Below are 117,059 nucleotides of genomic sequence, written 5' to 3' on the forward strand. Positions count from 1 at the left end.
CTCTCATCACTTTTTTCCCCAGAACATAGAAATGGATTTATTTTTCACGCGTCTCCATCTCAGCGTGTCCAAGTTCAATTACAGGTTAAGTAATAGTGGACCTTTTGTTTCAATCAAAATGCAATACTTATCCCATCTAACTCTAGAGGGTCCAATGAAGTGGAAATAATGCACTCGTAATGATTATATCAAAATCATCCATCTTTGAAGAACGCTGTCTTAGGAAACACAATTTTATTAAACTTCAATGAGAGCAGGTGCGGTATCAATTAAATAACAGCAACTAAACTAAAAAACTCTTGATCAAAATTGCTTTTAGGAGAGAAAACGGGTAAAGGTCTCTGGGCCTGCGGGGCTGCTGCTGCGAACGCGGCATCACCCCTGCAAGTGAGCCGGGTCCCTCAGTCCTGGAGGCTCAGCGGCCTCCTGCCCTGGGGACCTGCTGACCCACGGCCCCGGGCCTCTGCCTCCACGGCTGGTGTCTGCGTCCCCCCCGCTTCTTCTCACTAGCTGTGCTTCCCCTCAGTGGGAAGAGCTGGCGCCCACTTTTCTCCAGCTTCCTTCTCAGAAGAGATAAGACGTTTCTGTTGGAGGGAAGGCGGTGGTCCTTTCCTGTCCCCGCTCCCGTCTCCTCCTGCAGGAGGTCACGCCAGTGACTGTGAGGCTGACGTTTCCACGCACGTTGCGGAGCTTCTTCTCTACCTGCGAGCGGTAAATTCCCCCCTCCGCGACCTTTCTGCCAAGTTCCAGCACTTGCTCTTGGTGAGGTGCAGGCAGGACGCGAGGCCTCAGTGGCAGCTCCTGCACCTCGCCGTCCAGCTGTGGGATTTCAGGCTGCAGATGTGTTCACTCACATTGGAGGCTTCTCATCTGAACTGTAAGTGCTTTGTTCACCTGCTTTTCTTCACAGGACGTCTCCTGTGTTCCTTGTTTTCCTCTTTCAAGCCTTTGGAAGGAGGGGAGCGTGGTGGGCCCTCTATGTAGAGGACAAAATCATCACATCTCCTGACTTAAATCCTCCTTCTGCAGCTGGATGCCCTCCTGCCCACCAGGGACACAGGGTCCTCCTCTCTCCTCCCTCCCTCCCTCCGTCCCCGAAGGGCCCTCCTTGTTCACGCTGCGCCTCCAGCCACTGGGCAGGGGCAGAGGACCGAAAGGCATCATCCAAGGGGTTCACTCGTGACCCGCTTTTCACTCAGAAGAAATGCATCCGAACGGGCAGTGTCCCAACATCTCACGGACGTTCAGTGGGGCCAGCTTGTCCCATCCAGTCCAAGCGTGCCTGACGGGGCTCCTGGGGGGTGACCCGTGGCCAGGCTCCTTCCCCCATGGGCCTGTGTCTTGAGCTCACGGCCCCACGGTTGCCCAGTCATCTCAGGACTGTGCCTCTGTGGGCGGCTCTGCCAGGCAGCGGGTCCTTCCTGGCACTGAATGGGCCACCCTTAGTGCTTTAGATAGCATCTCGCTGTCCTGGCCCCTATCTGGCAGGCTCAGGCCCGGCATCCCCTCGTCCATCACCCGGACCTGCCATAAGCCACTGTCCACAGTGCCTTGACCTGGGGCTGGAGGTCCCGGTGGGCACTGGGGAGCAGGCCACCAGTCCCCGAGTGGACGGGGTGTTCACGGGTCAGACCAGGCCTGGAGGGCGAGGACGAGGGGGCCACATGCCTGATGGAGAGCAGGGGCGGTGGCGGGGACGACGGCCAGGGCCGCCTCTGTCCTCCGTGCCCTGCACTTTGCTCCCTCCCTGCTCCTGCAGGGTCTGTGGACGCCCAGGCCTTCACGGGCCGCAATACGTGGACAGTTCTATATCAGGCTTCTGCTGAGAATTTCGTTTGAATGAATGTTTCCTCAGCTATAAAAATCAGTCACCACTGAACGGTACACATACACATGGTTAAAATGGTAAATCACGTTTATATTTGACTACAATAAAAATAATTTTCTGATCAAGGGCTGGATCAGATCATCTCTGAGGCCCTTTTTGGCACCAGATTCTGTCCACTGTCGTCTGAGATGTGACCGATGCACTACAGTGAGAGGAAGGACTCCACGCAGGGGTCGTCTGTGCTGCCCAGGGAGACGTGCTCCCAGGGAGACGTGCTCCCAGGGAGAAGCACAGAGAAGGTCTGAGGTTTTCGCATGAGGAACAGGAGCCCCGAGGCTCTTGGGAACCGGGCACACCTGGGCAGGACCATGCACCTCCAGAGGCCTCAGAACTGGGAGAGCCCAGAGGAGGTGACCCGTGCATCCAGGGACCAGGAAGCCCACCTGGCATCTGGCTCACCCCTAGAAAAAGGTGGGGTCACATGCCCTTGGCTTCAGGAGGAGGGCAAAACTTATGCTGCCTCCCCAGCCCCGCACGACACTTGAACCTTGGCTCTGATACGCAAGCCGAGGAAGTGAGGGTCTGTCCCAAGAGGGGAAATCCTGCCCCACCCTGACACCCCCTGGATGGCTCTGTTGTTTCCAGAGGGGAGAAGAGGGGACCAGTGGGAAATAGGGGGTTTTCCCAGGCGCTTCCGTGCTGGGTCCTGCTTCTTCCTCAAAACTAAGCCGCCAGATCAGCACAGCTGCGGCCAGGCCCCTAATGACCTCCAGGCCGGGGCTGGCAGAGCCTCCCTGCTAACAGTAGCTGTTAGCCGCTGCGTCAAGACACGGTACTCTCAGTTCACCCCTGCAACAGCCCTGAGGTGCAACCATCTATCATCATTTTACAAAAGAAGTGGCATAGGCACAGAAAGGGTTATCAAGCAGCCCAAGGTTACACAGCTGGGGAGTGGCACAGCCAGGACTCAAACTCCGAAAGTCTGATCAAATCTGCTGCCCCAGATGTTGCCTTTTCCTCCCTCAGAGCCAGGGAAGCAGTGAGCGCTTGATAGTTTTACTTGGGCAAGTCACCTCTCAGCCTCATTCTCCTCACCTGAAAAGTCAGGTAAGAGGCCCAAGAGACGGAGGGGGGAGCTGCCAATCCTTGTGAGTCTAGACCCCGAGCTGATGCAGCGTCCCTTCTGCTGTACCCTGTTGGTCAGAGCAGTCACAGGCCAGTCCAGGCTCAAGATGAGGAGAAACAGATCCCGTCTCTCAAGGTAGGTATAACTGTCTCCATTTTACAGATTAATCGATTGAGGGTCAGAGAGGTCAAGCACCCAGGGTCACGGAACCTGTGACATGGAACCAAGATCCACACCCGGGACTGTAGCCTGGTCTGTCTGATCTAAAGTCTGGACTCTTCTGCTGGCCTCAGTGTGCGCTGGGGCAGAGCTGATGGGTCAGGACTGATGGCCAACTTCACCACCTGACCCGGCGGTTCCCTGCCCGAGCTGCAGCCTCACCTGGGTGACTTTAAGATCACGGATTCCCTGGCCCTGCTCCCAGGGTTCGGCTTTAATTGGTCTGAGGTGGAGCCTGGACGCTGGGAATTTTTTAAGCGCCCAGGTGGTTTTCATGGAAGCCAAGGGCTGGGGACACTGTTTCAGCCAAACAGGTTTCCTCCCTGCCTGTAGCCTGTGTGTGGGACCTTCCCCTGGACCCTCCTTCCCTGACCCTGAGCATCTCATGCCAGTCCTGCCCCTGTCCCTCCCTCCATCCCTCCCTCCAAGTCAGAGGGACTGTCACCAGGTCAGCAGGTTTCCCGGATAGAGGAGAGATGTCCGGTCCCCATGCAGTTAGGGGCTAGAACGAGCGGCCCCCAGCAGAGCAAGTCTAGGCCCAGCTCTGCTGGCGGGCTGGGGATTCAAATCCCAGCTCTGTCACTTACTAGCTGAGGCATCTTTGATCTACAGAATGTGATCTCTACTTCACAGAGGGTTTTCAAGGCTCTGAAGAGGGAATAACTATAAAAAGGCTTTGTAAAGAAGTGCAAGGCTTTTACACAGAAAACTACAAAACACCATTTGAAGAAATTAAAGGCCTAAATAAATGGAAAGATTAGAAGATTTAACATCATTAAGGTTTAAAGTTGTCAATATTGCTAATACTATGTAAATTGACCTATAGATTCAGTGCAACATTAGGCTTAAAAACACTCTCACAGCCAGGGAATCAGAAGGCTGCTGGACATCCAATATAAGATGCACATTTTTTTTGTTGTTGGTGGTGGGAATGTAAGTTGGTGCAGCCATTATGGAAAACAGTATGGAGGTTCCTCAAGAAAACTAAAAATAGAGTTGCCATATGGTCCAGCAATCCCACTCCTGGGCACGTATCCGGAGAAAACTATAATTCAGAAAGATACGTGAGGGGCTTCCCTGGTGGCGCAGTGGTTAAGAATCTGCCGGCCAATGCAGGGGACATGGGTTCGAGCCCTGGTCCGGGAAGATCCCACATGCCATGGAGCAACTAAGCCTGTGTGCCACAACTACTGAGCCTGCGCTCTAGAGCCCAAGAGCCACAACTACTGAAGCCTGTGTGCCACAAGTACTGAAGCCCACACACCTACAGCCTGTGCTCCGCAACAAGAGAAGCCACCGCAATGAGAAGCCCTCGCACCGCAACAAAGAGTAGCCCCCACTCGCCGCAACTAGGGAAAGCCCATGCACAGCAAGGAAGACCCAACGCAGCCAATAAATAAATAAATAAGTAAAATCTATTTAAAAAAAAAAGATACATGCACCCCATGTTCATAGCAGCACTATTTGCCATAGCCAAGACATGGAAGCAACATAAATGTCCATCAACAGATGAATGGGTAAAGAAGATGTGGCACATATATACAATGGAATATTACTCAGCCATAAAAAAGAATGAAATAATGCCATTTGCAGCAACATGGATGGATTTAGAAATTATCATACTAAGTGAAGTATGTCAGAAAAAGACAAATACCATACGATATCACTTATATGTGAAATTTAAAATATGACACAAATGAATGTATTTACGAAACAGAAACAGACTTACATAGAAAACAAACTTACGGTTACCAAAGAGGAAAGGGAGTGGGGGAGGGATAAATTAGGAGTTTGGGATTAGCAAATACACACTACTATGTATAAAACAGATAAACAACATGGTCCTACTGTATAGCACAGGGAACTATATTCAGTATCCTGTAATAAACCATAATGGAAAAGAATATGAAAAATGTATATATCAGTTATATACATATAACTGAATCACTTTGCTGTACACCAGAAACTAACACATTGTAAACCAATTATTCTTCAATAAAAAATTAAATTAAAAAAATGCACATTTTGTTGACATTTTGACATCCCTGAAATTAGAGTGTATCTTATAGAGGGTATCATAGTTACGTTGTCATAGAGCCTCTCCAGCTGGGGCCCCCCCGATGGGGTCAAGGAGACGCCCTCCCAGAGTCACCCTCCTCCAATTCCAGGAACTCCGTGGGCTTGTTCCTGGGGTCTGTCCTCCTGGAGGCCACCCGAGGCAGCTGTTTGTGGGGAAAGGGGTGTGAGGATGGGCAGGCTGGGCTGATAGCACGCGTGTGCCTGCATGCATGTGTCCTTGGGGTGCAGTGCGGGTGGGAGGAGAAGGGGGCGGGCAAAGCTGGCTCCCCCGCACCATCACGTTTTGGTGTCTAACTCCAAGGAGGCCCAAAATTCTAAATTTGAACCTGGACTTGCAGGCCCTCGTGAAGGCATATTTGTCAAGGTAAGAGGCTGGAACATACTTTATTTAATAGTTTATGAGCTTGATTTATAGCTTTAAAATATTTAGCCATAGAGGATGTGGGCCTCCGATTGCCCCGGGGCCTGGCGGTGTTAGGATGAGGTCTGCGAAGTCCTCTCCTCTGAAAACGCCAGCCCTGGAATCGGTAGGGGTTGTCCCCTTTCCTGGATCGCCCTCTGCCATTCGTCTGCCTGGCCAACTCCAATTTTCCCCTCAAGTCTCAGCTCGGATTCCTGACTCTCCCTGGGCAGACTTGGGCTCACAGGGGCCTGTGCGCCTCTGTCCCTCTCAGCACTCGCTGGTCAGCGCTGCCCAGGCTGTGTGGAGGCCAGGAGGCTCTGACCTTGGCCAACAGCCCTGGCATTTCTAGGCCCTGGCAGGGGTGCTGCCCGGGGAAGGCTCAGTGGGCACGTGCATCACCCTGCAATTCGTTTGCCCCCTTAGCCCCGTTGCTTAAGACACTCTCGCTCCTCAAAGTGTAATGTGCACGTGAATCACCTGGGCTCTGGTTAAAATGCAGGTTCTGATTCTGTAGGTCAGGGGCGGGGCCTGAGAGTCTGCACTTCCAACCAGCTCCCACGTGACGCCGGTGCTGCTGTTTAGCATCAAACCACACTTTTGAGTGGTGAGGCTTGAGAGCTTGCCCCCAGAAAGACAAGTTCAATAGGTGTGTGGCTTGTAGCCAATGCTTTCGTCCAAACTGGACGATGCAGCACAGAAATAAGCCTGCAGCTGCCCACAGGGCCCGTGGGAGAATCCAGAGCAGCCCTCCCAGAGGAGAGCAGTTCCGGGCCTCGGGGAATCACACGAGGGTGCTTGGAATTAGGGCACAGTCTCTGCAGCACCCAGGCCTGTGCCCGGCTCTTGGTTCCAGGCTCAGCAGAGCCAGTGTCCTCGGGCGGGACACCTCTTTTGGGGTCTCTGCCCCATGGGCACCGTCTGGCATCAGAGTGAGAGAGGGGACACTTTTATTAGTAATTTATTTATTTTTAAAACTTCTGGCCGCACCGCGCAGCATGTGGGATCTTAGTTCCCTGACCAGGGATAGAACCCGCGCCCCCCACATTGGAAGGTGGGGTCTTAACCACTGGACTGCCAGGGAAGTCCCAAGAGGGGACACTTTTAAAAGAAAGAAGGACCGGTGTAAAGAGCACTTACCACGTGCCACATACCGTTCCATGTGCTTTTCCTGTGCCAGCGTCTTTAACCCCCATGGCCACCCTCGGAGGTGGGCACTTGCCTTCTTATTACCATCTTACGGATGGGGAAACTGAAGTCCCGAGAGAGGGATTGCCCAAGGTCCATGGTGCCGTGAGGCCCCAGACAGTCTGGCTCCGAAGCCCAGGTACTGAACTAACTGGCCCCGAGGCCTCTCTAGTGTGAGGCTGGGCTCAGACAGGGAGGACTGGGATCCTCTCCACCCCTCACGCCACAGCCCCAAGGCTCCTCTGCAGACGCGGTCGCAAACCTCTTCCAGGCGTCCCTTCTGGCTCTGGGGCTCTGGCCGCAGACAGACCAGTACTGGAGAGTACCCCGGGGCCCCTCCCACCCCTCCTGGGCAGCCTCGGGCCTCCGGAGTGGAGGCTGGCAAAATCTTCCCGGACCTGGTGGTGCCTTCTGCTGGGAAAGGCTCCTACTCCCAGATTGGAGGCTGTCCTGTTTTAAACCAGCCCTATTCTGTAACACCCCAAACTTCCCCAGTGTTAAGTCCCTTCCTCGTTGTATTATCATGGCCTGTTTTCTCCTCTGTCTTCCGCCCTAATCCATGCGCTCTCAGAACTGGGGCCATTTTCCTTTTTCTCTGACTTCCAGCTCTGCGCCTGGTGCACAGTAGGTGCTGAACGGACTTGCATCCTACAGTGGTGATGCACCTCCAGATCTTGCCACCAGAGGGCAGGCGCACACAGCAGCGGGAACGCAGGCCAAGCCACTGGGAGAAGGTGGGGCTGTGTGGGTCCCTGAGCACCCAGCGACTGGACCTCTGGACAGGAGAAGGCCAGGCAAGCCGGCTTGCGGCTTAGGACATCTCTGCACTTCCCCTGCTAATTCCAGCCTCAGCTCCAGAGTTCCCCTTTTCTCTTCCTTCCCTTCCTCTTTCCCCTCCTTTCCTCTCCTCTCTCCCCTTCCAGGTTCCTGGGTCAACCTTGACTTTGAGTGACTTTGGGCCAGACACCTTTTCCCTCTAAGTCTTAGTTTCCTCATCTCAGCTTTTGCGCATTTCTCCTACCTAGGGACTTGGGGTCCTCGGTGTAAGGCTATACTTCCCTTAGCCTGGCCCTTCCCTGCTCTCAGGGCGGAGGTCCAGGCTGTGCTGAGGCAGAATCGTGTCCCCCTTGCTGTAAGTTGTGTCCTCATCAGGCCTCCTGCTCCATCCCTGGTGGACGATATCTCAAGGTCTGAGTCTGTGGTGCTGCCTGGGGCTGGCTGAAGTGGCTGTACTGGCAGGACCACTCCTTTTCCAGCCTAGGAGCTGCCGCAGCCGTCTGTGCTAGGATGCTCGCCGGACATCAGCTGGGCCAGACAAGCAGGCGGAGATGGATGGATGGATGGATGGAGAGAAATTCATGACTTGCTTCAGAGCATTTGTAGCAAAGGGATTTTCATACCCACTGCCAGCGGAACCCTAAAGCCTTCTTAAGCCTCTTGGAGCCTGGCTCCAAATGAAGTCAGTTGAGAGCCTGTACCCCTTTTGAAGCTCCCTGTCCTTTTGGGATTTCCCACTGGTGGTGGCCCTAGGGGACCAATGGCCCTGGTCTAGGCTGTCCTGGGGACGGGATGGGGCGGCGGGGGCGGGGGGGGGCGGTAAGGATTCTATTAACTGTGAGGGTTTACTCCTTCATCCTGGGCTGGCTGCAGCACCAGTCAGCCAGCTTCAAAGGAAGTCACTGGCCAGAGGGTCAGACAGGGGGGACCCCGAGATGCTCCAGTCCAAATCCCAGGGAACTGAGGGGCTCTGTGACAACCCACAGCCAGACTTCCAAGCTCCGGCCCTTCCCTTACACCACGCTGCCTCCAGAGAAAGGGTTTCTGGGCGGGCCCGGAAACGAGATGTGTCATGACAGTGGGTTCTCGGTCCCCAGCTGAGCTCATGCTTTCTTACATCTCTCCTGGCACTGGGGCCACTTGTCGGGACTTGCCCATTGCTGACCCAGATTTCCAGGCCACTCTGTCAACACCTCCAGGGCAGGGCAAAGCGCGGCTTCTCAGAGGCCCAAAAAGAATCCATGACCAACATCGCAGAAACTTGACCGGCCGTGGGAGGACACCTGCCTATCCACCCGTGGGCTTCCTGGTGTCAGCCTGGCTCTGCCCCTCCCCGCAAGGCTGTCCTCAGGGCAGTGAGTGAAGAACCTTGTTAGGTAGGGGGTAAGGGGTAGGAGGCGGGCAGCACCCAACAGAGGCACGCTATTTAAGTGCCTGGAAGGAGGGGCTCTGCGTGTGTCTGGGGCCGGTTTCTTCTTTATGACTCTTGCACAGCCCCTGCTGCCCCGGGGATCACTCAGAGCCTCCCAACTTCTGCTGCAAGCCCCGCCCCCAACCTTGGCACACCCAGTTCTCTCAGGATGGCTGATCTTGTTGCCACACAGCCTAGAAAATTCTGCCCCTGGCTTGGCTCCAGTTACTGAGCCAAGATGAGGCATGAATCACAGGGCTGTGTCAGAGGAGCTGCATGCCTAGGAGCTGCCGGAGGCTGGCGGGAACCGCAGACCTCAGACCTGCAGAGCCGCAGGCCTGGCTCCTCTTTGGGGCTGCCCGCCTTTCCCTCCCTGCTGCCCGCCCTCCCCAGCCGGGGGCCATGACATCATCCGGCTTCTCTGGGTCCTTCTCTCACCAGCCTGCAGTAGTTCAAAGAGCCCCACGTGATTTGGGCCCCAGACAGAGCATGGCTGTCCCCAGTTATTAGAGGTTTGTCAGGATGAGCCAGAATATGCCAATCGTATTCCTTTTAGATTTTTCTTAGGTTACAAACACCCAATTAAAAGTCTTCTTTGTAAAGAATTCCTAGACTCCCAAGCAGACCCAGGGAACCCCAGTTTGAGGAACTCTCAGAGAGCAGAAGTTTGAAGGTCAGGAACTAGCTCAGTGTCTGGTTTGTCCAGTTGTCCAAGTACCGCCTTTCTCGGAGCCTAATTTCCTAGCTGAAGGCTCCTGTAGCTTGGACATCCTTCTCTCCGTGATTCCTCAAAGACATCCCAGTCCCTGTGGCCGTTCAGATACCAGGCTTCAGGCTTGTGGCTGCACCCAGAGGTGGCAAGCTGGCCGCCAGCCGAGGCCCCTCCGGGCAGAGGCGGAACGCACCCAGGGCTGGGGGGCGGGGGTCTCTGCCCCACCTCCGCTGCAAGGTCATCTCTCACTCCCCAACGCCATCTGTATGTTGGTAGCTCGCCGTTCAGAAGAGTTTGGCCCAGGCCTCCCATCAGTGACAACCCACAGCCAGACTTCCAAGCTCCGGCCACGCATGGGGTTCCGGGCCGCACGGGATGCTGACCTTGCCGGGAGGCCTGGCCTGGGCCAGCGGGTGGAAGGTCCGTGTACTCAGGAGGGATGCCCACTGGTTCCTCTTGGGCCATGCGGGGAAGTCCCAACAGATAATGACACCGAGCAGGGCCCTGTGGGGCTCCTGGGCACGAAGTCTGTGTCCCCCATTTCTTTGATTACAGGAAACAGGCTTCATTCAGCCTCCATGACCTTCCCTGAGTTCCAACGGGCAGATTCAAGCAGTTGTTAATTAGGGAAGGGAGGGAATGCGAGACAAAGGAGAAACAAAGGAGACAAGGGAGAAACAAAGTCAAGAGAAACAACAGTTCAGCCTTGGGGCAAAGTGCTGGTGCCCCATCAATGGATACACACAACAATATCTCTGAGCTGTTTGGCAGGTGCTGAAACCCCCTCCAGGTAGGACAAGTTAATGATTAATGACGGTATGCTGCCCACAAGCACGCAGACCCCAGACCAGTTGGAACCAGAAGGTTGATGATGCTGACTCCCACTTACCTCCCCACCAACCAATCAGAAAAATGTCCATGAGCTGATCACGCCCTCTTTGAACTATTGCTATAAAACTTCTCACTACCCTCTGGAAGGGTGGGGGGCACGGTTTTTGGAGGCGCTAGGCTGCAGTGTTCCCTCTTTGCCTGGCAAAGAGTAAAGTTACACTTTCTCTTTCCTCCTAAATTCTGTCTTCGTATTTCTATTCGGCACCAGTGTACAGAAGCCGAGATTTCGGCAAAAATAGCCTGGCACGTTCCCCTGGCCAGCCCTCCTGGAAATGTGGCCCCAGCTCCCTCCCCGATGCTGGGAGGCTGCTGCCTCAGTTTCTTAGGAGGAGATGAGGACGAGGGGACGCAGGGGCTGTAGAAACTGCTCCACGTGCACTACACGTGCAGACGTTTGGGCTGTAAGGTGTTCAGAGCTCACCTGGCCCAAATGCTCCCCATGAAAGAGGGCTGGCCCAGGGCTCCCCGGTGGAGTCAGGGGCACCTGGGCCTCCAGGCTCCTGGCCAGACCCCTGAGCTTCAGAGTCCACACCTGTGAACCTTCTCTGAGAATTAGGCCGTGACATCAGTGCATACAGGTCACAGCGGAGGTGTGAAAGCCGCTTAAAAGAGGCAGGGCTGGGCAGGCCTGCTCTCTGCCCCCTTCCCTCTTCCCTACCGCTCCCCCGGTGTACACTGGAGTGACTCCTCCATGTGGGACACGGTCTGGAGGCCCCACCTCGGAGCGCCCTGTCCTCGGCTCCCCTCTGTCTCCTGCTGCCCCCTTGCAGGCTAAGGGCTCAGGCTCTTGGCTCAACTAGACCAGCCAGCTGCTCCCCGCTGGGATTCGAATTCTGAAGAGAGAGACGCAGCACCTGGGCACGGTGAGCCAGTCCTCTCGAGAGGCTAAGGGGCAGCTGCTTGGCCCAGCTGTGTGGGCTCTAAATCAGATCTTTTAATTCCTGCTCTGAAGCCTCTAGAACTGCCACGGCTGCTGGCCATGCCCAGACCTGGTTTTCCACCCTCCTTTGAATTCAGTCCCTATTATGGTTTGAATTGTGTTTCCTTAAAATTCATATGTTGACGTCCTAATCCCCAAGACCTCGGAAAACAACCTTAGTTAGAAATGGAGTCCTGGCAGATGTAATTAGTTAAGATAAGGTCATATTGGAGCAGGGTGAGCTCCTAATCCAATACGGTTGGTGTTCTTATAGAAAGGGTAAATTTGGATACAGGCCTGCATATAGTGAGAACACCATGTGAGCACGAAGGTGGCATCTACCAGCCAAGGAGAAAGGCCTGGAACATGTCCTTCCTCACACCTCTCACAGGGAACCAACCCTGCTGACACCTTGATCTCGGACTTCTGGCCTCCGGAACTTAAAATGCAAGAAGAAGGAATTCTCCTCAAGGTTTCAACACAGGGACTTCCCTGGTGGTGCAGTGGTTAAGAATCTGCCTGCCAATGCAGGGGACATGGGTTCGAGCCCTGGTCTGTGAAGATCCCACATGCTGCGGAGCAACTAAGCCCGTGCGCCACAACTACTGAGCCTGTGCTCTAGAGCCCAAGAGCCACAACTACTGAGCCCATGCACCACAACTACTGAAGCCCGTGTGCCTAGAGCCCGTGCTCCACAAGAGAAGCCACTGCAATGAGAAGCCCACGCACCGCAACGAAGAGTAGCCCCCCTTCGCCGCAACTAGAGAAAAGCCCGCGTGCAGCAATGAAGACCCAATACAGCCAAAAAAAAAAAAAAAAAAAAAAAAGTTGGTCCGTATGACATTCATTATTGATAAATCGACATTTTATCCATCAGTCATGTGAGCTTGGTCAATGTGAGCCCTTCTCCCAGAGATGGCAAATCCATCCAGAGCCCTGGTGGGTAAATAAATCCTTTAGTGTTCAGAGGCCCGGGCCCTGCAGCAACCTTTCTGGGAGGGAGGGGCCTGCTGTTCCCAGCTGGGCACTGCCCCGCCCTGACCCATGTGCGATGGCGTTGGCTGAACGCTCCTTCACCACAGGCTGCCTCCCCCCACGTGGCGCCCTCAGAGATGAGGATTAATGGCACTCTGACTCAGTCAGCCCTCCTCTGAGAGCCTCCCCCAAGTCCCCTTGTCTCTGGGCTCCTCCAGGAATGTGTTTTTTATCCACTTGCCACTGGGCGGCTTCCTCCAGTGACACTCTCGCCAGCCCTGGGAGAGCCTGTCTTGTTTTCTCTCCATTCTGTGACTCTGGGCCCACCGGCCTCTCCACCCTAACCCAGGGCCCTTGCCTAGCCTCCCCCCCAGGCCACGGTGCTGCACCCCATCCTGACTGGGGGCCACGGACAGACAGCTTCTGGTCCAAAGCGGGGGCCCACCCTCAGCCCGGACCACAGGGGGAGGCGCCACTTCCCCTTCCCTGGTGCCTGGACACTGCCTGCCATGCCCACCAGCCTCACCACCCCATCTCTCCGGTCTTCTCTGATGCCCTGCCTTCCGCTCCGGGGCCCTTGGAGCTTTGCTGCTTACTATCTACCTCTGGGCCTTCTCACCTATGGTGACTCCTGACCCTACAGCCTGAGGCCTGGCCTCTGAGGCCAGCCCGGCCGGTCACCCTGCTGTAGTCAAAGCCCCAGCTTATGTGTGCCCTGCCCTGGCCAGCCTGCACACCCACTTCGCAAGCGGGCCTGGCAGCCCCCTGGAGCCTCCGCCCTCCACCCTGACTTCTTACTCAAGCCCTGTCTCTGCTTGAGTCAGAACCTTGGCTCCAAGCCCCAACGCCAGTCCTGCCTCTGACCCCGGGGCTGGCATCTGTCCCAGGCAAGCTGATGGGTGAATGGTTAGAGCCTGGTTCCCGGTGCAATGGCAGATTGGCCCGTGTGTTTATCACCTGTGGTTCCCCAAGCCCCATAGAGTGATGGGGGCTCAAAGACAAAGGGGCAACAGCAGTGAGAGTTCACGGGCTGTCTGGAAGCACACGGAGCCAAGGTAACGGAGGTAGCAGCACTGAAGTTACACATAAGGCCTTGCAGAGCAGGTCAGCGGCGGTAAGGGTCAAGTTTGCCTTGCAGAATCGCAGACTCTTGAAGCTCTTGAAGTCGATGGAACCACAGGCGGCCTGGCGTCGGTAAGAGGGGAGTGATGGAAAGTCTTTATTCAGAGACCTGGACCCCCGGTGGGCATCGCTCTCCATGCAGCCAGGAGACCAGCCTCTCCCATCCCCGGGGGCCGCAGACAGAGTGTTCGGAGGATCTGAGCCTGAGACGCCAGCACTGGAGACAGGCTGGGAGGGGAAGGGGATGAAGGCAGAGTGGAGGCAAGTCGACGGACGTCCGCAGAGCAGTCCGGGCGGCCCTTGGGCCTCCCTCGCCTCCGCTCCCTGTGCTGGACTCTGTCTGGCTCCACCCAGACGCCGGGCCCCTGGGACTCCTTCTGGGCACCCCTCTCGGGCGTCAGCTGCCAGTGCTCCCTGTGGCCTCGCCCGCAGCTCTCCTGGGAGCACCGACTCGGGCTCCTGAAGCCACTTGGCCAGCACTTGCTCAGTCCCCTGGGGTGGCCCTCGGCCAGTGACTGACTGGTGGCTGGTCCAACACAGTTTTCTGTCTAGAAGCTTCCCTTTGAGCCCTCCGAGCTGGACTTAGCATGGCCCGGTCACTGTGGCTTGGATCTCGAGGGGCGGGAGCGGCCGCCTGTTCCCTACTGGCTCAGGAGCTGGGGCCGCCGAGCCCATCGGCCCTGACCCCGTGTCCTTATCTCTTTACACACGTCACCTTCTCTTCTCAGAGGTTCACTCTCTCTTTAAAACTTGGGTTGCTTCTGACGGCAGCTAGGAGCCCAGCAACACGATGATGTGCACCAGCCCTGCTCCAGCCCTGCAGCCCTTCCCCATCCCTTTCGGAGCTGGAGCTCTTCTTTCTATGGCTTCTCTTCTCCACGAGACCGTCTCTTTGCTCTCCCTCCGTGCATCCAGCTTGGTGCCACCTCCTGTAAAGCCCCAGTGGACGCCCTGCTCCATCTCCTTCGCCCCAGCCCGGCTCCCCCGCGAGAGGCTCACAGAGCCCGGGTGCCACCGTGCTTGCTCACGTAGCCATTCTAGGAGGAGTTGCTGAGTGGATGGGTCCACAGATATCTGAAGACACATCTGGGGTCTCAGTTCCCCTGCTCCTCTGGGAGCCTTTGACCCCAGTGCCCCCCAGGCTCCGGGGCATTGCCCAGACTGGCCCGAGGTACACCGTCACTCACCTTACCCAGAGGGCACGCCTCCTCACCCCCATCCTCCACCCCAGAGGTCCACTGCCTGGGCCCCCTCCTTGTCCAGCTGCCCCCGAGACTCTGTCGACCCCTCTCCCTCCTCATTCACAAAGGCTGGCGCAGCCCCCTTCAGGGTTTTTGGTGTAAGGACTGGCCTGCTGAGCGGCAAGCCTGAGGGAGAGGTAGGACCGTATCAGGAGGCGGGAGGACCCACATCCGTTCCTGGCCGGGCACCCGACTGCTGCTCCCTGCAGCACCCCACGCTCACCTGGTGTGGACAAAACCTCTTCCCTTGGTTCAGCCTAGCGTCTGGTATAAGAGCAGATACAAATAATCATGTTTGCAGAGGACGTGCCTAATCACGTAGCGAAACTTCTAGAAAACGAGTGGGTGCAACTGAAAAGCTTTGGGGTCAGGACCAGATCCTCCCACCACTGGATGGTCTCGGTCAGATCAATAACTTCTCTGCCGCCATCACATCCTCAACTGGGAAATGAGAATGCCTGTCTGCAGGGCTGTTTGAAGATCAAACATAATCTCTATGTGCTAAGCGCTTGGGATCACCACTGTGCCGAGAGGGCCCTCGAAGGCGGCAGTGAGTATTATTACTGCTGTATTCCTCTTGCCGTGAAGAGTTGCTACCAGCCTGCAGGTGGCATCTTACTAGAATTTGTTCCCAGAAGATCAGCCTCGGCGCTGGTGTGCCAGGAGCAGCTCAACTGCAGACACTTACAAGTGTCCTTGTCATCACCGCACGTTAAAGAGTTAAACATCAATTCTTTACCTGTGGGGTGACCTTGGGCAACTCTGGGAGCCCCTCTGGGCCTCAGTTTCCTACCCTGGAACCTCAGACTCACAATAGAGACGAGGACTCAGAGAGATCCCGGACCAGGGATGCCGTTCCCACCCAGGACCAGCCTGGACATCTGCGCCAGGTTTTGTTTGTACCGGTGCTGCTGGTGGAGTGGGTTGCTTCTCCAAGGACGCTGACACGGAACTCCACACAGAGGAAAGGTGCTCAAGTGGAGAAGTTTCAGGCACCCAGACAAGGCAGCTGGGAGATGTGGGCACTGTGGCCCGTCCAGTTTCTCTCACTGACACACCGCACTGGCTGGTTCCATGAGAAACGTCTGCTCTGCGTCCCGAGATCCTCTCCCAGGCCAGGACCAAGGGGCCCAAATCGCCAAGACGCCACAGGCTATGGCAGGCGGTCCTGCTCCACCACTTCCTGGCTGGAAGACACCGGGCAAGTCACTTAACCTCTCTGGGGAGGGAAACAAGCAATTCCTGCAGAGAGGATTACAGCAGTGTCTGTGGTGAGACAGCACGGCGCTTTGCGCCATGACACTCAGAAGTAGTAGCTGGTGTTCCCTCAGCCAACGGGGTGGCAGAACTAAGAACCGAAAGCCTCCCAAACAGACCTCAGACTCACCCTGATCCACCCAGCATGGGTGTCGCCTTAATTATCTCCTTCCTCTAGCAAATCCTCCTGAGAACCCTTGGGATCTGTGGGTGAAAACAAGGAGATGCTCACGCAGCCCCAGACCAGGGCCACGGCCTCTGGGAGCAAACAGGGGAGCGGGGGGGCCAGGACCAGGCTGCCCAATGCCCGGGCAGGGCAGGGGTGTCAGGGGTCCCAGCCTGGCGTCCGGGGCTGGCTTGGGCAGGTGCGCACGTCTGCAATGGCTGTCCTGGCTTCACCCACCCCTGGAGGTGAGGAGGCGGATTCAGGGCGGGGCCATGGATGCCAGGTGAGACCAAGCCGATGGGCAGCTCTGGGGCTGCCACCTGCCCACTCGCACGCACGTGCACACGCACATGCACACTCGGCCCGCCTGGCACGCGGACAGGGCTGTTCTCCCAGCCCCCGAGGCTCCCCCTTGCTCCTTCCCGGGTACGAGGATGTCTCGTGTCAGGGGCCCTTGTGCTCCAGCGCACGAGCTCCTTGCGGGCAGAGGCGTGTGTCACCCAGCAGAGGTTTGCTGCGTGGAGGGAGGGTGGGCGACCAGGTGAACGGGCGGGGCTGGGTGAAGCCGGGTGGGCACCCACCTAACACGAGTACTTTCACTTGGAGCCGCTCACAGCAGCTGCTGGAAACAACTCTCTCCGTGCAAAGAGTCCACTAACTACCTTCGAAATAACCACCAAATAACCAGCAGAGCTGATGAAGAACACTGCCCCTTCTCACAAGCAAACACTGAAGGGCGTTTCTAGCATGAGTATTTGCGAATATAACATTTGAATGCGGTGTGGGTAGATTTTCTTTTCTATCTTAATGAAAAATTTATGGTTTTATGTAGCAAACTATGTTTATGTTTCAGAATTCATGTAACTGAACTTCACAACAGGTACAAAAATCCCTCCCTGCACATGTGGGCGTGTGGGGAAGGGCACACGCCTCTTTCTCCTTCCCTCCCCCCCCCCCCCCCCCCCCCCCCCCCCGTCACATGCTTACAGCAGAGGAGCCGATCAAGGAGCCAGAAGAACCAAATTCCATTATGGTGTGATTTTAGCAGATCATGAACCTCTAGGAGCCTCAGTTTCCTCTTTGGTTAAATATACCTGCCTCTCTGGATTTTTAAGGGAATTAAATGAATTTCTGCTGGTTGATACTTTTCCAACTGGGATATAATTTCCCTTGAGGAAATTTAGAAATGTCCTGAAGGCTCATGAAGCCATAGGATATACATGTTCCTCCTCACCAAAGTGTCAAAGCTTTGGAGAAATAATATTTCCTATGAAAACAAACATGAATTTATAATAGAGAATAATGTATGAAATGCAAGAATTTTTAAGATGAAACTTGATACTACAAAGAAATTTCAAACCTGGAACTCATGGCTTCAGGCTCTGCCCCTGATCTCAGTTTCTTTTCGATTGTGGGTTGAGTTGTCCCCCCTTTCCCCCAAAGATATGTTCTTGTCCAAAACCCCTCGTACCTGCGAATGTGACCTTATTTGGAAGAGGGTCTTTGCAGGTAAGGCCATGGGAGTGGGCCCTAATCCAGTATGACTGATGTCCTTGTAGGAAGAGGAGATGCCACGTGAAGATGGAGACACAGAGGGAGAGGTGACAGAGGCAGAGACTGAGGTGACACAGGGCAAGCCAAGGAGCACCAAGCATCGGCCACACCAGAAGCTGGAAAAGTCTCAGAGGAAGCACAGCCCTGGTGCTCTTGATCTCGGACTTGCAGCCCCCAGAGCTGGGAGGGAATAAATTTCTGTTGGGAAGCCCTAAGGCTGGCCAGAGGGAGCAGGCAGACCTGTGACCACACCAGGCCCTGCCGCATCAGCTGTGCAGCCAAGGGCAAGTCACTTCACCACTCGGAGCCTCAGTTTCCGTCTCATGTGGGTCCAGCCCGTTCCTGGCAGGTGTTGCCTGTGTCATGATTAATGCCCGCTGCTACTGTCCCGCTATTACGTGTGGGTAACTGTACCAGCACCATCCACATCCTGGCCACCGTCTGAGGGGAGCTGGGCCTCCGGGTCGCAGGCCCGATTAGGCCCAGGAGGAGGGACGCAGCTCAGGCTATGCCCCGGGGCGCCAGCCAGGGAGGCCACAGGGATCACGCAGCCTGAGAGCTCAGAGAAGGTGCTGACCAGATTCACAGCTCCCTCCGCCCGCCTCGGACCCAAGGACTGAAGCCAGTGAGGGGCGTGAGACCAGACCCCAGAGAAGTCTCTTGTGCCCCCCTGCCCTGGGAGGCGGCAGTGAGATTCTACCCCAGCCGGAGGTGCCTTCCTGCTCTCAAACCAACCAACCTCGCACGGGTGCACGGGCAGGTGTCCTGGAGGAAGTGGGCTCAGACCAAGCTAGGCGGGGGCTGCACTGCAGGACCTGCCCGCCCGTCTGCACTCTGTCGTCACGGAAGCCCTCGGGGCAGCACAGGGCCCAGCGCAGAGCGGGTGATGGTAAGTATTTGTTGAGGTGAATCAAAGCAGGAGGAAGGGAAGGCAATTTCCTTCCTGGTTAACCGAGGCCTCCCCTTTGCTCTGTGGGAAGTTCTGGGAACGGTCCAGCACATTTGGGGCTCAGGACGGGGGTATCTGAGCTGCCTGCGGCAGCTCTGCCCTCATCGCCTCCCGGGACCAGGCGGCTGGCCGGAGAGGGCTGTACGGCCTGGCAGCATCCACAGGGAGGCCAGCCGAGTGCGGTTCTCCAGCTGCCCCGAGAGTGCGTCCGGAGCCCCAGCCCCGCAGCCTGCCCGGCCCCGGGAACGTCTGGGCACCGTGGCAAGGGCACCACGCAGAGGGTGGGGCTGCCGCCTCACCCAGCTGGGTGCTCCTCCTCGGAGGCCCGGCTGGCTCAACCCGCCCAGCTACCCCCGAGGTCAGCCCGCTCGGGGACTCGAGGCCCGAGAGCCCTGCAGCCCGGCCGGTGTCTGCCCTGCACCCCACGGTCTCTCCTCTTCCCTGTGGACTCAGAAGGCTCTGCACAGGAAGGGAGTGCAGTCCCCTCTTTTCCAGAAAGCTCTGGAAGCAGCCCCAGCTCGAGGTTCCTCTCTCTGGAGCCAGCGCAGACCCCGCGCCCGTCCCGCCAGGCCTCACCTCACGCAGCCCGTGGGCGCCGCGGGGGCAGCTCCCCTTCTGTAGCTCCCTTCCTGCGATGGAGTGGGCGCCCCGCTGCTCCGACGGGATGGGGCAGAGCTCTGGTCTCTTGGTTGGCATCTTGACACTCAAGTCCTCCTGAGAGAAGCTCAGGGAGTGCTTTCCCCCCAACTTCTTCATTCACTGACCGTCTCTTAGAAGACTTGAGGGCGACCTTCTCATCCATTTTACGCTGGTCTCACAGCCCCCATGTCAGGAGTCACATCTGACCCACGTGTCCATCTGAGCACGTACCAGGTGCCTGGCACTGTGGTAGACGATCTTGCACCTGCCTGCCATGCACCATCTGCCCGCTGGTGGGCGTGCCAGCAAGTAAGTGGTGCCCAACAGGGGCTTGAGGGTAGCGATGAGGGCGCCCAGGGACCGCTGAGGGGAGACGTCCCCCCGACAGGGCAGGGAGTGCGCTCCTGGAGAAGGTGTCTGGTCGCCACTCACGTTCACAAGCGGCCATTTTTAGCACCTATTAAGTGCCAAGAGTCTATGTCCATATCTCCAACTCTCAGGAACATCCGTGGTGTGAATCATTACCCTCTTTACAAAGAGGAAGTCTGAGGCCCCAGGAGATCAAGTGGTGTGCCTGTGACGGCAGGCTGATCAACCCGGGCCTCTCTGCACGCCACGCTCATCCTCAGCTCCTACACCGCACGGCACCCCAACAAGGCAGCATCCTGCCGCAGCCCCACTTGGCAGCCTCAGAGTTGGTGAGACCTGGGGGGCGGGGATGGAGGAACATAAGGGCCTGTAGGAATGAGACCAATGGGACCTTCCCCTTCCAAGCGCTAAAACCATCTTCCCCGTCAGGAGGCCCGGGGCACCCCGGTGACCCGTCTTAGCGGGGTTGGGGTGTGAGGACAGGCAGGCTGGGAGCATGCGCTCTTCCCACCCACGGTCTTGGGCCCTCAAGCTTTGGGATCCACAGCAATTCTCCCGTCCAGGGTCAGCTTTCAGTGCCTTAAATGCTTGGGGCCACAAGGTGGCGCCTGCACCCCTCCCTCCGGGCCAAGTGCTCGGACAGCTTGAATTCAGCAAGGCAGCTGGGGCAATGCTGCCGGCTAGGGCCGGGGGACCAGAGACAGCTTCTGCCAGAGGGGCATCCTGGAGCCTTTCAGAATGCGGGGCCTCGGTGATGCCAGGGATGGGGAAAGGACCCCCAAGACGGAGGGAGGACCTGGAGTTTTGAAAGTGCGTTTGAGACAGTTCCCACCTTGGCTGCGCCTGAACCCAGATTTATGAGAAAGGTCCTAGTTGTACATCACAGTTCCCCAGTTGTCATGAATACTCTGTCCTTGTCACTTTGCACATTCCAGTGTTTTTGTTCAGAGAAGACTCATAGGGTCTGTGGGCAAAGTTGGAGGGACAGGAACCTGGAGAGATGGGCCTTGAATGCCAGGGTAAGGGGTTTGTTTAGGACTCAGAAGGTGACAGGGAGCCTCTGGAAGGCTCTAGATCACTCTGGCTGCATGTGAGAGGAGTAGGCAGGGTCACTAGGGAATAAGCCACATCCTGCATTGGGGACCTGGGCAAGGAAGTGGAGCAGAGATGGACGGTTCCCAGAGGTGGTACCCCTTGTCCTGACACTTCTGCCCCGTGTCTGCACCCTCAGCTCCACATCCTTCTCTAGATGGTCACACGAGGGCACGTCCTCCCACCTCAATGCCCTCTATCACCCTTGGTCCCAGGCTCAGTCTTCCTATCAAAGCATGACCTTCCTATGTCCCATTCCTTCCAAGCTCTGCTAAGAGGGAGCTGACAAGCTCACGACCACTCTGTGCCTCTGGACCAGTAGGTATGTACACGCACATAACCCTTCTGTTTCAACGTCTGAGCCCAAAGCGGGGGCCCGCAGTGAAATTTCAGGCAGAACGGCAGGCCCGTATTTGGAGATGACCAAATATGGAAGGCAGGAGCCTTCTGAAGTGCCTCAAATCATATGAGAGAAATAGGTCCCCGTCATAACCAGTAAAATCAGCTCCCTTGGACCCTAGGACTCTTCTCTGGTTCCCAAGGCCATCTCCTGCTTAATTCACAGTGACAATACGTCGACCAGCCGGTCCACCGTTAGCGTCTGGCTCTGCCCCAGGCCCCCCTTACTGTAGCTAGAAGGTGGTTACAGTTTGAACTCGGAGCAAGGGACAATTTGTGGCCCAGCAAGATGAAGTAAGAGGAAGTCTTGGGACTTCCCTGGTGGTCCAGTGGTTAAGACTCCACTCTCCCAATGCAGGGGGCCCGGGTTCAATCCCTGGTCAGGGAACCAGTCCCACATGCGTGCCGCAACTAAAAGATTCCACACGCCACAACGAAGACCCCGCGTGCTGCAACTAAGACCCGGTGCAGCCAAATAAATAAGTTAAAAAAAAATAAGAGGAAGTCTTATTTTAATTATTTGCCATAATAGTTTCAGAAAGAGGGGTAGATTAGCTCAGTCCAGTATGATTGGTATTTGGCAAAATCTAGTGAAGCAAGTGTTCTGATTGCTTAGGATTTAACAGGGATGCTATTACTGTTTAGCCATTAACGCTTCAAATATGATCCAGATGCAGTTTTAAAAGTGGATAAATCCACCAGAAACTAACACAACATTGTAAATCAACTATACTTCAATTAAAAAATGGATAAATCCAAGTTTAATAAATGGTTAAATCCAAGGAAAGTTTTTAAAAAAAAAGAGGACTTCCCTGGTGGCGCAGTGGTTGAGAATCTGCCTGCCAATGCAGGGGACACGGGTTCGAGCCCTGGTCTGGGAAGATCCCACATGCCGCGGAGCAACTAGGCCCGTGAGCCACAATTGCTGAGCCTGCGCGTCTGGAGCCTGTGCTCCGCAACAAGAGAGGCCGCGACAGTGAGAGGCCCGCGCACCGCGATGAAGAGTGGCCCCCGCTCGCCGCAACTGGAGAAAGCCCTTGCACAGAAACGAAGACCCAACACAGCCAAAAATAAATAAGTAAATAAATTTTAAAAAAAAAGAAAGAAAAGAAACTTTTACATGGCAAAAAGCACTATAAGCAAAGTGAAAATGACATACTGAAGGGAAGTACTTGTAATACACATATCAAAGATAAAACACTAATATGATTCATATTTAAAGAGCTCTTTAAAATGTGAGGGGAAAGACCAAAGTTCCAACAGAAAACTGGGCAAAAACCATGAATATACAATTCACAAAAAATGGAATAAACGGCCCTCAAACATGGTAAAAAAATGTTCAACTTCACTCATAATAAGAGAAATACAAATTGTAACTATACTGAAATACCATTTTCACCCATCAGGTTGGCAAAAATTCAAAAGCTTGACAACGCACCACATGGAGAGGCTGTGGAGAAACTGGCGTTCTCAGGCATTGCTGGTGGAAATCAAAGGGCTAAAGCCCTATGGGGATGATTTGACAATACCGAACAAAACTAGACAGGTATTTAACCCTTGCCCCAGCAATCCCATTTCCAGGAATTTATCCTGAAGATTTATTTCCAACTTTATGAAAATAGCAAAATAGTGGAAACTGCCTCAATACCCATAATCAGAGATGGCATGAATTAAACGTGGCACACCCACAAAATGGAGCACTAGGCAGCTGTAAAAAAAAGAATGAGAAAGAGCTCTAAACGTTCTTACGGAATGATTCCCAGAATATACTGTTAAGTAGAAGAACAGAGTGATACATTGTATGTTATCTTCTGTGTAAAAAGAGAAATAAGAAAATACATACAAATCTGCATCTTTTTGGAAAATCACAAGAAGGGTAAACTAGAAACGAATTAAACCACATTTAATTACCCACAGGGGTGGGTAGGAATGGAGTGACAGGGAAAGGAAAGAGAATGATATTTCTCTGAATATACTTTTTCTGCATAGTTTTGACAAACTTTTGGAACTTTGTTAATGCGTCACATGTTGAGTAAATAAAATTCCATCAGTGTGAATGGGGAGGTCACCACCCCTAAAACTGAATAAAACCAAAACAAATAAACTGAACTATATATCAAATCGATAACATAACCGCATAAGAAAAAGGAGGGAAAAAAAGAACTAATCCAAGTAGCTTTGAATGCAGTACTTTGACTTTATACCCTCCGTATAAACACAAAAAGAACTGCAAAGAATCTTTAACTTTACCTAATAATTTTGTGGTTGGTAGAGATATGAGTGTAACAATTCTGAGACAATTTTTGTGTATCATAAGACTGAGAAAATGAGATATTGTTAGGAGCCAGAGTTTTCATTGTGGGAGAAAGGAGGCATAAGTAAGGAACAGAGAAACGTGAGTGTATTAGTTTCCTAAGGCTGCTATAAAAAGTACCACAAACTGGGTGGCTTAAAACAACAGAAATGTTTTGTTTCACAGTTCTGGAGGCTGGAATTCCCAGATCAAGGTGTCAGCAGGGTTGGTTCCCTCTGAGGCTGTGAGGGAGATGGCTTCTCCCCTAGCTTTTGATGGTTTGCTAGCAATTTTGGCATTCCTTGGCTTATAGAAGCATTGCCCTCATTTCTGTCTTCGTCTTCATGTGCTGTTCTCCCTGTATGTGTCTCAGTTCCCCCTTTTTATAAGTATGCCAGTCATACTGGATGAGGGCCCACCCTAATTACTTCATCTTAACTTGATCATCTGCCAAGACCCTTTTTCCAACTAATGTCACATTCACAGGTACTGGGGGTGGTTAGGACTTCAACATCTTTTGTGGGCACACAGTTCAACCCATAACAGTGATGAAAAACCTTTTACTGTTGGATTGGGATGAGAGATTTCAGAATGAACTCATGCTTTAAAAATTCAATTTCCAAGTTCAGCCCCTATGTCACCTCAGCAGCAACGAGCACAACTGATGTCCAGATCTTGGTTTCTAAATGCTATTCTCCACCAAAAGGGACAGGACTCCTTGGATAAATGGGTGACTCTAGGGCTGGGTAGGGTAAAGCACAAGATGAGCCTGGAACTTTTTGTTATGCCTGAAAGTAAGGAAGGGCGTGATATAGGAATGGTGGGGACATGTCAAAAAGACGCTGAGCAAGTCCACTTGAAGAGGATGCCCCTGGCCAAATCTGGGACCATTTGAGCAGCAGAAAGAATGATGACAATAATGGATTATAACATATTGAATCAAAAAGAATGCATGAGTCCACAGTGATCCTAAAAATGAAACCAACATGCAAATAAACTGGGGGAGGTGGGAAAGCTCTTTATAGTAGAAAGATGACAAATGTGGAAGGGATGAGAGTTAGAAAACAAACTTTCTGCAACCATCGTTGAGTAATTGATTCAAACAAGAATATTCAAACCATTGAGTAAATGATCGTTAGGTAAACAGATATTTACAGCCTCAAAGTATCTCCCCAGAGATTATTTAGTAATTACAAAGAGAAAAGATGGATATCTTTATGGTAGAGAAATACAGTGGAGAAGGTAGAGCGCACTGCCTCTGGCTTTACCAGTGGTTAAGTAAACATCAACAGTGATGACACACTCTGACATCAGGTACCTCCTGGTGTAACCCGCTGAGAAGAACACAGTGGCACTTATGCACCGGTCCTGCCAAAAGTGAGACATCCAAATCAAATCTTGAGGAAACAATCCAACAAATGCAAATTGAGGGAGGTTCTCAAAACAGTGGGTTTGTATTCTTCAAATACATCGGTCATGAAAGACAAAGAAAGGCGGAGAAATTTCCAGATTAAAAGAATGGGATTTTTTTTTTTACAGGAGCTTAGACATTTACCCTAAAATTTACATAGAAGTAAAAAAAAGATCCTTGACTAGGTAAGTCATCTTTAAAAAAGGAAAGCAAAGAGGGAGGATTTACCCTACCAGAAGTTAAGACCTACTACAAAGTCATTGTAATAAAAATAGTCGTAAAAGAGGCCAATGGACCAATGTAATACAGCAGAGCACTTAGACAGACTCATGCATATTTGCAAATTTAATATAAGATAACTTGGCATCACTAATCAATCGGGGAAAAATAGATTTTTTTTTTTAAAGGTAAATGGTATTGGGAAAACTGGCTCACTATAAGGAGAAAAATAAAACTGTTCCTTACCTAACACAACATAACCTATTCCAAAGATCCACTGACATTTTACAAAAGAGATATCTGAAAGGCAAGCAAGCATATGCTGTTAAACTCATCAGTAATCACAGAAAAGGGAATCAGAATAACAAAAGGTTGGTTTCCCACAGCAAAGGGCTGAATGAGCCAAGAGCCAGGGAGGGGAGAGGCAGGAAGCAGGTAGAGGCCCCTCGAAGTGTGCAGTGGGAGCGGGAACTCGTCCAGCCGTCCTCTGAATTGAGTTGGAAATTCTTACTCTGGTTCCTTAACCCGATTCTTAAATTAGGTTAATCCCGTACATGACTCAGCAATTCCACCCCTGGACACCCACAGGGACTTTCTTTGTGGCCTTGTTTGTGGAGGCATCTCTGGGGAACATCATGATTGATTGATTCCAGGTCTAAATAGGTCAGACCAGATTCTCAAGGAACCAGATGAGGACACTAAAGTCATGTTAAAAGAACTCAGTGTCCAACCTGAGGACACTCCCACTGGCCAAAGATGGGATGCTTCAAGCACCAATAATGATAATAACCACAGTGGAGACCAATTGAACGTGTTTATATTCATGAGTTCATAATGATGCCAAAAACAAGCAAACAAAAAAGGATTGACTGCTTTTAGACAATACTAGGAAACTGCTTCATTATTTTGAAAGCAGATAAATAAAGGGAAAGAATCAAGTAATTATCATGCTTTTCTGAAATGAACTGTACTTCAGAGTTAAACCAAATAGGTGATGAAGGAACATTTCTCTTTATATATATATATATTCCAACAAATACACAAAGAAAGAATGATAAAAATTAAAATATCACTGTTATGGACTGAATTTTGTCCTCCTGAAATTCATACATTGAAGCCCTAACTTCCAGTGTGACAGTATTTGGAGACGGGGCCTTTAAGGAGGTAATTAAGGTTAAATGAGGTCATAAGGGTGGGGCCCTAATTCAATAGACTGGTGTCCTTATATGAAGAGGAAGGGATGCCAGAGATCTCTTTTTCATCAGGCTCACAGAGGAAAGGCCATGTGAGGACACGGCAAAAAGACAGCCATCTGCAACCACGTAGAGAGGTCTCACCAGAAACCAACCCTGCTGGCACCTTGACCTTGGACTTCCAGACTCCAGGACTGTGAGGAAATAACTTTCTGTTGTATAAGGCCCCCAGTCTGTGTTAATCTTTTATGGCAGCCCAGGCAGACTAATACAAGCACCAGTTTGCAACTCCTAATGAATTACGGATCTGGGCAATGATCTCCAATGGCTGACACCACCAAAGAGAGAACCAGACAAACACACCTCCTGATGGTACCACCCAGGAAGTTGTCCAGACAAAACAAACAAAAAAATCCACAAAACAACTGGAGTCTGTTAGATCTAACTAGTAATTTACAGGAAATACCAGGGACAGAGGAACATGTTAACCAACACCAGAAGGATGTAATCAGCAAAACCCACAGTGTAGGAAATTTGACAAGATTTTTTCCTTGCAAAAAATTGCAAGGAAAATAAAATAGAGGAAACCCCTCTAGATTAGAAGAGATTGAAGAATCATAGCAAACAATCACAATGTATGGACCTCACTGCTCTCAATTCAAACAAACAAATTTTAACCCCCCCAAAATTTTAAGACAAAAACTATGAATACTGATTAGGTTTTTAATAATACTAAGGAGTTATTTTTAATTCTGTTCATGTGTGATAATAGTTTTATTTTTTCTAAAGAGCATTTATCTTTTAAATATATAGACTAAAATATTTGCAGATGAAATAATATGTGTGGGATTTGATTTGAAATAATCCAAAGAGTTAAGAAATGGGAGGAGGTACAGATAAATAAGACCGGCCACGCATTGGCAATAGCCAAAGCTGGGTGATGGATATACAAGGTGCTATATTATTCTCTCGACTGTTAAAAGCTGGAAATTTTCTGGAATAAAAAATTGTTTTCTTGAGTACTGAGTATTTTTAAAAGCGATAAACAAAATGAGATTTTCTCTTAGGTAAATTAAATATATAATACACAAAACAAAACACATTTTACAAGAGTACTAACAAAGCAATACACATCTAACATGTAGAGGAGTTGTCGTCTGGAGGGGAGGGGGGAGTGGGAGTAGGGTCTGGGGATAAAGGGAATTGGTTCATCATTTAAATAAACCTGGAGGGCTCCCCTGGTGGTGCAGTGGTTAGGAGTCTGCCTGCCAGTGCAGGGGACACGGGTTCGAGCCCTGGCCTGGGAAGATCCCACATGCCGCGGAGCAACTAAGTCCGTGCACCACAACTACTGAGCCTGTGCTCTAGAGCCCGCGTGCCACAACTACTGAGCCCATGAGCCACAACTACTGAGCCCACGTGCCACATCTACTGAGCCCGACTGCTGCAACCACTGAAGCCCACGCACCTAGAGCCCGTGCTCCGCAACAAGAGAAGCTGCCACAATGAGAAGCCCGAGCACCGCAACGAAGAGTAGCCCCCCTTCGCCGCAACTAGAGAAAGCCCGCGTGCAGCAACAAAGACCCAACGCAGCCAAAAATAAATAAAATTTTAAAAAAATTATAAATAAATAAATAAAGCTAGAGAGGGACTGAGGAGTAGGTTTAGTGCCATCCTCTGCACCTCAGGTCCAAGGACAGAGAAAAAGTGGAAGATGGAAAAGCACAAGGATACACAAAGAATGATTGTAGCCCCACTACCAGAAAGAAGCATTGCTCACATTTCCGTGTTTCCTTCTAGTGTTTTTTCTATACCTATAGAAAATTACCCTCTCCTTTCCACTCATTCTCAGGCTTTGGAGACACATAGAAATGGGTTAAAATTCTGGATTAACCATTTTATGAATGGTGTTATCTTGGACAAGTCGTTTTCTCTTGTCCAACTTTTCGTTTTCTCATTCTGAAAAGGCGGAACCATCACAAGCAGCCTCTTAAGGCTGGGTGACGATGGGACGAAAAAGCATCTAGAGGTTCCCTGGGGTGGTTCCCACTGGTATTTTGCACAGCTCTGTGCAGAGGCAGTGATAAATATCTGTCAAACTGAACGGGATGAAATTACGAGACAGCCGGATCTCACGTGTGTTTTTTCATCTCAAAGCCTCATGTTGAGGCACATCATGTTTTTTTCCTGTGATTCACTCTCAGTTCCACGTGCAGGGAAAAGAAACTCTCTCTTTGGGGTCACCCAGTTCACATGGTGAGAGACCCCAGAGATGTCTTCTCATCATTTGCAGTGTCTCCCAGGGAAGAGTGCAAAGATGTTGAAGTTGCCAGAAGTATCGCAAGAGGCTTCCTGGCCGCTAGCGGTGAGGACGTTCCCTCTCTGGGGCCCAACGGTTCCCAGGTGGCTTCTGGCCTTCAGAGTCTGGTTTACGTGAGCCACCCTGGAAGCCACCACACGTGGTAATGTGTCCTTTTTCTGAAACGTCACTGGGTGGCTGGGCACAGAGCTGGGGGTCTCCCAGGGGGCGCCCGTGCAGCAGCACTGCGCTCACTAGACGGCCAAGGGGTCCCGGGAATGTTCTCAGTTCTAGTGTTCAGCGTGTGTTGTTAGGAGAAATCGTGCGCTCTACTGGCATCTGTGAATCTGGGACTTTTAGAAGTTTCTAGAATGCAGGCCTCGTGGGTCTCAAGGGCCTACTTGACTCCTAGCCAGTCTGGATCCTTGTTCTTCCTGAATCCTTCCAATGATACTTCAGAAGCAGAGCAGGCATTTGGGGTTGTGGTTTTCACACAGGTTTTGGCCTCAGGGGGACACACCAGCACACACAGGAGCACAGGGCCCCTAGCAGGCATCTAGTGCCTCTCCTCTGCCTTCACAGACCAGGAGGCCCCGTCCAGAGAGGTCAAGGGACCTGTCCAGGGTCACGCAGAGGAGAGTCAGTTCATGCCATGTGGTTCCGGCTTCGGGGTTAGGAGAGAAAAGGGGAGATCATGAGAGCAAACCTAAGAGGGCTCCTCCTCCAGAAGCCCAGACTAAAATCTCAGATGAAGTCACAGAATCAGAAACCTGGCTCCTGGACAGACCTTCCTGCTCTTCCAGGCACTGGGGGATGGGGGCGAGGTAGAGGGGTTAAGAGCTCAGACTCGACTTAGAGGGACCCAGGTTCCAGCCCTTAGATGCATTTACTGGCTGCATGAATTTAGGGAAGTTACTCCACTGCTCCGTTTTGGTTTTCTCCTTAGCGAAACCTATCCCCCTGCAGAGCTGTTGTAAAGATTGAATGACTCAAGGCAAAAAGTGCCTGCCCAATGGTAGGCCCAATGTGGATGCATGATCACTATGGCCCACAGTACCACGGGGAGAGGCAGGGGTGCAGGCCCTGACTCCCCACAGGTGACTCTGTCGTGGGGGAAATCCCGCAGCCTGTCTCCCAACCTGTAGCCTCAGCGTAAGGAGACCCATTGCACAACAAGGCAATGTGTGTGGAAGCACTTTGTGGAGTGCCAAGCACAGGCCAGGGCCCAATACAACGACTGCTATTACAAAAACTCTGGTCCAACGCCATCAATTCAAGGAGGAGGTCAGAACACGCCACCTCAAAATATGCCACTCTGGCATATCGCCCATTTTGAGTTAAAGGCATTTAAAAAAAACAGCAGATACAAGAAGAACACCCTGACTTTCCTTAAAAGCAAGAGATGAAATTCCCATGTGAAAGATGTCCTCCCTACACCGGAGAGACAGTAACATGCTTATCATCAAGAATGGTCAGGTGGGGCTTCCCTGGTGGCGCAGTGGTTGAGAATCCGCCTCCCAATGCAGGGGACACGGGTTTGAGCCCTGGTCTGTGAGGATCCCACATGCCGCGGAGCAACTAAGCCCGTGTGCCACAACTACTGAGCCTGTGCGTCTGGAGCCCGTGCTCTGCAACAAGAGAGGCCGCGACGGTGAGAGGCCCGCGTACCGCGATGAAGAGTGGCCCGCGCTCGCTGCAGCTGGAGAAAGCCCTCGCACAGAAACGAAGACCCAACACAGCCAAAAAAAAAAAAAAAAAAAAAAAAATTCTATGAGAACAAAGTTTTTAAAAAAAAAGAATGGTCAGGTGAGACCACAGAATTCTGTGCCTTGTTAAAATAACTCTTATCTTCCTTTAGCCTACCCACTTATTTTAGTTTCTTTTCCACCATTGCTTCTCTCTGTTTTACCTCGTATAAAAGCACAGAGATTTTGCCGCTTCTTTGGGTCTTCATGTCCTTTTGAGGGCTCCTAAGTTTTCACACAAAACTTCTGTTAAATAAATCTGTATGCTTTTCTCCTGTTGATCTGTCTTATGTCAATTTAATTCTCAGGCCAGCTGAAAAACCCTAGGAAGGTAGAAGGAAGACCTTGCTCCCCTACAAAAGCAAAGCCTCAGAAGGTCCTGGGTCTACTTTCCATGGAGCCTCCATCTGGCTGGTATTTATCTGCCCCCGCTCCCCGTCTGTCTGATTTTACTCTGAGAAGTCAATTCAAGCCCTAAGTCAGCCCATCCTTCTCACTGAGCTTCCAGCAGAGTTTCAGCCCGCCTGGGTCACGTGTGCCTGGGGACAAGGCAGAGGCCCTGGCTAGGATGTGACAGCACCAGGTCACACAGGCAGGGTCCCCATGGCAGGGCACAAGCTGGAGCACTGGGAAGCTAAGCTGAGAGGGATGCTAACATCTGAGAACTCCGGAGCTGGAAGCGGGCTGGTCCAGATGCTCACGCTGTTGATAGAGAAACTGAGGCCCAGAGCGAAGAAAGAACTTACTCAGGGACACATGGCCCTGGTGGCAACACTGGGATTGGAATTCTGGTTTGCAGTTCTATGCTCTTTCTCCCACACCTTGCCCTTGGAACGAATATTCTAGTAAGTGCAGGCTTCGATCTGGACATGTTCATTCTGAGCTCACAAATACAAATGCTTAATCCTCTGTAACATTCTTGGTTACGGTCTTGGTTTTTTTCTTTTTTTTTTTTTTTGCCACATTGCAGCATGCAGGATCTTAGTTCCCTGACCAGGGATGGAACCCATGCCCTGTGCAGTGTGTGGAAGCACGGAGTCTTAACCACTGGACCGCCAGGGAAGTCCCTTGGTTAGGGTCTTGAATGCAGTTGAAGGAGTTAACTCCTGGGGGTAGGTGTCATAAACCCAGAGCCATCTTCAGTGTAAGTATTGCTCTGGCCTGTAATTTCTTGTTTTTAGTAACACTGAATAGCATCCCCAGGCTGTGCTGGAGCCCACTGATTACTGGATGGCTTATTAAGGCCACAGGTCCTGGGAACAGCAAAGGGAAATCAAAACGAAAATCACCGGCTCTCCAGAGCACAGGCCTTTTTTAAATCCCAGTCTACTGGTAACATTTCAGGATACAAAGAGATTTTTGCTCTCTTTTGGAACCGTGGGAAGATTTAAATCAACAGCCTTTTGTTGAGTGTCGCCTATGGTGGATAGTTTGGGATGACTGAACTTCAGCCTCGTGGGAGAATCAGACAGCATACATTTGAAAAGCACTTTACAGTTTACAGAGCCTATTCATGTTGTCTCAGTTAATCCTTACTACAGCCCTGGGAGGTAACAGACACTCAGAGAGGTAAGGCAATTTGCCAAGTACAGGCCAGCAAGAGGAGAGGCCAGGATTAATCCCAGGTCTTCTGCCTACAGATTCAGGGCTCTTCATACTATATCATGCAACACACAGATACAGTGAAATTGTTAGGAGACACAGGCCGGAGAATCTAAAAAATTTATTATTATTATTACTATTTTGTGAAAAGCTCTTGGAGGGATTAGCATTTGATATAGGTCTTAAAATGGCTATGATTTTTTTCCTTTTTTCCTATTTTAATAGGTCATTGTAGATGATTTGGAAAGTGTAATAAAATGCAACAAACAAAAGACTGATAATCCTGATACAGAGGTGCTGCCTCTATAAATCACTTACATTGCTCCTTCCAGTTTTTTCTTTGTGTTTTTTAAACTAGTTGAAATCATACTCTCTATATAGCTTTGAATTGTCTTTTTTTCCACTTTAATGTACATTTTATCACATTCACTTTGAATGGGTTAAACGCCAGTGGGTCTGTGATTAGGGAATTCTGGACTAAGAACATAGCTGGAGGGACTTCCCTGGTGGCACAGTGGTTAAGACTCCACACTCCCAATGCTGGGGGCTTGGGTTCGATCCCTGGTCAGGGAACTGGATTCCACATGCATGCCACAACTAAGGAGCTGGCGAGCCACAACTAAGGAGCCTGCCGGCCACAACTAAGACCAAGCATAGCCAAATAAAAAGAGAAAAAAAAAAGACAGAACATAGCTGGAGAAAAGGTGTGGGGACAGGGAAATGAAGGGCGTATTCAGGAAACGATGAGTAATTCTTCGAGACTAAACTTGTAACTCTATGATGAGCTGAGGTTTACCAAGGAATCTAGAAAGACCTTTAATATCAGATGGTGGAGAGCCTTGAATGACATGCTAAGGAATTTGTAGTTTATTCTATTCTCATTAAACAACAATACACTTTACACTTTACATATTTAGAAAAATACAAATGAGAACATTCAGAAATAAGTCACAATCTGTGCAGGTGTAATTGCTATTAATATTTTGAAACATGTATAACCTTCCAATTTTTTTCTGGACACATATTTGTTTTTTCCCCAAACAGGGACATAAAACACAGATTCTTTTCTAATCTGATTATAATTCCATTAACATCTTTCTTGGTCAATAAAAATTCTTTTGCAATAATGGTTTTTAAACATTGCACCGGAACTCTTGTTTTTAAACAAAATCCTACCAGGAACCTCAAAGGCCAAAAGGGATATAAGTAGAACTACTGTGATCAGAACATGAGTGGGAGCCCTGATGCCTGCCTGACCCTGTAAGACACCCTGACCCCGTTCTGCAAACCACTGTTGCATAACGTCATTTTTATGGCTGCAAGGTAAGAGCATAGCAGCACTTAATCAGCTTGCTCAGTTGTTTCCAATTTTTCCCTTTGTAAATTGATACTACATTCTTTGAGCACATCCCATAATTATTTCCCAATGAAGGTTTCTGAACATGGGGTGTGACATAATCAGAGCTATTAGTGTGAATGCCAAATACAGTAAAATCTTACTTAACTGGAATTCAGCTAACCACAATCCTTAATTAACCAATTTTCTTTTGCTCAACTTTGGGAACATAAAGGAAACTCTCTACCTCCCTCCCTTTTTTTCTCTCTCTCTCAAACACATACACAAGCACACATGCACAGAACTATGAAATAGGGATACAGTTAACAAATATATGCAACCACTGTACTCTGAAAACTATGAAACATTACTGAGAGAAATTAAAGATGAGTGCAAATGGTGAGATATACCATACTCATGGACTGGAAGATTCAGTATTGTTAAAATGCCAATTCTCCCCCAGATTAATCTATAGAGTCAACACAATGACATTCAAAATATTAGCAGGGCTATTTTGAAAAATTTAGTAAGCAAATTTTAAAATTTGTGTGGAAATGCAAAGCATGTAGAATAGCCAAAACAACATGGAAAAAGAGCAAAGTTGGAGGCCTTACACAATCCGGTTTCAAGACCTACTATAAAGCTGACAGAAATCAAGATAGAATGGTATTCAAGTAAAGGTTGACATATAGACCAATGGAACAAAATAGAAAGTCCAGAAATAGATCCACACATATATGTGGTCAATTGGTTTCCTAGCAAAGGTGCCAAGACAATTAAATGGAAGAAAGGATAATCTTTTCAACAAAAGGTGCTAAAATAATTGGTGGCTATGTGTACAAAAATGAGCTAAAACTATAAACCTTTAAAAAAACAGGAGAAAACCTTAGTGATCTTGGGTTAGGCAAAGATTTTAAAAATAGGACACATAAAATTTTAAAAATCAATAACTTGGACTTCATCAAAATCGAAAATGTCTGCTCTTTGAAAGCACAATTAGGAAAAAGAAAAGGCGGGACTTCCCTGGTGGTGCAGTGGTTACGAATCCACCTGCCAATGCAGGGGACACGGGTTCGAGCCCTGGTCCAGGAAGATCCCACATGCCGCGGAGAAACTAAGCCCGTGCGCCACAACTACTAAGCCCGTGCGCCACAACTACTGAGCCCGTGTGCCACAACTACTGAAGCTCACGTGCCCTAGAGCCTAGAGCAACAAGAGAAGCCACCACAATGAGAAGCCCACGCACCGCAACGAAGAGTAGCCCCCGCTCGCTGCAACTAGAGAAAGCCTGCACGCAGCAACGAAGACCCAACACAGCCAAAATAAATAAATAAAATAAATTTTTAAAAAAAAAGAAAGAAAGAAAAGAAAAGGCAAGGCACAGACTGGAAGACTATGTCTGCAAACATACACAAAATAAAGGACTTATGTCCACAATATGTAATGAATTCTCAATATTAAGACAAGACAATTAAAATTAGGCAAAAGATCTGAACATTTTATCAGAAACACTGATGCCAAATAAGCGCATGAAAAGATGTTCAACTCATTAGTTGTTAGGGAAATGCAAATTTAAACCAAATGGAGATACCACTACATATCCACTGTAGTGGATAGAATTTAAAAGACTGACAATGCCAAGTTTGGCTAGACCGTGGAGCAATGGGTTAGCATTTATTTACAAAGTTAAACATTCACTTACCATATGACTCAGGAATTCCACTCTTGTGTATTTTTCAAGTGAAGTGAAAATATTTAATATATGTCTACACAAAGATCTGTACGTGAATATAAGAGCCTTGTTCAGAGTAGCCAAAAACTGGAAACATTCCAGATGTCCATTGATTGGTAAATGGATAAAGAAAAATCTATACCTAAATGGAATACTACTCAGCAATTAATAGGTATAAACTACTTACACATGTAGCAACATGATGAATCACAAAAGCATTACTAAGTGAAAAAAGTCAGATACAGAAGACTACATACTATATGCATTTATATGAAGTTCTAGAAAAGGAGAATCCGAAGTGGTGATAGCAGATCAGCCGTTGCTACGGGTTCGGATATTGGGGATGGGGATTGACTGCAATATTCTAAATCATATTTTTGACAGCAGTTGCACTACTAAAGACATATGTCAAAATTCATCATGTAGACTTAAAATTGGTGAATTTTATTATAAATAAATTATACTTCTACTGGCATTTGGATTCATCTTCGTTCATTTTTTTGTCATTCTTCTAGCCACTTAGTGGTTCACATTTAATGGTTCAGATTTGCAATGTCTGCTAAGTGTCAAGAATAGAGTTTGTGTTTCTTGTTATTTTCCTTGGTTTTTTTTTTGAGTGAAAAAAGAAGTGGGAACACCTTTCCTTCACCATTTTAAACTTGGAAGTCTTACAGATGATATTAAAAACCATGGACTGGAGCTATCCCTATTTCTTAATTATTAATTTACATTTTGAGACACTACTACTGAGTCCCTACAATGATAAATAAGGACTCAGATCTCCCTCACCTTCCCATTCCCACTTCCCTATCCCCCCAACATAGTTTAATTATGATTGTGCAAATGTAATTTACTAGAGCATCACTCGAACTCTCTGCCCACCCCATATCACCTGACTTATTCATTCCTTCACTTTTACTGGAGTTACGCATTTTCCCATGTGCCTGATTTTCTACACATTTAATTTTTCCTAATATCCCAATAAAGCCTGCTTCAATTCTATTATAATGTTTTCCATAATCTCAAATATATCATATTCATCTTATTCCTAGAGACCTTCTTCTCAGAGCCTTCCTTCCAAGTTCTCCAATTTAAACTGTATGCCGTACCAATGTCAACCAGAAATTTCCATTCACCATCATTGTGGGGATTCATGTTGCCTCTTGTGCTTTGGATCCCTCGCTTCCTGGATTCCATGTATTCCTTTCTTGGTTTACTCCCTTGTTTTATTGGATCACTACCTCCAGTAGTTCACTAAAGTTACAAGGGAAGTAAATGATTTTCGTTCTTGCATGTCTGAAAATATCTTACTCTATCTTCATTTGATGAACAGTTTGGCTGAATATAGAAATGTAGGATATAAATTAGAATACTGAAGGCATTGGCCCATTGTCCACTAGATCCCAAAGTGTTGTTGAGCGGTCCACTAATTCTGATTTTCTTTTTCTCTCTAGAAGTTTATAATATCTTCTCTGTATCCCTGATAGTCAAAAACTTCACAGTGGTGTACCTGACCATGGGTCTTTTTCATTCTCTGTGCTAGGCACATCCCTTGAGCTAGCTCTTTTGAGTTGGAAACTCATGCTTTAGTTCTGAGAAGTTTTGTTAATTTGTTAATAATTTTGTTCCCTTGGTTCTCTTTCTGGCATTTCTAGTAGTTGGCTTTTAACCTCTTAGACTTATCCTCTTGCTTTATTTATTTATTTTTTTAGATTTTAAAATTTTTATTTATTTTTGGCTGCGTTGGGTCTTCCTTTGCTGCACACAGGCTTTCTCTAGGTGCGGCGAGCGGGGGCTACTCTTTGTTGCGGTGCACGGGCTTCTCATTGCGGTGGCTTCTCTTGTTGTGGAGCAGGGGCTCTAGGCGTGCAGGCTTCAGCAGTTGTGGCACACAGGCTCAGCAGTTGTGGCTCACGGGCTTAGTTGCTCTGCGGCATGTGGGATCTTCCGGGACCAGGGATTGAACCCGTGTCCCCTGCATTGGCAGGCAGATTCTTAACCACTGCGCCACCAGGGAAGCCCTACTTTTTTTTTTTTTTTTTTTACATGTGTTTTTTTGCTTTTTTGTTTGTTTGTTTGTTTGTTTATTTTATTTATGGCTGTGTTGGGTCTTCGTTTCTGTGCGAGGGCTTTCTCTAGTTGTGGCAAGCGGGGGCCACTCTTCATCGCGGTGCGCAGGCCTCTCATTATCGCGGCCTCTCTTGTTGCGGAGCACAGGTTCCAGACGTGCAGGCTCAGTAGTTGTGGCTCACAGGCCTAGCCGCTCCGTGGCATGTGGGATCTTCCCAGACCAGGGCTCGAACCTGCGTCCCCTGCATTGGCAGGCAGATTCTCAACCACTGCGCCACCAGGGAAGCCCAGCCCTACTTTTTATATTGAATTTTTATTTTGACTCATATATGTAACTTTCCAGAGGTTTTCCTTATTTAGTGGATTTTTTTTTTTTTTTCCAAAGCTTTCTGGTTCTTCTTTCATAGATCATCCCTACTCTTTTCAGGGAGATTGTCAGTTTGAGGTTGTCTCTGATCCTCCCAATTCTTTTTCCCATTTTTTTTGTTTGTTTTGTTTTCTGTCTTCAAGTTAGAAGCTTTCCCCTGTGTCTGGAGGTACTTAGCCACCGGCTCTCACTTGGGAGCCTAATATCTCTTTGCACATAAGCCAGACTTGGGTCCTAGGGCTTTAGTCTGATAGGACAGAACTTCAAACCAGCTCACTGTAAAGAATCCCAAATGGTAGTCTCTGGGATTTACTCCAGAGAAGATTCTTATCTCCTGCCTTGGGGGGGATATAAAACTTGCTACTGGCATTCTGGGAAGGGGGAGGGGCAGTATCCAGATTTTCACTCAATTCCCCCGTTTCTGGTCTGTGCGTCCTCCTACCCCACATGCCCACTTTCAAATCCTTTTCAATTACCATTGCCTCTCCTCCCATTTCCTTGGTCCTTGTGGACTTAATACTTCTTAAAAAAATTTTTATTGAAATATAGTTGATTTACAATGTTGTGTTAGTTTCAGGTGTACAGCAAAGTGATTCGGTTATACACACATATATATAAATATATATTCTTTTTTTACATTCTCTTCCATTATAGGTTATTACAAAATATTGAGTATAGTTCCCTGTGCTATACAGTAGTGGACTTAACCCTTTTATTTTACTGTTATTTTAGTGGGGATAGGGGAGAAAAAAAAAAAGAAATAATGCATTATTCAATCTGGCCTGCGCTGTTTCACTGATAAGGAGACTAAATGAGATTCAGAGAGGATTTGCTTTCTCTGTGGTACCCCACGACTCCCTAAGTCACTGCTTCTGTCTGCGTCTCAATTTCCTGACCTATAAAATGGAAGACTAGTACTAGATGAATTTTATTTATTTTTATTAGTTTTTATTGGAGTATAGTTGATTTACAATGTTGTGTTAGTTTCAGGTGTACAGTAAAGTGAGTCAGTTATACACATACATATATCCACTCTTCTTTAGATTCTTTTCCCGTATACATCCTTACAGAGTACTGAGTAGAGTTCCTTGTGCTATACAGTAGGTCCTCACTAGTTATCTATTTTATATATAGTAGTGTGTATATGTCAATCCCAATCTCCCAGTTTATGCTCCTCCTTTTCCCCTTGGTAACCGTAAGTTCGTTTTCTACATCTGTGACTCTATTTCTGTTTTGTAAATAAGTTCATTTGTACTATTTTTTTAGATTCCACAAATAAGTGATATCATATGATATTTGTCTTTACTAGATGAGTTTTAACACTCTTTCTAGTCTGAAATTATGTCTTTCAAGAAACCAGAACCTGATCTCCATGGCGACTTTATTGATTTGTCCTATTTTTGGTGCTCCCAAGATGTCCCACCAATCTCCTTTTAAGATCTTTTCTTCCCTTCTCCAGAATCAACGGCCACAGGCAGGGCTGGCTTCGTGGGTGTGCAGCCTGTACAGTCATACGGGACCCCATACTCAGAAGGGCCCCAGCCTCGGTTTACTGCTCTGAGGTCACTGCCTTGAAGTTCTTACTAATTTTCAATCCACGGGCATAACATTTCCATTTTGTGCTGGGCCCCACGAGTTATGTAGCTAGTACTAGCCACGGGAGGGTCACAAGCCAGGACTCATCTTTCAAGGACTTTAAGGCCCGTGGCCAGAGCTACAAACACCTGTGTTCTGTTAACTCTGCTTCCTGGAAGGGAGGGAGGAGCAAGACATGTTTGCCCCAAGATTAGAAATGGAGAAACCAGCCCCCAGCAGGTTCTGCAACTTGCCTGTGATCTTATCACTCGAGAGTTTGGGAAACTCCTGAGATATTTAGGCCACACTCTGAGTACCTCACATGAATCTTACAAGGTTGTTTTGCTTCTGTTTAATTGGGGCTGTGCCTTCTGGCTGTTGGTGTCCTTTGACAAGGCAATTTTGCATCCAGAGGACTTCATTCATCCACTCACTCATTCACTACGAAAACCTTTATGAAGCACCTACTCTGTTAGCAGAAAGAGTGGGCTTTGAAGCAGGGAGAAATGAGTTACAATGTCCCCCTCTGGCTCTTGTTGGCCACATGACCCAATGTGACCTCCCGAGCCTCAATCTCCCTCCCAATTTGATGAGGAGAGAACGATTACCTCCCAACTCAATGATGAGATAACCTGAGTAATGGGCCTTTTATAGCACCAAACACTCTGTACCCAGCCAGTGTTCATTTCTTTACCTTTCTCCCTAGCACTACACAAAACACAGGGGGTTTCAGCTTCAGTTATGGATAGGCCAGGCCGCTAGCAGGCCTTCGAGGGTCCATTCTTCGGGGACACACTTGATTCTATCTTCCTCCAGCAGAAATGTTGATGGGCGCCCAGGGAGAAAGGAGGCTCATGCATGTGATAGGTGTCAAGAACGGTGTTTGCACTCTGGTTTATCCCAGTGCTTTGTTATTAGCATTTAATAGGTTCCCAGAAAGCTTTGAAGATAATAATACATCTCCCCTCCCTTTCAACTGGTGATCTTGACGTGATATATTTATGTCTGTAATGAAATTTGGAGGCTCTTACAAGGAGCCAAGACTTGCTCTTATCTTTAAAAAAACTTAAAAGTCTAGTTATGAAAATTAAACCCACAGAGAGGAGTGGCCCAGGAATGTGTCCCAAGAAATGCTTCCTCTACAAGCTGTGCCTGTTTTGTGAGATGAATGGGGGAATGATATAGTGAATGAAGCCTCATGACAATTTATGGCATTTGTATCTCACGTCCCAGCTTACAGAGCTTTGACGGAGCCTTTGCACATCCACTATCCCGTTTCTACCTCACAATCTCAGAAGGCGTCTTGGTAAAGTTATCATCTCTACATTGCAGATGAGAAACCTGAGACTCAGAGAAGTGATTTGCCCAGGTCGCACAGCTGGCAGGTAAGTTTCAGGGCCAAGATTCAAATCTACTCTCCTGATTGCAGAGTCTCTGCTCTGTCGCTTCCTAGAAATAGTATTTAGCTATTTCCACACTCAGCAGAACCTCTTAACTAAAACCTAGCTGAGTTGTCCTGGGCTCCAAGCCCTGGGATGTTGGCAACACCAGGGGAGGGGGGTAGGTCCGGAGGAGGCGGTGGAACCAGCTCCGATGCTCAGATGTGGCCACACCCGGCAGACAGGGGCCCCAGCCTGGCTGAGAGGTGGCCACATTCCAGGAATTTCCATGGCCTGGTCAGGTGAGAATAATGCAGCCCCTCAGGGTGGCCTCATCTGGGGTCAGATCTGTCCCTCTCATCCACTCAAGGACTTTGATCCTGTAATTCTACCCCCCACCCCAGTCAATGTTTCATTTCCATTCACATACAAACCTGCTGCAATAGTTCACATTTTTGCCCTCTCTGTACCTTCCTGCTCTTCCTTACAGGCCTTTACTGATGGTCTACCCTCTTCCTCCGGCTCTGCCTTGAGCCCACTCCAATTCAACTGTCATCCTTAACACGTTACTAAAACCGTCTTGTCAATGCCGTGCATCTTGCTACGTCCTGTGCTATGCTCAACTCTATGCTTAACTATTTTTGTTTTTTTTTTTTTATGCTTAACTCTTAATAGCATTTGATGTTTCTTCTTTCTCGACACTTTCTTCACGTGGTTCTGGTCACCATACTCTGCCCGTTTTCCTCATTCCCCTTAGCTGCTCCTTCTCTACTCCCTTTACTAGATTGTTCTGTCCTTCTGACATCTAAACGTCACAGAGCCCGTGTCTCAGCCTGGGGCTCTCGCCTCTCATTCACTCGCTGCTCTCACTCCCCAGGTGTTCTCATTTAGTCCTAGGGCTTTAAATCGCATTTTGACACTAGGACGCCCAAATCCACGTCTCCAGCCAGAACATCTCTGAATTCCAGATTCATTTATCTGTAATATCTCCTCTTGTATTTCTAAGAGACATATCAAACTTAACGTGTCCCAAATCTTGATTTTCACCCCAAACCTGCTCATAACCATCTCAGCTCCACCATTCACCTCACTATGTTATCCTAGATTCCTAGGATTTTTCTCACAACTACACCCAATCCACTGTTGGCTCCACCTTCAAAGTATATCTATATCCCATTGCCCACGACGGTGCTCTTATCCAAGTACACCCATGTCTGGGTTGGATTCCTGTAACAGCCTCCTGTGGACAGAGAATGTCGCCTGCCATATCAGTAAACAAAGGATGTTGCGGTTATCAAGCCATCAGCAACCACAGGCGCCCCACCCCCCCCACGGTGCACCCAGCTGGTGTTCAGGATGGAGAGAGCAGGATACGGGCCCCAGATGGCTAAGGTGCATATCAAAGAAATGATTTCAATGAGCATCCTGCATCTGCCCATACATAGAAAAGTGCTAAATTCATTAACTTGAGATTCTGCTTTTTCTTTAATTAACAGTAATCTTTTGATGTTCCAACTACCTGGGGTTTTTTTTGTTTTTTGTTTGTTTGTTGCAAAAATTCCTATATATCCTGGCTCCTCCCTTACCTCTTTGGAGAAATCCCTCAGAGCTATGTGAGAGGCTGTCTCCGGGCTTAAGTCCTCAGTATGTCCGCTGAATAAAACATAATTCTCAACTTTTAGGTTGTGCAGTTTTTCAGTCGACACTCCCAATTAGCCATCTTCATTCCACCCTTGTGATCTGTGGCTGTTCCCCATACAGAGACCTGAATAACTAAAAGAATAAATTAGACCATGTCATTCCTCTGTTCAAAATCCTTCAATGACTTCTCAAAATATTTAGAGTTAAATTGAAATACCTTTTGTGGCCTCAGAAGAAATATTTGAAATACTCATATTTAACAACTGGTAGGGAAATATATATTATGTATAAGTTTCTACGTAAATCACAATTTAAAAATACATTCCCTTCTATTTTCTAAATAAACCAAATTATATCTGTTTATATAATAAAACTGCTTACAGATGATGTAAGTTGAAACACAGAGCATTCATCAAATCAGTGTAATAATTTCTAAGTCATTTCTGGTTTTCGTGTGATCTTTGGTTTGATATATTCTCACTAATTAAATAATGTCCCTATTGGGGCTAGGATTTGACAGAGTGAAACACATCAAACTCCTCCAATAACATCCCCATTAAATCAGTAGCCACTAGGTCACTTGTGGTCTTGAAATACAGAATTTCTCTTAATAAAACGATATTGTTTGCGGTACTGAATTGTCCCTCAGCTTCTGTTGAACTTAGAGTAATTATATTCAAACATTTTCTGAGCCTTACAATATCATCTGAGGTTCTTAATGTAGTCAATATCTTATTACTGGCTAAGCCACAGGGACCTACTGTGGAGTGCCGTATTTTGCCGTATTTCAAGAGGTTGACCTTCCAGAGAGGGCCATGTGGCCAAAATTGTGTTCTCCACTAGGCTACTTGGTTTTGACTCCTGGCTCTGCCACTTACAGAAATTTAAAATCTCTTTGTTTTAGTTTTCTTGTCTGTAAAATGGGGCTGCTGCTGATGATAATATTCAAAGGAGTTAACAGGTTTAGACTGGTGTTTGGCCCAGAAAACGTTACATATGCATTGGCTCTCACTCACTAAGGAAACCAGCGCTGTTAGTGCCCTTGACCGGAAGACTCATGGAGGGTTTTAACAAATGCACACCCTTAGATGGAAGTGAATTTCAGTAAGAATGGTGAGAAGAGGGGGCTGCACCCTGGTGTCCTCAGGCCCTTCCTTCCTCCACTCCTGGGGTGGGAGTATCTGGCCTCCCAGTGGAGCCCCAACGCCTGGCTTATGCCTATGTGGGGCCCCATTTTTCTGCTCCCCCAGGCTCTCCCTGCTCTCTCTGAGTCAGAATCTTGTGAAGCCTGTTATCCCCACACACAGGCCCGGGTTAAGCGGGCAGGACAAGGCAGCCGTGGCTGATCCACCGGGAGTCCCATCCCGCCTCCCTGGTGGGAGCCAGTGATGGTGGCCAGGAGGCAGGACCCAGCAGGGACGCCTGGTGTAACACGTAGAAGGGGCTGTAAGGGTGTACTGACCTCGTATTAGCCCCGTGGGTCCAGGAGACCTTCAGCAATCAGCAATCGGGCCTTGCTCAGCATCTGACCCCGAGGCCAATGACTCTACTGTTCACCTGTTACCCTCCAGACACACAGGCTTCCTTTTGTTCCTCAAACACACCAAGCCCGGTTCCGTCTCGGGACTTGTCGCTCTCCCTGGGACATAGTCCCCCATAGTCCTGCATGGTTCTCGCTGCATTCCCACCTTGGCTCACCTGGCCCTTCTTCAGAGAGGTTTCCCTGATGACCCCATAAAAATTCTGTGCACTTACCCCACCCAGTCATGGTATATACCTACCCAGCTGCGTTTTCTAAAGCATCTTTCTACTCCCTAAAGTTATATTTTATAGTTATCAGTTTTCTATTCTGTTGTAATAAATGTGGCTGAAATAACAGACAACAAATAATGTTGGAAGATGTAGAAAATGCTGAAAATTTAGAAGAAACAAGTATGAGAACAAATTACACAGGTTTGCAATTTGAAGGTTTGCTATATAGTTGGATAAAATACAGATGTTTCTAACAAGTCCCTGTTCATGGTAGTCACTAGATTGTTTCAAAAAAGAAATATGGAAAGAATTACTTTCGAGGAGCTGCTAATGGGAAGATGCACCAGGGAGCATATATTCTCAACAGTAAATAATTTCTTCTATAAAAGCAATATTTCGGGTAACATTGTGTCCATATAACCAGTGAAAGGGTGGCTGCTTTGACTAGAATAATAAAAGGACTCTGAGATAAGGTTGCCTACAACGCCGTGGGTGAAATCCATCCATGGCCTCATGCACTAGCAGGAAGTGGCAGCAAAGGTGGAAGGCAGAAGTGTGCACATCGCTGCAGGATGCCACGGATCTGGCTGATTTTATAAACACAAGACCTTGCAGGTGCCACAGGATTGTTACCGTAACCTGTAACGGGCTGAATATCCATGAAAGTCCTTTTTCCACCTCGCAGGTGTGTTGGTTGTCTCATGGCAAAATACTAAAAAGACCTGTCAGACTTGCAGATGAGTTGTCTTTTTTTTCTTTTTACACAAAATGCAAGTATCAGATTTGGACATGTGATAGCAAGTGGCTGTCAGTGGCATACTGCCTGGCGGACATTTTTGGAATTGTGAATACACCTGATTTGTCCCTTTGGAGTAAATGGGATGTTTTAACCAAGTGAGCAGCTGAATGGCTGCATGTGTTGAGTGGCCTTATCTCTATATTTACGATCACAGACGTCAGGGAGCCCCTCATGCTGCCTGACAATTTATTAGATTTCTGGTTTAACTCCCCCGTTTCCAAGAGCTATTACACCTCCGATCCCTCCTTAGACCTCGTACAAGCCCCCACGCTGCTCAGCTGATGACTTCCTTCCCATCTCACCGGAACAGTCAGAAAAGCCTTTCCAGCCATTCCCACCAGTGCCTGAGCCTGCGCACACGCTCTCAGTTCACAGATGAATTGCCTACAAGGCCAACCCTTCTGCTTGGGCCGCATATCTCGCGCCCCTCTCGCAGCTCAGGGAGAGCCCCCTGAAATCGTGCCCTGTCTCTTCTGCACCAGCATTTTTCTCTGACAGTTCATTTCCATCAGCTTATAAACGTCTTAAGCAAGCAAAGAAACAAAAGCAGACCAAAGTCTCTCTGGACTTTACATCGCCTACCAGCTACGGCTCCCCTGCCTCTGTCTGCAACAGAATTCCTCGCAAGTGAGGTCTACGCTCTTGAACACACTCTATTTGGCGTTCTTGTCAAGGTCGTTGATGGCACCATTGTCCAAATCTGCCGGTCAGCCCCCAGTCCCTGTCCTACCGTAGTTCTCCGGAGCACTGGACATAGTTGAGGGCTTCTTCCTGTTGGACACGCTCTCTTCACTTGGCGTCCAGGACACCGCACGCTCCTGGCTACCCTTCTACCCCCCAGGCATTTGGCTCAGGCTCCTTTTCCGGGTCCTCCTTCTGGCCCCTCCTCGTGCATATGCTGGAGCGCCCAGTCTCACTCCTCACACCTTTTTCTCTGTCTACTCTCACACCCTTGATGACCTTAGCCAGGCTCTTGACTCCCCACTTTATACCTCCGGTTCCTACGTTTCCCCTGAGCATCAAACATCTATTCCACAGCACGTTCAGCATCTCCACTTGGATATCAAATAGGCATCACTAACTTAAACATCTTCTAAACTGAACTCTTGATTTTTTTCCCAAAACTCTACCATAAGCCCACACCTAAGTCTTCCCTGTCTCAGTAAAATGGCAACTGCATTCTTATGTAGGTTCAGACCCCAAACTTTGCTGTCATCCTTAACTCTTCTCTTTTCCTCGCACCCCTTCCCGTAAGGAAAGACTTTTCGCTTATGGCTTTGGAATCTATGGAGAAGGTGACCACTTCTCATCAGCATCACCACCCTCACCCTACCAGCAGCCCGCACCTGGCTCATTCCCGTAGCCTCCGAAGTGATCTCCCTGCCCCTCCACCAGCCCCTTCCAATCTACTCTCCAGACCCCCAGTGCAACCCTTCTAAACTATGAGTCAGCTGCCGTCACTCTTCTGCTCTCCATCTCACCGAGAATAAACTCTAACGTCCTTACTATTATCCACAAGACCTTACTCATGACCTGGCCCGGCCACCTCTCTGACCTCCTGCCCTCTGCCACCTCCTCCTGGCTTATTAAAGACCACCTTACTGTCTCAAGGTCTTTGCACCGGGAGTGCTAACCCCCAACAAATCTAAATGGCTAGGTCCCCCCGTTCCTTTTTAAAAAATATATATTTATTTATTTTATTTATTTGGCTGGGCCAAGTCTTAGGTGCGGCGCGCAGGATCTTCGTTGAGGCGTGCGGGATCTAGTTTCCTAACCAGGGATCGAACTGGGGCCCCCTGCATTGGGAGCGGAGTCTTAACTACCGGACCACTGGGAAGTCCCAGTCCCCCAGTTCTTTTATGTCTCCTCTCAAATTTCACCTTTGAGAGGCCTTCCTAGTCCATTTTCTCTAAAATAGCAACTCCCACCCACCCGCAATCTTCATATTCTGCTTTCTTTTTCCTCATGGCAGTGTTTTGCTATCTGACATATTTTATAATTATTTATTTATTTATTATGAGTCTCCCTCAGCTAGAATGTAAGCTTCATGAGGTAGAGATGTTTTTGTTTATTGCTTTATCTCCTCCTTGTATCTAAAAAGTGTCTGGTGACTTCTCTGGTGGCGCAGTGGTTAAGAATCTGCCTGCCAATGCAGGGGACACGGGTTCAAGCCCTGGTTTGGGAAGATCCCACATGCCGCGGAGCAACTAGGCCCATGAGCCACAATTACTGAGCCTGCGCGTCTGGAGCCTGTGTTCCACAACAAGAGACGCCGTGATAGTGAGAGGTTCGCGCACTGCGATGAAGAGTGGCCCCCGCTTGCCGCAACTAGAGAAAGCCCTCGCACAGAAATGAAGACCCAACACAACCAAAAGTAAATAAATAAATAAATAAAAAAGAATCTGCCTGCCAATGCAGGGGACACGGGTTCAATCTCTGGTCCGGGAAGATCCCACATGCCGCAGAGCAACTAAGCCCGTGCTCCCCAACTAGTGAGCTTGCACTCTAGAGCCAGCGAGCCACAACTACTGAGCCTGGGCGCCACAACTACTGAAGCCCACGTGCCTAGAGCCTGTGCTCCGCACCAAAGACAAGCCACCGCAATGGGAAACCCATGCACCGCAACGAAGAATAGCCCTTGCTCGCCACAACTAGAGAAAGCCCGCGCACAGCAACGAAGACCCAACGCAGCCATAAATAAATAAATAAATAAATAAGAAGTGTCTGGCACAAGCTAGGCACTCAGTTGTTTAATGCATAAAAAAGTAACTGCTTTTTTTGAAGTAACTTATGCTATGGAGAGAGCATTTTGAGACTAGATGTTTGCAAATGTGTCCATTGTTATGAAAACACTTGGGTCTATGCATCTTTATGAGGTATCTTTTTCTGTTATGACTGCCATTAAAAAGAAGTATTAAATTGAACTTAGGACAAAAACTACAAATCACTGTATTACAGTATTAAGCCAAGATTTAAAGACTAGTGAACTCTTTAATTACATAACTCTTACTAGTATTTTCACTGAAAGGAAAGTTATTTATTATGTTAATAAGTAAATTAAATTTTTATTTTATCAATAAACATATAAACATTTATTTCATATAGTTATGAGTGTTCTATTATATACATCACTAGAACAGTCCTGCATGTATATAATATATACAAAAATACACATCTGTATAATGGGTATGCATGCTCATAATTTTTCTCTGGTATTTTGCTGTCTAAGGGGTATGTGTTAGGATAGGATTAGATCTGGGCACATGTTTTAGGTTTTTTTGGTTTTTAAAAAAATTTATTTATTTATTTATTTATTTTTGGCTGCGTTGGGTCTTTGTGGCTGCGTGCGGGCTTTTCTCTAGTTGTGGCGAGTGAGGGCTATTCTTCATTGCAGCATATGGGCTTCTCATTGTGGTAGCTTCTCTTGTTGCGGAGCATGGGCTCTAGGCACACGGGCCTCAGTAGTTGTGGCATGCAGGCTCCGTAGTTGTGGCTCATGGGCTCTAGAGCACAGGCTCAGTAGTTGTGGTGCATGGGCTTAGTTGCTCCGCGGCATCTGGGATCAGGGCTCGAACCCATGTTCCTTGCATTGGCAGGTGGATTTTTAACCACTGCGCTACCAGGGAAGTCCCAGGTTTTTGTTACATCATATTCTACTTCAAGAACCAATGGGAGGGGCTTCCCTGGTGGCACAGTGTTTGAGAGTCTGCCTGCCAATGCAGGGTTCATGGGTTCGGGCCCTGGTCTGGGAAGATCCCACATGCCGCGGAGCGGCTGGGCCCGTGTGCCACAGCTACTGAGCCTGCATGTCTGAAGCCTGTGCTCCGCAACAAGAGAGGCCGCGATGGTGAAAGGCCCGCGCACCGCAATGAGGAGTGGCCCCCGCTTGCCGCAACTAGAGAAAGCCCTCGCACAGAAATGAAGACCCAACACAGCCAAAAATAAAATAAATAAATAAATAAATAAAAGTGAAATTCTTAAAAAAAAAAGAGAACCAATGGGAGAAATGGCAAAAAATTTAAGGCCATTTTAAATTCACCATAGGCTTCTTCTGCATGTCATTGTGTTTCATTCATGTTGTTTTATGTAGCAGTTGTTCATTCCTCTTCATTACTGTACTGTATTCCATTGGATGACTAAATCACATTTGCTTGTCCATTCTCCTGTTGATGGACATTTGGTTGTTTGTAATTTTTGGCTATTATAAAGAAAGGTTTATGAAAATAATTGTACATATCTTTTGGTGAACATATGCACTAATTTACCTTGGGTATATATCTAGGAGTGGAATTGCTGGGTCATAATTAGCATAGATTTAGTATAACTTCCAAGACTTTTCCAAAATATTCAATTTATACTCCCATCAGGAATGTAGAAGAGACCCAATTCATCCATATTCTTGGCAAACCTTGATACTTTCAATTTTTAAAAAATATTTAGTCATTCTGGTAGATGTGTGGTGGCATCTCAATGTTGTTTTAATTTTTGTTTTTCTGATGACTCATGATGTTAAGCACCTTTCCATATATTTATTGTTCTTTTAGCTGTCCTCTTTTGTGAAATAGTTGTTCAAGTCTAGCCTATTTTTAATTGTTTTTAAATTGATTTGTAAGAATTCTTTGTTACGGAGATAAGTCTTTTGTTGAATATATGAATTATGAATACCTTCTCTCAGTCTTTTGTTTGCCTTAACAATGTCTTTTGATGAACTAAAATTTTAAACTTTAATGAAGTCCAATATAACAATCTTTCCTTTCATGTATAGTGCTGTTTTGTGATCTTTTAAGGAAATCTATCCTATACTAAGCCATAAAGATATTTACCTACTTTTTTTTTTCCTTAGAAGCTTTATGGTTTTACCTATCACACGTAGGTCTGTGATTCATTTCAAAGTAATTTTTGTGTGAGATAGGGGGTCAATAATTTTCATATGAATTCAATTCAAATGATCCAGAATCATTTATTGTAGAACAATCCTTTCCCCACTGAATTTTAGCAGCACCGTTGTTGAAAATCAGGTTATCTTATATGTATTTATGGGTCAGTTTCTGGACTTTGTATTCAGTTCCATTGATCTTCTGTCTATCCTTGCACCACACTATCTGGATTACTATTTAATTTGTTGTTGTTATTGTTTTTCAATGTTAAACCAACCTTGCATTCCTAGAATAAACCCAACGTCATTTTGATTTACTGTTCTATTTATATATTGCTGAATACAGCAAAGGACTTGCACTCAATCTTCTGATATTTCATTTGTTCTGAGGAGAGAATGGACTTTAATTTTTACTTTTCTTGAAATATCCTTGTCAGATTTGGGTGTCAAGTTTAAGGTAGCCTCACAAAATTTATTGGTAACTGCTCTCTCTTTTTCCATTATTTGGAACAGTCTGTGTAAGATGGGTGTTATTTCTTTCTCAAAATTTTGGTAGAATTTACCAGCTGTGCCATTTGAGATTGAGGTTTTCTTTGTGAGAAGTTTTTTTTTTTTATTTATAGAGTCAATTTCTTAAATAGATATAAGATTGTTCAAATCTTGTATTTCTTCTTGCATAGCTCTTGATTATGTGTTTTTCTAGGAATCTGTCCATTCATCAACATTTTCAAATTTATTGTCTTAGAGCTGTATCCTCTTATGATCTTTTTAATGTTTATGGTATCTGTAGTGATGTCACTTTTATTGTTCTAATACTGATTAATTTTGCTTTTCTTCTTGATTGGTCTTTCCAGGGTTTACTGAATTTATGATTCTTTTTAAAGAGTTAATATTAGTTTGTGCCCCACCCCCACCAAATGTTTGCTTTTTCTTTTATTAATCTCTCTTCTTTTTAATTTCCTTCCTTCTATTATTATTATTATTATTATTACTACTACTATTATTATTATTATCTGGTTTAATCTTCTTTTTATAACTTCTTGAGATGTATGTCTGTATCACTGATTTTCGGCCTTTCTTTTTTCTCTCTAATACATGAATTTCAGGCTATAAATTTCCCTCCAGATTTAAGTGCATTTCATAATTTTGCTGTGATATATTTCCATTTTTATTCAGTTCAAAATGTTCTGTCAGTCCATTGTGACTGCTCAGTTGATTGGGTTATTTAGAAGTTTATTGCTTAATTTCCAAACAATTGGGAATTTTCTAGTTACTTAGCATATAGTTGATAACACTGGTAGCTGACTTCTCAACAGAAACAATGAAAGTTAGAAGAAATTGAACCATGTCTTCAGAGAGCTGAAAGAACAACTGCTAATCCAGTAATCTATACCCAGAGAAAATATCCTTTATATTCAGTGTCCTCTCTCGCTACAGGCAGAATTGAGTAATAGTTTGTGTTGGATTCTGTGTCTGTCACTTAAGAAGTATGGTACCCTGGGGATGTTGACTGCGTGGGCATAATAGTGGTGTGGGGGTCCTTGCTATGGTTAGGTCCTCCTTTTGTTAGGATTGAAGGGCTAAATACATCTCTTGCTGATTACACATTCTTTCGTTAGATATATTAATACCTTCAATCAGGCTTTGGTGTTATATCAAATCTTGGCCCAGGGACTCTTCAATCCCTGTAAGGGTTTATTATCTCCATTCTAATTTTATTTCCCTGTTTCCTCTTCTTGGCATTGCCTCAATATTGCTCCACCATATCACCTGTTATGCAGCTGAACTATTTTCCAGAAATATGCCCCACATTCACTCTCACCTGCAGTACAAGACAGAGTCCATCTCACTGAGCCCTTCTGCCACTGATTATTTCCATTAAGCAAAAATTATCTGTGCCAATCTGACAGGTCAGCAATGGCATGTGAACCAGTTTTAAGAAATGCATATTAAAGCTTCTCTGCTGAAACAGTCATCTAAATCTTACAGTCTAAGAAGACATTTTCTTCCAAGGAGTCTGACTTTGCTCAAAACACTCAATTTTCTGTTAAGGAATGGCTGGGAAAATCTGTGACTCATTTCTGTGCAACCACATGTCCAAAGTCTCAAATCAAGATACGTCATCTATTTGAACTATTTTGCATATATGTAAAAATCTTACAAAGTCATCCATCCATTTAACAAATATTTATTGATCACATCCTATAAGCTAAGTACTGTTCTAGGCCCTGGGTATATAGCAATAAACAAAAAGACAACACTTCCTGATGCCATGGTGCTCATATTTCAGTTCAATATACTAACTCCAATTTAGTTGGGCAGTCAGCAGTGCCCCCTTCCCATTGTAAAATTTCAACATTTGAAATCAGGGTTTGTCTATAAAATTAGAGGCTTATAATCAAGCTGTTCATATGACAATACTTAATGCTTTGAAGATGGGTAAGGTTTTTTGGAAAGAGTTTGAAGTTTCAGAGCCAAGCCTGGTAAATGACCTGGGTGACACAGCTGGAGAAGAGCATTTATCTAATGCCATGATTAAAATAATAAGACTGAATGCTCCACTGGACTGGGTGCCTCTTGAAGGCAAGGACTCTGTCCTGTTTATCTCTCATTTCCCAACTGCTGGCGCAGTGCCTGCCATATAGTGGGTGTTTAATGATTTTGCAAAAGAAATGAATTGACAGGTGAATAAGGAGTGAGTGAATACAGAGCTACTCGTTTGGTGATCTCCTCTACTCTCATGACTTTAAATACTATCTAGACAGAGATAAATCCCAGATATATACCTCCAGTCCAGAACTTGCCTCTGAATACTAGACTGCTATATCCAATTGCCTTCTCATCCTACCTAGAGGTCTTATAAGCATCTCTAACTTCACAGGTCCAAAGTCAAATTCCTGATTCCTCCTCTACCTCCCTCCCAAACTAGTCCACCCATAGTCTGCCCCTACTCTGTCAAATACAGCTTCACCCTTCCAGGTGCTTAGGACAAAAATCTTGAAGTCATCGTTGACTCCCTTCATCCTCGATAGCTGCTTTGATGGGCTTCTTATCCATCAAGATATCCTTATGGTTCTACCTTCAAAATATACATGTCCAGAATCTGTCTACTTCTCACTGTCTCCACTGCTTTTACCTGTTCAAGCTACCAGGATTATTGTAACAGACTCCTGACTTGCCTCCCAACGTCTATCTTTGCCCCCTAGCAGTCTATTCCCCCCACAACAGCCAGAGTAATCTGTTAAACATGTAAGATTGTGTAACTCCCCCAACGGCGTCTCCAATTTCTCCAAGTCTAAGTCCTTAGAGCTGTATTTTGCCCCTGCCTCATTTTCTACTCTCCCTTTAGCTCACTGTTCCAGCCACTCGCTGACCTCCTTGCTGATCCTTAAATGGTCTGGCATGAGGTTCAGGACTAGGGCCTTGGTACTCACTGTTCCCTCTGCCGGGAATGAGGTTCCCAACATGGTTCCTGCTCCCTTGCCTCAAAGGTCACCATCTCAGGGAGACCTTTCTTGACCACTCCATTTAAAACTGAAACCACAGTATGGCTCCCATTCTCCTTTCCTGTTTTATTTTTCTCCTTGGCGCTCATGCCCGTTTAACATACCATATATTCTCCTTATGTATTTTTGTCTCTCCCCACCAGATTATAATCTCCATAAAGGCAGGAATTTTTGTTTACTTTGTTCACTGCTGAATCCCCAAGACCTAAAACAGCGCCTGTTTAACGAAATGAAAGTGCCCAATGAAGGGACAACAATAAAGCTAAATGTAACGAGCATTTACCATGTGAGGCTCCATCGCAAGGGACCCACAGGTAACAGCTAATTTTTACAGAGGAGGAAATTGAGGCACAAAGAAGCAGAAAAGCCGTGATTACAAACCCAGGGCTAACTCAACCACGTGTTCTTTTCTCCAGAACCCGGTGCCTCTCCTGTGCCAGAACCAGGTGGAGAGCCCCGAGCGCTCTGAGTCCACGCCACCGCTCCCCCCTCGCAGCCCGAAAGCAGGAGAGCGGCCGGGAAGGAACGGCTGTCGGAACAGAGACTGAATCCTCTCAGCAGTAGGCACCGCCCACTTTTTTACTGATTGGTTTTAGTTACCTCGACTAGGAAAGGGATGCTGTCTGCGGATGCAGGATTAGCGGAGCTTCATCCCGGAGCTAGCGGAAGCTTTCCCGCCGCCGCAAGAGACGGAAATTCAAAGTCAAGGGTCTCGGTTTCCGTCCGGAGGGCTCTTCCCGCCGCTCCCGGAAGCTGCGCTCGCTGCCGGGGTAACGGGCTCCGGCGGCGGCGGCGGCGGCGGCGGCGGCGGCGGCGGCGGCGGCGGCGGCGGCGGCGGCGGCGGCGGCGGCGGCGGCGGCGGCGGCGGCGGCGGCGGCGGCGGCGGCGCCGTTATGGACTTGGAGGAGGCGGTGAGTGGGTCGAGTGTCGCGCAGCCGGGCGGCGGGGCGGGAGGGGAGGGAGGCTGAGGAGAAGGGGTGGAGGACGCCGGTTGGCTGTGGGGGCGGCCACTGGCCGAACGGGGACGGGGCGGAAGGCTGCGGGGTGGGGACAGGGATGGGGCTGGCGACAGGGATGGGGTTGGCGGGGCTGGCGGGCCGCGTGTGCCCGCGCTTTGGGGGAAGAGGGTGGAGTTTCTGGCTGGGTGAGGTTGTGGGTGAAGGGACGGTGGGGTGTTGGTCGATGTGGGTGTGTTTCGGGAGGAGGCTGAAGTTGTGGGTTTTGTGGGGTGGCCACCCACGTGGCTCATCTCCTCTAAACGGGACCACCTAGAAGTTCCCTTTGATGCTGGAGGTTGGGCGAGGGAGGCCGGGCTTGGAACCAGAATGCCCCCAAGTAACCCCTGCCGGTGTCTCTGCGAATCTTAGCCATGGCCTGTGCAGGAATTCCAAATTCGCGTTTGGGGACACTCCAAGATTACGATAGTTATCCACATGGGGTCACTGAAAACTTGACCAACTTGTCGAAATAGATTTGGCATGCATTTTGACCCACTTCATAAAACGCCACTCTTTGATGGTGTTAGAGGAATAGTCGGTAATTGGATCAACGATAATAAGATTTCTCGCAGCAGAGAGTTGCGAATGGATAATTTGGTGCCAGTCTATGTATGTACAGAAGCATTATGGTGATAGAAGGCCTTACTCATTGTAGATGCTCAATAAATGTCTACTGAATGAGGGTTAACGTCTGTAGATGCTAGGTTAATGAAATTAGCAATTAGAACTCACCATTAGCATGTATAGTTATGAGTAGGGATCTTGTCTGTTTTGCTCACCCTCAAATCCCCAGCACCTAGTTAAGTGCGTAGTACATACATAGTTGGTACTCCTTATATTGCTGAGTGAACAAATCGAAACTTGAAACAACCCTAATAAAACTCTGGTTCCTTTGTGGAGGGTATGTGTTCTTAGTGTCCTGGAGGAAGTTCCAAATGGTATGCTATTTCTATTTTTTAAGTCTTCTCTATACTTGAATCTTATCTTTTTCCTCACAGCATGTTCAAGGAGTTTTGTTTACTCACCTTTTTTTTTCCCCACTTTACCCCTACCACCTTGTCTTCTTTGTCTTTTTTTTTTTTTTCACCCTCACACACTGCATATTTTAGAAACATTTCTTTAATAGTTTAATTCAGTTTCAAATGGCTCAGACTGAACTGTTCTTCTTGTTTATAGATAATCCCTCTGGTATATTTTCTATTCTCAGTGATTCTTTATGTATAGAGTAAAATTGTAGGGAACCCTCTAAGTAGAACTGCAGGGTTTAGGTACAATGTATTGAATGTGGTTTTCCTTTTGTCCTACAGAAAGAGTTCAAAGACCGCTGTTCTCAGTGTGCTGCTGTTTCTTGGGGTCTCACTGATGAAGGCAAATATTATTGCACTTCTTGCCACAATGTTACAGAAGTAAGTAACAGACCTCATTTATGAATTTGCTTGTGCTTTAAAAGTTGCAGTTTCAGCCTAATGTGTGGCATAGGTCCCCCCAAAACTGATCTATTTTTATTACTCAGGCAACGTCCAAATATGAAGAACGTAAGCGGTCCTCAAATGCTTACACAAGGGCTGAAGACTTTGTAAGGTAGATTTAGGATGAGCTTTTGAAATTATGTTGGGCCACATATATAAATGTTTTCCTGATTCAGACTGTGTAGTATGTATATAAGGGGAAATAATTAAAATTGCACTTACAAGGTGATGCATTTATTTTTATTAGTTACCACTTATTTAAGAGTTTTTAATGTATTGTGGTAGCTTAGAGGTTTGGAAGACGGAATGTTAGACTATCGGGAGTATGAGAAATGTGCTTCATCGTCATTATATCTTTGTACAGTGCCTTACACATTACAGAGTGTTTTCTCATCCATTAATTCATCCCCTGCTCATAACAACCTGTGAGATATGTATACTATTACACCTATCTGTAGATGGGGCAAGCAAGACTCATCAGTTGAGTGAGTTTGCCATAGTCACATGGATAGAGTGCTGAGCCAGGACTTGAACCTCAGGCTCCCGATGCCAGTGGTCGTTTTATTCCACCACACCTGTCTCTTAAGGTAGAGGTTGGCCTACTGTCCTGTGGAACCTTGGTAAATGAGGCTACCTTCACACTGGGAGTGCTAGGTCCTCTCCTGGTTACCATGCCTTCAGGGCAGTATAACCAAAATAATCAAGGGTGTGGATAGCCTGCTATGGGACAGGCTAAACATGCCAGGACTCTGCTCTCTGGAAGAGGATTTGCTCAAAGTCTACAGAGCCAGGAAGGAACAGATATACTACCTTTGCCGTATAGGCCTATATAAGAAAGGTAAATTTGGGACAAATATAAGTAACTGTGTGAACTTCTTCTGGCCAGGATGGAGTAACAGGAGCCCACCTTAAACAACTAAAAGCCTGGACAAAATGTATGAAGTAAAAAATTGTTTTCTTGAGAAAAGCGGTTAATTTAGCTTGCAACTCAGTCACCCAAGAGCTTTTCCTTGAGACAGTCTTTGTTCTTCAGTCTGCTTCCCATTTGGTCACGCAGAGTATTAAGAAGATATGTACTCACTCGATGAAATTGTTGAGGTGATGGATATGTTCATTACCTTGTTTGTGGTGATGGTCTCGTGGGTGTACATACATACTCACACATCAGCTTGTACACTTTAAATGTGTGCAGTTTGCTTTGATGTATAGTGAGGCATTAATAGTTTTTGCTTTTGTACCAGCAGTGCAAATGTAAACATGGTGAAGGAAGATGTGTCTAAATGGACTGTTTATCGTTAGCAGATGAAGTCAGCATATACCATTTTCGGAGAAATTAAACTACGTTAACTAATTGCTTCCTTTTATTTCTGTCTTTGATAATGTTTTTGTTTGTTTCTGTCTGATAAAATCTGCTGCGGTCGTTTTTTAACTTGAAAGCCCCTAATACCACTGTTTCCACATCTGAAAGATATCAGCCTGTGTGGAATAACTTGTCAAGAATGTAGCATTCTTGAGGGTGGGCACTATCTTTCAACAGATGCAGAACCTGTCTCAGTGCCTCCCATGTGATAGGCAGAACTCTGTGTTGCACAACTTCAGTGGTTTCTCTTGGCTTTATTGTCTTCATATAGAGTGTGACAAGATCAGTCCTTCCTGGAGAGCAGGGGTGTGGCGTGGCGGTGTGGAAATCCAGCGGGTGGGGGACGGCCGATGAGACGGTGGTTTGCACCTGCAAAGAGTGGAAGCTGTGGCACAACTTTCCCTGTTTTTCTGCTCCTTTCATTGCCCTTCAACTTACTCTGTATATAATTCTCATGTTTTAGATACTCCACCATCTGGAAGAAGGCCTTCTGAACTGATAAAGGACTTAGAATGTTATCTTGATTGATTTTATACAGGAAAAAAATTTTCAGGTCTTAAATCTGGCCAATTTATATTATAGACATTCTCAGAAGTATTTTGTGGCTATTTAATAAAGGTGTATGCTAGAATTGTGTGAGTTTAATAGATTTTTGTGATCATAAGAGCAGATTTATTGTAGACAATTTAGAAATTATGAAGATGAAAGCTAAAATTATCAGTGATCTCAACATACAACATTTCTTTCGATAGCTTCCATTTAGTCTTTTTTTTTTTCTGTATATGAGAAGGGAAAGGGGATGTGGGTGAGTACCACTGAATCTTCTTTCTTAGTAAATATTGTCCTGTGTTATTCTAAACATTTGTGGACGTGTTAACTGACTGTATAAATATTCCACAATATAACTATTCAGTAATTTAATTAGTTACAGCTTCAGTTTGTATATGTAGCTTTTTCTAGCTTTTAGTTATTTCACATTTTGTTTAATCCAGATTTTAAGCCTTTTTTTTTTTTCCTTGCCTACTCTTTATACGTTTTACCTGTTTTTGCTGGGTAACTGCTTCGGTGTGTATTCTCACGTGTCTTATTTTCTCAGTGTGGCCAACCCAGTCCACCAGAACTGCTTTGAATGTGGTTTCTTTAACAGGAGAGGATGTATTCCAAAGATCCTGTTAGAGACATTTCTTTTGTTCTTAATGAAAGTTGAAGATAAATTTCATTCCAAATCTCTAAATTTGGACAAATATATAAATGTTCCCTGTTGGTTAAAAATCTTCACCTTTTCCCCATCATTTAGACCTAATTCTTTTATATTTTGGTTGTGAGAGAACCAGAATCTTAGGTACCAGCCCTTGAGAGGACTTGGAATTGAAGACTTTGGGATGAACTGTACTCAGCATTTAGTCATTCTAAAATCCTATAGGTTTGATTAAGAATAAAAGTAGCACTTTTATAATTTCATAAATAAAGCTGTTTTAGAGTACTATTCAAACACATAGAAAAGTAGGATGAAACTAATCTGTATGTAGCTTAGGCATTGCTGACTACAGTGAATACAGAAGTTATTTTAATTTCAAAGTATGTTTTGGATAGAGAAAAAAGTGAATAAATTTGACTTTACAATTGGTTTCAAACAATTAAAAATTGATTTAAAATAAAAGTTTATTCATTTGACATACATTTATTTAGTGTTCACTGTATTCCTGGCACAGTTTTAGGTACTGAGAAATTTTGAATCAGAAAGCAATATAAAGGCTAACCAGAATGTTACACTTTATCTAATTTTCCCAAAATATTACCATCATTGGTCCTGGCACTCACAATCTGGTTCATTATACATCCCAGAGCATGCTTGGCAGTATATTTAAGGAGATGTAAAACTATCTTTTTATGGTCTTTTTAATGGTCTGCTTCTATTTCCTGCAGAGATCTAGGGAAGTTATAAACACTGGGGCTATTCCTAATACTAAAATACAAGCCATCAACCGGGGACTTAAAAGAAAACGAAAACTTGGTAAGCTCTTTCGTCATATGTGCTTAGCATTTTTCAATCATGTTTTCACTTTCATGATTTGGGGATGTGGAATGGAATTTTAAATAGATTCTAAAGAAGTTGCCAGAATTTTAAGCAGGTAATCCAAAGTAGAATTAGAGTGGATAATTATTGATGGTAAAATTGGAAGCACATGTCTTAAAACATGTCCATTTTTTATTCTGCTTATTGTTAATGACTTGATTTTCCAGTGGAGCAACTATTATGCAAAAAATAATAATAACAAAGGTAGCATATTTCTTTTTGTCTGTTGGTATATGTTTTTCTGTTTTATATCTGTTATCTATTATATGATTTTCTGTGCTTTTAAAGAAAAATGCTTATTTTCTGAAATGAATCAGCTGTGGAGTTGTCAGGTTAGGCAAGTTAAACATGATATTCAGCTTTCAGAAATCCATTTCTCACACTGAATTTTGAACACACCCTTTTAAAATAGGGAAAATTATTTTCCCTTAAAATAACCTCAGGATGGGTGTGCTTTGAAAGGTAATCTATTTCATTAATCCAGTGAGTACATAATAATTAACCATTATTGAGAAGAATCTGAGGTTAAGTTTAGCTGATGCTTTTTATTTCTGTGACTAATTGCCTAGGGCCAGATTCTCAGGTTTGAAACTAGGCTAATGGTAATGGTGGACTCTTCTATCTGAGGTAACTTTAAGGATACACACGTGAAATGTATTATATATATAAATGTTAATGAAATACATTGCTGTTCTTAGATGAATAACAGAGAGACTGCCTAAATGCCAACTCATGTTCCTGTTTAACCTTTAGTAGTGACTATTTTTATTAGGCTAAACCTGATTAATTTTAATTAAATTTTATTAGAGTAAAGCCTGATTAATTTGGACTTGACCTATCTAATAGTTAAAATTGTATATTTTAAACTTAAATTGCTGAGGGAACGTCAGGTGCTTCAAATTAAATGTTGAGTCTTATATTCAACCTCTTTGTCCTTAGTTGTTTCTTCATCTGTAAAGTGAGAATGTAATACCATTTATTATATAGAATAGGAACCCAGACTGAGAATTTAAAATACGACTTTATCAGTTTGTCAGAGCGGTGTGCAGGAAGGAGAGAGCACACATGGATAGAGCTTGGAGAGTTTAAACTCCCTCACCTTTGGAAAGCGTCAAAATTACACGCTTCCTATTTTACTCCTATACAAGCTAAGACCCTTTCCAGAAAGTGCGTTAGTCAGCAGGGGTGGGGAGGCCTTGTGACATTTGAGGTAAGGGAGGGGCATAGGAGTCCTGTGACATTCTGAGGGGAGAGAGCCTCTTGGAGTCATGGTAACAGACTTCAGAAGCTGTGCACTCATAACGTATTTTTCAAAGAGTTACAGTATTTGTACAGTAGGGAGGGGCAAAACATAAGGGTCTTAACAGATTTTAACATTCTCTTCAACTGGTAGTTTTATTTAAATGTGTAGCTTTGTCCATTGTAGTGGCAGTTCTCGTCACAATCTCTCAAGGTTGTTTTGAGGTTGGAAGAAAATAACCTACTTAAAATACCTGGTAACTAGGCTGAGCTCAATAAATCTTAGTTTCCTTGCTTTCAGTTTCACCCCAGAACCTAGAACCATCTTGAGAAAGGGAGAATGCCGTTGAGCAGTTTATTTTCTTTGTATATTTTTATTATCCTTTCCTGCGATCTTGGAGCTTCTCATCTTCACTTTTGTTCATTCATTCTCCAAGTACTCATTGTTCCCTTTCCATATGAGTTGGAACAGAGGAGTCATAGAAGCAGTGGCTGAGTGTTGAGGATCCTTTCATTTAGGATTCTGCTGGGCATTGTTCAGTACAGTATACATTTATAAAACTTATTTCATTGTTTTAATGTGGTGACCATTCATTTTTCTGTCTCTGACATTAACATTTCAGAAAAATTACAGATAATTTAAAATATTTAAAATCTGATAAATTATTAAAATGATGTTTAGCTTTAGCATTTATGTACAGACTTGCCAGATGGGAAGCAAGAGAGTATAAGAATGGAAACTCTACTCAGGGGTACGAAAAAATTCCGGTTGAAGTGTATAAAACACAATTGTAACTGTGTAGCAGCATTACATTTAGTAAGTTAGGAATGCAAATGTCTGAAACCTGTCATTTGCCATTTAGAGAAAGGCTGGGATTGGTATGTGTGCGAAGGTTTTCAGCACATACTTTATCAACAAGCAAAAGCCTTACAGACCCTTGGAGTAGGCCCAGAGTTAAAGGTAAGTCCGTTTGTGCCTAGATGTTAGCTTTACATTTTGTTGTTTGAAGAACAGTGGATTTAGAGTGATACTAAGGAGGGCTCTCAGTAATAACATTAGGCCTAATGAAAGGATCATTTATTTGGATGCAAGCAATACGTCCAAAAGAAAATAAGGTTTTAGTCTTCAGGTATTTAGGAAACACTGGGTTAAAGCAAAACAAATAACTTTGCCCACTTACTGGTGCCTTTTATGTGTTAATGTGCTTTTAAATTTCCTAGGGGACGTAGTGTGCAGTATTCACAGTTTGAGAGCAAAGTCCTTTGGCATGTGTGTGTGTGGGTAGCAGCCATCGGGCCTTGAGTTCCAGAGAATGCACTTTGTGGAGCGATATATTAAACCAGTGGTTTTTAAACTTGAGTGTGTGTGTATCAGAATCACCTCAAAGGCTTGTTAGAACACAGATTGCTTGACCTCATTCCAGGGTTTCTGATTAAGTAGGTCTGGAGTAGGGCCCAAGGATTTTCAGTTCTAACAAGTTTCCAGATGACACTGGTGCTGCTGGATTCAGCTTAGCTGGAGAGAGGGTTTCATGCATATGTGGAGTGAGTAAACACGACAGTATATAGCAATATGCTCATAAATGAAAATAAGAGTAAAAAGAAAAGGGAGAAAGATCAATGTCTCCTGAAGTCACCAAGAAGAGATCCGTAAAGTAGCCTTTGCCGTTCAAACCAGTGTCTGCGGCAGGCTGGCAGGATGACCCGGGGGCCAGTGCGTGGCCTACGTGGACCCTGAGCCTTACCCGTGGCAGTCATCGCGTTAGGTAAGGTTACGGGTGGTCTGGGCTCTGTGAATCTGGTTTCTCCTTGCATAGTCATCCTACGTATAAGTGTTTTTCAGTAAGTGGTTTCTGTTAGTTACACCAAATAGCTTCAGTAGGGTTTATACCTGTGTAGCCTTCTACCTGCTTCATCGGGATTGATCCTGAAAACAGTTTCTCTGAAATTAACCAATGAGTATAACTGTTTAGACCTGACCAGTTAAATGGCACGGCCAGAACACAGGCTCTGGAATCAGGACCGACTCCAAATCCCATTCATGGCTTTTCTACTTATTGGCTGGGTCATTTTGGCAAAGTTACTCAGTTTCTTCAGTGGTAAAATAAGAGATAGTAGCTATCTTGCAGGATTGTGTTAAAGCTTATGGATGCCTTGTACCTAGCAGGTGATGAATAAATGGAAAAATTGTTTTGTTTGTTTGTTTTGTTTTACTTTCACTTGGACGAGGGTGGGGGCAGTGAGAGGGAGGGGTGTCAGTAGGTCACTGGACCCAGTAGCAGCTTTGCCCCTAACTGGAAGTGTAGTCACATGTAAGTTGCTTTCTTTCTCTGAATCTGAATTTGCTTAACTTGTCAAAGGAAGGGATTCAACTAGGTGACTTTAAGGAACTAAAATCTAAGATTAAGAAGAATTTATTCCATGCTTCCCGTATACCTGACATTGAAGTGATCATTCTTCTAAAGGAAATTTGGGTAAGAAAGGTAAGAATACATTTAGATGGAAGCAGTATGTAAAGTACAGGAGAGTAGAGATTCTGTGGTGTAGATGTGCCAGTATATTTTTCATCATAACCTGAAGCACCACTCATTTCCCTTCTACCTTAGAATGAAGTTTTACATAACTTTTGGAAGCGCTACCTTCAGAAGAGCAAGCAGGCATACTGCAAAAACCCAGTTTATACCAGTAGAAGGAAAACTACGGTAAGTCACAATTCTGAAAAGTGGGACCAGAAAACATGTCTAGCGAAAGGTAGAGATGAAGACGAGGTTCAACCTTACCTGGGTTTATGATGCCTGTCAGAGGATTTTCAGTGAAGAGGTTTCCTTTATAGTCCAGAAGGACAGGGTCACTGATGTAGACATTGACCCCAAGTAAGACATTGACATCTGAAATTTGTGGTTAAGTTTCTAAATAGAAGCTTAAGGAGTTTCTACCATTGTACTATTAAAAACTTTTTTGCATATGTTATTCTTTCTGCTTGGAACACCTACTTCCTTTACTTGGTGTTTCAAAACTCAGCTCAGTTATCATCTGGGTGTTTCACCACCCCACCCCCGTCCATCAAAGCAGTTAGATTTTTAGCAGTTTGCTATTAGTGCTTTGTAAGTGTGCCATGGATCATTTTATCTGGGGCAGGGGAGGATTCCACTGCTGAGAAACGTGGGTTTGGTAAGCGTTGATGTGTTTTATGTGTGATACTTACTCTCCAGGGCTGGGAAGAGATTCTGAATCTATTTGACAGACTTTTGTTAAGAGCTTAGAAACTTGGCCCAGTGTTTCCTTGTTTGGTTGGGGTCTCGTAGGTTCCACGTGCAGAATTTAGTGACCCAGCAGTGAAAGAAATAGGTCCTAAGAACGAGAAGTTTAGAAATAGCAGGTGGGGGCTTCCCTGGTGGCGCAGTGGTTAAGAATCCGCCTGCCAATGCAGGGGTCATGGGTTCAAGCCCTGGTCCGGGGAGATCCCACACGCCGTGGAGCAACTAAGCCCGTGTGCCACAGCTGCTGAGCCTGTGCTCTAGAGCCCGCGAGCCACACCTACTGAGCCTGCATGCCGCAACTGCTGAAGCCTGCCCGCCTAAGGCCTGTGCTCCGCAACGAGAGAGGTCACCGCGACGAGAGGCCCGCGCGCTGCAACGAGGAGTGGCCCCCGCTCGCCGCAACTAGAGAAAGCCCGTGCGTAGCAATGAAGACCCAACACAGCCAAAAATAAATTAAATTAAATAAAGAAAGAAAGAAAAAAGAAAAGAAGTAGCAGGTGGAGCAGGAATAATGATAGTTCAGTTTTGGGCGTAAGCTTGAGACAGCTTTTGGACATCCAAGAGGAAATGTCAAGTCCTCAGATATACAAATCTTCAGCTTAGAGGAGAGGTCTGGGCTGGAGATGTAAATTTAGAAGCTGGCAGCTTACACTATAATCAAATCTAAAATGCCATTGTTTGTAAGATGCACCATTATTTTAAGTACTTCCAAGAAAAGATAATGCTGCAGACGAAATCATGACATGCCACTGATTGTAAGATACATCCTGATTTCAGGGATGTTAAAATGTGGAGACATGGGAGTGCATTTTAGAATTGAAAGCAATATACGTAGTAAATGGTATTTCAAACCACAAGACCAGATGACATCCCTGAGGAGTGAAGACAGAGAAGAGGACCAAGAACTGAGCTCTGGGCCACTCCAGGGTTAAGGTGTCTGGGATAAAAGAGGGAGGAATCAGCAAAGAAGTCTGAGGAGCCACGGGTGAGGTGGGAGGAAAGCCTAGGGAGTGAAGGGGGCATTCTGGAAACCAAGGGACAGAGTGTTTCACGAGGAGGGGCATGATCCACTGGGAGAAATGCCGCCTCCAGGTCGGGAAGGGAGAGGGCTGACAGTCGAAGAGCGGAGCAGTGGGATCGAAACCTCGGCTGGAACGGGGCACTGAGAGGAGAGGAACTGCAGACAGCAGGTCTGGACAGCTCTCTCTGGGCATTTCGCTGCGAAGAAGTACAGAGAGATCGCGTTGTAGCTGGAGTCAAGGGGAATTTTTTTCTTCAAGCTGAATTCATGATGGTGCACTGATAGGAATGATACAGGAGAAAGAAGAAATTCTTGATGGAGAAGGAATAGAAGGGAGTGATAATCTTTGAGTAGAAAGGGGGTGGGATCGAGTGCACAAAGGGAGACACTGGCTTTAGAGGGGAGCGTGGACAGCACACCAGAAGAATCCGACAGAGGGCAGAGCGCGTGGTGGAGCTGCCGGCAGACGGTTGCCTGCGGGAGCCCGTGGAAGTTTCCTCAGGATTGCTTCGGTTTTCTCAGAGTCTCCGCTCATCAGCCAGCTTTATGGTTGCCTGGCCCCTCGTGGCTCGCCTGTCGGAGGGGATGTGCTTGACAGAAGACACAAGCATTATCCTGTCCCTGATTTTTTTGTCTCATTCTCTTGTGAGTTTCTTTAATATGAGCTTTATCTCCTCATAATAAGATCAAGTTTCTTGGCCTGCATGGTTGAGAGCATGGCTTGTTGACTGTGATCTGTTCCCCAAGGTAATGTCGGTCAGTGAGGCCTTTAGGTAGCCAGCCAGCTGACCTTTCTTAGGGACACTCTGACCACCATTTCAACAATACATGTGTGAACAATTAAACAAGGGTAAGAGATAGTATATCCTTGTCAAGCCTTAGTGTGCCTGGACTCATTATTGACACTTGATGTTTTTATTGGTGTTGATACTAGAGCTGCAAGAGAGGTGTTAGTTACAGAGAGAAGGAGGCCTGACACGTCTGCCTGTTTCCTTGCTCACGCTCGTTTGAAGCCCTTCTCCAAGAAGCATTGCCGGGAGGTGCTGGGGAGCTACGTGCGGAAGTCAGGGTCTTTCGGCCTCGGACTGGGCAGGCGGCTGCAGCTCTCTAGAGGGGCTCCTTCTCTGGTGTTTGTGATGCTCAGGAATTGTTTAAGTTTGTGGAAGTTAATTATGTTGTAAATTCCTGTAAAGTCACAATTTATATTATTTTACAAAATAGGTATTAGAAGATAATCCAAGTCATTCAGACTGGGACAGTGAGCCTGAGCTGCTGAGTGACTTGAGCTGTCCTTCTTTTGTTGAAAGCGGAGCAGAATCTCAGCCGGAGGTCCACGCTCAGAAGCCTCTCCCCATCATCAAAGCGTCACAATCAGGTAAGATGAGAATCAAACTACCTAGAATTTTAAAGCTGGCAGTGCATCTTAAAAATAGTCTAATCTCTTCATATTCCAAGGAGGGAAACTTGGCCTAGCAAGGCAGAATGACTTGTTGAATCATATGGCAAGGAGAAAGGTAAACTAAATGAAATCTTAGTGCAATTTTTAAAAAGGTACATCATCTCTACACGAGTTTTTTGGTGTGATTTTTAAAGGGAGCTAAACAGTAAGTAGATCCAGAAAGGATGCTAGCTCCATAAAGATAGGTGTGGGCTCAGAATTTTCGGAGAAAAGTTGCAGCAGAGAAATGACAGAACTTAGCCATAAGGTAAGATAGACAAGAGTCAAAGATAAGTCGCCCAGTTTCTCAGCATAGCAGGCTGAATAAAACGTACCATATTATGTGTGTGTATACAGGTGTCTTACCTTCTGATTTAATTCCATAATTTAAAGTAGATAAGGAATATATTTAAGGTTACAGATATAGACCTCCTGAAAGCATTCATTCATGATTTTAGTTGTTTCCACACTCCTTTAAAAAAAAAAAAAAAGTGGTAGAAAACAGAGCTCAAAGAACAGACCAAGAATTTATTATAGATTGCTAGAATCTTGGTGTGTGCTGATAGAGTTCTTTGAGAGATAGCTTCCAAAACCTCTGGTGTTAGGGATTGTTGAAATCTGCATTAAGCATGGTTATATAAAATTTTCAACAAAACACATCAGAAGTATGGAGTGCTTCTTTGCAAGCCCCTTGCCCTCCAAAGATTAAAAATTCCTATTATCAGCATATCCCCATTTGTTTTGTTTTGTTTTCTTCAGCATATCTACATTTCTTGTTGGACTGCACAATGACACAGATATCAGTTAAGTTACATTTTGTGTCCAAAGAAGTTAGAATCATAGGCTAATTGGGCAGCATGGAATCTCTGGCGTTTCCTTCTCCATGCCTTCAGGCAAGCCTGGCTCAGATAGTCCCAGAGGACTAGGACTCTAAACCATCCAAGCCTTTTATTTATTTTAAAAAAATATTTATTTATTTGGTTTGTTTGTTTGTTTATTTTGGCTGTGCTGGGCCTTAGTTGCAGCACGCAGAATCTTCGTTGCGGCATGCAGACTCTCAGTTGTGGCATGCGTGCAGGATCTAGTTCCCTGACCGGGGATCAAACCCAGGGCCCCTGCATTGGGCGTGCAGAGTCTTACCCACTGGACCACCAGGGAAGTACCCGCATCGAAGCCTTTTAAATAAAGCATCGTGATTATTTACCTATGTTAGGGGTTTTTGTTTGCATGTTTGTTTTTTAGTAAATGATGATCCTTAGAGCCTTATTTTCATTTTTACATTAAGTGTAACTATTAAAACAACTCTTATTACAAAACTATATAATGGAGATATTCATGGGAATTGCCTGGCGGTCTAGTGGTTAGGACTTTCACTGCCGAGGTCCGGGTTCAATTCCTGGTCGGGGGACTAAGATCCCACAAGCTGCGAGGTGCGGCCAAAAAAATGCAGATATTCATAAAGAAAATAAAATCACCAGTTACTGTCTATCACCCCAGAATAACCACTGCCACTGTATTCTACTATACTCCAAAAGGTTTTTGTTTTTTTTTTTAATTGGAGTATAATTGCTTTACAATGTTGTGTTAGTTTCTGTTGTACAACAAAGTGAATCAGCTATAGGTATACATATATCCCCATACCTCTTCTCTCTTGCGTCTCCCTCCCTCCCACCCTCCCTATCTCACCCCTCTAGGTGGTCACAAAGCACCGAGCTGATCTCCCTGTGCTATGAGGCTGCTTCCCACTAGCTATCTATTTTACGTTTGGTAGTGTATATATGTCCATGCCCCTCTGTCACTTTGTCCCAGCTCAGGTTTTTTATTCATGTATATATAAAGAGAAAGGGAAAGAGTTTTATTATTTTGTTTTGCAAAAATGTGAGCTATCTCTTCATTCTTTAAATTTTTTTAATCAGAATTCTACATGCATGTTAATTCAAATAAATTTATGACTTGTTATAATAAATTACAAAAATAACAAATAAAAATAAATTGCAGTTCATTGTCTCCCCGAAATGTCCTGTTTCCAAGAGGCATTCATTTTCAGCTCTTTTGCAACCTGCGTATCTCTATCGCATGCTTCTAGTACTACACCTTGATTTCCGGTTTTGGACATCAGCAATTAAATTCCCACTATGGAAGATGAAGCCTTAGCTCTTTGGCTCATCCTTCACTGCCCCCCTCCCCATGTAGTTACCAACACACAATTATGAATTTCTCATTCTCTATCTTTCCAATATAATTTTTTACTGGATCAAGTTTTGGTGCTTAAATTGTAAGTGTATAAATGCTATTCAGAACTGAACCACATAGCTTACTATGATTACTTTTTCTGTATATCCTTCGGTTTTTCCAGAGTTGATAATTGTCTTGTTATTTGTCTAGTTTTCTATTTATTTATTACTAATCTATAATTTATTACTAATGTGTCTCCACGCTTCCCCTCAGTTCTGAAAATCTCTCAATTCCTTAGATATTCTGTCAACTTCATCTTCTGTAATAGACTTTCTGGAGCTTCTGAGCCGCTCTGATCTAGAATGATGTATTTCTAGACCTGTGTCCCAGCTGTCTTTGGGATCTCTTTACCACCATTCCAAGGATTCTGTCACCTCTCTTTTGCTAAATTTCTTATTTCCTTGATCTCACTTCATCTTCCCTCTTGGTTCACTCCCTCATTTTTGTGGAGCACCTTTTCTTATTTTGCTGAGGATATTAATATTATTTCCCACTGATTTGAAAATGTGTTTTGGCCTTGCCTTTTTATGTTAGAGGATTTCTTCAAGTGTTTAGTGGGCTTAAGAAGGCTAGTCCCGTTTAAGAATGGAGATTGAAAAGTGGATTGAAACTTTGTACCCATGGTTAATCTTGTCAGCTCTGCTCTGGTTTATTTTCTTAGTGAACCTTCAGCATTGTCATCTTTAATTTTTTTCCCCCTTAGCTGATCAGATTTTCCATTTGGAGGTTGTAACCCCGACTGTTCTGGGAACTGGGTGGGAAAAAGGCCTCAGGGGAGGAGGGGGTTGTCTCAATACTCAATATGTAAACGTTCACTTAATCCTCCTGTTTTCAGTAAGATACCCCTACTTCAACTGTGTATGTGACTGACGCCCTATCCCAGAGAGCCCTTTGTTTTACTGTCTCTAGAGGAGAAACTTCCAATTTTCTGGCAAGATTGGGGAGCAGTCATTTGGCCGCATGGAGTTTGGGGAGAAGTCTGGGTGCCTAACTTCTTCTTAATCGGACTTCCAAGCTATCCTTCCAGTATTAGTCCTATTTCACTCAGTTTCCAGGGGTACCTGGTTTAACCGATTCCTGAGCTTTCTTTAGAGGTCCCCAGGGGAAAATTAGATTGATTTCTGGCTTTCCCTACTGCTGGCTGTGAATCCAGCTTTCTCAGCACTGCTAAGGCAATAATCATCCATCCATTTGCTTTCCAGCTTTTAAAATTTTATTGCTGTTGTCTCCTTTTCCATGTTATTTGTTCTTGTATTTATATCTTTTGAAAATTTCTTTATAATTGAAGTGGGACAGAACAGAGCCTAACGTATGTTTTCAATCTGCCATCTTAACTGGAAGTCCCTACATGTTGTTATATATATGATATATATAGAAAGTTTTAACGTAATATTTTATGGAAATCTGTGTCCTTGTATATTCCTATAAAACAGTAGTCTTCAAACTTTAGCATCCACCAGAATCATCTGGAGGGCTTGTTAAACCACAGGCTGGTAGGTTCGATAATTTGCAGCTCTAGTAAGTTCTCAGGTGATGCTAATATACCTGCTCCAGGGACTGTACCTTGAGAGCCACTGATCTAAAGCATTGTGTAAATTGTTAAGCACTGCTCCCTTGCATGGAGTTATTTAATTACATTTCTATTCCAGTCACTTGGTTGTTTGAAAGTTTTGTCTTATTATAAACAGTGTTGCCACAACATGCCTTGACCCAGAATCTTGGCATGTTTTTAAAATCATTTCACTAGGATGAAATCTGAGAGGTAGAACTGCTAGACCGTTTGTCACCAAATATTTATTGGGTTCCTCTTCCGTGCTAGAGACTGTTCTGAGCTCTGGGGATGCAGTGGTGAGCAAGACTGTCCTCAGGCTGCTTAGAGTGTGCTGGGAGGAGCTGACAATAAATGCAACCATGAAAAAGGAAAGTTCAGTTCCTGATAAACGCAATGAAGAAAGGATTTACGGGATTTGGAAAAGGGGATTTTGAGGGATAATTTGGAGAGTTTTTGCCCAAGGAAGGTTGGAGTTTCTCAGGGTCATTCCTCATCCTGCTTTTTAAATCTACCCTCACTCCTTACTTTAAACACCAGTTATATCCTGACAACCCTAAAATTCCTATCTCTTGCCCATCCTCTCAACTATAGGATTTTTTATATTCAGCTACCTACTCGACATTTCTGTTTGTATGCTTAATAAAATCTTATACTTGTGCAATTCTGATATCTTGATTTCTCTTGTCAAACCTGATCTTCTGCCATCTTCCTTGTCTCAGTAACTGGCATCTCCATTCTCCTTGTTGCTCAGTCCAAAACCCTTAGAATCCTACTTGTTTTCTCTTTTTTTTCTCATACTTCACATCCAGTCCATCAGTAAATCCTTTTGACTCTGCTTTCAAAATATGTCCGGAATCCAGCCACTTCTCACCATCTGTAGGGTCGCCACTCCAGTACAAGTGCCCGTTGTTGTCGACCTGGAATCGTGGTCTCCCGTGTGCCCTCCCCAGCTCCACTCTTCATAGCAGCCAGAGGAACCTTTTAAAACCATAAATGAGATCATGTAGCTCTTCTGTTTAAAACTCTCCAGAAACTTCTTACATACTTAGAAGAAAATCTAAAGTACAAATCATGACCGACAAAGCCCTTTAGCAATACGGTTTCTTACTCTCTCCTGTCATGTCTTAACACTTTCCCCTCACCCGTGGTGCTCTCGCCACACTGGCTTCCTTGATGTTCCTTCAGGTTGACTCTGCTAATGTACTTGGTGTTCCTCCCCAGATCCTTAAGACTTATTCTCTGATTTCATTCAGGTCTCTGCTCAGATGTCACTTTCCCAAAGAGGCTTCTCTGACCACCCGTGTAAAATAGCACGTGTCTCTTCCCTTCCCATCATTTTGTATGCCCCTCCAGTGCTATTCTTCTGTGTTGTGCTTAACCACTGTCTGCAAATTTTTGTGTGTGTGGGGGGCGTTTATTTACTGTCTCTCACTACTAGTATGTAGGTTTTAGGAGAGATGAGAGACTGTACACTGTCATTTCCCCAGACCTAGAAGAGTGGCACAAAGAATGAGGTGGATAAGTATTTGTGGAATGAATGAGTTGAGGATGGAATAATGCCCCGTGGGGGAGGATGCCTGCAGGATGGGAGTGGGAGGGGGTGCTGCCTTAGCTAGTGTTTGGAGAGCCTCTCAGAGAAGGGGACAGGTGAGTTGAGGCGTGACTCAAAGGAATTACACATTTTTTGCTTTGTAATTGTTTGTCCTTTTATTTATTCGAAAAATTGTTCCTGTTAACTATACAAAAATTCAAACAAGACAAATCCCTCCTTGGAATCTCAGCTCATCCAACTCCCACAAAGAACCAGCAGTTACCTTTTTGGCCAATTTTTTTCTGAATCGTTATTGCTCTTTATTGCCAAATTGTTCTTTGTAAAGATTATATCAGTAATCTAAAGATATTTAAAGTACCTCTTTGGATTTGGCTGTTTTTCTTCTTTGTTGTCCAAAATAGTTGCTTGTACTTTTAAAAATCTCCCTTTGTCCTTTTAGAAACTGCATCTGTCTGTTCCGGATCTCTTGACGGAGTAGAGTATTCACTGCGAAAGGAGAAGGGAATTGTGAAGATGACTGTGCCACGGACGCTAGCTTTCTGCTACCTGTCATTGCTTTGGCAGAGGGAGACAATCACTCTTGCGGATCTTCTGAGGTAAGCTGGGCCTCTCGTATAATGATGCTTCTGCTGACTATCTGTGTGCACTAGGAGACAGCCTTGGATATTTTGGATTTTACAAGGAGGTTTAAATTAAGGAAGGGAAAGATTGGGCAGTCTGAATTCTAACTCTGAAATTTAATTCTCCTTGGGCTAATAATTCATCTCCTTGGTTTCCTTATTTAGGTAGTGGAAATAATACTATTTATCTTACAATGGGGTATTAGAAAATTAATTTTCTAATGTGAGTAAAGTGCTTTGAAGATGAAAAGTGACATTTAATTACCTGAGTAGTAGTATTAAGTATTTTTCACTTTTTTTTTTTTAATAAGAGTATTAGTCATTTTATTTGTATTTATTTATTTATTTATTTATGGCTGTGTTGGGTCTTCGTTTCTGTGCGAGGGCTTTCTCTAGTTGTGGCAAGCGGGGGCCACTCTTCATCGCAGTGCACGGGCCTCTCACTATCGCGGCCTCTATTGTTGGGGAGCACAGGCTCCAGATGCGCAGGCTCAGTAATTGTGGCTCACGGGCCCAGTTGCTCCGCGGCATGTGGGATCTTCCCAGACCAGGGCTCAAACCCGTGCCCCCTGCATTGGCAGGCAGATTCTCAACCACTGCGCCACCAGGGAAGCCCAGTATTTTTCATTTTTAAGAGAGAGGATGAACAGATGACCTTTACGTTGGCAAATGTTATTAGTAGTTACACAAAAGCATACATTGGTATTGTTAAGAGCTAAAATACAGGTTGTCTGTGTTTATAAGCCAAAATTAAAAACAAAGCTCTTAAAAGAACCTGTTATGTAGATAGTCAGCATTTACATTTTTCAAGGTAATCTGCCGGGTTTTATAGTTAATGAATAAATTATGGCGTTCTGTGTAAGAATTTCTCATTAAATAGAAGATGTGCCAAAATCATTAATGTGTTAATTTTCCCTTGCTTAATATGTGTTCTAAATAATAACATTTGAGTTTTTTTCAGTGTGTAGAGTGATTTTAAGAGCACAGATTTAGAACCAGACTCCTGGGTTCAAATCCTGGCTCTGCCACTCATGTGTTACAGGACCTTGAGTAAGTTATTTAATTTCTCTCTGCCTCTGTTTCCTCATTGGTAAAATGAGGCTAATAATAATATCTACCTCAGAGGGTTTGAAACTACTTTCAATAACTAGTACTACATGAAAAGCACATAGCGCCTGGCACGTAATAAGAACTCAATGCTGGTTATTGTTGTTTATGTTTTCTTCATCATCATCATCATTATAGGCACTAGGCCCTTTGATTAAATAAAATGCCTCTGGTAAATGAGGATAGTGCCTTTGAATTTGGCCACATCAACCAAATAACAAGGCTTTTCTCAGATGTGATTAACAGTACATGCAAGTTGAAAACTTCCCTAATATGGAGAAGGAAATAGTCAATCAAGTCCAGGAAGCGCAGAGAGTCCCATACAGGATAAATCCAAGGAGAAACACGCCAAGACACATTCATCCAACTGTCAAAAATTAAATACAGGGCTTCCCTGGTGGCGCAGTGGTTGGGAATCCGCCTGCCAATGCACGGGACACGGGTTCGAGCCCTGGTCCAGGAAGATCCCACATGCCACGGAGCAACTGAGCCCGTGCGCCACAACTACTGAGCCTGTGCGCCACAACTACTGAGCCTGCGTGCTACAACTGCTGAAGCCTGAGCACCTGGAGCCTGTGCTCTGCAACAGGAGAAGCCACCGCAATGAGAAGCCTGCACACCATAACGAAGAGTAGCCCCCGCCTACCGCAACTAGAGAAAGCCTGCGCACAGCAACGAAGACCCAATGCAGCCAAAAATAAAAAAAAAATTAAAAAAAATAAAAAAATTAAATACAGAGAAAAAATACTAAAAGCAGTGAGGGAAGAGCAAGAAATAACATACAAGGGAATCCCCATAAGGTTAACAGCTGATCTTTCAGCAGAAACCCTGCAAGCCAGAAGGGAGCGGCAGGACATATTTAAAGTGATGAAAGGGAAAAACCTGTAACCAAGATTACTCTACCCAGCAAGGATCTCATTCAGATTCAACAGAGAAATTAAAACCTTTACAGACAAGCAAAAGCTAAGAGAATTCAGCACCACCAAACAAGATTTACAACAAATGCTAAAGGAACTTCTCTAGGCAGGAAGCACAAGGGAAAGACTTACAATAACAAACCCAAAACAATTAAGAAATTGGTAATAGGAACATACATACTGATAATTACCTTAAATGTAAATGGATTAAATGCTCCAACCAAAAGACATAGACTGGCTGAATGGATACAAAAACAAGACCCGTATATATGCTGTCTGCAAGAGACCCACTTCAGACCTAGGGACACATACAGACTGAAAGTGAGGGGATGGAAAAAGATATTCCATGCAAATGGAAATCAAAAGAAAGCTGGAGTAGCAATTCTCATATCAGACAAAATAGACTTTAAAATAAAGACTATTACAAGACACAAAGAAGGACACTACATAATGATCAAGGGATCAATCCAAGAAGAAGATATAACAATTGTAAATACTTGTGCACCCAACATAGGAGCACCTCAATACATAAGGCAAATGCTAACAGCCATAAAAGGGGAAATCGACAGTAACACAGTCATAGTAGGGGACTTTAACCAATGGACAGATCATCCACAATGAAAATAAACAAGGAAACACAAGCTTTAAATGATACATTAAACAAGATGGACTTAATTGATATTTATAGGACATTCCATCCAAAAACAACAGAATACACTTTCTTCTCAAATGCTTATGGAACATTCTCCAGGATAGATCATGTCTTGGGTTGCAAATCAAGCCTTGGTAAATTTAAGAAAATTGAAGTCATATCAAGGATCTTTTCTGACCACAGTGCTCTGAGACTAGATACCAATTACAGGAAAAAAACTGTAAAAAATACAAACACATGGAGGCCAAACAATACGCTACTAAATAACCAAGAGATCAGTGAAGAAATCAAAGAGGAAATCAAAAAATACCTAGAAACAAATGACAATGAAAACACAATGACCCAAAACCGATGAGATGCAGCAAAAGCAGTTCTAAGAGGGAAGTTTATAGCAGTACAATCCTACCTCAAGAAACAAGAAAAATCTCAAACAACCTAACCTTACACCTAAAGCAATTAGAGAAGGAAGAACAAACAAAACCCAAAGTTAGCAGAAGGAAAGAAATCATAAAGATCAGATCAGAAATAACTGAAAAAGAAATGAAGGAAATGATAGCAAAGATCAATAAAAACTAAAAGCTGGTTCGTTGAGAAGATAAACAAAATTGATAAACCATTAGCCAGACTCAAGAAAAAGGGAGAAGACTCAAATCAACAGAATTAGAAATGAAAAAGGACAAGTAACAACTGACACTGCAGAAATACAAAGGATCGTGAGAGTTTACTACAGGCAACTATATGCCAATAAAATGGACAACCTGGAGGAAATGGACACATTCTTAGAAAAGCACAACCTTCTGAGACTGAACCAGGAAGAAATAGAAAATATAAACAGACCAATCACAAGCACTGAAATTGAAACTGTGATTAAAAGTCTTCCAACAAACAAAAGCCCAGGACCAGATGGCTTCACAGGTGAATTCTATCAAACATTTAGAGAAGAGCTAACACCTATCTTTCTCAAACTCTTCCAAAATACAGCAGAAGGAGGAACACTCCCAAATGCATTCTACAAGGCCACCATCACCCTGATACCAAACCCAGACAAAGATGTTACAAAAGAGGAAAACTACAGGCCAATATTGCTGATGACCATAGATGCAAAAATCCTCAACAAAATACTAGCAAACAGAATCCAGCAGCTCATTAAAAGGATCATACACCATGATCAAGTGGGGTTTATCCCAGGAATGCAAGGATTCTTCATTATATGCAAATCAATCAATGTGATACACCATATTAATAAATTGAAGGATAAAAACCATATGATAATCTCAGTAGATGCAGAAGAAGCTTTTGACAGAATTCAACACCCATTTGTGATAAAAACGCTCCAGAAAGTAGGCATAGAGGGAACTTACCTCAACATAATAAAGGCCATATATGACAAACCCACAGCCAACATCATTCTCAATGGTGAAAAACTGAAACCATTTCCACTAAGATCAGGAACAAGACAAGGTTGACCACTCTCACCACTATTATCAACATAGTTTTGGAAGTTTTAGCCACAGCAGTCAGAGAAGAAAAAGAAATAAAAGGAATCCAAATCGGAAAAGAAGAAGTAAAACTGTCACTGTTTGCAGATGACATGATACTATACATAGAGAATCCTAAAGATGGTACCAGAAAACTACTGGAGCTCATCAATGAATTTGGTAAAGTAGCAGGATACAAAATTAATGGACAGAAATCTCTTGCATTCCTATACACTAACGATGAAAAGTCTGAAAGAGAAATTAAGGAAACACTCCCGTTTACCATTGCAACAAAAAGAATAAAATACCTAGGAATAAACCTACCTAAGGAGACAAAACACCTGTATGCAGAAAACTATAAGACACTGATGAAAGAAATTAAAGATGATACAGATAGATGGAGAGATATACCATGTTCTTGGATTGGAAGAATCAACATTGTGAAAATGACTCTACTACCCAAAGCAATCTGCAGAGTCAATGCAATCCCTATCAAACTACCAATGGCATTTTTCACAGAACTAGAACAAAAAATTTCACAATTTGTATGGAAACAAAAAAGATCCTGAATAGCCAAAGCAATCTTCAGAAAGGAAAACGGAGCTGAACGAATCAGGCTCCCAGACTTCAGACAAAGCTACAGTAATCAAGACAGTATTGACAAAAGCAGAAATATAGATCAATGGAACAGGATAGAAAGCCCAGAGATAAACCCACTCACATATGGTCACCTTATCCTTGATAAAGGAGGGAAGAATATACAGTGGAGAAAAGACAGCCTCTTCAATAAGTGGTGCTGGGAGAACTGGACAGCTACATGTAAAAGAAAGAAATGAGAACACTCCCTAACACCATACACAAAAATAAACGCAAAGTGGATTAAAGACCTAAATGTAAGGCCAGACACTATCAAACCCTTAGAGGAAAACATAGGCAGAACACTCTATGACATACATCACAGCAAGATCCTTTTTGACCCACCCCCTAGAGAAATGGAAATAAAAACAAAAATAAACAAATAAACAAATAAACCTAATGAAACTTAAAAGCTTTTGCACAGCAAAGGAAACCATAAACAAGACAAAAAGAACCCTCAGAATGGGAGAAAATATTTGCAAATGAAGCAACTGACAAAGGATTAATCTCCAAAATATACAAGCAGCTCATGCAGCTCAATATCAAAAAAACAAAGAACCCAATCCAAAAATGGGCAGAAGACCTAAATAGACATTTCTCCAAAGAAGATATACAGATAGCCAACAGACACATGAAAGGATGCTCAACATCACTAATCATTAGAGAAATGCAAATCAAAACTACAGTGAGATATCACCTCACACCAGTCAGAATGGCCATCATCAAAATATATACAAACAATAAATGCTGGATAGGGTATGGAGAAAAGGGAACCCTCCTGCACTGTTGGTGGGAAAGTAAATTGATACAGCCACTATGGAGGACAGTATGGAGGTTCCTTAAAAAACTAAAAACAGAACTACCATATGACTCGGCAGTCCCACTACTGGTCTTACACCCTGAGAAAACCATTATTCAAAAAGAGTCATGTGCCACAATGTTCATTGCTGCACTGTTTACAATACCCAGGACATGGAAGCAACCTAAGTGTCCATCGACAGATGAATGGATAAGGAAGATGTGGCACATATATACAATAGAATATTACTCAGTCATAAAAAGAAACGAAATTGAGTTATTTGTAGTGAGGTGGATGGACCTAGAGTCTGTCATACAGAGTGAAGTAAGTCAGAAGGAGAAAAACAAATACCGTATGCTAACACATACATATGGAATTTAAAAAAAATGGTTCTGAAGAACCTAGGGGCAGGAGAGGAATAAAGACGCAGATGTAGAGAATGGACTTGAGGACATGGGGAGGGGGAAGGGTAAGCTGGGAGGAAGTGAGAGAGTGGCATGGACATATATACGCTACCAAATGTAAACTAGATAGCTAGTGGGAAGCAGCCGCATAGCACAGGGAGATCAGCTCGTGGTTTGTGACCACCTAGAGGGGTGAGATAGGGAGGGTGGGAGGGAGACGCAAGAGGGAGGGGGTATAGGGATATATGTGTAAGTATAGCTGATTCACTTTGTTATACAGCAGCAACTAACACAACAATGTAAAGCAATTATACTCCAATAAAGATGTTTAAAAGAAAACACAAAAAACAGTACATGCAGATAGTCCATGATTCAGTGAATTTTACTGTTAAGCTAAAAACCTCGAGGCTTCCCTGGTGGCGCAGTTGTTAAGAATCTGCCTGCCAGTGCAAGCGACATGGGTTCAAGCCCTGGCCCAGGAAGATCCTACATGCTGCAGAGCAACTAAGCCCATGTGCCACAACTACTGAGCCTGAGCTCTAGAGCCCGCAAGCCACAACTACTGAGCCCATGTGCCACAACTCCTGAAGCTTGCTTGCCTAGAGCCCGTGCTCTGCAACAAGGGAAGCCACGACAATGAGAAGCCCGCACACTGCAACGAAGAGTAGCCGCCGCTCACCACAACTAGAGAAAGCCCGCGTGCAGCAGTGAAGACCCAACGCAGCCATAAATACATACATACATACATACATACATACATACATACATACATACATACATACATACCTCATCTTGTTCTGTATGCCCTCATTGGGTGATCTCATCCTTTCCCAAGGCTTTAATTACCGTCTATGTGATGATGACTCCCAAATCTGAATTTCCAGCCCAGACTTGTCTACTGAGGACCAGACCCATATATTCATATATTCACCTGCCTTCTGGACACTCCTTCATCATCCTTCTCCTCAATCCAGCTCCTCCTCCAGTATTTCCTTTCTTCGTAAATACCTGGGCCATGTTGCATCCCATACAGGCACCTGAGACTCATCCTTGACTCTTTCCTCTCTCTACGTATAGTTAATCATTATGTCCTGTCAATTATACTTCCAAAATAACTCTCAAACAATTTTTCCCCGATTCCCTCTATCTTCACCTGGGTTACTTAGCAACCTTCCAAGTGAGTCTTGTGCCACTCCTCTCCATTTCCTCCTGATAACCAGAGGGATCTTAATAGAAACAGCAGTCTAATCATGTCACTGGAGCTGGATAACAGGGTTAGCCATCCCACCCAGGGCAATCTCTAAGGGGGTAACGCAACTCTCCTAGAAATCTAACAAGATGGAGAAAGTAATATTTGCCCGAAAATTCTTCTCAGGGAGAGTATTCTATGTGGTTGGAAGGATGGGGTAAGATCCTGCACCTTTGTCTATCTGTCTCTCTCTATCTCCCCCCTCTCCTTCTGCCTCTCTCCCCACCCCTCTGTCTCCCTCTTTCCTTTCCTCCCTCTTTCCTCCCTTCCCCCTCCAAGGGGAATTCCCTTCGAGGCGATTCGCTCTAGTTAGCTGGAGGGCTTTTATTTTGCTCTGTGGGACATACAAATTTGGGACCCAGTTTAACTGCTTGGAGCAATAGAAGAGACTTCACCACTGATCCTCTTTCTCTGCTTTTCTTGGAAGAGAGCTCCAAGTCACAGGTTCTTCTCAAAGTGTGGTCCCCCGAACACAGTGTCAGCGTCACCCGGTGATTTGTTAGAAATGCAAATTCTTGGACCCATTCTAACCTTCTGAATCAGAAACTCTGGGGACAGGGCCTGGTAGTCTCTGTTTTAATAAGCCCTCCAGGGGATGCTAATGGATGCTAAAGTTTGAGACCTACTATTGAAAAACTACTTAAAGAACATTGATTTGAAGGGAATACATTATTAGCCTGGCCCCAATACCCATACATTTTATACTGATCCTGCATGTCACTTCCCTGTTTAAATCCTTTAGCAGCATCCGTAGTCCTTAGGATAAATTCATAACCCTTAGGTAGCCTTTAAAGAACCCTACCTACCTAACAATAACAATAATAATAAGTAAAAATAGCCAACATGTATTTGTTCCACAAATATTCATTGAATACCTACTATACACAGGTGTTGTTCTAGAGTCTAGACGCCTGAAATACAGTTGTGAACCATATATAGATCAAGTCCCTGCTCTCGTGAAGTTTAAGACGAGAGGAGGAAACAGATGAGCAAATACACAAATAAATTAAAAAACGATCAGACAGTGAAGTGCTCTTCAGAAGATTGGAATAGGATGATGTGATAGAGAATGACCAGCTGGCTCCTTTAGGTGGGTTATTAGGGAAGGCCTCACTGACTAGGTGGAGTTTACGCTGCACTCTGACTGAAAATAGAACCAGCAGCTGAACATCTGAAGTACTCGCGTTCCAGGTAGAGGGAGGCTGCTAGTGCCAGGCTCTAAATCAGCTTCAAGCTCTGTGTGATCAAGGAGCAGAGGAGGCTGAAGTGATGGGAGTCAGAACTTGAAGGAGGAGTAGGAAGATGAGGACAGGGAGGTAATAAACAGGGACCAGATGTAGGTCTTTGTAAGCCAAGTTAGGAGTTCGGATTTTTTTTTTTTGGAGGTATAGTTCATATACAATACAACTCACCCTTTTAAAGGGTACAAGTCAGTGGTTTTCAGTATATTCACAAGGTTGTGCAACCGTCACCTCTATTTCCAGGATACATTCATCACTCCAAAAGGAAACCCCATTCCCACTGGGAGTTTGGCTTTAAGTGTGATAGTAAGCCACTGGAAGATTTTAGCAGGAGACAAATAATCTGATTAATGTTTTCAAGATCACTCAGGCAACTGTGAGGAAAGTGGATTCTAGGTAGGCACAGGTGGAAGCAGGGAGACCAGGTGGTCTTTTCTATACTTAAAGCAAGAGGTAGTGGCTTGGATTAGGGTGGTGGTAATAGACATGGAATGAGGTGAAGGGGTTCAGGATATGTTTTACAGGTAGACACAACTTTCCTCTAATGCAGTGCTTCTAAAATTGCCTGTAATGAAGAACCAATTTGTTAAATTTCCAGTCTGTCACAGACTGAAACTTTTGAAAAGTATAATAATATTATAAGTAGAGACAGTGTTTCCAGGGGACGTGCCTGGAGTAGTGGTTTGTTGGTTAGGAGGGGTATATGGGATGCTGTTAGTCTGTGCCCATCCCTCTTTCTCTATTCTTCTCTATTTTTCTTCTTACCGTTTTTTCCTATTTGACATACTATAAATTTCATTTATTTGTTATGTCATCTTTTTCTTTTCACTAGAATGTAAACTCCATGGGAACAAGAATATTTTACTGTTTTGTTCACTGCTATATCCCCCAGCCTAGAATAGTGTTGGGTATATAGTACTCAATAAATGTCTGTTGAATGAATGAATGAATTGTAAATAAGCATGTATGAGTGTTTATTTATATATATGTGCTAATTTCTTCAAACTCAATAATTTACTCAAAATATTTGATCAGCTACTGTGTACCAGACATTGAGATGGAGTGGTGAACAAATGTTCCTTTGTTTAATTGTTCTTCCAGTGACAGGCACCTACCGTGCACTGTCATAGGTACTGGAGACCGAATGGTGGGCAAGGAGGTATTCTAACAAGGAAAACAGGGATCAAGGAAGGTCTCCCTGAAGAAGTGATTTAAGAGATAAGTAGGAGCTAATCATGTGAGAGGAACTAGGGATAGGAGGAAGGAATGCCATGTCTGCAAGCCTGGTGGTAAATTGACAAATAAGATAAACACACCTTTTAGAAATATTTTGTCTATTTGGGCAGAAACGTAAGAGATTATTAATCAACTAAATGTTTTCTCCACACAAGGGTACAGAGAATAATAGATATTTTCAGATTAATTATCCTTACATATATGTAGGATATACAGTATACTCAACTGATTCTTACCTTGTCTTTGAAATACATTTTTACCTCTTTTGTTTACTTTGCCAAATCAGTACATACCTTTTATTGAAACTCTTTTTAAAAATATAGATTCGTTGAAGAGGAACATATTCCTTATATAAATGCTTTTCAGCATTTTCCAGAAGAGATGAAATTATATGGGCGTGACAAAGGAATCTTTGCTATAGAGGTAAGTTACTTTCTTTTTTACTTTGTAGTCACTTATAAGACACAAGAGTAATTTGGTGATTTATAGTCCTCTCCTGACTTATTTGGTGTTGGAGTTTTTAAAAATGTCATCTAGTTTTTGTTCTATTCAAATATGGACAATAGTCATAATTTAATGAAGAGTAGAATTATTATTTTTTATTTTCCTTATGTGGCTACATCTAATCCTTTAGGTTATGCTATCCTCAAAATACAGCTATAATGTGAGGTGTGTGCATTGCAAATAGGTGTATTGTTGAGACTAAAAGTTTTATATAGAGACCTTTAGGTAATTTCAAATTTAAAAAACAGTATTTTTTGTTGTTGTTTGCACACTATGTTGCTTTGGAGAAAAGAGATGAAAGTTATTATGTTGTTTCAAGAGGCACTATTTTTTAAATATAATTAATTAATTAATTAATTAATTTAAAAATTTTTGGCTGCGTCAGGTCTTAGTTGTGGCACATAGGGTCCTCATTGAGGCATGCGGGATCTTTCGTTGCAGCGCGCAGGCTTCTCCCTAATTGTGGTGCAGGCTCCAGGGTGCGTGGGCTCTGTAGTTTGCGGCACGCGGGCTCTCTAGTTGAGGCGCGTGAGCTCAGTAGTTGCAGCGCGTGGGCTTAGTTGCCCCGCAGCATGTGGGATCTTAGTTCGCTGAACAGGGATCGGACCTGCATCCCCTGCATTGGAAGGTGGATTCTTTCCCACTGGTCCAGCAGGGAAGTCCCTCAAGAGGCACTATTTTAAGTCCTTTGCTTGTGTTAGGCTTCTTCTAGATCTCTTTTCAGATGTCTCCAATGGCAGCGCTTCTGTCCTTTTAATTATGAGTCTTTATCACTATTTATAGTACTCAAAGGTTATTTTCCCTGTGCTCTTCATCAGAAGGTTTTCAGTGTACTAAATATTAATATTAAATATTATCCTCCATTTACCCACTTAAGGAATTATTTTCAAAGGCTTTCCTAACCTTCACAACCTTCACATTGTTTTCAGTTTAATTCAAGAGACATTTATGATCCTTACTAAACCCCTGCATGAGTATGGTTCACCATCTTTCCAATTTTACCTGTGAGTAAACACCTCAGACAGGTAGAATGATTTGCCGAGGTCATGCAGATGGTAGTCTCAGACTTGGAACTACAGTGCTTTAGGCCTTTTACTCATTGTATGGTCTTTTGTTCTGTTTTTGTGCCATCTTACTATTATTTGTCCGATCTAGTCTTTATTTCTTTTTTCTTCTTTTTCTACCTTTTTTGAATTAAGATTTTTTTTTATGAATCCATTTTATCTCCACTATTGATTTATTAACCATACCTCTATTTTTTTAAGACGTTGTTCTAGAGTTTATAAAATTCATCTTTAACTTACCACAATCTGCCTCAAATAATAATATACCAGTACATGTATAGTGTAAGACCCTTACAAGAATATATATACTTCCACTTCCCTCCTCCCATCCCTTAGTGTTAAACGTTTTATCTTTACCTGTTAGATATTCCACAATGCGTTGGAATTATTTTTGCTTTAAAAAGTTGTTTATCGTTTTAAGAAATTAAAATGAGAAGAACTACTTCATATTTACCCACATTTTGCCATTTCTGGCACTCTTCCTGTCTAAAAAAGTCCTTTAACATTTCTTATAGTACAGATCTGTTGGCAGTGAATTCTTTTGGCACTTTTTGGTCTAAAAATGTCTTTGTTTTGCCTTCATTTTTGAAAAAACATTTTCACTAGTATAGAATTCTGGGTTTGTACTTTTCCTTCAGCACTTTAAAAATGTTTCTTTCTACAGGACTGTCTGATTTCTCTTCTCTTCCCTTCCCTTCACTTCCCTTCCCTTCCTTTCTCTTCCCTTCCCTTCCTTTCTCTTCCCTTCTCTTCCTTCCTTCTCTCCTTCCTTCCTTCCAACTACATGTTAGACCACAGCTCACTAAGGCTTCTGTTCTTTTTCTTTTCCTCAGTGTGTTTTGTTTTGGATAGTTTCTAAGATGATATCTTCAAATTCACTGATCCTTACTTCTTGAATGTCTAATCTGCTGTTAAACCCATCTACTATTTTTTTCATTTCAGATTCTGTATTTTTCATTTCTAGAAGCTCCATTTTAGTCTTATCTTTTTCGTTTCCCTCATTAGTTTATGTTTTCTTTTACATCTTCCAGTTTATTGACAATATTTATAGTAGTTGCTTTAAGGTTATCATCTACTAATTCTGTTATCTCTGTTATTTCTGGGTCTGTTTCTATTGATTGATTTATCTCCTGATTATGTGCCATATTTTCCTGCTTTGCATTCCTGGTAATTTTGATTGGATGAAGACAGTGTGAATTTTGTGTTGCTGAATACTGGATTTTTTTTTGTTCTGGTGTATGATTAGGTAACTTAGATATCAGTTTGATCATTTAGAAGCTTGTTTTTTTAATGGCTGTTCCACAGCCTATATTGTGAGACTAAGTAAGCCCCGCTACTAAGGCATGTCCCTTTGGAAGACTCTACCCAGAGCCCCCACTATCATGAAGTCTCTCCACTCCAGCTGGTGCCTTATGCAAACCCTGAGAATTGTTTGGATTCGTTGGAAAACTCCAATGATTTTTTTTTCTCCCCTGGCCTCAGGTTTTTTCTCACACATGCACAGATTGGTACTCAGTCAAAGACTTGAGAGGACCCCTTTGCAGACCTCCAGAGTTCTTTCTCTGCAGTTTTATCCTCATTGGTACTCTGCCTGCAAATTATAGCCACCTCAGCTTCCAGGAACTCTAATCTCTCTCTCTGTAATTTAGCAAGACCACTGGGCTCTGTTTCACTCCCTGCTCCCTGCACTACAGCTTGGAGACTGCCTCCAGGCAGTAATCTGGGGCCATTTGTTTCTCTTCTCTCGGCGATTATATAGTCCTGTGCTTCCTGTTATCCAGTGCCTAAAACTGTTGTTTCATATATTTTTTCCAGTTCTCTGTTTATCATGGGAAGTCAATTCCCACAGTAGTTTCCCATAGTAGTTACTCCTTTAAGGGCAGAAACAGAATTGTTCTAAATACTCATTTTTAGACATTTAGAAATAGAGTCAGTATTCAGATGCTTTTTAGCTGAGTGTTACGTAAACAGCTCTTTCTTGAATGCCTAAAAATATCTCATTGCTCGTATATTCTTGGATTTTTTTGAAAATTATAATCTCTATTCACGAATATTGTCTCATCTTTGCTTCAGAATTTTCCATCAGCTGGACCATGTTATTGGAAGATCATGGTTGTAGGCTTTTGTTTATACAAAATACTTGCCTAGTAATAATCTCTTTTGTTGACTATTTTTAAATTAATCTTGAGTTGAGGGGACAGGGGTATGTAAAATAGGGGAGTGACTTCTTGTAGAGATTTTGATAGGAAGTATAAGCATAAAAATAGATTATGTCTTGGTAACAGTAACTATTGCACTTTGCCTTTTTCACTTGTATCTTAGAGAACTTTTTTTTTAGATAAACTTTTTATTTTGGAATAATTTTAGATTTATAGAAAAGCTGCAAAAATAAAAATATATCCTTTACCCAGATTCAACTATTGTTAATATTTTATTTTATCCTTTGTGCTGTTCTTCCCTATCTATGTATCTATCTATGCAATTCTATTTCTGAATCATTGAGGGTAAGTTACATGTATCATGGCCCATCATCCCTAAATATTTTAGTGTATATTTTCTAAGAGTAGGGATATTCTCTTCTATAACTGCAATTTTCTTATTAACTTTTTATTTTTCTAGGAGCTGCACAGTATAGATATGCCACAAATTACCTGACTAGTTCTCTATTGATGGAGTTTTGTGTTTGGGGATTAAAGGCTAAAGAAGGCAGCTAGGTAATGACAAAACAAAACAAAACAAAACTGAAAACAATCTGGATGTCTATCAACAGGAAAATGGATAAAATGTGACATAGTCAGACATGGTATATTAAACAACTATGAAAATGAATCAACTACAGACACAAGCAACAGGAATGACTCTAAGAAACATTCTATTGAGTGTAAAAGGCAAGACTTAGGAAGCTACATACAGTATGATATCGTTTTTGTTAAGCTCACAAAAGAAGTTAAGCTAAATATATTTATATAAATATATTTATGTGCATGATAAAACTATTTTTTAAAAAATAAGTTTATGGTAAGCAAAATTCAGGATACTAGTTCCCTCTGGATGGGGAGGCACAGAGGGAGGTCTAGAGAAAGGAGTCCACTGGCAGATGTAGCAGTCGGGTTTGTTTGTGTATTTCTTGCATCCCTAACTACTCTTTGAGAGTAGGAATCGTGTAATGCTTCTATTTTATCATACATAAGACCTAATATATAATAATTATGTATACATGGTAAGAACTCTGTGTTTATTGGTTAAATGATTTGAAATAGCTGAAAAACAGAATTCGTTTAAATACTTTATTTAGAGGAGATTTCAGATAGATTTGTTGGGGATTTTTTTCCACCTAAGTAGTAAACATCCAGACTGCTTCTTTTGTATTTATTATATAATATACCCAGAGGCTATTAAATAGTGGCATTTGATTGAAAAAATGAAAAAGCATTCCACTGATATTTTAGTGGTAAATGTGTAAGGGATATAACTTCTGCTTATAAGCAAGGACATTTAAAAAACTGAGTTATGGGTGTGTCAGTATCACTCATGAAAACCAGTGTGTGAGATAAATAATCTTATCAGTTATTTGTACTGTTCACCAATATACTGAAGCCAACAGTAAATTACTCCAGTCAGAAAATGTATGTTTGAGGCTACATTGATGATACTTGTTTTAGGAGAATCATACCTCATGTTTGCTAAGTGAAACCAGTGATTTCATGTGAATTATCTGTGATTTAGTTTGATCCCGTGCCAGTACCCACCCCTAGTACCCAGCATGCTCAGCCCAGTTCTCCCCCTACCTCTGCTTCCCAAGAGAAGGAATGAGAACCAAGTTTTATACTCATCTAAGGAAAACTGAATAATGACAAAGGTTAGCCTGCTACAAAAATAATCACATAACCCTGCCAAAGTCAAATCAAAATTATTTGTGGATTGTCTACTCTTTTGGACACGAGCTTTTAATCTGCTTTAGTACAGTTATGTGAAATTTGAACATAGGCATTCCACAGTCAGCAGAATATTTGGAGGACAGGCACATCTTAAGAAGGAGGACTCAGGTTTTTCCCAGCTCTGATCCTGGGGCCAAAACAAATAACTGTCTCCTGTTCAGTTGGTCATCAGTTCATAAATTCAAATTTATTCATAAGGTTTATCTTGGTCTGTGCAAGTCGACAGCATGTTTCTGAAATGATCTCATCCCCAGGACCAAGACTGTATTTCACATAAAATAATGTATTCACCACAAACTTCCAGAAGATTAGACTTCGAACATAAAAAAGTATTTTTTGCTACTACTGATAGATTTACAACCATTAAGATAATTCTAGCAGAGTAAAAATGGGAATTGAACTGTTTTGTGAATCATAATGCATGTGGAATTCATTTTATCCTTCCTCCATGAATAATATATTACAGTGCTTTGTCATTTCTTCTGACATTTTTATTCCTTGTTAATTTTCCTTTGCAATAGGAAGTCTTGTTTTAAGTTTGGGTTAACAGGTGCATGTAGCATTAGCTTTTTCTCAGCTGAATCTTTGCTTCAAAACAACACTAAGAATAAGTAAGGGTGAGGCACTGTACTTTTTTTTTTTTTAAATAGCAAAGCAGGAAGTTCACCTCTGACAGGGTATTGTAATCAGGTTTATCACAAGAGCCTGCTGTTGTGTAACAGAAACTCTAGCTTGTCCTTACCTGTCTTAAGGCATTGCTTCATGAAGGAAAATAAACTCACTGGAATATTTGTGAAATTCAATAAAATGCTTTCCCAAGCACGCCGTTTTTAATGCATGCTAGAACAATTTATTATAGCCTTGTGGTCTTTTAAAAAACATATTAGCCTTGTGATTTCTTAGTATTATAATTAAATGAATCTATAGCACTCTAGAAGCCCTATGTGCCATATTTACTATGCCTTTTAGACACATCCTCAGCCATGTCTCGTAATAGTCCATATTCCCTTCCTCCCCTCCCCCACTTTTTCAAGAAAAACGGGAAGGTTTGGGATGTCTTCAAATGACTGTTTACTTAACTGACAGGCAGCTTTTCTTCATTGTATGCTTTGCCTTTGCTTACAAAAGTGCATTCACTATTCCATAGTATGTTGAAACTTTTAAGTGGAAACAGCTTTTCATTAACAAAGGCAGCATTTTCTTTCCTCCTTCCATGTCTTAGCTTTCTCTACTAAGTCTTGGCTTCTTCAGCAGCTGTACCTCCACCAGAAACGACAAAAGGTGCAATTGTTCTAGGAGATGGTGATGAAGATAATGCCAGTGGAGTTTTGTGTGTGTGGGCTGCTGGGGACTGTTTTTCTTCTGTGTTTGGTTTTGTTTTGTTTTTGTTATTCCAGAAAGTTGAGCACACCTTAAAAACAAATCAAAGGGAAAGGGGAAAAAAGCTTTAAAGACCCTTAAACCTTTATCCTGTGTGAACTGTTTCTTTCCATTAAATTGTTCTGTTAATATTTAAGTGGGCCCCTCTGTCCCACTAACAACAAATCTGACAAAACTCACTTTAAAACATAGGGTAATGCAATACAGAGTATGGAGTATTGATGTGGTTTGTTTCTTCTAACAAGCGGGCCATAAGAGTTTGAGTCTTCCTGCCATTACCCTGACATAAGAGCAAAGTTCAGGAGAGGAGACAGGTGTGCAAATTAAGTTTTAGTATTTCCAACCATCTCCTTTTTCTGAGTTGTGATTCCCAACCTCCTGGTAGGTAGCTGTTTCATTTTCCTTATTTATTTAATTATTTTTTATTTTAAAAAATAAATTTATTTATTTAATTCATTTATTTGGCTGCGTTGGGTCTTGGTTGCTGCACGCGGGCTTTCTCTAGTTGCAGAGAGCGGGGGCTACTCTTCGTTGCAGTGTGCGGGCTCAGTAGTTGTGGCTCCTGGGCTCTAGAGCACAGGCTCAGTAGTTGTGGCACATGGGTTTAGTTGCTCCGTGGCATGTGGGACCTTCCCGGACCAGGGCTCGAACCCATGTCCCCTGCATTGGCAGGAGGTTTCTTAACCACTGCACCACGAAGGAAGTCCCTGTTTAATTTAAAGATAACCTCCTCCTCGTTTTTCTGCCTCTGCCTCTTCTGCTGCTTTATTTTTGAGTCAAGTTTCTGAAGTGTGGTGCTGATTTGAAGCATCAGTTACTTCTAGCAAAAATCTTTCAGTTCATCTGGTAGAATAAACTAAAGATCTATTCTTTTCCAGGGATACCATCTCCATATGGAGTACCAAATAGTCAAATTGCCGCTTGAACCAAGGTTGGGCCTAGACACACTTATCTCTGTTACAGATAGAATTTATTCTGCCAATGACTTAACACACAGTAGGGATACTTCCATCTTTTCAGCCTTGATTTTCTTTATTTTTATGTATTTTAAAACCCACAGACCAATTTCTTAACACTTAATATGTAACATACATGTTATTCTACCATGGTCCTTGACAGTAATTCTAAATCCTCTCAAGAATTAGTCATTTCATCATCCCTCACTAGACTCAGCAAGAAGTAATAAAGAGGAAACTGGAAATTCATTCCAAAGTACATCTCCAGTATTTTGAATGTTGATCAACAGCATCCTCTCTGAGTAAAAAGAAAAGATGTAATGCTGGTTCAGCCAGACCCACTGAGTGGCACTTTGCCATGATGATTCATTTTGCCTTGGAGCAGCCTTACACCCTTTGTGAAACTAGGTCCCGTTGGTTGAAGGAAGAAAAAGACTCCTCCAGAGCTGTCAGTCACTCTTTCAACCTCTCCAAATGACTGTCTTGTTGGATCAAGGTTTGATACACTCTGAGTCTTCAAACTCTAGGTTTTTTCACCATCTTACTCTGTAGGCCGTGTGTAGCTCTTGGGATTGTTTGTGCAATCTTTGTTAGAGTAATAATCTGACAGGTTTGAAATCTACCTGAGGGAAATTAAGGCGAGTGTTATGATAACAGGTGTTCTCAGTTTCCCTCACTCCCACTCCCTTCCAGAATTACTACTGCCAGGCAGCATGAATAGAAACCAGCTGATGTGTTCTTTTGTTCCTGGCTTCCCACAACATCTTAACCATCACTGGAATTTGTGGGTGTGCTTCTCTTGTCAAGCTTGTGAAGTAAAACCATCTGAGGGTCTCTTCCAGGCTACAAGAAAAATGAGGTTGAGAGCCGCTTCATTTTATTTTATTATTATTTTTTTTGCACAAGAATATCGTGGAGAGCTTGTTTAAACTACAGATTCTTAATCCTAGTGTTAGGGATGGATTTATTAAGTCTGGTGTGGGATCTAGGAATATTTTATGCAAGCATCTTGCAAGTGGTACTGATAGAAATGGTGCTTTGAGCAGTACAGACTAGGTTTCTTATTTCTGCCTCTGTCGTTCTTTTGTTATTACATCTTATTCCACAAAACATTTGAGGTAAAAAGTAGACTAATCAGCAGATAACCAAAGACCAGTATAAAACAAAGTACTATTATACCTTAACTAAATATGCAAAGTTTTAAACAGGATTCCGGTAGTCCTCTTATTCTACTTAATACATCAGAGATTCCCCATGCCAAATGAAAATACAAAGACCCAGCAGCTTCTATGAGACCCTTTCCTTGGGTGTGCTCTGTACATGCATGCATTTTCTAAAAGTCAAAGTAAGACTATTCTAACGCAGTCATTAAATGTTCACTGTAATTATTATATATCCATGTTTTGGAATCTTGTCAAAATTAGAGCCTGATTCCCCTCTCCAGGCTAAGGACAATGGGACAGAAAGAAAAATGTGACACTGTGATCATATTCTCTAAAACAATGCTGTGTAACAGTACTCCCAGCCTTCTGCCCAAGGTTGGATACTTTGCTGAGCTAGTGGTTCAAGAGTGGCCTGCCTTGGTTGGAATAGGAGCAGATGTCTAGGGGGGTTAGTCCATAGCCAGCCCTGTAGGGACAATTGGGCCACCACTTCAAGTGATGTCGGAGGCGGAAGGGAGCGGATGTTAGTGTGGATGTTTTACACATATGTTAAGTCTTTTTAGCTTACCAGATTCCTTTTCATTAATGACCTTGCAATTTCTTGTCATGAATTTATCATCCATTAAATTGGTTTTTTGAGATGGTTATTTTTCAAAGGGGAACATTCACTGCTCTAGTGTTTGTTTTGTTTGCAGATAAAAGTACTTAATTTCATCTCCTGCCTTCATTATTTGAAAGGATTAGGGTTGCCATAAATCTTGTCAGTAATGTTAATTGTTTTAACTTGAAAAGATGCTTCAGATTTTGTGCGAAATGCAGCAGATGTCTAAATAAGTTAATTTTATAAAGAAAAAAGAGAGCTTTTGCCAAAAGTCACTGAGAATATATGTTTTCCTTTTTTCTCTTTTAAATTCACAGATTAGAATACAATTAATAGTATTTTAGTGTACAAGTAGAATTACTGTATCTCAGCATTTAAAAAAAGACTTGAAAGGCCACGTTGCTATTTTGGATTGACAGAAATTTACTTTGTATTCTTCAGCTACAGATTAATCATATGTTAATAATATAGCTAATTGAAAGCCTTCTTTTTCCTAATAAAACTCAAGAGTTTAGACATTGAAATAGTGGTATCAAAATAAATACAATACAAAGAAGGTTGTAACCTCAGGCAAAGTAAAATCAGGCATAGTTAACACTTTGATTGTTTTCTATAAGCATACTCTTTTTTTTTAATATTTGTTTATTTATTTATTGGCTGCATCGGGTCTTAGTTGCGGCACGCGGGATCTTTTGTTGCAGTGCACAGGCTCATTAGTTGCGGTGCGCGGACTCTCTAGTTGTGGCACGTGGACTTAGTTGCCCCGCGGCGTGCTGGATCTTAGTTCCAGCTAAGATCGAACCAGCTTCCCCTGCATTGCAAGACGGATTCTTAACCACTGGACCACCAGGGAAGTCCCTATAAGCATACTCTTGTACCATTATAAAGCATTTCCTTGTGCTTTATAATTGCATATGAGCTGAATGTACCAAAGTAACATTTAACAGAGAAATATTCATTCCTTCAGTTGGCTTCCAAACACCTTCACACATTTAGAAAATGGGCAAGACATGACATAATGGTATTATTGGCACAAATTGTTGGGAAACAGATTTTTGCTTAGAATAAGGAAGAACTTTTTAATGATTAAACCCATTAAAAATGGAATAAACTACCTTCAGGGAAGGTATTGAGTTCCCATCACTGGAGATTTATAAGAAGGGCTAGACATATACCTGCTGGGGATTTTGTAAAGTTAGACCATATACTTTTAAAGGTCTTTCCAACTCTGAATTTGCCAATTAGATTATTTCTCCTACAAGGTGATGTATGAAGTGATTCTGTTACACAAAATAGTTTACTGAACTGATATTATCTTTCTCTCTTACCACTTTTTTTTTTTTAACTAAGCATACATACAGAAAAGTGAACATATCACAAACGTACCCAACCTGATGAATTTTCATAACCTGAACCAGCCCCGAGATCAGGAAACAACCTTCTTAGCACCCTAGGAGCTCCACCCTTATGCTCACTTGCAGTCATTACCTCCATGGCTCCAAGAGTAATCAGTCACTCTCCTGACTTCTAACCGTATAGACTAGAGCTCGGTGCTGAGTTGCTAAGTTTTGTACTTTACATACGTGGAGTCATTCTCTTTTGCATCTGGCTTCTTTTAACATTATGTTTTGAAGATTCATTCATACTGTTGCATGTAGAGCATTCATTTCTTTGCTGTATAATGTTCCATTGTGAGACTGTATCAAAATTTACTAGACATTTATTCTTGTACTTACTCTATTGTTGATGGCATTTGGGTAGTTTCTAGCTTGGGACTTTCACAAATAGTGTTATGAACATTCTAGTGCATGTCTTTTCATGGACATGCATGCACATTTCTGTTGGGTATATGTAGCTAGAGCTGCTTTGCTGTAGAATATGTCCACACTCAACTTTAATAGATACTGCCAAACAGGTTTCCAAAATGTTTGTATTCAGGCCTAGTTTTAATGGGGTCCTACCGTATCAGAAATGTTAGTTTTTCTGAAATCCCATAAGCCTTAAAAAAAACTCTTGCTTGTAGTACTCGATAACTTTCTATCTCATCCTATAGTTATTTTTGTACACTGATCCCTTTTCTAGAGTATAAACTCCTTGAAGAGATCACTTTATTCACCTTTATATTTCCCAAAGTATGTTGCATAGAATAGACTCCAAATTTAATATTTTTATGTGAGTGGATGAGTAAATGAGGAAAAATTATATGTAGCATTAATAAGAAGAATGTTTGGAAATTGCAGAAATATAAGTAGCATACCCAATAAACTACAAGGGTGATCTTAAAGTGAACAGAATTAATTTATTAATATTAGCTCATAGATTTTCCTGAATTCTATAAGACACACTTATAGGCTACTAATGTGGGAAAATAGAAGTTTGAATTGCACATTTTTACCTATTAGACTTAAACCCTGGTGTCATCTCTCACATAGAAGCATGTGAATATTATGTAACACTGAGCTAAATCTGTTAGCTGTGAATTTGAAGATTGGCGAGAGGGTGTCGGTGAAGGAGGGTGAGAGGGAAGTCGTGCTTTGGAGTGATTATGACGACATTGTAACTCCAGTTGGGTTGCAGCTGTATACCAGATTCTTCCATGATTGGCAAGAAGTAATGATTTCACTATACCATGGGTAAGGCCAGTAAGAGTTCTATGAGCCAGATAGAATTTTAATTTACCAGTATTACTGTTTAAAACTGCTTAGTGAGGATATTTGGGATTTATGGGCGTTTCCCCTTAATGCTTTTCTCTACATTCCAAATTTTATTCAATGAATACATATTACTTTTATTTTTTTTGTTTTTTATTTAAAACACTTTTTTAAAAATTTATTTTAGTTTTTGGCTGCGTTGGGTCTTTGTTGCTGAGCATGGGCTTTCTCTAGCTGCGGTGAGCGGGGGCTACTCTTCGTTGCGGTGCACGGGCTTCTCATTGTGGTGGCTTCTCTTGTTGCGGAGCATGGGCTCCAGGCACACGGGCTCAGTAGCTGTGGCACTTGGGCTCAGTAGTTGTGGCTCGCGGGCTCTAGAGCGCAGGCTCAGTCGTTGTGGCTCGCAGGCTCTAGAGCGCAGGCTCAGTCGTTGTGGCGCACGGGCTTAGTTGCTCCACGGCATGTGGGATCTTCCCAGACCAGGGCTCAAACCCATGTCCCCTGCATTGGCAGGCAGATTCTTAACTACTGCGCCACCAGGGAAGTCCCCATATTACTTTTAAAATCAGAAAGTAGTTTTTAAAATAATTCGTGTTGCAAAAATTGCTACCTTGACTATCTCTTTCATTCCAGTCTTGGCCTAACTATGAAGATATCTATAAAAAAATAATTGAAGTTGCCACATTTTTAGATTTGCCACGTTTTCCAGACATAACTGAAGACTGCTATCTTCATCCAAACATCTTGTGTATGAAATACTTGATGGAAGTCAATCTCCCTGGTAAGTGTGTGGTGTATATAATGAGCAAGCTTTGACTTACTAAATTATGATGAACAATATATTGCATCTTCTCAAATCAGAGACTATTAGAGTCATCTGACAGGGTCCATAGTAACATGAAGCTTAATTTTAAAATCCTTTCTTAAAATATTTTGGACCATTTAAAATGGGTAAAAGGACACTTTTCAGAAATAATGAGTTCTATTTTGGTGTGAGGGATAAGCTTGAGAGAATATGTTCGGTTTTTACAGTAAGTTTGCTGAGTACAAGTAAAGTAACATATGTTTCAGTATGTGTTATTAATTACCTAGGTACCCACTCTTCCCAGAAAAGCAGCACTTCTTCATTTGCATGAAGCATGATTATTACATAAAGAATTCTAATTTTAAAAATCCCAGAAGTTAATCTATGGCAACATTCTTGTTGTTTGCTAATATATTGCTATTTCCAGTCCCTAAAAGAAATGGAGATCCAAGTCTGGTAGGATGAAACACAGAATGTGAAGACAGCCTTACTAGCTGTTGTACACAATATACCAAGACACAGGTAACCCGAATGGAATCTGCCCATGGAATCCATTCCTGAATTTCTTGCTAAACTAGAAATGTGAGAAATGCAGGATTTCTATTCTTAACAGAAAATACAAACATGGTGTGACTATATTATTGCTTAAGCAATATAAAAAATGTGATTGAATGTATTTTTAATAGGGGAGGAAAATACATATATTATATGAAAAAAGCAATATGTAAAACTGTATGTATGACATAATTTTAACTATAAAGTTAAACATAAATTGGAGTAACATATATACACAAATGTAAATATTAAGTCTATACTTTTAAAGTATTTTTTTAAAAAGGAAAAAAATAAACTTTTCAAATACATGATTTATTAAGCTAAGGAATGTACGTCTCCGGTTAAGATTTCAGAAGTCACTAGCTATTTGATTAAGATTCCAGAATTTGGGGACTTCCCTGGTGGCGCAGTGGTTAAGAATCCGCCTGCCAATGCAGGGGACATGGGTTTGAGCCCTGGTCTGGGAAGATCCCACATGCCGCGGAGCAACTGGGCCCTTGCTCCACAACTACTGAACCTGTGCTCTAGAGCCCGTGCGCCACAACTACTGAGCCCGTGTGCCTGGAGCCCGTGCTCCACAACAGAGAAGCCACCGCCATGAGGAGCCTGCGCACCACAACAAAGAGCAGCCCCCGCTCGCCACAACTAGAGAAATGCCGTGCGCAGCACCGAAGACCCAAGGCAGCAGCCAAAAATAAATAAATTAGTTAAAAAAAAAAAAAAAAAAAAAAAAGATTCCAGAATTTGTAAAGTCTGATGTCTGCGCTTTGGCATGTTACATAGATCAGATTATTGTTTTGGATTTTGGTTTTTTCATTTACTTTTTTGATGGTTCTTTCAAAATATGGAAAGTTCCTGTGTTCTCTCATATACTCCCAAATCCTGTGCTTATAATGGGAATGCTAAGATATGGAAGGAATACAAGGAATTACCAACACGTAACTGACACGGGCTGGGTTATGGAAAGTGTCTAGCTCACGTAGTTGCTGTCGGACAGAGATGAGGCTGGCAGTATTTTCTGACCAGTGTGTGTGATTTAATACTATTTCTTACCTAACTCTTCCTGAGAGTAACAAGTAGAATTAAAACCATTATAATAGGCAGAGAGACACTACTAGCATCTGATATGTTTAAGTGCCTTTTTTGGAGACTGTATTAAAAAGAACCAGGATAGAGAAATTTTACTTCTCACAAACTGTTCAATAGAAATAATTTGAAATGTAGAAAAAAAAAAGTATACACAAATGTTATTGACCTTCTTATTTATACTGAAAAATTAGAAATAAATATCCTACAGAAAGGTAATGTTTAAGTAAACAATGTTTTGTATATTCAGTGGAACATTATGCAGCTTTTAAAATCATGTTTGTGAAGAGTATATAAAACATGGCAAATGTTTATGTTATAATAAAAACTGAAATAGGCCAAGTTATAAAATTATATATAATATAACCATAGCTACATAAAATTAAAATATTCATTAAAATATTAGAAATAAATATACCAAAATATTGAAGTGCTATTTCTAAGCTATGGCAATGCCTTTTTTCCTTTCTTCTACCTTTATGTATCTTGTAAATGTACTGTACTGAGTTTGTATTACTTAATTGTGGGGAGGAAACAACACACAAAATAGATCGACAGACTAACATGTAATAGTCCCTGCACCTTAGGATTTTGTTTTTTTCATTAATTAATTAATTTATTTTGGCTGTGTTGGGTCTTTGTTGCTGCTCGCGGGCTTTCTCTAGTTGCGGCGAGCGGGGGCTGTTCTTCATTGCCGTGCGTGGGCTTCTCATTGCAGTGGCTTCTCTTGTTGCGGAGCACGGACTCTAGGCACACGGGCTTCCGTAGTTGTGGCTTGTGGGCTCAGTAGTTGTGGCTCACGGGCTCTAGAGCGCAGGCTCAGTAGTCGTGGTGTACGGGCTTAGTTGCTCCGTGGCATGTGGGATCTTCCCAGACCAGGGCTCAAACCCATGTCCCCTGCATTGGCAGGTGGATTCTTAACCACTGCACCACCAGGGAAGTCCCTGCACCTTAGGATTTATATTGTAAAATGTGTCATTGATTGACAAAGCACCCATAAGATTATAAGAAGACCTCTAGAATATTGCCATTTTCAGAATTTAAAGTTTGCTCTCTACAGTACTATCAGTTCTATGGTGCTGTTGATCAAAAGAAGAAACCTGTGTATTTGGCCCTTTCCCAGAAAGCTAAAAGTGGTTTTAAGCATACTGGGGCAACAAATGCCCCTCCTCAGTGCCTTTATGTATGACAGTGTCATCTCTGGAACTAGGTAGAAAGGTTTTAGCAAACATGTCACACACACCCTTACTGAGTAAGCACTGCCTCTTTGATGGCTTTGAGTGAACTCCAAACACATTTCTTAGTATTGTCCCTCATACTGGGACTGAGGAGCCTGCCAGAGAGAATTTCTGGCAGCTTTCACAATCATGTATATAATTTGTGGGGAACTTTATTACAGAGTTTCCAAAGTGCCTCCATCTATATTACCTCATTTGTGAAGGTGGGAAGGGTGGGCAGGTGGGTATTCTCATTTATAGATGAAACATAGGCAAGCTGAGTGACGCCTGGCTGGTAGATGGCTGAGTACATACTTAAATCCAGCTGTCCCATTCCAAAGCTAGTGCTCTTTCCACATAATGCTCCAGTTCAGAATCCTGTACTGCTTAGTTTTTCTCTGCTGTCCTGGCTTCCTTCCTCATCATTTCTTCCACTTGCTTTTTTATTACCCTGTACTTTTGGCATAAGAGAAGCAGTTTCAAGGTAGTTAATTTTAAATAAATAGGGGAGACATTTTTCAAGAAATGCCATTCTTTATAGTAATAATTCTATATATAATAATATATACTATGTATGCTGTGTGTAATATTATATATACTATTATACAGTTAAAGTATTGTATACTACATTAAGAGAATAGAATCAATAGGACCTAATGACTGAATGCGTGTAGGAGATTCAATATAATACAATTTATTATGCTCATAAATAATAGCCACTCTACTTGAATTTAATTAAAATAGAATATGGTACATCCTAGGTACTTAAATTAGTGAGTAAAGAAATTTGCTTAGTAATTTATAGAGTTTTCAAAGTATATTCACTTGTGCTATCTTATTTAATGTTTATCCTCACCATAACCCATTTTATATATTAAGAAACTGAGGATAGGTGACTCTAATTTGGAGTCACAAAGCTAATGATTAGAAAGCCTAAATACATAGGCCGTAGATTTTCTGGCTCCAAGTCCCACATTATTCCGCCTTGAATAATAGATGCAGTCTGTGCTGAGCATGTAGTTTCTTTGGGAAAGCGGTGCAGCTAGTGAGATGCACATCAGGCTTCCAGCGTGCTAGCCAGGCTTCCTGCTGGTGAGTGAGTGTGCATTTTTAGAGAAGCTCTTGGTCTTACAGGCGAGTTAGTTTCAGGTAAATGCAAATTGCTGTAGAAACACAGACAAGAAACGTGGATGAAACAATAGAAAAGCGGTGTGTGGCTGTGCATTCGGTGCCAAGGTGCGTCCTATAAATAGCAGGTGTTTTGGGAAGTCAGAATAGGAGAAGGTACTCCTTGCTGGCATTCAACCATTAATTTTTCTATACAAATATCATTTCTTGGTTTACTTTATTTACAAATGTATGTCTCAGAGTTCTAGCATAGTATCATATTTTAAGATAAACTTGTCTCATAGATATACACATTAGTATAGTCTAGTTAGCCAAAGAATTTAATTCACATTTTACTGTTTCATTCTTCAACAGATGAAATGCATGATTTAACCTGCCACGTGGTGAAAGTGACTGGAATAGGAGAAGTGGATTTTCTAACATTTGATCCTATAGCTAAAAAGGCAAAAAGTGTTAAATATGATGTACAAGCTGTAGCTGTCATTGTAGTGGTATTGAAACTGCTCTTTTTATTGGATGACAATTTAGAATGGTAAGTGTATGTCAGTTTTATGAGGAAAAAATTGTATTGTTTTTACCTAATTATTCAGAGTAAAGGAATCCATATGCTATATCTCAGTAGAAAATAGAGACTCTCAGGTGTTAATAGAACATTGACTAGTAGCAACAGTTACTTCTTACATAATATTTTGACCCAGCTAGTTGTGAGAGATTTCATTTTCCCTTAGTAGGTTGTTTGGATCATGTTTTCTTCCTATTTTTAGGTAGATACACGTGTTTCTCATTGCTCTACTGATTTCTGAATTTTAAATCATCATACACAAATCCTAAAGAGTCATTTAGCACTTCATCTGTATACCTTTAGGCTTCTGGCACTGTGTCTTCAAAGATTATTTTGGAAAGTAAAAGAATCTTAAAATGCCAACAAAGAGTTGGCAGTATTTATAGTGTCTTCTTCCCTGTTTCAGTGATTGCTTCTCCATTAAAAGTTGGCATCAGTTTCAAGTACTGTTCTATACGTTTCCTTCAGAAGAATTCAAAATTTAACTGTCTTCCAATAAATGATTTCTAAATAAATTGATTTGTTTATTTGTATCTCCAGGTCTTTGTCTAATATTGCTGAGAAATATAATGAAAAGAATGAAGAAGGTACTTACTTTTTTTATCAATCAAATTCAAAGTGATTGTAAATGGTGGATTAAAAGATACAATAAATATAGGGAAGAAACTTTGAGAAATATACAGATACACATATACGTATACATATATACAAATTGTACCTTGTACCAGAATGTTTTATATGTATAATTAGTTAATTATATCTCAAGGCTACTAAAAAACCTCAGTGACTTCCTACTGTATGTAAAGGCCAGCCTGCTTTTTTGTTCCCAGCTGCTACTCACTAGCCATACTAGACCATGAACTTACTGGCAGCTTTGTGACTGTACCGTCTATTCTAATGCCTTCAGCCTTTGCTCACATTGGTCCTTCTACCTGAAGTGTTCCTTCCTTCTCACCCCCTAACTCCTTCTATCCCTGGCAAGTCCATCTTCATGCTTCAAGGCGCAACATAAATGCCCTCTTTGGCCTCTCCACACCCACTCCCCAGCTCACCTCTTCCCAAACCAGAACCGATGACCCTGCCACAGCCACTCCTGCCCAGACTTCTCTTAGTTGTTTAACACACTGAATTGTAACTAGCGGACTAAGCGTGTCTATCCCTGTTAGGCTGCCAGTATTTGTAAAGGCCTGGAGTATCTGCCACATAGTGACTGCTGTGTAAATGACAGACAGACAGGCAGACAAGTTAGGTAGATTGCAAGCTTCTAGAGGGAGGGGCCATATCTTTTTTACTTTTTTTTTTTTTTTAATGTATCTTTAGTGTCTAGCAGAGTGACTGGCCTAATATCCACTTAATAAAGTGTGGTAAATACATGAATTCTTACATTCAATTCCAGTTTCTTAATGTTCTCACTAGGATTTATGTTCATTGTTTCGTTTTTAATTTCAGCTTTTTTGAGGTATAATTGACATATAAAATTGTAAGCTATTTAAAGTGTACATTGTAGCAATTTGATGTGTTTGCATTGTGAAAGGATTCCCATGAAGTCAATTAAGACGTCCATCACCTCGCATATTTACCTTTTTGTATGTGTGAGAATATTTATGTTCTCTCTTAGCACATTTCAGGTATACAATACAGTATTACCAACTATAGTCACCATGTTTTACATTAGAGCTTATTCATCTTATAGCTGAAAGTTTGTCTCCTTGTACCAATCTCGCCCTCTTTCCCGCACCCCTCAGCCCCTGACAGCCACTTTTTTACTCTCTATTTCTATGAATTTGACTTTTTTTTAAAGATTCCACATATATATTCATTGGTTTTAGGAACTTAGATTTAATGGTGGCAATTAGTTTGTGTGTTCTTTCCAGAATATGTGCAGCATGCTTCTTTCTGCGCATTGCTTCATGTTGGCTCCTACATAGAGTAAAAGGTTGGACAAGATGTTTTCTGACGTTAAAGGGCCTTCATAGACTGTGTAGACATTTAGAGTAAAGGGTGCTTTGACATATTATCTTCCCGTGACCCTCAAAATAAACCTACAGTGTCAGCAGGGCGGGGATTGTGGTCCCCATTCTCTCTGCTCTCTAGCTGTCCGCTGTCCCCTGCCTTCCCACATTACTGATGAGGAGTTTAAGAAGTTATGACTCACTTAAGGTCAAAGAACCTTGTGTTCTATTAATTGTTATAGTTTTCCTTCTTCCTTATAGCTCTTTTGGTAGTTGCCTGTCTTCTGTGGCTCTGTGGCCTACAAGGCCATAAGTATTGATTATATTGGCCAGTTGAAAGATCTTTAACTAGACATTGAAGGGAGACTATCTTCATTAGAGAATATATAAAAAATTCAGCCTTTCGCTCAGCCATCTTCCTCCTGTCAGCCTTCCTTTCTTCAAACTTCCTCACTCTCTAAGCCTCTTTCCAGCTTTACCTTTAATTTCATTTTTTTCCTCCCTACTCTTCCCATCTCCCCACATGGATTGAATAAAAGAGTGAGGAGTGTAGTTTTATGCTTGACTGTATATTCAATTCTGTTGTCTATCTCACCTTGACATCTTGAACCCACACTCACTCCACCTGTCCAATGCAGTCTACTTTCTTACTTATCTCTAGAGTCTTTGGATTTGGATTAGGATTAGGAAGAACAGAAATAGGAGCTGATGAAACTAGAAGTCTGGTGCCATTGCACACATATAGCCATCCTTTGTTCCTTAATTCATGTATTCCTAGACATACTGGAGCACCACCCTGTGCCAGGCACTGTGCTGGGATCTGGGTCAGGAGGAAGAGGCCTGATTGTGTAGTCTTCTACGCAAACAAAATATGTCTTCTATTCCCAGGGGGGTAATAGTCAAACCTAGGAGAAACAGACGTTTTTGGTTTCGGTATAATTTAGTTAGGGCCACAGTACAGGTAGGAACTCAGAGAAGGGAGTGACGGCAGATTGCTCAGCAGTTGTGTTAGAGCATGGAGACAGCAGCACCTCCCTCCGTAATCTCCAAGGGCTGGTATATAAATGCTGAGTCACATCAGTGAGTGAAGACTCAGAGGAACAGTGTGTGTTATAATAATGTGATGTATTTGGTTAATAATCATGGATTTCATTTCTTTCAGATAAGCCATGGTTTGATTTCAGAAAATGGTACCAAGTTATGAAGAAAGCTATTGATGAAAAAAAACAAAAATGGGAGGAAGCCAGGGCAAAGTATGTTATCTCTTCTAGTTTTAGATTTACCTACTTTATTTTCAAGTCTATTACTTTACATTTGAAAGCTGAAGTTTCATCAGCTTAGACTCACCAGCACTGTGACATTTTTTTCTAGAACTATTAACCCATCTATCCAAATTAACTTTTTTCTTCTTTCTATTACTATTAACTAAACTAATAATGTCCTTTTTTATTAATGTCCTCCTTCTGATCCAGGATCCAATCCAGGGTACCATACAGTCAGTCTCACTGTTTGACTTTGAGCTCTCATTCTGATGTAGGTCCATTGTGGTAGAGTGGAAAGAGCGTAGTGTTAGAGACAGACAGTGCAGGGCTTGAATCCTGATCGTATTACAGCCAGCTGTTTGACTGTGGGCAAATGACTTAAGTTCTTAGCCTCAGTGCACTAAAACGTAGTTAGCTCATAAATTTTCAGAGACACTGTCTTATGTAATATAGGGTACATTGCTATAGATCTCTGATTTGAACGGTTGTATATCTATTCTTAGAATTTGGAGTCTCTGTGAGACTTTGAAGAAAAAGTTAACATCTCTCTAGTTTATGTAAATTTACAGTAGTACTCATTTGATCAAGTAATTTTTATATCCCTTGAGAAAAGTCAAGCTTCCTCAAATTAGTTAAAATGACAATTCATTCAGCTCCAGTTTCCTCATCAATAAAATAGGGCTAGTAATGCCTGCTTTATACTCTTAACTAAGAACTAAATTTCAGTTTTTGCGGGTAGAATTAGATTATTTTTCCTCTAAATTTAAGAGAGCTTTTAAACAGAGAAACAGACTTACAGAGATGAATAAAGTGCTGTGGGAGAGAGGATCCTTGCCGAAAAGGGGAGAAGATGAGCAGTTTCTTCCTGTTTGGGTTGGATAATGATGAGGGAGAAGAGGTGGGAGGTGAACTTCTTCTGAAAGCCGTGGGCACCCGGGGAACTGGGCGGGCCCTTCCTCTTCCTTGTTGGGGAAGTCATTGGATCTCAGCAGGTATAAGAGTAGCAGCAAGAACAGAAGGTTATCCTGTGTTTTTAGGTTGTCTTGGAGAATCAGCCATTGGACCTTCATTTTTTGGGGCCAGCTGGGGTTGTCCTGACCGATACTGCGAGGCTAGGTATTCAGGGGCCATGCCACTTGGGCGTCTCAGTAGTGAATAGGCATTCATGAACTCAAACTGGGCAACAGCTTACACTTCAGACATAGCTATTAGAGCCCAAACTCATGTTGCAGTGCTACAATCAATTGCACATCTAAGACTTCCTGACTTTTTAGCTACTTTAAGGGAGAATTTAGTGACCAAAGAAAGTACGTCTAGTTTCAAAATGGCGTTTTCCAGACAGACACCAGGCCCCAGGGAGGAGCTTGTCCAGGGCATCCATTACCAAGACCCTTCATAGAGTATGTGCTTTGGGCTGAGTGAGGTAACTTATGTAAGTCACTACTGACTGATGTGTGGGCAGAGCCCCAGTGCGTGCTGATTACCTGTTTTACCCTCCCCCACCTCCATTGCTGACGTAAATTTCTAATTTTCCTCTCTATTCTTCTGGACATCATCTTCCAGATTGTCAGATAAAAGTTATTAAAGTATTTTCTATAGCTAAGCATGGGTCCCTATGCATGCGATTATGAAAAACACTAATAAACAGTAGTTGAAAGCCTAAAAACCCCTTTAGAGACTGCTTTGATGACTTCCAGTTTCCATGGAGATGTTGAGAAGAACATGGAGGAAAATTTCAAAGCACTTGCCGAAAATCTTTGCAGCCTTTTAGGTTAGGCAAAAATTTTCTTAGATGTGATACCAAAAGTATGATTCATAAAAGAAAAAAGAAGATAAATTAGACTTCATCAGAAGAAAGAATTTCTGTTCTTCAAAAGACCCTGTTAAGAGAAGCTACAGGCTGGGAGAAAATATGTGCAAATCACATACCTGATAAAAGATTTGCATCTAGAACATATGAAGAATTCTCGTATAGTAAGAAGACAAACAATTCAGGTTTTTAAATGGGCAAAATATTAAGTTCACACAAAAATCTATATATGAATATATGTAGATATATATACCTCATTCACGGTGGCCAAAAACTGGCAACAACCCAGATGCCCTTCAGCTGGTAAACGGATAAACAAACAGTAGCATATCTGTAAAATGGAATACTATTCAGCAGTAAAAAGGAACAAACTTCTGATACATCCAGAAATGTGAATGAATCATAAATACGGTATGCTAATGAAAGACTCAAAAGGTTACATGTGGCCTAATTTCATTTATATGACATTCTGGAAAAGGCTAAACTATAGGGATAGAAAAACAGATCAGTGGTTGTCTGTGATCAAGTTCAGCTCTGGGTACGGGGAGGGGTTGATTGTCAAGAGGCAAGAGAGATTTTTGGGGTGTGGAACTGTTCTGTAGATTAATCGTGGTGGTTACACAACCGTATGTGTTTATCAAAACTAGTGGAACTGTACACTGAACAGGGTCAGTTTTACTACATGTAAATTATACCTTAATTTCTAACAGTGGGGAAACAAATCCCGTGGGGAGACTGGACAAACAAAGCATTCGGGGCTTTGTGGCATCCTGGAGAAAATGTTAGGACTTTGTAGTGGGCCTCTGTTTTTTCGTAGCTTTTGTAGTTTTGGGAAGAGGTAAACAAAGTAAATTTTTAAAGAAGGACTATCTAAACAGTATTATCATTTTAGATCGCCCACCTTTCCCATCTTCTGGGCATATGACCCCAAGGAAGTAGGAGTGCCTCCTTGACTATAGCATAATTGCCACCTGTATGGGCGTTTATTATAAATACATAAGAAAATCTATCTAGATTAGGTATTCACAAGGAATTTTTAACAGTGGGTTTATTTAGGGAGTGGGATTAGACTGTTTAGGGAACTTCTTTATTATTAAGAGATTTTTTTACCTTGAGTATGTTGTCACTTATTATTTGATAAAATAAATAACAAAAAGATATTTGAAAGAATCACAAATGACAAGCTCTCTGAATATTTTAAATGTGGTATGGTTCATTAAAATTTAGTTCACCCATAATTTTCAGGAAGACCATCACCTATGAACCATGATTACACCTCTACATCAGAAGGTGGGCACTTATGGTTAACTTTGTACAAGTTATCAGAATCAGAAGTACCACTAACTTCATCCTCAGCAGAAGGGCATTTGGCCAAAGACAGGGAGGAACAGTTATTTCTTAGGTGGCTCCACTTTATGAGAACAGACAGCAAGGGAATTTTATGGTAAGGGAAGCTGTTTCTACATTTTGATGTAATTAACCATTTCTTTGGGATCTTATGGCATCTGGGAGACCTTGGGGAGGAGCATATCATTCTGCGGCCTTGCTGCCTCCTTCAGTGCTACTTGCCTACTCCTAGGTCATAAGCTCTATACAGACGCTTGTCAGTAGGTCATTCTAAGTCAGAGCTATTACACGGGGTTATCACGAATTTCAGACACTGCTTTAGAGAAACTTCTCTGAAATATGTTGAGGTCCATTTATTCTCCATCCTGCTCCAAATGTTTTTCTACCTTGTACAGGTATCTATGGAAAAGTGAAAAGCCACTCTACCACTCAGCCATTAACAGATCAGTGGTATATAAAAGAAGGGGTGAGTTGCATTTCCTCTTGCTAACGCCAAGTAACAACACGGTTGTAGAAAAGCTAAGTATCTTAACTTGCAAAGTAAATGCATGTGTACTTTCTTCACTTCTTTAGGAAGTGTTCCAATGCACATCCAAAGAGACATCATCCTCTGCAAGAAATGTCCGTAGGAATCTTACCTATTTATTTCAGGAACATTGCATTATTCAAAACAGAACTTACGTTTCCACCAAAATCTAAAATGCCATATATCTGTGACTTTCAGAACTCTTTATCTGGAGAACTGCCTTTAGGTTGTTTTGTTCATTCTTTTTTTTTTTTAATTGTGGTAAAATATACGTAACATAAAGTTCACCTTTTTAAAGCCTTTTTAAGTAGTTCCTTGACATCCCTCATCCACTGTCAGTTTCCCTTAGTGTTATGCTCTTATATCGCCATGGTGCATTTGTCAAAACTAAAAACTAACATTGGTACATTACTATCAAGTAAACTACAGACTTTATTTGTGATTTAACATTAGTTTTTATTTTATTCCTTTTCTTTTTTCCTTCATTTCCAGAAATGGTCGTGAGTCTACAAAAACAATTTAGCACACTGGTTGATGCAACACCAACTGTTGAAAAAAAAAGCCCTTCAAGTTTTCAGTTCAGCTGGACCGAAGAGGGCAGTGATAGAACTTGTTTCCATGGGCATAGCCTCCAGGGAGTCCTGAAGCAGAAAGGCCAGTCACTGATGACCAAGAATTCCCTCTATTGGCTGAGTACTCAGAAATTCTGTAAAAGGTATGTGATGCTCTTAGAAATGACAGGATAAAAAACATGATGAAACTTCTAGTTTGGCCTGAAGTAGTAGTCTTTTCTAAATAAAAAAAGGCCATGTATAATTTAAAGGAGTTGGTTGTAGTAAGAGCCAGATAGGTTCTTTGTTGGAATTAGAAGGTGGTGAACTTAGAGTCAGGACACTCAGAATTACACAGTGAGTGTTGTTTAAGGGATGGGGGTGTTGACTAACCTTACAGTGATAATCACTTCACAATATACACGTGTGTCAGACCATCGTGTCGGACTCCTTAAACTCACATACGTTGTATGTCAGTAATACCTCAATAAAACTGAAGAAGTTTTAGATTATAAAGACTTTTCTGATGGTAACCTTATATTTTTATACTAATCTCATTCCCATATTGACATAGGAATTGTCTGTAAGGCACATTCCCAAAGTTGAGAGGACGTGCTCGTGAATCCAGCTGTTCACATCCCAGCCCTGCCGCTCGCTCGTGTGCGCAGGTTATTTACCATCTCTACAGCTCTGTTGCCCTGATTGTAAAAGCAGGCTGCGGTACTGACCTTCCTCCCCTTCTCAAAGCCTCTAGCAGCTCCCGTCTCATTCAGAATAAAGTCAAAAGCCCCTGTGGGGCCTACCAGCCCCCGCTCTTCTCTGACCTCCCGCTCCTCTGCTTGCCGTGCTCGCCGCCCAGGTTCGCACCGGCCTCCTGGCCGTTCCTGGAGCTTGGCAGCCACACGCCCCGCGCAGGCCTTGGCACGTGTTGTACCTTCAGCCTGGAATGCTCTTCCGCCGTGTGTCTACAGGGGCTCACTTCTTTCAGGTTTTTGTTCAGATTTCACTTCCTCGGAGAGGCCTTTCTTAGCCATCCTGTCTAAAATATCACAGCTCCGCCCTCACACCACACACACCTCATCTCTCTCTAACCCCCCTGCCTATCTTTTTTTCTTACAGCTTTTGTCACTATTGAATGTATTATATTATGATATATATAACGTATTATTATATATTTATTACATATTTTAATATATTTATTTATATTATTATACGTACACTAGAATGCCAGGTCCTTGAGTGCGGGGACTATGCCTTATTTAATGAAAAATCTCAGAGCCTAGAACAGTGCGTAGCACATAGTAGGTGCTCACCAAGTGTTTGTTGAATGAATGAATGGAAAATAGAAGCTGCCTCATAGGGTTTTCATGAGAATTAAATGAGATGTATGGTGTCTGTCACATAGTAAATACTCAATAAATGATAACTATGATCATTTTTTTAAACAAAACTAATTTTCTGTTGAAGAGTTTAACTTCCTGAGTTGAGTATCAATCAAGGATAAATAAGATGTAGAAAATACAGTAGAAGATAATAAAAGGAAGTTATCTGTATTGAAATTTACTGCTCAAAAAAACTTTAGCCGAGTCTAGAATGGTTAAGGAGTATAACTGTCTTAACAGCAACCGCGAAAGGCCAGAATCCCAACCCCCGGTCAGCTCCGCATCTGCGGTGATACAGGCCTTTGAGCGGTCAGTGCAATGGCTTTTTAAGATTTAAGGTTTCGTCGAGAGGAGGAGAAAAGGCTGTAGCCCTGTCCCGCGAGGGGCCCACACACAGGACCAGGAAGTTAGGACGTGGCGTGCTGGTGCTGTTCTGTCTGCAGCGTCAGCCTGGGGAAGTTAGAGGGGAGCCTGTACCCTACGCTTTTCACATGGCACGATCAGTGGACTTTTGGATGTTCCTCATGGGTTTAATACTGTAATAAAAGGTAGTTAGTTACAAATAGACCTTGGTAGAGTCGGAGATGAAACAACCAAGATATTTTTCTCTGTAGGAATTACAAGGCTAAACACCAAACCATGTAGACGAATAATTTTATGATCCCGTGATTTTATGCACCAAAATCATCCGTGGAATCACCTTGCCTATTTAGACCATAGCCTAGAACCACAGAGTAAGCAAAAAAGCGTTCAGCTAACCTATGAAAAGGTCACTAAGTCCATGACTAAAGCTCATACACTTTTCTCAGAAAGCTCACTCGGAGCTTGCTCACTCTGCCTGAAGGTGTGTTTCCATCAGGCTGAGTTGTCTGATTTCCACATTCCTCATCATCAAAAGAAACAGAGTAGGCAGGAGACTGAGAGGTGTCTGCTGATAAGCGTCTTGACAGCAAATATAAATGATATTCATTTGACAGACAATAGAGGAACCAGCATCAGAAGCAGAAGCAGACAAAAGAACTCAAATTACAGTGGTCTGAAGTTCATTCGTGACACACAGTAGCTCCACAGAACTAAATAAACCTGACCATGTCTCAGCTTTAACACAGAGCGTGTCCCCAAATTGTGTGCATCCTCTCTAGATTTGTTTTTCTTACCTGTATTTTCTAATATTTCCGCAATAAAAGTGGACAGGTTGTCACAATATAACTGTAAAGGCTTTAAAAAATATGCTGAATATGCTCTGCTTAATAATAATCAAGTAATGTATAACTCAGTTTTAAAAGATTTCCATCCAAAATGGTCAAAATGAAATGTTTTGATGCTTAAGAGAGCAGATCTTCAGCTACATGGAGAATTTTGTTACACAGAAGGACTCATTTTTGCGGGTTCAGAAGAGACAAACATTGTACTATAAAATAATTTTGAGAACACTCAGGCCTTGAGAACTAAGCAGAGAGAGGCCGCAAGAGCACTTCAGATACTCGAAGGTGTTTATCCTTCTTCTCTGAGGCGGAGCCAACAATCTTGATGAATTTAAATGATTATATAGTATATTTGGTTTTATCACTTAAAACTTTAGGAAAACTTAAACTTTCTGAGTTTATGATAAGGAATGTAATCCTTAAAAGATATTGTTATTGATTCAACTTAGAAATAAAAAGTCTTACTGTAGCAGATACTTCGTATACCTTTTCTTAGCTTTCTGTTGTAAAAATAGAGTTTTCCTTATGGTCCCTAGGCAAGAGAACAATATTTTTACCCTTTTTGTTGGTAATATTTTGTCTGAAAGAATCTCTCTTAATATAGAGAAAAATTAGAAAAGAAGAAATTAGAGTTAGAAATTAGAAGTTTTAGAGATTTGATGGTAGTGAGAGATTTGATCAGATTCTACTACTTTAAAATAAGCAAAATGGCTTTGTAAACTCTTCTTTCTATAATACATACAGAATTGCAACATACATTATTAAGCCTGGTGTCTTATTTTGGATGGAAGGTGGGGATTATTTTTTTTCTTTTGTTTGTTTTAAAGTATGTCCAGAATCTCTCCCTGTCTGCTTTTGTTTGCCTTGACCATGGTAAGAAGAGGGGGGCCCACCTGGAGTGGAAGAAGTCATGAGACCTGGCTCTGTACCACCTGTGTCCCATTGCATGGTGGCCAGGAACAGTGCTGAAATCTTTTTCCTTTATGAAATTTAGGATTCCTTCCAAATTGTTCTGTTTTCTTCCAGCTCAGAGTACTATTTTAAGCCTAACCATATATATATTTTAAGTTATTTGGGGGATGTTCAAGGGATGGATGCATACGTTTCTAAAAGACCTTTAAATGTAGTGTCTTCCTTTTTCTTCCCCTTCTAGCTATTGTAAGCATGTGACAACCTACGAAGAATCAAATTTTTCTCTGAGTTATCAGTTTATACTAAATCTCTTCTCCTTCTTGCTAAGAATAAAGACCTCCCTTCTCCATGAAGAAGTGAGCTTAATAGAAAAGAGACTTTTTAAAGCAAAATACAGTACAACAAAAAAGAAATCTTCAAGATCCAGGAAAGTAAGAAAATGTTGAGAAAAATGAAATGGAAACTTTCTGGGGAAAATATTTTAATGGTGACAGTAATGTCAAATTGTAATATAACATTACAGAGAATGGTGAAAAATAGAATTTTGTTGCAAGCATGTACATACATACAAATATATGTATCAAACTGCTTATAAAAATGTATATTAGAAAACAGGTGAAATTTGTTTGAATTTATTTTTTAAATTATGAATGTTCTCATTGTTAAAATAACAATGTTGTATAAATGGTATCCAGGAATTTGTATTCATTGTATTTTAAAGCTAAATTTTCTTTTTAAACTAGATCACTTCCTTAACTCTTTATATCCCAGAATAAATCCCAGATGGATCAAAGATCTAAACATTATAATCTTTTATATATACATATATAAAGTATTAGAAGAAAACAAGTGTGAATGCTATGATGATCTTGGATTGGGGAAGGACTTTCTAAGATGTCTCAAAACCAGAAACCAAAAGGAAAAGATTGATAATGTGACTACAAAGTCAAAGGCAAATGACAAACTGGAAAAATATATTTGTAGTATATGATGGACAAAGGAATAATTCCTTTAATGTATCAATGCCACTTGCAAAGCAATAGGAAAAAGATAAGCCGAACAAGGGATATGAAAACATAGCTTTCTGAAAAAAACAAAAAACAAAAAACAAAGGCCAAGCTAAAAAACATGATAGGATACTCAACCTCACTCATATTAAATACAAATTATGGAGACATTATTTCCCACATGTTAGATTGGCAAAGATTATAAAGGTTTATAATACCTGGTGAGGATATTGGAAAATGAGGCATTCTGATTCATAGTTCATTTATTCATGCAATAAACCCTTACTGAGCAACTTCTATATGTTCCAGGCACATGCTAGACCCTGGAGGTACAGGACTGAACAAGGCCTTTAAAGATCATCTATTCTAATTGGGCAGGGACAAATAGTATACAAATAAATAATACTTGGGGTAATGAAGTGCAATGAAGAAAAAGTAAAGGGTAAGTGATGAGGTGGGCCATTTTGTAAAAAGTAATTGAAGGAGGACCCTCTGGGGAGGTGACATTTGAGCCGAGACCAACTTGTATGAAGTACAATCGAGGGAGCAAGCCATGTAGCCATCCAGAGGAAGATCATTCCAGGCAGAGGAAACACGCAAAGGCTCTGAGGCAGGAGTACGCTTAATGGATTCAGGGAATAGCAAATCGTTTGGGTCAGCTGGAGTTTTGGGGTTGAAAGGGAGAGAGGTAACAGATGGCTTGGAAGAGATTGCCTTCAAGGCCATGATAAGGGCTTTGGCTTTTGTCCCAAATGTGTCACAGGAAGCCATTGGACATTTTTGAGCACAAGAAAGATGTGATCCAACCTACGTCAAAAGGATCAGCTTCAGTTCTTAAATGTAGGAATCATCAGCATATAAGTAATATTTTAAAATGGTGAGACTACATGGGATCTCCTAGGGAGTTAGTATAGAGAGAAAAGGTTTTCACAGATGCTCTTTATGAAGTTGAGCAAGTTCCCATTTACCTTAGTTTGCTGAGAGGTTTTGGTCAGGAATTGATGTTGATTTTTTTTTCAGATGCTTTTCCTGCATCTGTGAGATGCAGGTTTTTCTTTTTTAGCCAGTTAATATGGTAGTTTACACTGAGTTACAAATGTTAAACCAACCTTAGATTCCTAGGATAAACCCCACTTAGTCATGATATATTCTCCTTTTAAAGTACTGTTGAATTTAATTTGCTGAAATTTTGTTAAGAAATTTTGCATCCATATTCATAAGGAATGTTGTTCTGTAGCTGTCTTTTCTTGTGATTTCTTTATCCAGTTTTGGTATCAGAGTAATGCTATAATCACAGAATGAGTTACGAAGCATCCCCTTTTCTTCTTGTTTGTTTTCCAGAAGCATTTGTGTTGGGTTCTTCCTTTTATATAGGAGGTGCTCAATGCATGCTATTACCGTTGCAGTAATCCCCCTCTTCCCTTTCAGGCAGTAGGTGGATAAGCTTTTCCTGTGGCTGAATAGTTTTTAAATGTGAGTGCACTCAGTAGGCTTAAATGTAACTCATAAGGTTGAAATGCATGCAAAACCTTATTTTTTTTCAGTTTGTGGGTGCTGAAAACTTTTTATAGCTTTGAGCAATCTGTCTCAGTATTTTTAAGTGTATGGAACTTGTTAGCAGATAGTGAAGTGAAGCTCATCTGGGTCTGGATTGGGAAAGTTTTCTTTGTAGGAAGGTTTTCAACTATAAATTCAGTTTGTTTAATATCTATAGGGTTATTCAGGTTATCTATCTCTTTTTGAGAAAGCTTTGCTCTTCAAAGGACACTGTTATGAAAATGAACATTTAAACCACTGGCTGGGGGAAAATATTTGCAAAAAAATGTTTGCAAAAACAAGCCCTGACAAAGGGCTTGTATCTGTATAAATAATTCTTACAATTCAATAATAAGAAAGCAAACAACCCAATTAAAAATGGGCAGAAGATTTGAGCCGACACTTCACCAAAGAAAATACACAGAGAACAAATAAGCCCTTGAAAGATGCTCAACATCATTAGTTATTAGGAAAAAGTAAGTTAAAACCAGAAGGAGATACCACTACACACACAGTGGAATGGCTTAAATTTTAGAAGACTGCCCATACTAAGTGTTGGCAAGGATTTGGAGCAACTGGTGCTCCCAACTGCTGATGGGAATGTAAAATGGTACAACCATTTTAGAAAACAGGCTGGTAGTTTCTGAAAAGTGAAAAATATATCTACTATATGATCCAGCCTTTCCACTACTAGATGTCTACCCAGGAAAAATAAAAGCATTTTCCACACAAAGACTTGTACACAGATATTCTTAGCAACTTTATTTGAGATCACCAAAAAAAGGTAAACAACCCACATGGCCATCAACAGGTGAATGGATGTGGTGTGTACCCATACAAGGGAATACTACTTAGCTATAAAAAGAGACGAACTATTGAAACAAGCGACAACACTGCCCAGGGGTGGGACTGGGGGGAGTATATAAGAAGCATGTCTTTCTATAACTTAAAACATTGCTTTCCGAAGATCTGAACTGGAAAATTATTTGAATATGAATTTTATGGAATCAACACCATGATTTGAAGTGCTATGGTACTTCAGTTGAGTAAAGAGTTGAATTTGCTAACAGGCCCTCCAGGTGATCCTGATACACATTAGAGTGTGAGAACCACTGGCCTCAGGGCCGTCCACACAGCAGGGGCACTCAGCTCCAACAGCCGCCTTCCTTATCCTCGCTGGGAGCTACTTCTGGGTCCCTTCCACCCTCAGGGCACCTTAGTAGGCTGGGCAGCCATTCCTTCTGTGCTGCCATCACCCCACCCGTGTTGGCACAGGGCACCCTGTAGGTGGTCTCCTCAAGCCGCCTCTGCCTAAATACTTGCCTCAGCTATTTCTAAACTGCAAAGGAACATGATTATGAAATAAGGCAGAAGCAGGCAAAGTGCCATAATGGATGTACAAATAGAGCCCAAAAGGAGCATTGACGGGGAAGAGACCTACACCCCTGGAAGGCTCGGGCGTGGAGGAGCTGGATTCCTGGGCAGACTGCCCCTGCCAGAAGCAGGAATCAAATCTTTTCAAATTGATTCCCCTTTCAGGGGAACTAATAAATTATTTTGCCACTAGAGTGACTTGTGATACTTGTTGATTTGGATGGAATCTCTTTTATGAATAAATATCATTTAGTTTTGTTTTTTTTTAATTAAATTGCTTACCACTGCAGTGAAACATAGTTTTACAATTTAGGGGACCACCCTAAAGGGAAGTAGAACCAAGTAGGATTTCACATGGTCTCAGATCCAGTAACCATTGTAATAGTGTGAAATCAGATACTTCTAGGGGGTGAAAATAGAATACAGCAGATACTTCTGGGAAAAAAAAGTCTTCAAATTGTTTTATGTCTCTCAATGATCAGTCTAAGCTCATGGCCATGCAAAGATAGCATGCATGTGCTGAAATTGAGTTAAATTTCGTATTTTTAGTTGTCTTAGATCATCAAAACATCTCGGAAAGCACAGCTGTGAAACGCACTCATTAAGCACCTATCTACCTATCTACTTATTGAACATTTTACACGTTTTCTCATTTGATGTACTTAGATAAATCTATCCATCTACAACTACAGCAATTAAAGGTTTCATCACAGTAGATTAAAGCAAAAACTTTAAACGTGTTAAAATTTTTCTTTAAAAATTTAAATTCGGTGAAAGTACAATGAGCGTCTTTTCCCACGAGAATACAGAACATTGTCCCAAACAGTTCATTAGTCTACAGGAATAGCTCATACATGTTGAACGTAGTTCTGTTGGTTTGGGGTTTTTTGTTTTTTAATCCTTCAAAAAATGCAGGTTTCTTTAGGCAGTGTGAGATTCTGTGTTAGACTTAAAAGGAATGGGAGTGTCTCCTACCTGCCAGCTTTGGCTCCTCTTGCATGGGATCAATCAACATTGTTATGGGAACGTAATGATGGTTTGCAGGGCGAGGAGCCTTATCTCACCTGAAAGGTAGCATTTCCCTCTGGCCGGGAAGCAGCAGACCTGTCACTGCCACTCAGAAGTGGCACTTCTGTAGCCCAAAGGAAGGAGGCCGAACACTGACCTGCAGAGTGTCTATAGTCCTTTGTTATCTCTTTGGGATTTTTCCCCCCTCCACTGGCACAAAGCCACCTAGGGGGAAAAAAAAGAAGTACTAATTCCACCCTATGTTGACACAGAAAGCTACACTGCTTAGAAGGAAAGAAGAAGCATTACTTCCGAGTCTCAAGGAAAACCTTGAAGAATAGAATTTCCAAAGTATGGTGGCTATAGAACTCTGTTGAGTTATTAAATATCGCAGATAGCTAAAAGTGTTTAAAAGTGTGTATTTTTATCTTGCGTATTTAGCCGGTGACTTTTTAAAACTTTAAATGCCTTTGCATTCTTGAAAGCCGAGTAAATTCACACAGTATTGTCTCACAAAATGTTTTCAAGAAGCCCTTAGTGTATGTTCCCTTGTGAAGTATTTAAGCATAAAGTGATTTTAGTGCCAGACTTACCTGATAATACACTATGACTTGAGAAGAACTTACAAAAGAGTCCTTTATTGACTATAAATTAAGAACCTGCTATTTCAGCTGACTTGGCCTTTTGCCCTCTGCAACAATGATTTCCTTCTGGAACAATTATCGAATATCAAATATCCATAAAACATGTAAGGTACATGTTTTATGGATATTTGAGTTGAACAGGGTGACTCACAGATATTCCCAAATTAAGTTAGAATACCACTTAAATGTAATTATCTTTTGTCACCATTGTCGTCCACATTAATTCAGATTAAGTGATTAAGTTAAACATTACCTAAAATGAAAAAAATGGTCTCTGAATTTTAAAACTCCCAAAGCTAAAGTAGGAAAAATGTTCTTTACCATGTTAGAGGATAAGAAAATGTTATAAAACATGTTTACTGACTTTCGCCTTTCTCTTCTTAGAAATTCACACCAGAAATAAAAGTCTCCCTGGGAAGGTCTCTGGCTTGGGGTCCCTGGCACCCTAAGCAGTCAGCCTGCTGGGGCCCTCAGGCCGGGGCCTCCTCTCCCACTCCCGCCCAGCCATCCTGCCGAAACGTCTGCACACGCCAGCCCCTCCCCACGCCCGTCTAGCCACAATGTCTTTCTCAAAGTGCAGCCCAGGGATCTGCGTCTGATCAAGACAGGGCCCCCCTGCCTGCCCCCTCCTCACCACTGCCTGAGGATCAGAGTGGGTGGGTTGGCCTCAGAGTCTGCATTTTATCCCCTGGCACCCCACCACCCATCCCCAGGTGCAGAGGGTAGGGACTACCCCCCACCACCTGCCTGCACCCACACCCCAGCCTACTTCAGTCGCCCCTCTGTCTGAAAAGGCATCAAGGGGAGCTCCGTTCTTTCAGTTCCTCTGCACCCACAGCGCCTCCTGTTTTTGGCATTCAGTATAGCCTGATTCAGCGTGTGTCCTGTTGTCCTAACTAGGCAGGAAGTTGGAGACTGGGGGCCATTTCTCATGGCTCCATATCGAACCCTATATCCAGTATTTGTTTAATAAATGTCTTTGATGAAAGTAATGATGATTAAAAAAAGGAAAATTACAAAAAGCTTCCTACTTTCTTATCAGTTACCACAGTGCAATGATCACTACATGAATGAACTTAGTTGTCTGCCTTCCAAATGTTGGTTTGGAATCAAACTGAAGTACTTTTAAGACAGAAGGGGGAAAGAAATGGGCATAACTTTTGCCCACAGTCTACCTGTGGCCTCATCCACTATCTATATAGTACTCAGAATGTGCCAGGCACTGTCCTAAGCACTTGACCCAAATCGCCTCTTTTAATCCTTTCATCATCTCGGATGATGTGGT

The 117,059-nt window shown here is 43.2% G+C and overlaps 1 protein-coding gene and 1 long non-coding RNA gene across 4 annotated transcripts; one reads left to right on the forward strand and one right to left on the reverse strand.

Moving 5' to 3' along the window:
- Window positions 1-14,945: 14,945 nt before the first annotated feature.
- LOC137777531 (uncharacterized) lies at window positions 14,946-53,911 on the reverse strand. Of its 2 annotated transcripts, none has more exons than XR_011076549.1 (4): window positions 53,709-53,911; window positions 42,121-42,307; window positions 19,391-20,158; window positions 14,946-16,075 (listed from the first exon to the last, which is right to left on the reverse strand). It is a non-coding gene; the product is annotated as an uncharacterized lncRNA (long non-coding RNA). The 2 variants fall into 2 exon arrangements; XR_011076548.1 differs by having other exon boundaries at window positions 14,946-16,349.
- Window positions 53,912-53,977: 66 nt separating this feature from the next.
- Window positions 53,978-110,767, forward strand: TAF1B (TATA-box binding protein associated factor, RNA polymerase I subunit B). 2 transcript variants are annotated; one of them, XM_068564282.1, is made up of 15 exons: window positions 53,978-54,019; window positions 55,414-55,512; window positions 58,862-58,949; window positions 61,115-61,212; window positions 62,858-62,953; window positions 65,754-65,907; window positions 71,749-71,905; window positions 81,972-82,071; window positions 94,539-94,686; window positions 99,051-99,228; window positions 99,799-99,845; window positions 102,373-102,463; window positions 106,025-106,095; window positions 106,648-106,870; window positions 110,447-110,767. In XM_068564282.1, exons 1-15 carry the CDS (start codon window positions 54,002-54,004, stop codon window positions 110,649-110,651), a joined length of 1,773 nt encoding a protein of 590 aa, XP_068420383.1. In that variant the 5' UTR covers window positions 53,978-54,001; the 3' UTR covers window positions 110,652-110,767. The 2 variants fall into 2 exon arrangements, with proteins under 2 accessions (XP_068420383.1, XP_068420384.1); XM_068564283.1 differs by lacking the exons at window positions 53,978-54,019; window positions 55,414-55,512; window positions 58,862-58,949; window positions 61,115-61,212 and adding an exon at window positions 62,595-62,734.
- Window positions 110,768-117,059: the final 6,292 nt, after the last annotated feature.

This window comes from Eschrichtius robustus, chromosome 15 (assembly GCF_028021215.1).
Source record: "Eschrichtius robustus isolate mEscRob2 chromosome 15, mEscRob2.pri, whole genome shotgun sequence".
Classification (NCBI taxonomy): domain Eukaryota; kingdom Metazoa; phylum Chordata; class Mammalia; order Artiodactyla; family Eschrichtiidae; genus Eschrichtius; species Eschrichtius robustus.

Coding starts and splice junctions, on each gene's coding strand:
- TAF1B (XM_068564282.1), top strand. Junction 62,954..65,753: donor CCAGTAGAAGGAAAACTACG/GTAAGTCACAAT, acceptor TTTACAAAATAG/GTATTAGAAGATAATCCAAG. Junction 82,072..94,538: donor AAGGAATCTTTGCTATAGAG/GTAAGTTACTTT, acceptor CTTTCATTCCAG/TCTTGGCCTAACTATGAAGA.